The following is a 143,776-nucleotide window of genomic DNA, read 5'->3' as shown; positions in this document are numbered from 1 at the left end:
GTGAGTGCGTCCTCCTGCCGTTGGCATAGAAACTAATCCACGTTCACATTTAGCACCTGACTCGTTTTTTCTGTGGTTGTTTTCCCCACCTCTCTCTCTCTCTCTCACACTGTGGTGTGGTGCAGTAGGAGTTGGGGGAGGAGAGGGTATCTGTGCGCTTTCTCCCTCTCATAATGAGACCCGTAGGAAGGAGGGAAGGGAGGGCGACAGGGGAGAAGAGTTGAAGAGGGAGCCGAACAGCCTGGAAGGTTGTTCGGCTGGCTGACACACTTGGCCTAAAGTATCCAGCTGTGTCTCTGTAGGACACAAATGTATTCACACATGCCTAGATCCTCACTTCTGCTGCTGATCTTCATTACACACCTGGACGACGGTAGAGAGTATCAGGGAGGGTATTGACTGACCGGGCAAACCAGCTGCTGGGAGTCTTGTAGTGACTCTTTTTAGAGAACCGGCTCTTTCGGCTTGGCTCTGAACTGGCTCTTCAGGTTTTTTTGTTGCTTTAATTAATTTATTATTAACAATAATATAAAATTATGCACAAAAGGAATTACTAATGTAAAAAAAAGTGGTTTTATTTATATATGTTTATATATGAATATATGTGGTTGCCCCTAGAGACAAAGCACGTACAAACTCCAAAACACATTTCTAGCGTTAACTGAACTTCCAAAACAGAGCTACCTAGATCACTTAAATTACACAATTGAAAGCATATGTTTATTGCTTGTGTATTTATACACAAGCACTCATATATATTCAAATAATTAAAAGAAAAATGTTCATTTACCTGTTACTATCACACACCAAATCCGGTCGTTGGTACTTGCTGGCTTGTGTAGCCTCTAGGTAACAAAAGCTCAACACTGCACCTAGCATTCTGGAGCACTTCTGTTGTCTTTTGGACGTGTTTTGAAGTTTGTACGTGCTTTGTCTCTTGGGGCCACCGTAAATATACTTTTATTTATTCACTCCACATAAAATGTAATAAATAAATCATATAATACAAAAACCAACTAGTCACAGTTCAACTTTTAACTATTTAAATGTTCAGTTTTTTCCTTTTAAACAAATTTAAAATGAAACAACACAAAACACTGCAAACCACAACACAATTAAATATAAATTAAAATATGAAAACAAAAAGAAGATGCATATTCTCTGTCATATGGGCCTGCATGAATAAACTTTCTGAATCCTTTATCATCCGCAACTGAAAATAGTTGTGGATGATTACTATACCTTTCTAATGTGACGTTGTTGTCCCTGGCTCTCTCTCTCTCCCTCCCACTCTGTTCCTACGCTACTGCATGTGTAACTACCGCCCTCCTCCCTCTGCCCAGCGCAAAGCACAAGGCTCACATGGGGAGTGAAGCGGAAAAAAAGTGCGAGAGAGAGGGTGAGAGAAAGAAAAGAAAAAAAAACCCACGGCTCGCGATAAGGAGCCGGCTCGCGTCGTTCACGTCAAAGATCCGGCTCTAAGAGCCGCTTCGTTTGCAACACATCACTAGAGTCTTGAATGTGTTTGGACGGGTGTTTAAATGTCTCCCATTTTTTTATTACAGCGCACAGTGGGTGTTGTTGTCTAGCAGTCCACACATTACACTCAAGTTAACTTTTCCACTACTGTAAAGAAATAAACAGTTTGTTTTGTTGTGGTCCTCAGAGGGCTTCAGATGGAATTTTTTTTAGTAGCCTAAGTTCATGTGATTTGTTTAGAACCTTAAAAATGTGCAACATGTTGTCATCTCATATCATCAGATACTACTGTCAGGAATACACTTTGTGGAGAAATATCTACAAGGTATGTTTTGAAATGGTGTTTTGAGATGCAGTACAGGGAGCCGAAAAGGTAAATCTGTTCTTTTAATCAACTCTGTATTAGATGTCAATAACACAGAACTATAGAACCAGCAGCAATCCCCAGGCCACCTCGACTAGCTAAAGAAATTTTGTATTCCTTGACTGATTGGCGAGCGGTTGTCCCAAAGAGGGTGCTAAACCAAAAACCTCCTTGATATTGCTTTGGTTGTTGACTTCTCTGGAAGCACTTGCTACCTAACTGAGTGGTATTTTATAAATGCTTAGCGAGCAGTTAGCGAGTTAGCAACAATCTGCTAGCAGCCAAAGCAATAGCAAAGAGGTTTTGAGTGCAACAATGTATCCCTCTTTGCAATCACTTAACAACAGCAAGCAACACATGCTGAAGGTGAGACAGGAAATGTGTTAACTTTCCAATAAGTTCCAAGAAGGGTTAAGCATTTTTGCATAAAATTTGATGCAAATTACAGGAGAAAGTGACATAAAAGGAAATACAATTATAAAGTTCAATGCCTCAAGCCATAAAAAAAAAACACCAAAAAAAACCCCAACAACCTGGTTTTAATTTTAATCCGATAATTTGCTAGTAACCTTGGGCTTGGGGGCGGAGGGGTGTTGCTAACTGGTCTCTAGGCTTGCGTGACTGGGGCTTAGCAATCAATTTCACAGCAAATGACAGAAACCACTTCCAACTAGGGATGGGAATTTATCAGAATTTAGCGATAGGCTGGGGTCGGCATTTGCTCAACTTTAACATAATTTAGGGTTTTTGCCTAGTTTAGGTTAGCATGCTGCCTGTGCAGCTGCTTGCAAAGAGCTAGAGTTGTGTTAGCATTATAATGCAGTTGTTTCTCTCCTGGATGCAGTTTGCACTTTACCATCCCACTCTGGTCCTTTTGTGCAATAAAAAAAAAAGTGATGTCGATATTCATGCTGCAGACTGCCATTATTTTGCTCATCTGGTACATGAACCGAAGTCACCTGATTGTAGTCCAAGTGCAAGTGCAATAGACAAGCGGGACTGGCAGGAAAGGAGACTAAGATGTTAAAACAGCAGTATTTAGCAGAGTCAGAATGAGTACAGGTTAAGATGTTTGGAGGAACACCTAGAAACTACAAAGGGAATTGAGGTGAACGTTTTGTGTTAATGAAACTAAAAGCTAATGACACTCATCTTTTCAAATTCAACACACTGCATTTTGCTCAGTTCATTTTTTGGCACAGGCAAAGTTCTAGAAACCAGCAGAAACAGAGACATCTTCTCTTTTAGTTATCTTGCTTTTATTCTTATTCAGCTCAACAGTGTGAGGGGATGATATGGTTGCATTGTAGAAGCTGTGGCTTATGCCTCTTCCATCAACTACAGACATGGAACAACCAATGTCTTTTTTTAACTGCACAGCAAGATTTTCTTTTCAAATGCATTGTGTTCTGCTACAATCAAAGCCAGCTCATGTGACACCACTTAAGGTAGCTTGTCAGATTTTGTAAAGCTCTGGAATAGAGATTTAACAAAGTCAGTGCCCATTTTATGCCACTTATCAGGGCCTGGGTCACTGTGGCAGCAGTCTGAGCCGAGATGGCCCAAATAGCCGCTCCCCAGCTTCCTACTTGAAGCACTTTGAGGTACTCCCCAAGTCAAGAGACATAATTTCTCCAGTGTGTTGAGGGGCTTCCCTGCAGTCCCCTCCCTGATGGACATACTCCAGACACGTCTGCATCTCAACAGCATCTCTGTTGGCTCAGTTGGTTGTGAAGGTTTAGCGGCTCAACTCCGATCCACTTTTGAATAACTTCCATTTCATTAAGGAATAGCCCAGACACCCAACAGAGGAAGATTATTTCTGTCATTTGTATCTGGATCTCATTATTTCTACAGTCTGTACTAATGAAGGACAACAACATAGAAGGATGGGTAAATCAACAGCCTTACTTTGACGCTCAGCTTTCCCTGAGCACACCCTCTGCACCAATCCATCCATCAGTCTCCCGCTCCTTTCTTCTCTCAGTTGTGAACAAGAGCCTGAGACACTTGGACTCCTAGACTTGGGCCAGCAGCTCACTCCCAGAACTCCAGGCTAGATGGTCTCATTGTCATGCAGGGTTTTGACACAGGATGGGAGCACAGTATCTCTATTTTCGGTAAGAGTACTTGGTTTTTAGATTTTACCTTTAAAAGGCTCATCTGAATCGCAATTAGCCTGACCCTCACCCAGAACCAGTTGGGAGCCTTGGGAGTTCCTACAAGAGCTAGCTACCCTGGGCAGTATAGTACCAGGGCTCACTGGAAGAAAACTGCTTGACCAAGATAATGTGGCGGGAACTCCTTCAAAGGTAAATATAATCTCAGCGGATTATGGTTTCAAGATGTTTCTACACATAATCTTCAGACTGGCCTGGATAATCAGCTCTTAGTGTGAAGTTGGCCTCTCTGCCATGTCAGATGATTTCAGGGAATTTTTCTGAGGTCAGCAAATCTGTTTGAGTTAGACAAATTTAACAAATGGGAATGTAGTCTGTATTTACTGGAGGATGCTAAAGACATGTTAACTTTTCTACATTAGCAGGCTGACAAGTTCAGACCCTGTGAGGGTGATGACACTAGAAAACATTTTGCTTACACTTTGTGTATGCCACTAGAGGTTGCTAAACTTTAAAATACCAGCATGTTGTTACTTGGAGAGGACAGTACAGATATCACATGGGTGAGTTAGCGGGGCGAGGTCCCTCTAATATTTGATTGAAAGTATTTAGGCATTTTGTAAATACAGCTCAAATCAGTAAAGTCGAACATCTAGAGCTGCGTAAATTCATAAAGTGGCGAGTGTTACGCTAAGCGTTACTTAATATTAAAGTTACGCTTTCTAATTCCTATTTTTCTTTCTCTTTGACTAAAAGCACGTTCCTCAGCCTGAGAGATTTTTTAAAAACAGCTTCAGAACCAAGGACATAAAAGGACACTCTACCAGTAGACTTAAGACAATCTTTTATTACCAGGCTTTACCTCAAGTTGTTTATTGTAAATGCAAATATAATCAAATACACAGCTGAGCTCCTTTAACACAAAAAAAAGAAGAGTTTATCACATCTGATATCAATGTGATTTTTTTCATGCTACACTTTTAAGCAATAAAAATGCAGGAATGTAACACAAACACGAACACAAATTAAAACGTATATATGCAAACTGACATTTAACTTTCTTTAAATTTGTCAGGTTTGATAAAGGTGCAGCCCATGCAGAGCAGACAGGTCTCAGGGCAAGAAAAGGACACATGACATGGTTGACTCATTCAACAGACAGTTACCTGCTTTGTTCTCACCTGAACCCAAATGGAAATGACTCAGACTTTGCACTAGAGAGGGGCAGGGTAAAATCAGTTCAAATGCTGATTTACCTCAGTTGAATATTTCCATTCTTACAAACAGGTCTTTCTGAGCAATGTCTAGAAAAGTTTAGGGTTGCAGTGCAGGTACATCAACGCTGTGTTTTCAACTGTTCTACTCTGATTTTCAGGTGTAAATCACACCTGCTGCAGAAGTAGGATTTATATGCTGCTGACATTAAGTAATACACCAAACCCCAATCACCAGTTTAATATTTCTGAGTAAAATATTCTCTGAAAATGTCTGGTAGAATTGAAAAGAATCGAAATGAGCCTTTCTAAATCAATTAATGTAACAGAACTAGTACGTAACTGTCATTCAGCACTCTCTTAATGATTTTTTGATGGTCCATCATGAAGACGTACTAAGACGTTGCTAAGCTGAAATATGGTGCAAAGACACCCACTAGTCAACAAAATGCTCACATGAAAACATTTATTTCATGTTGCACGTGCTGCAAAACCTACACAAACAATCCACACCGCCACAGTCTGACGCTTCTTAGTAAGATGTTTATTTTCTTTCTTTTTTCTTTTTTTTTTCAGCTCTAACGTCATTCTCCCGTTCCCCACCCCACCCCCAACCACAAATGATGCACTCCCCCGTCTCTCACTCTCTTATTGTGACATCAGTCAATGAGCTGGAAGAAGGAAGCGATGCAAAGAGGCTGCTGGAGCGCCATCTCGCTTCCATCCCCTACTCTACCTCTCTTTCATTTGTATCTGTGTGTGTGTGTGTGTGTGTGTGTGTGTGTGTGTGTGTGTGTGTGTGTGTGTGTGTGTGTGTGTCTGCTTGTTCACGCGTGTGCGTGCACTCTTGTACACTCGCACAATAGTCTCTTAAGGCTTTTGGAGGATGCTGTATGAGAGCGTGAGGTGCTTTCCCGTGGCTGTCCTTCAATTCCCCACTTACCTCTCAGAAGAGCTCTCTGCTTCTGCACTGCCCATGTCACAGCCATTGTCCCTAATTAGGGATTCAGGACCCAAGCCCATTCAATTAATGTGCAGCAAAGCGCCACAGACTCACCCCACTCTTCACCCTTTCACCCCCTCCCCGTAGCCCTGAAAAGCCCTTTCTAACCTCGTCTGCAGTAGCGCCATTAGATGGACTGAGGTAAGAGGAATTAGTTAGGAAAGGAATTAGTGTTGAGAGCAAGGGAATTATTTTTAGTAAATTATAGTTATCAATCTGGAGCTAATTTGGCAAAAAGACCTTAGTTGCAAGATGCTGAAAATAAACAGCCCGACACACGTGTATTTAAACCTGAAGAGAACACTGAAGTCAATACTGCGACTTCATAATGCAGCCAGTTCTGAGTGAGACAACCCAAAGCAACCATGTTAAAAATGCTTAAAGACAAATGGTCTCAGGCTCATTCAGTTCAAGTGCATGGACTGATAGTGAAAATGCGGACAGGGTGATGAAAATGACAAACTATCTGCAACTACAGTTTCATCATCATTCACCTTCCAGCAAAGTACTTAACCCCCATCTGCTTTGACGGAGCAGCTCATTGACAGACTGTCGTCCTGTTTACGGGGCCGTCGCACTGTGGCTAGCTTTAAAATTACGAGGACAACTAAACCGACAAAGGAGCACAAGAAAAGTTTTCCTGGAGCCTATTTAGGAAAGTATTATTGTTATATTGTTACTAGTGTTTGTAGCAGCAAGAGGTCCAAAAATGTAGTAAACTATTAATTTAACATTATCCCGCCCATCTTAGTGAAATAAGTCCATGTATCAGGTGAGTTTTTACCAAATCACTGTTTTTTTACACTCTAATAATCTTTCTATGGCTGAATACTAGCACTAGCTATTCTAGTGCCTCTGTGGGGCTGTACTTTGGCACAATGGTACTAAACATCAACTTTTATAATTAGCTCAAAGATTGATGAAAATGTTATTGGTTTTGCAAACATCTGCTCACAAAAAAGATTTGTGATTAAAACCCAACACACGTAATTAAAAATGTACAGACAGCCTGCCCAGTGTGTGTATGTACATTGTGTTACTGCTGGACTCTGGATGTTTGTTGTGGTTGGTCAGCTATGCCCTCACTTGCGCATCTTCACTGTTGTGCGTGTTTCCAAACTGAAAACACACAAAAAAAAAGACTGTTGTCATTTTTCCCTGGTACAGTGAATAAAAAGGCCACATACAGTAAGAAACAAGGCAGCTTATGAAACTACTTGCTGTCGCTTTGAAAGAAAAACACTGTCCCGTTGTTTTTTGATGTATGATTTTAGCAGCAAATATGACATTACAAATTGTCATATTTTCCAATTTGTAATGCCCCAATTGGGTTTTGGACCACAGACAGGACTTAACAGTAGCTGGGCTCTTTGACTAGAGAGCAGTGTTGTTGTAATACATGCTGAATGTGCAATTTACCCCTACCATGGCTTTTGAACCATATGCTAACCAAACCAACCTTCATCCCTTTGTGGTGATGCATTGCCCACATTTATATTTGTGCAGGCTATGTCGACGGGACATGTAGTTACATTCTTAGAGAGGTGCATGTCGGGTTACAGCGTAGACTACAGTGTAGGATTTCAGATGTGTTTTCAGTTAAAATGTGCCTACAGGGTAGATGTAGCACAGCTCTAAATCCCCAGTGTGCCAGAGGACAAAGTATCCATGATTTCCCAAAAAACTTTGTCTCATCAGTTCACAGGAGCTGTCCAAACCTTTATCCCATGTTTGTTTTTGTAACGTATGGATGCATTGACAAATTGCATTAACAGACAGGGGTTCTGTTCCTGAGTCTTTGCAGGAATTTTCATTATTAGTGAAAGTGGTTTAAGAGGATGAAGTTCTTTCTTCTGGGAGGAGTTGCTGGTTTTTTATTGTTTGTTTGTTTTTATGCTACACTACACATAGAAAAAAGGCTAAAGGGGTATTGAGTGCATTAAAATGTGTTGCCAATGAGTTCTTACCAACCTTCAGTATGCAACTAATGGGGAGTGCAAGTGTGTTGTCTTTGGACAATTTTGCACCAAATCTTATGGTCATCCATCCATCAGTTTCTTCTAAACATAAAATTGTTAAGCACTTGATCGTATGAGAGGAAAAGCTGGGGCGATTACCATATTTATTAAACTCTCGCAATTCATCCAAGAGTACTCAGCGATCTCCCAAAAAGAAAGGAAATCCCCCACCAGGATAAAAAAGATGTAACGGGTATAACAGTACATGTAGTAAACCAAGGCCCTAAAAACTCTATGCTTGATCTAACCAAACATGTATACATCTGTGGCCACAGTGTCCCTGAGTCTGTGTGGACACCTCCAGCAGTGTGATACTGATCTTTCTTCTGTGTGAAATGATTCAATTACTTACACTCACCCAGACAGGAAATTAGGGATTTTATGTATGAAGTGTTTTGCAGGGGTAGAGGTGTGAAAAGGCTTCTTAATGAAGCGGATTTGCCTGGGTTCATAAAGAAGATATCTAAGGAATGGGAGAAATACTGCTTCCTGAACCATAGACCCTCAGGCAACATGTAAAAACACATACAAATAATTGCACCGAAAACAGGCAGACGAATATCTCAGGCATATAAACACGAATGCATTATGCTCTGGTTTGCAGTGGAGCTGAGCAGAAACCTAGAGAATGGCTTTGTGTTTGACACCATTTTTTCCAGGGTTTGCCAGATATTGGAAGTGTGTGGAGAGCAAGACGGAGGAACACTGGAAATCTGATTGTTAACACATACATCATCATCTGCACTCTGGGCCAACCCATTCTCATCCAAGCACATTAAACGCTGCCTTTATGTCAGCTGCAAATGGCATCGCAGCTCATCGTGCCCTTCTGGAGTCTCAAGTCTGCAGCCTATGTTTTTAGGTGCTATTGTGACCAAACGGTGGAGAAACAGGCAAGCTGGGATAAACAATGGTTAACCTCAGAGTTAGCCTTATGATCTATGGGTCACCTGATCTACCCAGCAAGCTAAACCAGCAGCCACTATGATGTAAATTTAAGAAAGAACCATAGGTATTCAGGCTGAACTTTGATGGGAAAAATGTATAATATTCCTTTGTTTGACAATTTTATCTCTCATGAAAAAAAATGTGAAAATTCCCAGCATTTTTAGATGACACAAATTTTAAATCGCTCCAGCTAAGCCACTGGGAGGGGTTTGTATGTAACAGCAGTAACGCTGAAAGAAAATAAAGAATATAAAGATCCATTAAAGTCAGAACGGCTGCTTCAAGGCTTTTCTGTAAGTTTCAACATCACATATGTATCTAAAACCTATTTTGCCTGATCCACACCTAAGACGCACATCTTTTGACAGAGTTTTGTTAGCTTCTAAGCAACTCATTTTGAAACGAAATAATAATTCAAACCTTCGTTGTTAGGTTATTTTTAGTTCCACTGGCACAAACAACAATGTCTGTCCTCCTCTGGTGTAGATCTTCATCGACTATTCAGCAACAGATTGCAAAACGTAGCTATTCTTTAAGGGCTAATAAGTGCTTTTCAGATTTCTCGTCCATAACATTTGAACAGTTCCAGCAGAAAATGAAATTATTTTATACTGTATGTCTGTAGTGGGGACAAAAATGGTGTACATAAAGATTTTGCAGTCATAAACTAGGGGATTGACTCAAACATAAAAATCACAGAGGAAAGTTCAAAATCAATATATTTACAGTGCTGCGAAAAACTATTTCTTGCGTTTTTTCACATTTGTCACACCTACACGTTTCATGGCTTCTGGGCGTGAACCACAACCATGTTTGATTTTATTCTAAATGCAACCGGATTTAAGCCTTTGAAATCTTACGTTTTTGTCTTCTTAATCTACAGAATATCTTCCCAAAAGTCATCAGTGTTTTGTGGGGAATGTGAGACGAGCTTTTGTTCTTTTTGGTCAGCAGTGGTTTTCTCCTTGAACTCTCCCATGGATGCCTTTTTGCTAGGTCTCTTTCTTTGTGTTGAATCATGAACTGTAAACTTAAATGAGATAAGTGACACATGCAGTTCTTTAGATGTTTTTCTGGGGTCTTTTGTGACCTCCTGGATGAGTGATTGAGTAATTCTAGTACGTCGGCCAGTCCTGGGAAGGTTCCCCACTGCTCCAAGTTTTCTCCATTTGTGGATAATGACCCTTACTGTGGTTCATTGAAGTCTCAGAGCCTTAGAAGTGGTTTTGTAACCTTTTACAGACAGATAGATGTCATTGACTTTGTTTCTCAGCTGTTTCTTCGAATTGCAGCCTGATATATTGCTTTTGAGATATTTTAGTCTGCTTCTCTTTGTCAAACAGCTTCTATTTAAGTGATTTCTTGAATCAACAGGTCTGGCAGTAATCAGACCTGGGCGGGGTTAGTGAAAATGGTAAATCACAGTTAATTCATGATTTAACAAGGGGGAGCAGTTACTTTTTCACACCGGATATGGTCGATTAGGATAATGTTTTCCCTAAACAATTGAAATAATTTAAAAACTACATGTTATATTTACTCGGGTTACCATCTTTTAATAATTTGTTTGATGATCTGAAATATGTAAGTGACAAATATGGAAAAAACTAAGAAATCAGGAAGGGCGCAAATATTTTTTCACGGCACTGTACCTGCACGTGATAACTAATTTACAACATCGGGCTTGTGGGTGTAACTCACATTCATGCTTTGGAGGCACACTTCATGCATGAGATGTCGGTTAGTGCACTAAACACTGCAGGCCAGGAGCATTAAATACTTACTGACGAGTATTTAATATTTAAAGGCAAACAGAAACACAAAAGTTATGTAAAAAAAAAAAAAAGCTGAAAAATAATGTTAGATGCTTAGATTTGATACTAGGTTCAAATTGTCAAAAAAATGTTTACTTTGAATACCAGATCTGAAATGTCCATTGGTGTACTGCAAGGTATAAAATATGAGAAAAACAGCCTTTAACAAAAAGCGGTCTGCCTAATTTTGACAGTGAAATGCTGCAAATGAAACATGGCTGAACAATCACTGCAGCTGCTCAGCTTTTTTTTTTTGTATTTCCACCACAACTAGTGGAGGGTAATAGCTCTCGTCTAAGTGGAATATATTTATCCTTCACAAATGTCAAACCGTTGTTGCCACAGCATCGTTGCTACAACAGCAACGGCGTGTGGCAAGCGATTGCCACATGGGCATATCACACAAACACACAGCTGCACAGGCACACACACATACGCACACACGCACACGTATAACACACCTGTAAACATATACCGTGTGCTGGTATGTCAGCAACTGTCTCCTCCTCTCATCACATCCATAATACACATTTTCCTTCTGCTCCCTCCTCTTCCACACCCCACCCTCCCATCCATCCACACAGCCTCCCCTGATGTTGTGGCCTGCCCGTGACAGTAATTGAGGGAAGCTGGCTGGAACAGAGTGGGGAGGGTGGGGGGCGAAAGGGGAAGGATGGGAGGAGAGAGAGATGAAAAGAGGAAGGGAGGGGGAAACCATTCATCTGAGACCCATGGATGTGGAATGGCATATTACCGGTCTAATGTGTAATTAGATAGATAGGGAATAAGGTCAGTGTGCTCTGAGAGGGGGTAATAGTCGTTGGCACAGTGCCATCTAGTGGTGCAATAATAAATGGGAAGCCTAATCCTCAGGTGGACAGTTGTGGAATAAATAGGGATCAAATTAGAAGTAAACGATGATTTATGGGATATTCTTCACCGCCTGCGAGTGGAATTTCTCATGTGATTGTTTGCCATTGGCACTTCCTGCGGTATAGCTGTCACATTTACCGCCAGACAATCGGGCATTTGTTCATTGTCATCGCGTGGTTTCTGAGCTGATATGGCCACCTGATTTTAATGATTTTCCTGCTGACTGCTTATAATTTACAACATTTCAATTAGGAAATTAGATACTTCCGTTTACCACAGACGGCAGGAGACACAGATAGATGCCACACACACATACATAGTGTCTCTTAAAGCTCGTTTTCACGTGTTTGCTGTATTGTGATCGTACCTCCTGAACAGAGATACCGGCCTTCACTCTTTGCATCCATATGACAGGTGGTTTGTCCAGACCTCTTGGAGCCAGGCAGATCACATGACAGGAAGCTGTTAAAGCTGTTGGGCCTGTGATAAACAGAATTACTCCCACCCTGCGGGCAGGCAAATAATCTCTCAGGGCATTTACTGTAAATCTACAGGTATGTGTTAATGTATAAACAAAGCTTGTGTTTTGCTAACGTCATGGTGTGTACCCATGGAAATTATTTATTGGTGCATATGAAGGAAGTACACGTTAGTGTGGACAGTGTTTGTTCACATTTCATCAGACACCACAGCTAAATAAAAAACATATTTTACATTTAATTGTCACAGACTGGCAACTTATCCAAGTCATCCAGTGACAGATGGAATAAGCTCAACAAGTGGTTAAGAAACTGGATGGATGACTATGAGCACATATTACAAATTTCAATCAATAGTCCATAAAGGCCCTAATTCTATTAAGCTATAATTCTGCAAAGCCTGTCTGACAGACTTTGTTCTGTGCACATTTGCACTTTCCAAATCCAGCTCTAGCACGCATAAAGCCTGCCTAACTTGCACAAAAACGGCTTTTATCATTACTTTTAATGAGTTTAAGCAAGCTCCTGTACTGTGGGGCCTGCTTCATACAAGTGAGAGAGAGAATAGAGACATTGTCATTTCTCATTAAATGGTTTAGCTTCTCTTGTGATACACATTTTCAGCAGGGATAATGTGTAATGCGTGTGTGCATTGTTAGACTATTGATGGGCATTTTTCACTGTGTTTTCGACCTTTTCATAGAATATATGTACAACTGGAAAGAATAACAATATCTGAATAGAAAAAAAAACAATTATTAGCCTCTCCCCAATCCACCACCCCTGAGTGTCTGCAGTTCTTTGTTCTTACCAACACTAAAAGAAGGAAAACAAGAGGTACCAAAACTGGACTGCTGGTTAGCCTGCTGTCTAAACACAACCAAATCAAAATGCTCAGGATATTCACTATAACATACAAAAGTGTGAGTGTGTGTGTGTGTGTGTGTGTGTGTGTGTGTGTGTGTGTGTGTGTGTGTGTGTGTGTGTGTGTGTGTGTCCACACCCTCCTCTATCGTTCTATTACATGGGCCAGTGACTGCGGCATCTCTCCAGTTTCACCCCTCTGCTCTCCCAGACGTCTCATATTGCCCGGAGGGATGGTGATGATGTGGGAGGCGGGGGAGGGAGAAAGGGTGGGTGACTACACACATTATCTGTCTGAGAAGAGCTCAAACCGCACTGCCGTAGCCTCTATCTCCTCTCTGCTGACTTCAACATCTAACATTTGGGCCCAGTAATCTCGCGTTGCTTTTGTTCACGCCGCAGCGTGAATTGTTCGTTTTGGTGGCCGATAAATCGATTATTCGCCGAGACAAGATGAGTGAGGAGGCACCTCTGAGCAACATGACAGATTTAGAAAATAGGCTTTCATAGCCACATGAGACTGGTTTCATTAGTACATTTTACTTTTCCTAGACACCACTTGCCATTTTATTAGGTACACACGTTTGATTCATTTTTATATACGTAGCGCCAAATCACCACAGCAGCAGTCTCATCAACACAATTATCTAAGCAGCCAATCATACTGAAGCAACTCGTTGCATTTAGACATGCAGACACGGTCAAGGCAACTTGATGAAGAACTTGGAAAGAAAAGCGATTTAAGTGACTCTCAATGTGATGTGGTTGTTGGTGCTAGACATGCCAGAAAACAGCACAATCATCTCTAGAGTTTACAGCAAATGGTCTGAAAACTGAAAAAAATCTCCAGCGAGCAGCAGTTTTCTTGTTGATGCCGGAGGTTAGAGGAGAATGGCCAGACTGCTTCAACCTGATAAGAGGCCAACAACTTCTCTCAGTACTTGGTACAACCGAGGTATGCAGAAGAGCATCTCTGAATGCAGATGAGCAGCAAAGAACCACACTGGCTTCCACTCCAAACTTCACTTCCTTGCATTATTGACTGAGGATGTGGTGGTGCAATGGTGTGCAGGACATTTTCTTGGCAGACTTCGGGTGCCATATAATCGCATGTGCATTGCTTAAACACCCAAGTATTGTTGCTGACCATATCCATCCAAGGGCGCCCATCTTCTGATGCCTGCTTCCAGCATGACAAAACACCACATCACAAAGTTCAAATTATCTCAAACTGGTTTTCCGAACACGGCACTGAGTTGACTGTACTCAGAGACAATAGTGAAATGATTTATCTTCCAGAAAGATCAATTAGATAATCAGCAGCCTAGAAGCATGGCTGGTCCTCGAGGCAGACTGTGCACAGCAAAAACCAGTGCACTTTTCACCATCCAATGACCTTTTCAGAGCTCAACTGAGCACCTTCACTGTAAATGAGTGTCACTATTCTGCCCCCTAGTGACAAAATGTTTTAAAAAATCCTCAGTCAACTATAATAGTGAAAGGGTAATCTAAGGTTGGCTGATTGTAAAATAATGACCATAAAAGATAATTGGCATTTAAAATGCAATAACTGTTACTAAGGACACTACATACTCATCTAAATAGTTATCTCTTATCGTAAAGCAAAGGTCATGAAAAGTACAAGTGATTGCACCTTTGAATCCTAGGACTGGTTTATCATGTGACGCTACTTTTTTTAGAGCGATAGGTTTCTCTTTCGGTTCATCTTACAAGTCACCCTTGCACAAAAAAGCAGGAGACTATTTTTTTTTAACTGTGTGTTTATTGAGTTTTAAACTTTACACTGACACCAAAATTAAACAAACAAACAAATAACCAAAACAACAACAGTGGATTGCATTCAGTTTCAGTGGTGAAGATCTTATCCAGTTCACACTTTATGAGGAACCAGAATTGTTGTATTTTGCGGCAGGACCATAGACAGTGCGTGAGGTTGCCCACCTCTATTTTACATTTAGGGCACAGCAGAGAAAGGTCTGAATTGTATTTATGGCGTTGAGAAGGTGATATGTGAGCTCTGTGTAGGATTTTAATTTGGATTGCCTTAACTTTATTACAGACGCTCAGAGATTTAGCATTCTCCCAAACTTTGTCCCATACCTCGTCACTGATCTCTATATTTAATTCCTTTTCCCAAGTCCTCTTCAAATTGGTTGTGTCAGTGACCCCAAATTCTGTTAACAGGCCATAACAAATTTTTATAGAAGTTGAAATATCTGCTTTTCACATTTAGAGACAGTTTGATTAGTGAGTATTGTTGTGAGTGGTCCCTCACTTGTAAATATCTAAAGAAGTCATGCCTATGAATGTTGTATTTATAGATTAGCTAAGCAGGAGACTATTAATACTCCCCACCATCACTGCTCATTTATTCAGCTGTTTAATTATGAGGTAAATCAATACCTACACTATTCATGTCTGGCATATTTATCTTAAATCGTGTTTATTCATGGTGTCTGTAAACCGAATATATTCACTTCCTCCGTGTCTGATATCATTTTTAGGTAATGGTTCAGCCTTAATCAAACCACGCTCTATCTCCACTGACTAAACGCCTCCGCAAACACACAGGAAGTGAGCACAGGGAACTAGATTTCTTGGAGAAAGCGTGGACAAAAATCTGAGACAGAGATATGTTTACTTCACACTCATTGCTTATGGACGAATGAAGAGTACAGTAGAAATCCTGATGGAGGGTTAAACACTGGGTGGAGACAGCTGCCTAACACACCCTTGCCACAGAGCAAACACCTTTACTGGACCCCACCTTTTAACAAAGCTATTATCTCATTACGCTTTAATCTGGGAATGCAGAAATAAGCAAGGGTGTTCCTAGAGGGAGTTTGGGAAGTGCAAATAATAATTACCTGAAAACCACATAATTTCCACATAATTATTGTCACATATTTTCCTCCCCCAAACTTCCCTCTTCATAAAATTTCTCGCAGCTTTCCCTGAATCTTCGTGGATCTCCATTTTATATAAATATGACACATTTCCATAAAGCTGCCTCTGAGCCAAACATGCAGTCACTCAGGCCACCCACACAACTCTGAGAGCGGACATGACTATCTTTGGCAGGAACTCATTGAGGGGAAGGGTTGATGTAACGGTATACAAAAAACCTCAAGATGCTTTTACTTCTGTGGGACTGTGGTAGAAAATCCAAATTCTGAGTTTGGAAAAACCTCTGACAAAAATTAGGAAAACCTTTTTTTGTCTTTTTCTTCTTTTTTTAATTTTTACCATGTTGTATACTAGTTATAAGACTAACAAAACTTGCTGGGAACATTTAAGTAGATTTTTTTAAAAGGTCACATCAAGCCTGTATCCTTTTCTGTTTACATAATTACATTGCGCAGGAGTGTGTCCTAAAATTAACTTTAGAAAAGCCTGCAAAGATGCCACAACTAAGTGTGTGGCATTTTTCGGCATTATTGAAAAAAAACACACACAAAAAAAATTAAAGAGCTACAACCTTAGCCTCACAAAAACAACACTTTTATTATTATTATATTGATGAAACATTAGAAAGAGCTCGTCGACGTGCTTCCACCAGGTTATAAAGAGTTCATAAAGCCATTGGTTTCGTTTGTGTAAGCATATCTTCAGGTGCTGCCAGTAATCACTGTCATAATAAGGGGGAATGATGTCACCTTTCTTGTTAATCACTAACCAACAATGGAAGCAATGCTGCCTTTATTACTCCCTCAAGTCCAAATCTGGAGAAACACCCATCTATGAGCAGACTATGCAGAACATTTCAATATCTCCAGTATCAGTGCACAATTGACTCCTTGTTAGAGTAGTCGACTGTTTAAACATTGTAAAAGAACCACATGTTAGCCTTCTGACAGTCAATATGGCTTCTCACACTTACCATGTCTCTATCTATTTCAGCATTATTATTAGGGTGGCTCAGCGGCTCGGTGCAGTCGTACATATGTGGGCGGGTGGCTGCTCAGTATGTGTGTGACTGGCACAATGAGAAAATGTCAGTGGAAGGAAATCCTTCCCTCTCTTCACGCTCTACTCTCAATCTGGAGTCCCTGAAAACTGGCGACCTTACATGCCTCTAACAAACAGTCTGATACCGTATGTGTGTGTGTGTGTGTGTGTGTGTGTGCGGTGTGTGTGTGTGTGTGTGTGTGTGTGTGTGTGTGTGTGTGTGTGTGTGTGTGTGTGTGTGTGTGTGTGACGAAATAAGATCAAGGGTGGAGTGCTCTACCCACACTATTTGTTAAAACCATGAATTAATACCCACGTAAAACTTCAGGAGAATTTTGGATTAAAAAGATGCATTTAGAAGATTTTTAAACAAATTAACATCGGGAATAAATATATTGTGACACAGAAATGTAAGGCAACCAAGTCACTACGAGTGTATTATCTAGTATTTAAAGAGAAGACGGATAACCTTTTCTTTGTGCTTGACATTTGGAGCCTAACAATACTCATCTTGAGTAGTATAGAGAGCATCTCAATAAACTCCTATAAGCAAGAATGTCTGCAACTGTGTAGCGAACATAAACTCCCCTTTAAACAGCAAGAAACCTCCAGCAGATCCAGGCTCAGGCAGGGTGCAGCTATGTGCTGGGACCGGTCTCAGAGGGGAAAGACAAAAGAGCTACGAAGGACACAAACAACATGAAGGTAATGGCGTGCAATAGTAGCATATAAGCTCATTAAAGAGTGAAAGAGTGGGTAGCATTAGCCCTTAGCAGCATAACTAAGGGATGGTTTAGGGTCACATGATCCACTTTTAACTATAAGCTTTATTAAAAGGGAAACTTTTGAGGGGACTAGCTCAGGAGGGTGAGATACCAAACTCCAAGTTGTGTGCGAATGTTGGATAGAAAGCACTTATAGGTGCTTTCTATATAAGAGTTTATGTGATTGGGTGAATGAGGCATGTCATATAAAGTGCTTTTACTGCTCATGCAGAATAGAAAAGTGCTATATAAGAACAAGCCCATTTTCAGTCTAATCTGAAAAATAAAGAGGGCGTCAGTCCCTTCAGCCTGAACCGAGAGCTGCTTCCATTGGCTCTGCCTCCAGTTCTCGTTTCGAAAACTATGGGAAGCATTTCTGGATTTTACTGGGAGTCAATCGGTGTAAGCTAGAACAACAAACACTGTATTATTTATTGTCCACAGTAGATGGTGAGTGTATCAGTGTCATTTTTAACCAACATAAACTAACTTTTCAAGCTGATTTACAAAAAGCTATTAAAGCATCACTCTAAACTGCCAAGTGTCCAACAATATATAGTAGAGGATAATTGTGTTATTTAGACCTGAACAGTTCACACTATGTATCAGAAATACAAAATAGTACTCCACAGGCAGATAACCGTGAGTATTTTCCACTCTTTATATATTAATCCATAAAATATATACTGGAGGCCTTTAAGTTTAGTAAGCATTAATATAATTAACTGTGCTCAACTAAATATATATCTAAATATATAAATGTACTGTATAATACAATATATGTATGAATTAAAACAAATCCTTGCAGATACAGCCGACTGAAAAAAAAGATCTAAAAGGAGTTTAATGTCTAGAATAGTGTTATTAGCTCACTGATGATGAATGAAGATGGTGATTAGTCAGCAAAAAAGAATGAAAGACTAACCAAATACGTATCTAATGAATGGATGACTTATAGAGTTGTTAAAAAAGTAACCTAAATACACAACAAAGCCTCCCTCTGTCTGGTTATTACTCCTCAGCTCGTGCACAGACTTCAAAGCAAAAACACAGACATAACAAGGACTTTATCAGCAATACAGTTTACTGAATTATGTGTGCTTAACCTTAGTCTCGGTTTTTGATGTGTCTTTGATGTCATGTGCGGTCTGCAAATATTGGGAGAAAGGCTGGATCAGCCGGTATGTCCTCTCTAGGTACACAAGTCACCGAGAAGTCACCGATCCAATGAAAGCCTGACAACAGTTTACATAAGAAATTAATTTTCAGGGACGTGCGAGAAAGAATTAAGTTACCAGTAACATCGAGATGATGCAATAAAGGGTAATAATTAGAAAGCCTGGTGGGTGGGCAGGGCAGGGATTCATCACAGCATGGCGAAATACCACAGATTGTGCAGAACTGCTTAGCAGCTATCAATAGAAGTGTGGTTTTAGGAAGAAAACACAGCTCCACGGTGTGCTGATGCCACTGGGTGGAGGCAAAATGAAGGTGGAATATAACTTTGTAAACATGCCTATGTGTGTTTGAAGAGGTTGACATAAAAGCATACTTTTTAAGTTGAACTGCTGAACTTGCTTTTTTTGCTTTGAGGAAGAATATAAACAGACCTAGATAAACAAGACAGGCCTGCCTCTGCAAACTAACGACGAGCAGCATCAGAATATTTATATTAAATTAATTAGCAGGCAGCCGAGACTCAGGTCAAAACAGACAATAGAAAAAAAAGGGGGATTTCAAACGAAGAGTCAGCAGGAGGTGATTTCATTCGCCGGGAATCAGAGCGAAGGTATTCCCCTTCTCGAGGACTGTGGTTAGGACGGCGGCAGGCACAGAGCAAAGTGCGAATGGTGAGAGATAAAAAACAAAAACTGAAGATCCGAATCGTTAAAAGGTTTTGTTCACATTCAGAAGCCATCGAGAGCAAACATCAAACGGAGCACAAAATTCCTAAACCGAGGAATATAACTTGGAAGAGGCTCTGTGGGAAACACCATATAGTTCTATGTATAATTAGCAGATTACAATGATGCCCACATCACTATTGACTGGTTTTCCCCCAAACTAAGTTGCTAAATTTACCTCTGAAAAGGAGGCCTTTCTTCTCAGAGCATTTTTCTGACCAGAAGGACATTCCAACTGCAGTGATGTCACAAAGTTAATCCCTACAAAGAAAAACCGCTGAACAAGACGTGTTTTGATGAATCGGTTTGTTATTATTATAAAGCTAACTTTAAATGCCCTTTTTCTTCCTTTTTTTTAAATAGTGACCTGTTTATTTTTTCATACTTTAAACTGGTGCATAAGCTGTTCAGTCACTGTGCCCTTTTCTTAAACCAAACACAGACACATATACACGAGTGCGTGCATACAGGGGACTTCCAGGCCAACACACCTACACCCACACTCAACGGTATTTAAACTAAGCAGTGACACACTGCATCCGTATGTCCTTGCTTTTACACTACATTATGTGCACCATAATTATTACTGTTTTTTAAAAAGAGAGAAGAAAATGCCCTACATACCAAACAGCTGCACAGTCATCCTCGGCAAACTACTACTTTTGAAAAGGAGAAAAAAAACCTGCAGCCAAAAATTAAAAAAGAAGCTTTTATTCAAGTGTTTATGCAAGTTTTTTGTTTTTACTATTTAAACTAACATGGTAACTGCTAACATGTGCAAAGGTTACAGCTTGGAAAATCCTTGCACATTATTGGAACCTAAGTTAACTCCTTACGCCACTATTGACCTTTCAGGTCTTGTGCAACAGGTCAGCCGGACGTGGTCAGTCGGTTACACTTCACAGGTTACTGTAATGTGTAAAGTACAGTTAAGAAAGATTTGCTGTCATTGGTTGGCTGTATTGCACTAACTAAAAATAATTTAAGTCCAATGTGAAGTCAGGCAGACTCAAAAAATGTCAAAACACCCCCAAATTAAAGTTTATGACTTCAGGGCTATCATAACGGAATGGTCAATAGTAACCACGACCATAAAAAAACATGAAACAATTGATTTGACTTTGTCCTTGAGCACAGTTTGGGTAAAGACCCATCAGTTGACTGCGTGTTTGTGTGAGCTTGATTGAATTCCGTCCAATCCTGAAGCGGAAGCCATTGTTGTAAAACGTGGAGGCACGTACAAAGGATGACCTCAGTTCAGCTGACTGAGCTAAAAATTGTCTTTAGGAATTTTTTCATCTATTAGCAGTCTAGTGTTGCCAAAGAATTCCATGTATCTTCAGCTTGAAATTCCCCATCATCCAAAAGGTCATTAAGAAATAGCCGTGAGGAGAAACTGTTGAAGTCATGACTGCATGCATTAAATATTTAAAGAACGGTTCCTTTTTAGTGTATATCTGGTGCACAGGGTCTACCTACTTTACTCAATGTCACCTCAATTCAAATATCAACCAAATATAGAATTTTCACAGAGAAGGCAAAATTGTGCTTGCAAAGTGTATGAGCCTGTTATAAAAATGAGAACTTTATTTCCTGTAAACTACCCAGCATACAGTGCACAAACATATAGGCAAAACACAACAGCCATGATATCAACAAATATAATAATACTAAAAAGAGGCCAGTGTACTACATAATGAAATCACTTCAATAACTTAATGTAAAAAAAAAGATTTAAAACAGACTCTTGTGGTCAAAAGGTAGGATACTTTCTTCTCCTGGTCTTGAGAGTGATCCCAGTCTTAGCTGAGAAATTCAAAATTTGGTATTCAATTTACATGCATTTTATTGCCCTGAGCTCTGCTTTGAAAGGCGTCTGGTTTCCTACATGACCACTTCAACTTTCTGTCTTAATTTGAGTGTGATAAATCAGCCTGAATGAAGCATTGCTCAACACACTTCATTCAAAGATTGAAACCAGGATTGAGCTGAAACAACTGTGACACACAATTTGGCAATTCAGTTGTTCTGCACACGACAAAGACGCCCACACCTCTTCTGAGCTCTGTTTTCAGGCAAAAGAAAAAATATAAACCCGGAAGGGAGACTCTTCAGTTGCGATTATGTGAGTATAAAGTGTACACAGCGACAAGGAAGTAAGACACTGGAGCTTAATGGGTTAAGCAGAGGTTTTTCACTGGAAAAGCGAAGTTTAAAACCCAAAGAAAGCTAAAATACTTTTCTTTACAGATGCCTGAATACTTACACACGTTAAATAAAGTGCCTTAAAGTAAGTCTGTCTTGTTGTTTTATTTCAATCTGAATGCAGCATCGCTCAAAACGATTCATCCAAAGAATGAAATCAGGAACTGCTTACTGCCCACATGTATGCTGACTAGCCATCATCCTAAAACTATTACTAATCATATTACTAACCATACGTCAAATCACAAGACTTGCTATGCGTGGCATGCTGCGAAAGCCAGTTTCAAAACTTTTTATTCCTAAGAAACTCAAAATAAGATGGTGAATGGCGTGACAACAGGCAGCAACACAGACCACACCTTCCCAGTTCAGGCTTCAAAAATCCTGGACATATGCTGTAGGTGTAGAAACTATATTTCAAGTCTAAACCCAGAATTATTTCAGCAAATAATGTGGTGTATTTTTTTTTTTTTTTTTTTTTACAGAGAGGTGACGCTAACAATTAACATCATTTACAGAGGTTGTTTGTTTGTTTGTCTGTGTTTGCGTCTCCTCCATTATGGCCGTTCATATGCTGATCACAAGGTCAAGATTAAAAGTAAACCTGACCTTGAGGAGCATTGTCGTCTAAGGAAACAACTGCACATTGAGGTTCTCCCCTTTTAAGGAGAAATTTAAGATTATGCAGGTGAGGTGTGTGACACAGTACCCAGATCTGATTAGAGCAGGGGTGTCGAACTCCAGGCCTCGAGGGCCGGTGTCCTGCAGGTTTTAGATCTCACCCTGAACTGAATCAAATGATTCGTTTATTACCAAGCCTCTGGAGAACTTCAAGACATGTTGAGGAGGCAATTTAGCCATTTAAATCAGCTGTGTTGGATCAAGGACACATCTAAAACCTGCAGGACACCGGCCCTCGAGGCCTGGAGTTCGACACCTGTGGATTAGAGGTTATAAAAACATGGTTAGGTACAACGGACAGTGGCCAGGGGAAGATGGTGGCTGAGGAATGCATAATAAAGGATTATAGATTTTGTATTTCTAAAGGGTTAGAGGTTAGACGCCAGAAGGAAGTGGGGAGCAGTGAACAGCAGAGCAGCTTGGTTGAGTGAATGAACATGACGGGAAAGAGGTTATGAAAAAGATTTTGTCATCTGACAGGTAGAACAAGCCCAGATGTGGTAAAACTGGTTTAAAAATGAAGAAACACAGCATTGCAGTTTCACTATGACACCAGTTACCATTATGAAAAAAGCAAAGTTTAAACAATTACTTTTATCTATTTTGGCTTAGATAATCAAATATATCAGACATAAGGAAACCATTAATTATACAGTTACTGCTGCTAGTCAATTACCATCGAGCTGTGGAACCTCAAGTCTCCTTTTCTCGGAGTATTGTCATCTATTTAATGTTATCTGAACACAGATTTCTACCCTAATGAAGATAATGTGATACTGAAAACTCTGGCACAGTGATAATATATAGATGGGTGAGACTGCTTAGTCATATTCTGTTTTTAATGCTCAAATGTGAACTGCACAAAGTAAGTCACAATATTGATTGGATATATTCACAGCCAGCTAGATTGATTTGCTTCTTAACATTACCATATTATAAATGGTCACCCTGAAAAAGCAGTAATTATGCAAAATGTCATTACTGCTTTATGTTGTAACTTTACATATAACTAGCAGCATAGTAGCAGTAATAAATTAACCTGCCCACTTTGTCACTAAATAGAAAATAGAAGTTTAAAAACTGCACTGGAGTAAAAACAGTAAAAAGTACAATATTTTTACACTGAAATGCTGTGAAAATATAAAGCAGCAGAACACTTACATTTAGCTAACTCGTAGACAAAATTATAAATAGGCCTTCCTCAAAGAGGATTCTACAGCACTACTTGATAAAAATGCAGCCTACCTAGTTACTTTAATCCGCTGCGTTTTTTAATTAAATCACGAAAAACTCCCAAACAATTCTGTTTAGTCGAGGTTTGTCACATTTGTCCGTAAAAGCTCATTTCCAGCATCCCCTCACAGTAAAAACCCGGTTAAGCACCGGGAGCAGGACGTGTTCTTTCAAACGAATTTTCTGAGGCGCATGCGCACAGTCGCACCACTGCAACGGCTCTGCAGTCACAGCTAGACGGTGACGTCACTCAATTCAAGCGATAGGCAAGCCCGGACACACACCGGTAGGCGATGAGCGGCGTTGCTGATTCGACCCAGGCAACCGGGGGATCCAAAAAAACTGTTGAGCCGGGGACGGTTGAAGACCACACCGTAGACCACACCAGCGAGGAGCCGGGACTATTCGACGGGTACCGTGTTGCGTTTAAGTGCCGTTTTTTGTTCCTCGTATAAGCATCACCGGGCTACCTGTCAGAGCAGCCTGACACGGAGCTTATCGCAGCAGGTTTTTATGGACGTGACAATGACTCTCCAGGATGAACTGACCACAGCCGCGGCGAAGGGAAACACGGCAGCGGTGGAGGCTCTTCTGGAGAGAGGGGCTCAAGTTAACGGGACGAACAGTTTTGGACGAACAGCTCTGCAGGTCAGTGCCGTCAGTAACAGCCCACTTTCTCCCACTTACACGGGTCTCATCAGGCGGGGTAACTCAAAGTTTCCAAATGGCAAACGCAGGCATAAATCCTTATTATTTCTATTATTTTTTACAACTATTAGCTATTAGAGATTTATACATGTCAGTAATAATAATAATAATCATTAAGAAAGAAAGAAACGACGGGTCTGAAAGTGACGCGCTTTGTTGTGTTTATGGAAGTCGCGTATTTTTATTGAGGAAAAGCAACAATCCCGGATCCCTTTGGTTTATTGTAAAAGCTGTAACGGCATCAATAGTGAAATGAAACTATAATATTGTTTCTTGCCTTTGGATTGGCCTAAAAAACTAGGCTGCATTGCAATATATGTGGCACAAAAATACTTTAACAATATAAAGCATCATAATATATTTTTACGCATTCTTTATATATATATACACACACACACACACATATATATTTGAATTCATGGCCCACATGTTGCGCTGATCGGTAGTGAAATGCCTCTTCAGTTGTTGCACTACAACAACTACAATAATCCATCTTATCTACATTCTTTGGAGCTTTTTAAAAAACCTGTCGCGTCAGTCACAGCAGGCCTGTTTTGGTTGGGTGTAGAAGACTCGGGTTCAAGTAAAATGAAAGTCAACACTAAAGTCAGCCGCATGATAATAAATACATGAATAAATAAACGCACAGGGTTAAGTGTCTGTGCAAATAGTGCAAAAATAATTAACTGGCGCTGTACTTGTGCTTAATGTGCGCCTATATTAGTGAGTGACGGTGGGCTTACATGAAATAGTTTTTGTGCTTCAGAGTAAAATAATCGGATTCAGTTAAATCGGTTAATATGATTCCCGGTCATGTTTTTTTGTGTGTGTGTAGGTAATGATGATGGGGAGCACGTCGGTGGCTCAGCTGTTACTCGAGCATGGAGCGAATTCCAACGTGGGGGACTCAAGCACCGGGGCAAGCCCGCTGCACGACGCTGCTCGGGCGGGCTTTCTGGACACTGTGCACCTTTTAGTGCAGCACCACGCAGACCCACAGGCCAGGGACAAGTTAAACCGTCTGCCTGTCGATTTAGCCAGACAGCACGGCCATAGAGATGTTGTTGATTTCCTGGAGAGTCTGCAAAATCCCTAACGCTGTGATGTCTTATTTTTATTTTTTTAACTCCTTGCAGCCGGTTCTGAAGGTGGACTTTGCAGAGCAGGGGCCTAAAAAGGCCTTCAGCCGAAATTACACACTTGAAGTTTTGCTGTAAAATGCAGTATTGCTCTTTATTTATTCACTTTCGGTGTGTATCATTATTTTATTTCTAACGAAATCAGGGTTGTCGATGGGTCTGTGTAAAAATGTAGGCCACATTTTCACACAACAACATCGCAACTTTTGTTAATTTAAGAATACGTTTTATGTTTTGTTTTATTTTTTGGGGGGGGTTTTCCAAGTGTTTATTTTCACTTTTTAAACATTTTTCCTTGTAAATATAATGTACAGTTTTACCCAATTATATTGTTTGCATATCAGATATTTAACTAAATAATACAAGAGATATTTTAGAAAGAAATTGGAAAGTTTGCGAAGTTTGTGAACTTTTTTTTTTTTTTTTTTTTTTTTAAATCCAGGATGCACACTACTGAGGTCTAATCTCATTATTACCTAATACTGATATTCTGCACCTTGATGTAAACTGTAACACTGGTTTGAGGGCTGGACTGCTGTAGGATGCGTACTGGAGAATTAAAAACAAATGGAAAATACATGAAATACGTAACTCTGAACTCAGTAGTTTAATTATCCCAAAGGAGCTTTTGAATAAATTAAACTTTTCTTAAATTGGGGTAGGATTACCGTAGACAAGTTTGTAACTGCTCCGTCCCGCTTCCTTTTCCAGCGTGTAAATTGACGGGTACGGAGTTGGAGGCAACCCGCTGCGCCTGTTCTTTGTTCACCTGCTTTACTTGTGTTGCTTATTTTAATTGCTCTATTTCAAACATGAAAATAAAAATACAACCAAGCGGTTTTGAGCCGATACAGACTGCATACAGCGCATGGTAAGGATTATTATCATGCCAGTATTTGTGCAAATGTTTATTTATTCAGTGAAGAACTGACGTTTACTGAGCTCGCCTAACGGTGCTTTAGTAGCGTTTTGGGTCAGAATTACTTTTATAGTGGTACATTACTGACTCATTAAAAAATAAAAATCTGAAAAGATATTAAAGAAAATAATAAATTGTATAAAGCTATGTTAAACATGAGGATGGCTTAAGTTCACCAATAACCAAAGGTGTATTCTACAACATACAGAAATCCACTCCATAGTTCTAGTGTTTGCTGCTTTTAAATTGTCATAAACTGTAACAATAGTAAACCCTTTCAAATAAGATTTAATTCATCCTGTCGGACAAAAGTATCTTTAAGATTAAATCAGTGATTTCCAGCACACTCCTGTTTCAAGAGCAGCAAAAAAAACAAAAACAACAAAAAAAACAAAAAAAAACACAACCCTAAATTGTTCCCCTTAGGATATGAACACATGCCGCAAACCAACTGAGAAAATATTCACTGCAAGTCCAAGTAACTCAATTAACCACAAACTCAACTTGGATTAGTCAAAGTCTAACTTTTATTGAGACAAATTATTCATACTACAGAAAAACAGGCTGCTGAAGAAGAGGCTACTAAATATGCTGTGCAATGTACAGAGTAAGTTCAAGTTAAGAAAATCTAAACAAGAAAAATCTCAAATGACTACAATATGATGCAACATGACGAAATTCCCATTTCAATCCATGCTTTGGGGGGAGAAAAAAAAAAACAAAAAAAAAAAATAACTGTCAGTATAGCAAATAATTTGGGTGTTTCCCCGCCACTACCACTGTTGGTACAGGTTTACTGCCGATTTGACAGCTTTTCACTGACTTGGTTACGGTATTTGCAGGTACAGAGCAGCATGCCATTCAAAATGAGATGTTTCTCTAGTCATTAAACAGTCAAATAAAATAAAAATGAAATGATTCCGTAAAGACCACAAGAGTGGCCAGATTGAAGTAACATGTAGACGTTCAGTCATTCTCATGCTGACAATAGATTCAAGCTCGAAGAGTAGAAGCTTAAATGCAACTAAGGCAGTAATATAGTCTTTGTGTGCTAAACTTGCAAAGCTTTAAAAATCATCTTCATATAACCAGAAACTAAGACACCAGTGGCTTACAACCAGCAAACACATACACAAATGTGTCCACAAAATACTGAATACTTAAAACCTTAGAATGTTTAGACCCAAATGTGGTAACTGTAACAAACATCCATTTCCTCAACTACAGCTAGAGTGGAAGGGCCCTCCCACCTAACACTGTGTGAGAGGAAAACATGCTCCAGACATAAATGAGTGATCTCTGAATCAGAGTCAAGAGTAAACACAAAACACTGAACATCCAACTAAATAAAGACCCCCCCCCCCCCCCCCCCAAAAAAAAGTGGATTATTTAATGTGAGGCACTTTGTTGTGATTCACTGATGATGATTGGACGGGCAGGGTTGAGTTTGCAGTCGGTGTTTGACTCCGTGTGGGTGGTTGTCTGGTCTCTTTATCCTTTCTAGTAGTTTCCTCTGCGTTTAGTGCTTCGGTATCATTACTGAAGACTGAGCCATCGACTGGAAGAAAGAAAATATGTTATTACCAAAGTGTGTCACTGACACAGAGTGAAGGAGCCTTTTCTATATTTAGGAAAAGTCGTTGTCAACATTGTCTTTAAGAAAGTACTCATTTTTCATCAAACGTTAGCACTGTCATTAAAGAAAGTTTTGAAGAGAAAACTAAGGAAATTCAGGCAGTCTGTGCAAAAAACACTGGGATACAGAGTGTTTTTCAAAATTTTAATTAATACATGTTTATCATGGTGCAAGTACTGCAAGAGATCCAACATAGCACAATGTGTCCTATTGTCTGAGTGAGCCCCCCCTTTTAGAAAATCATCTTGTTAATAGGCTCCCCCCCCCCCAAAAAAAAAAAAAAAAAAAAAAAAAAAAAAGCCATGCACCATCAGGTTTTGTTATTCTTTAGAAATGCTGAGAGAAATAAGTGAGATCAAAGTTCACGATAACCAGATAGAAAGCAAACAGACCCTCTTTCACAACTTGCAGAATGGAAATGAATCATCATAAAGCTGACGGCTTACTTTCAATGTATTTATTGTCTGAGCCCAGTCCATCTGACTAATCTGGGGTATTGCTGTTAACAGGATACTGCTAGCTTTGTTTGCATTCTCCTTCATCGTCTTCAGTACATTGTCAACACAGACCTAGGACGAGAAGAAGAAAAGAGAAAAAAATGTATAGCAGCCATTTAAGAGGAATCACTTGCAATGGTGCAAATTTCACTTCCTTTAAAATGTCACAGCCACGCATTTCGAAAATAACCATCTTGGTGTGTATTTTTATTTTGTCTACTTTGAGTGAAGTAAACACTCCTCTGTGAACAATTCTTGAAAGCAGAGCATGATGTAAAGACAGGCACCATCTTGTAAAATCAGAGCTATTATGAATAGATTATGTATACACTTTAAAAGAACGACAGTGTGAACTCACAGTCGCTAAGATGTAACACACATAATGTGGCCTCCTCTTTACTCAAGTCACAATTGCACAAAAACGCCAATAACCAGTTCAACATAATGGTGAATAAAATCCACTCAGCTGAAAAATGACACCACCCACTCCTCCCGTAAAAGGCCAGTGCGGTTAATGTAGATGTCCGCTTTCTCAAGAAAGATACACTTTCATATTCTACATGCAACAACACATAATTTCTTTTGCAGCTATGCATTACAGGTGTAATTTTTACCAATTTGAAAACAAAAACCGATGATCTTTAGTGTGAAAATACTTTCTGCATTACTATGGTGGTGTGTGGCTATAATTTACAAGATTATTGTGAACAGTACTCAGTCCCCCAATGTGGAACCAGTTTAGTGCATTTCCACAAATGACTGGAAGTGATGCTAAAAAGCCGGCATCAGTAGGGCAACACAAAATTGCTGAGCTAAGAACCACCAAAACCAGAGTCGTGTGTGTGAGAAATTCACAAATGTCTGGCAAATGGAGCACATGCTTGTCTTCCCTGTAATGTTATCCTTTAAAAATAAATTGATAAAACCTTCAATCTGGCACCAAGGCACAACTGACTGCACCTTCACTGTGCTGGTGGAAAAAAGGTATGTGAATATGATCTTAATAGCACTGGTTTAGTAAAACCATATTTAAAAAAAAAAAAAAAAGAATTAAAACATTCATGTACGAGTGCAGCAGAAACAAAGCTACTGGACAACACGGAGAGCAGTTGATTGTGAAAGTACCGGCTTAACCAAATCAGTCACGTCAGGACCTGTGAGTGAGTCACAGCAGTAGGTGGAAAAACAATATTTTGCTCTTTGCACCTGTACTGGGATTGCTGCGTACATTTTACAACCATCACCTGTGCTCTGAAATTTAGTGACTCATTACATGGTTCAGTTTCGAGCCTACTGAACCATGTATACGACACTAGCAATCACTTTACTCACGTGGCTAATGCAATACAATGGAGGAACTAAAAATCAAAACTGTGAAATAAGCAGTTATACCGCACAAACGTGGAGTTCTCATTCCCATATTCTTGTATAAATGCAGTGAAGTATTAGTTCATAATCCATTCTGAAATTCATTCAGCCACAACTACAGTGTACATTACAGTAAGTTGCACAACATTACTTCCATCCTGTGTACCTCCTGTAACCTTCATTAACCCTTCCCTTGAGTGCTTGTTTTTATGTCACACTCAATGATTAGGTTCATGTTTTTGTGGTATTTGTCAGGATGAAGACAGTGTAGCTGATGACTCAGTGTGACTCAACCTCCTCTGGCAGGGCTTCCACCGGAGACTGGCAAACAAGCCGACTGGTTGGAGAGGGACAAGGAGGGGGGGGGGGGGGGGGGGAGGCCAGGAGGTAGTATCAAGCTGCGAGGGAGTGAGGGGGGGGGGGGGGGGGGCGGGCGGAAGGATGTGGCGAGCATTCTCTAACAGGAGGGGGAAGAGGTCAGCTGCAGGAACTCGGAAGTGGAGTTGTGAGTTGGGCTGGATCAGTTCTACATAAGCCGGCGCTCGCCCACACGCAGTAGATCAACTGCATAATCCAGAGCGCCTGACAGAGGCCAGGTCACTCGGAAGCCATAAGAAGCCACAGATACTTTTATCTACTTATGGAGCACAGATGTTAAAAACCTCTAACCCATCATTTATTAGATTTCAGTGTGGGGGAAAAAAAAAAAATAATACTGGACATCTATACTGATACGGACTGGGTAGTGTGTGAGGAATGAAAGGATGCCACATAATTTGGAAATGATCAATTTGAAAAGTATCAACCTACAGAGAGCTGAATTCAAAGGCATCCTGAAGATCAAAAGCAGCGGACTAGTCCATTTTGCTGACATTTCATTACTGTAATTCACACTGGTACTCAGTTTGGCCCCCACATGCTTGCCCAGCGATGTTGGACCATGCTCCTAATGGGACAATGGATGGTGTCTTGGGGGATCTCCCAGATCACTTGGCTCATGAACAGCCTGAAATGAAACACAACTGATGCCTAATGACAGCTAGGGTGACGCTCTCTAGCTAATCAGAGGCATTCACACCAGTATCCTGCTGGAGGTCACTTTGGAGCTCTGGCCGTTCTTGTCCTGTTCTTCCCTGCACAAATGAGCAGATACTGGTCCTTCTGATGGATTTGACTTTCTACAGCCCTGTTCAGCTCTCCTTGAGCAAACCTTCTGGCAATAGCACGCATCAATGTGCCATCCTGGAGTTGGCCCACCTGTGCAACCTCTTTAGGATCCAGATATCCAGGCCTCATGCTAGCCAAATGCAAAACTAGTGCAAAAACAATCAGAAAAGATGAGGTTAAAAAAAATAATAAAATCAAAAAAATCGGTGGCCTTCACCTGTAAAACCATTCCCCTTTTAAGAGTTGTCTCACTGTTGTCCCTCTAGTGCACCTGTTAATTTCATTAATGCCAAAGCAGCTGAGACTGATAAACAGTGCCCTCTGCTACTTAACTGGCCATATCATTTTTTTTTTTTTTTTTACTTTAATTGAATCGAATGACTAAAATTAAATGGCTTAAAACTAACCCATTAACTCTAATTACAAAAAGGCAAGACTAATTTTGTTCCCAGAGCTGAACACTGCAGACGTGACAACATGTTTCTGTACGAAACGAGTGTTTATTGCTTTGGCATCATAAACATATCAGACTTTGTTATCTCAGAGGTAATCTGGGAGGACTGGATATAATTGCACTGAAATTATTTTAGTGCGCTATTTGACGCAAGAAGTGGACGTGCGTTTAAATTGTGTTGCACAAAAGCAACTGAGGGAACTCGTGACCTGGCCAAGGCTGACCTCGCACAGCTTGCCAAGATGGCCTTTGAATGAGCTTCTGAAGAGCACCATGGAGTTAAAAGGTTGTCATTGATTCTACCTGGTCGGCCAGCCAGCAGGAAAGTTCCCAGAGCTGATGTTGTGGTATAAGGCAGTTTTCTATTTGTTGGTAAATTTTGTTTTCCATTGTAAAGAAACAAAACCATGTCTGCAATGCGTAAAAAGATGTTATGATAAGCAATACTTAGCTTGCTAGTGTCGTCTTTGTTTTGTTTTTTAAATGTATCAACACAAGTCATCAGGGCATGTGCTGGATCAGGCTGAACAGGGTGACTGTCGTTTAGGAGGGTTTGAAAGGTAAACTCCAAAACAGTCTGCTGCGCTTGTTGACATTTAGTCACAGTATTATGAATCTACATACTTTGAGGTGCGATTTGTGTCTTTAAGCTTTGGCATAGGAGAATGATATGCATATTCCTTAATCTCCCAAAAATAAGTGTATTGTTAAGAAATTAATGTTAAAAAGTGATTTATTTTTTCAAAGCCAAAAAACAGAGAACTTCACCTGCAAACTCTGCTGATCACAGCTTAGCAAAGATAAAGTAAGGGAGCCAGTTTGAGGATTGCAGAACAAACATGATGATTAGGCTGCAAATAAATGATATAAATGCAACCTAATGCCATTAGCTTTATGCTACCCTTTTCTTAAAGTTGTGCAATTATCTTCAGGCCTAATATCAAAAAGCTTACTTAAAATCAGTCATATTCATTCAGCTCTTAAATAATGCTCTTTAATTTCGTCGTGTAAAATTAAAATGTTTAGGTTGGCGTTTGTTGTGCAGTGGGCCAGGGAAGAGGCACGATGCACCGTTAACTGACCCACTTTAACAGGGCATCATCCACTGCCACTGACTCACAAGACAAATAAAAGCTTGAAACATCAAAGTAATAAAAACGACAGTTAGGACCTCTGGCCCGCCACTCACTGCTTCCTCGTGCTCCTTCCAACAGTCATAGTCTGTTGCCATGGCAATGCTGGCATAGCACAAGCCAGCCTCCTTGGCGAGGACCGCCTCTGGCACGGTGGTCATATTGATGACGTCAGCACCCCACTGGCGGAACATCAGGCTCTCTGCCCGCGAAGAAAACCGAGGCCCCTCGATAGTCAGCATGGTCCCTCGCACATGACATTTGACCCCCAGACTCCGCGCCACCTCCACCAAAACCTGCAGGGAATATCACCGTCATTCTGGAATAAATCACTAACCCCCAAGGTGGGGTGGCAACTGCTTATCTGTATGCCGTTTCAGTCTACTGCAGATAAGCAGACATTCATTCTAAACACAGACGCTACCCCCATGAAAACACTGTCTCTGAAGGTCCATTATTTTTCTTGACCAGGAGAAGTTTTTCATGTCAATATTGGAAACTTAAAGACAATTATGGTTTTATTCAACCTGGTGCATTCTGTGGCCCCGAAAACAAAACAACAAACAGTAGGTAACCAGCAATCAGACAGTAAAGCCTTTCCATCAGCACACAGCAGCAGATATCCCACGTTAGTCGAGGTTCCCATTTCTGGAAATGATGCGGGGTTAATATTTGTTAGAATGGTACGTTGGTTCAGTCGAGGGTGCTGCCACAGCAGAGCCCGCAGAGGACAGGACACACAACTCACCACCAAATTACCTGTATTACTTTCCCATCCAACAGGACATCGCTTAGACTTGGTGCTAGAGAGCTGGCAGGTTAAAGACCATTTAATGTCCAGTTTGACTGCATCGGATATTTGTGCTCTCATATGCACCTCAGTCATGTAACGTCTAGAAAAGCATCACAAAAAACCTCCTTTACGTTGTCAGACAAAAAGACCCACAGTGATGTGCACTTTATGCTATCAATACTTACACTGAATAAAAATAATCACTTTAGGAGAATTTAGTATACAGTGGTCCCTCGTTTATCGCGAGAGTTGCGTTCTAAAAATAACCTGCGATAGGTGAAATCCGCAAAGTAGTCAACTTTATTTTTTTTACAATTATTATAGATTTTAAGGCTGTAAAACCCCTCACTACACACTTTATACACTTTTCTCAGACAGGCATGAAGACTCACATTTTCTCTTGTTTAAACACTCAAAGTTCAAACCTTCGTAGAAAAATAAGTCCAGCATTATAGAATGAAACCAAAGATCAGACCCTATTCTCAGGTCCAGAACATGGGAATAGAGCAGCCGCCAGAGAATTCAACATTAATGAATCAATGGTACGGAAGTAGAGGAAGCAATAACAATGAGATGAGTAAAGTTTGACTTATCTGACTGTTTTGTTTCGCTTAATGCGCCCTATAGTCCGGTGTACCTTATGGTCTGGAAAATATGGTAACTTCTACCTTCCTTTAGCATGTCCAGAAGTCCAACTTTTTGTGCGATGATTAGCATCTTCCTCTGCCTTTTGGGTGTTATCACGGGTGCTTTTGATGGTGCAAAACGTTTTGTCGACATTGTTGTGTTTGTTGGGGAGAAAACACACAGTGCAGCACTTCAGTCACACACTGCTACCGATCGAAGATTTATGTAAATTTGACAAGCTGAACGCATTCTGTACTGTACAGGAGACACGGCATGAAGGAGATTGACTGACAATGGTCTACAGCTGATCAGGACTCAGAACACAATGCACTATTTTAAAAAGAAAAAAAAAAAAAAATCTGCGAAACAGCGAGGCTCTCAAAAGGTGAACCGTGTTATAGCAAGGGACCACTGTACTGAGCAAAATTACATGTCAGTTACAAAATAACAAGTTTGACGTAGGACGTGTTTAGATTTATAGACTTACCTCTCTAGTTTTGTTGCAGAAAGGCTCAGCCATGGGGATATGACAGACACCTGGGGGACTGGTGGGCTGACCATCGTAGAGTGTTTGAGACCTCTTGGTTGTCCTACCAAACAAACAAAACAGGAAAAAAAAAAAAAAAAAAAAAAAAAAAAAAAAGCAGATTTGTTTCAATGACAAAAATATAAAAACACTTAAAGATGTAAGATTAATAACTTTGTTTCTTTTTAATGAGTTTATCTGACCTAAAGTTGAGAAAAAGTGTGAAAAGATATGAGGAATAACTGCAGAAATACTGGGAATGGCCATCAAAATCATTCTAGACAACATGTCGACATGAATGAGGTACAGAAATCATTCATTTCATAATCAGGACTATTTGGCTCAGAAATATGCAAATTTTTGTGGCATGACCAGTTTCACAGCAGTCAGGACTATAAACATCAACAGAATGGAAGAAGGTCTCAAGCTTCGCTATAACAACCGACCTAAAGTTTTCCCTTCTGCCGAGTCAGTGCTGTTGCAAGAGGCAAAGTGAAAGCCTGTGTCCCCATGGTTCTTCATGGCAATAGGTCAGGATTGCACAAAAGGCTGATTCACTTATCCAAGTGACCTGAAAACATCAGGATTTCTGTGCTCCATGTAGCCTCTTAGCTTCTTTTGTATAAAGGGAATTCTGTGTGGATGCAGTTTGGACAAAGCCATGTTCTTCAATGTAGAAGAAATTTACTTCATATTACTGATTTACCAAAGTAGCCACTGTTTGCCTTCATGGCCACTTTGCACTTGTCTTGTACAGCTTGCCAGAAGTGACTTTGTGCACATTCACATGATTTCCTTTTTAACTGTATTCAAAAGCATTAGCTGCATCATGCTGAGGTTCTGCTGGTATATACCAAACAGACCCATCTGACTACTTTAGTAATCCAAAAGGTGAAAGATTACGTAAGTGAAAGAATTGTGATGATACATTGATGGTGGCTTCAAGCAGTGGTCCTGCATTATACAGCAATACACTTGCAATGAAAGATACTGACCAAATAACCAATCAAAAAGGTATGCAGCATGAAATGACGCGCTCGTCAATGGGACACCAGCACTTGTTTTTAAAATAAAGAGGGGAATTCCAGCCATGCATCAAATCTGATGATTCACGTATCAGCACACACTCCACATTGCTTTGCCTCAGTGTGCTTTGCACCTTAAGAGAAATCTCATACTTGGAAAAAAAAAAACAAATCATGAAATGGAAGACAGAGTTGCCTCGGCTGCAGATCATTGGTTTTGTTTTCAACATGCATGACTAGAGCTAATGTCAGTGCTTCCCAAGATTTAAGTAGACGCATCAATTGTTCAGAGAAGGCTGTGTGACTGTTTTAACTGTTACACGGAATAATAAGGAAAGACATGTTTGGGACAAGGAACACAATGAATAGTGGCGACCTGTATGTTGGTCAAATAAGCCATAATGTTGTTTCTAACAAAATGCAGTTAAAGGTGAAATGTTGACATCTGCAAGAGTAGTTTTAGTTGAAGTGGGTGTGATTGTTCTTTGGGCCGTGCTGGTGACATTGCTGGCAATTCATTTCAGATCTCAACACTTCAATGAACAAGTGAATGAACACTTCCATCTCGTTACTACTTCAGCAGGACATTAGCATAAAACACACCTACAGCCTGTGTAAGAACTAAAGGAGGAGAATTAGAGTGCTACACCTGACGGATCCCAATAAAGGAGTGCTTAATAGGGATCCTGAGACTTGAGCCTAATTGGACCACAGAATAAATAAAAAGCAAGAAAAAATGCTGAGCATGAAAAGTCTCTTAAATGCTCCAGGTGATGGCCTTATGAAGCCGTTTGAGAGAAGAGTGTGTGCAGAGCTTTTATGATAGCAAAAATCTGACTTTCAAGCTATGCCAAAAACTCGTCCAGCCAAAGGTTCTGATACCCCAGCACAAACAAAGAAATATATGGTGTATACACAGAGGATTGCTGTGAGTTCTACATTGCAGAAACCAAAACACCATCAGCTTTGAAGAATGAGAGGAGAAGAGGGGAAGAAAAAAAAAAAAAAAAAAAAACCCACCCACCTTTACGCCTTCTAATACTCATTTTTTACTCTGTGCATAAATCCAGATGTGGCATTTAATAGTTGTAATGTCTTTTTATATACAGCTGACTCATGGCACAGCTTATTTGTTCCTTCCCCCCCCCCTTGGGGATTACCAAATCCTAAAATAATTATCTTAGAGATCCAAAATATGAATGCTACTGTCAGAAATCTTTTAAGCTGATGCCCAACCCCATCTCTTACTCATAACCCTGGCAGTGGAAGAATAAAAATCAGTGTTTGAAAAGAGCTCCAGAAATCTGTGTCTCAGTTTAAAACCATTAAACAATGATGTGCTGGATAAACAAGGAGATTAGTACAATGCACAAGGCTACAAAAAAAAATCTAGTTATTATGGTCTGGTGTTTCATTACCATTTTTCACTTCACAATTGCCGTTGTAGAAAATGGCACACACACCCTGTAATTATCAAACAGTATAATTACTTCAAAACTATACAAAGAATGTTGTTTGATCCCTTTTCTGGGTTCATCCTCAGGTTCAAACCAAAGTCCCTACTTGAGTCAGTTTGAACAGTGATAACAATCAGGTTCCAAAGCAATTTAACCAGTTACCCTGCACCTGAATATTTCCTGTACAAACATATCTGAAGTATAAGAATGGATGAAGGGTGTAGGGGCTCTCAAACAGGGTGAGGAGCTCAGTCCTTTGGGATAGTTCTCAGTAATGGGCTCCGAACCAATGTTCCCTCTAAGCTGCGCATGTGCGCAATTGCGCACTGCTGGCACGGTCTCTGCGCACAGAAAATGTGCGTTGCGCACAAAAAAAAAAAAAAAAAAAAAAAAAAAAAAAAAAACAATCTCTAACCCGAATTGAAATTAAAATTAATACTTTAACAATTCTGTTTTGCAGTGTTAGTCAGTGAGTGACTGTCTGCGCCCGTATGGGATTGGAACGATGCTACCTTATCCCATAGTCCAGCCAATAATGCGATTTACATTCGTATATACGCAGCTAATCAACGTCGTTGACAGGCTATGACAGCGTCCTTATGTGCCGACACCGGTGTTTTAGCTAACAAAGCGGCGTGGCTGATGTGGAGTGAAGCCACGTTAATGACAACGTGGACAACCATTGTAGATGTGAGCAGGACAGACAGAACTACTGACAGAAAAAGTGGAGGTTTTTTTTTTTTAATAAATCGTGTTGATGGGCCACGTAAAACCAGAGTTATGATAAAAAAAAAAATATCTGCAATGTTTGGTTTCCTTGCTGAATACTATCGTTGTTTATATTTACTGCGGGAAGAAACTGTAAAAACGGCGTTTTATGAGAAAAATGCTTGAAAGCGCTCTCCGCCTGTGAGCAAAAACAAACTCCACCCCTCTCTCCCTTTCCTATTCGTCCAAAAAAGTACCATGTCGACCAATCAAAAAACTGATATGGCAACGTGACATCTAGTTGTTAAGAAACGGGGGGAAGTTTTAGGAGTGACGGCGGTGCTTTGAGATGTGAGACGTTTAGCGCAAATCTTATGTAGTTAGTGTGTAGTGTAGTTTTGTTGTGTGTGTCAGAACAATGAGGCGACTGCTGAATGTTACACGTGTTACAGCAGTGATACATCTTCTGTTGTCAGGCCTGCAGGTACCAGGCTGTTGTTCTCCTTTATCTCATAGTGGACAGAAATTATTTTTTGAAGTGGCACAAATAATTTGTGTGGCATCAGATTTGATGCAGAACAGCTGATTGTTCTGTAAATAGTTTGAAATGTTTATTTAAAACTGCCTTGGCTGCATTAAACCCCCCCCCCCCCAAAAAAAAAAAACAAAACAAAAAAAACATAGCTGCAAAAATCTTTGTTTGCCAAACTGAGTAACCTTTTTGAAGTAGTAACTATATAATTAATTGCCCAGTATTGGTCATTATTAGGGATGGGTATTGATAAGATTTTCACGATTCCGATTCCATTTTCGATTCTGTTTAACGATTCAATTCTTTATCGAGTCTCTTATCGATTCTTATTTTTGAAAAAGGAGAACACTAAGGTCGATTAGCTTAGAACTTTGTTTTATATCTTCTCTTTGAACAAGATAGAAATTTAGGAGTAACATGGCGATCGTGGCTCAAGAGTTGGGAGTTCGCCTTGTAATCGGAAGGTTGGCAGCCTCGCCTCTGTCAGTGCGCCCCAGGGCAGCTGTGGCTACAATGTAGCTTGCCATCACTAGTGTGTGAATGTGTGTGTGGATGACTGGATATGTAAAGCGCTTTGGGGTCCTTAGGGACTAGTAAAGCGCTATATAACTACAGTCCATTTACAAACCCAGCAGTGAGACCTTAAGAGATCCAGCCTACGGCTCTTCAATGGGGTGTCACAGGGTCCCCAGGAAAAAACATTGTAAATGTAAAATAAAATAAATATTCTTCTGTAGCAATAAAAAGTATAACATAAATTATTCTGTAGCAATTACACAAGAATATCCAGTAATGTCCCTGCCTACAATTAAACACATTCACTTACTGAAAATCGGGGGCATCTGCTGCGGCAGCCTTTTACCACAAACTTAGTCACTGCTCGGTGACATTCGTCTATCCTGGCCTGAAAGGAGACTGCAGCGAGAACTGCCAGCATCTGAGCCAGACTCTGTCTCTCTCATCATGGTCACCTAAATGCACAGTAATGGCAGGTTTTGTAATAAGGCAGATCGCGTTAACATAATATGCACTGTTAGTTGATTATTTACCTGCCGCATTAACGGGAGAGGACGTGCAAACGTTACCGCTGCTGCTGGGTTGAGATTCACGAGTCCGGAGCGGAATTAAAAATACGACATTCATTTAAGGTTATCGCGTGTTTTGTGAGCAAATGCTTTTGCATATTCGTAGTGTTTCCTCCCTTAAATGAAATATCTACTTTGCAAGTTGCCCTCAACTGGAATCGATAAGGGAATCGTTTGCAAAAATGGCAAACAATTCCAAGGAATTGAAACAGTGGGAACCGGGTTTCGATACCCATCCCTAGTCATTATATACTATATTTTGCAGACAGAGTTACAGGACTGTCTCCCAGACCACAGACTCATAATACAAGTCAGAGCTTTATAATATAAATTAAAAAAAAAAAAATTAAGTTGTGTTTTCGAAATTGGATTAGTTATTTGTACTTCCAATAGTGTTAACATACTGCACAGGTGAATGACTAGAATTTTTTACATTTTCATTGTAAGGGGGCTAAAGCAGTTAATTAAAAGAAGTCTAACATAAATGTAAATGCTGCAATTTGATTATTTTAATAAACCATGTAACTTGGATGGATTAGATGCCGGCGCGACCACAGTGCACACGTCTGATGTCGTTCAGAGTGGTCCAAGGGACCGCGCTCAGGGAGTTTGTGTGTTCGCTCAGACACGTGAAAAATTAGAGGGAACATTGCTCCGAACCCATCAAGAGGAACCAGTTGAGATGGTTCAGGAATCTGACTAGGATGTTGCCTGGACGCCTCCTAGATGAGGCATTTAAGGCATTTCCAACTGGAAGGAGGTTCCAGGGTACAGCCAGGAACAACTGAAGAGATTCCATCTGTTTATTAGCTCAGAAATGTCCGATGGATAGAGATGGATGAGGTGGCCAGACAGAGACAGGTCTGGACATTATTGCTTAGACTGACCCTGCAACCCAAACTCATAAGTGGCCAAAGAAGAACAAAAAATAAATAAAGCAGTAAAGAGTAATTTTAATTTCTTCAGTCATGGCACCGATCTTGTGGCCCATTATTAGGTAATGGTGCCAATGTCGGCCATAATGCAACGGAATTGTTCATGTGGCTGGGAAAACCTGCAGTTAGTTGAAACAAAAACAAAAAAAAGTTGTTTGGATCAGTGATGAAACACTTATTGTGCTGAAAACACTGAATCTACATGAACTACATAAACTTTTTTCCTGGATTATTGAGCGCGCATAAAGCAATATAAGACGAGCTGCATCCAAAAGCAAAAGCATTTGTTGTAAAGGCTAAACTTAGAACCTGACAGTCCGTAGATGCATTTTAAAAGTACAATTTAGCACAGTGTTAGCCATGATTAGAATCTGACAAAGTAAGCTCTTATAGTGACCATGTGGTTTGCACACAACAAATAAGCAGAGGTGATGGCATGAAGTAAAGCCTTCAGCAGCACAGCATGCTGTCACATGCTGTGGGACAAGTCTGTGCATGTCCCAACAAGCAACTTCCTCATTTCCGATAAACAGATCTTGTTTGTTCTTGATACTAGTAGTTTATCGACTTCAACAAAACAGGCAAACCCACATGCAAACTCACTCATGTTGAAATTCATAATAGAACACACTGACATAAATTAGGGAAGGCAGACTACAACTTACCTCAATTCAGCTAGATGCATGCCAACTCATGAGTCATAAGGAATCCTTTTTACACCTCTCAATGCACATATTGTGCCATTTAATAAAATCTCTGCTGTCAGCTAACTGAGAGAACAACACTCCCACAAGGTCGTGCTCTTGGTACGCTACAGCAGAAGTATGTGTGTATGCCTTGAGGTCAGAAACAGCTGACAAGCTATTTTTTCCCCCCTCCATGAAACAGAAAGAAATTATCAAGGTTTACCAGCAAGTGTGTTTAAGCAAGAACTCAGTCGCGTGCTACAGTTTTAACCACAGCCATACAATACCAGCGATCACTTGCAAGCCATAACCCTTTTATCTACGTCCCCCCGGTTTGTTTTGTCATATATCATCGTATCTCAATGCTTGTTCTCCCTCTGCTCTTTCCCTTCACCTGAAAAATAAATAAAATACTGTAGAACATGGCTGCCCCTTCCTCCCCACCGTCACCAAGTGCTTCCTAACCAGAGGCTGTTTTCTCTCTCAAGTAGGATTTTTTCCATACAATACAAAATAATGAGCATTAAAGATGAAGCTGCAAATTCTTGTGGATTTTGAGGGATAAAACAATACTAGACTCAGTTTTTTTTTTTTTTGTTTTAGAAAGTGGTTTGACACTAAATATCAAAGTGCATATATGAGTGTATTTATTTGCATGTTTACATCTATAAAATCCTCAATACTGGATCTTTATTAGTTTATTACTTGGAGATGATTTCTTTTAGTCAAGTATTTTCAGTGCACGGACAGAGACACTTAAAAAGAGTCATCCTTATGTCAACAAGGTTACTCTGAGTCACACTTTGACTCTGTTGACAAGAAGGAAACTGACAGGTTATAAACCAATTCAACCTGTTCCCATGAATATTTACTGCACATACCAGTCTGTCTTTAAAAAGCCAACGATCAGTGTTCAGTCACTTGTCCTGTTACTACCGGTAATTGTTGCACGGATACTAAACGTTCCTTTCAGTCTGTCTATAGATAGAGAGATCTCTCTATGATATATGATTCCATCTAAATTCTAGTGCCATCATCACATCAATTATTTCATACCTGTAGCTCCACCAGATGAAAATGGAGACTGCTTTTTATTTGCTCACTGCCAATTTTATGAATCATGCAACTAGAGCACAATGCGGTTCTCTTCCTCCACCTCCCACACGCTTTGTTAACTAAGGATGAATTAACTGAAGAACTATCACAAAAACCCATTTATATATTCTCCATCTCATTGACAAAGTTGGAAGCAGATGGAAATCAGCTTATTTTATCGTCTCTGTCAGTGCGCCCCAGGGTGGCTGTGGTTACAATGTAGCTTGCCATCACCAGTGTGCGAATGTGTGTGTGAATGGGTGGATGACTGGATATGTAAAGCGCTTTGGGGTCCTTAGGGACTAGTAAAGCGCTATATAAATACAGGCCATTTACCATTTTTGTTCTAAACTTGAGTTACAGTTAACATTGAGTCTATGGGGGACTGACTCACTTTTGGAGTCAAGGCCCATTCACACAGCAGGATCCGGCATTTGCTGTGCTAACCGCTAGCTGGAGCAAATTGCCCAAAATTTGTGTTGTACTTGCTGTTGCACTCCGCCAATTTTTTTGCACCCACTCCACATGTACTAGATGCGCTTCCCGGTCATTTTAAACCCTGCATCTCTCATTTATGAAGAAGAAAGCTTTGGCACTATCCCTACCGAGTCACTCTACAACACTGCTTTCCTCCTGAGCCACACACACACACACACACACACACACACACACACACACACACACACACACACACACACACACACACACACACACACACACACACACACACACACACACACACACACACACACACACACACACACACACACACACACACACACACACACACACACACACACACACACACACACACACACACACACACACACACACACACACACACACCATAAAGTTTGTATCTCTGATATGCACAGAATGTTTTCGTTCATTGTGGGTCTGAACTTAGAGCAGGTGTGGGCTTAATGCCTAATCACCTAATCCAGCCCTAACTATATTCTTTATCAAAAAGAAAAAAAAGAAGAAGAAAAAAAACACAAAGGTTTTAGGGCTAATCTTAAAAGGTAGAGAGGAAGTTTATGTCCTGAATCCAAACTAGGAGCTGGTTCCCCAGAAGAGAGGCCAGAAGGAGGATAAGACAGAAGTTGTAGTGTTTGATAGTCACACCCTGCTGGAACAACTAACTGATGCGTTAGGTCCCCTTGGTAGCCATCTCTCGCCCACTGTTAGAAACCTTTGTGTTTTCCTGGACAGCTCTTTCAAACCCGAGAAACAGATCTCCTCTGTCGTTGGGAAAAAATAAATTAAAAAAAAAAAAAAAAAAAAAAAAACAACCCTGTTTCTACCAGCTGCGTCAGATATTTAAGACAAAGCCATACCTCCCTTCGTAGGAAAAAAGTTTATTCACGCTCTTATCACTTTCAAGTTAGACTACTGTAATTCCCTCTACTCGGGCCTCCCATCTTCCTCTATTCACCGGCTCCAGTTTAAAACGCAGCTGCACCTCTCCTAACTGGTACTAGAAATTATGCCCACATCACACCAGTTTTAGCCAACATACATTGGCTCCCTGTAGAATATTGTATAAATTTCAAAATTCTCTTGCTTACCTTTAAAATTTTAAACAATTTGGCTTCCAGTTATCTATGCGAATGCCTCCATTTGTATATCCCTAATAAGGCACTTGGATCTTCCAATTAAATGCTCCTGACGCAACTGAGGTCTTTGCTGTCGTAGCTCCCAGACTCTGGAATAACCTCCCTCCTTATATTCGTTCCTCTGAGTCCATCCAGTCTTTTAGATTGCGTCTTAAAACTTATTTTAGCCTGGCTTTTGATTCAAACTAGTATGTTATTTCGTGGCTAGTTATGTTTTTGGTTTTTTTTTTTTTTAATCCGTGTCGTTTCCTGCCCTCCTTTTAACTGTTTCTTTTTATTCTGTCTTATGCTATTGCTCTGACCGACTGTGAAGCACTTTGGTCAACTTTGTTGTATTATTATGTGCTATAGAAATAAATTTTGATTTGGTTTTGATTTTAAGCTCTGCCTCCCATTCTACTTTTAGAAACTCTTGGAACCACAAGTAAACCTGCAGTCTGAGAGCAAAGCGCTCTGCTGGGGTAAAACAGTACTACCTGATTATTCAAGAGCTTGTTTGTTTGGAATAGGACTTCAAATGTGTTTGTTTATTTTGTTATTTAAAAAGGGACAGTGCAGTTTAACATACATCAGTTTTGTACTTGAACTAACGCCCATAGGTTTATAGCTATTGCTAATTTTCAACAATTGTCCCTTGTTGGGCTTACAATCAAAATAGGTACATTTAGCAATAAAACATACATTTTTATAAAACCAAATTACATCATAAATACAATTACAATTAATAGACAATAATTTAAAATAAAATTAAAATCATTAGTTAAAATGACTACATCTCTGATTTCCCTTTAACCAAACTTTAACCTTCAATGTAAAGGATCTGATGTCTGTAATCAATTTGATTTCGGTTGGAAGTGTGTTCCACAGATGGCAAGCCTTTATGGAAAAAGCTGACTGACCGAATGTCGATCTGCAATATAATATCTTGCAGTTGCCGTTCACCTTGCTCCTAGTAATACAATTACCATCTTGTCTCTGGATGCATCTATTGAGACACTCTGGGGCCATCGTATTTATACATTTAAAAACTAATTTAAGAAAACAAATGATTAAAACTCTTAAAACTAAGTAGATTATATTTCTTTAAAATGTGACAGTGATGCCACCGAACAGATTTTTTTATCCATTATTTTTAAAGACTGGTTATATAAGGATACCACAGACTGAATTGTAGATGGTGCTGCTTGGGTCCAAACTGTCATACAATATGACAAATGAGAGAATGTCATGGAATGCATAAATAACTGAGCTGCTGAAGTGGGTATAGTGCCGAATTAACTTAAAACAATTCAGATTAGCCTTGACCGTCTTAGAAATCTTCTTTACATGTCAAATTTAAGATGTGAATCTAAAATTATTCCTAAAAACTTAAAATCTTTGACTTCCTTTATTTCTTCGTTCCCTAACTTGATTTTAAAATCATTAGATGAACTTCGTTTCCTAATAGAACAAACAGTTTTTTGTTTTTAATTCAATACAAGATGATTTTGTTCCAGCCATTTTTGGACATCATTTAGATGTACCATTAAGGTGTCTGCTGCCTCGCCAGGTGACTTAGCTGGTACGTGTATAACTGCATCAAGTTGGCAGTTAGCTTTTGGACAACTGGCAGGCAAATCATTTATAAACAAACTAAATAGCAATGGGCCAAGAACACATCCTTGGGGAATACCCAGTCTGTTTTCCAACATGAACGACTTATCTTTATCAACCCTCACACACTGCTCTCTTTTGTGAAGATAGGACTCAAACCAATCAACTGCTTGCTTTGAAAAGTCAAATTTTATCAACTTGGAAAGAAGTATGTCATGGCTGACAGTGTCAAAAGCCTTTTTTAGGTCAAGGAACACTGCACCCACAACATTACCATTATCCTACTATTATTTGATTCTGGATTTAACAGGATGCCAATAAAGAAAAGCAATATGGGAGAAATGCGGTCTCCCTTTCTAGTCCCTGTCAATACTTATTCTGTGGCATTCTTGATCAACTGAAGGCTTTACAGAGAGTTTTTAGGACAACATGATAATCCTGAGTAATAATAGTAACAGGGCCGAGTACAATTACCTGAGTTTTACCTGGATTTAGATTTAGGAAATTAGAGGTCATCCAGGGCTTCACATCTCTTTAAATGGTGGGTGTCACCTGGCTTCATGAACAGATAAAGCTGGGTTGTCATATGCATAAATGAGACTGGTGCCTGAAATATCTGATACTATAAGAATGCACATTTGTGCTTATCATGAACGCCAGTGAACTCAAACAGGAAATTTCTTTAATGACAGTTATTAGTTTTGTTTAGGCAGTGATGGGGACAGTCAAACAGTCCATTTGAGAGGCTCCCCAGGTGCTTGTCACTGTGGTCTGCAGCACTACGAGGACAGCTTCCTGTGGTAGACTTTAATGCTTTCTATTGGAAAATTGGAACATTGTGCCGTAGGTGGCCACAGCTTAGTGTGGAGACTACAGACCAAGCCAAAACAGCAAACTTCATTAATATGTCGTTAGTCATGGTTAAACAAATATGAACTCTTTATTTATTTTAATGTAATCAACTGTCTATAGGTCAGAAGTTTTAAAATTTTGTCAAAAATCACTCTTTTGATAGTAAAACAACCCTCAGCATGGATCTGCAAAACATGTGTACCTTAGAAGCCTGTATACTCATAAGTATAGGTTATTAATAAATAATTAAAATCTTTCCAACATGCTTGCTGTAGTTGCATTTTCATTACAGTGATCCAATGTTTTTGTAGCATCAATGTAATTACAGAACTATTTTTTCTTAGTTTTTATAAATTATAAAACAGTGTTGTGAGGCAGAAGAAAAATATTTTTAGGGTTAGGCCAATTACCACCATGATGCCTATTTATGTGTGCAAATAAATCAAATTTGAAATAGTCTACTTTAATAAAAAAAAAAAAAAAAAAAAAAAAAAACAAACAAAGTGGTCCAATTGCTTTTAAAAAAAAAAGTGTAAATAAATACATAAGATTTTGAAAAAGACCAGTTTTAAAAGGCATCAGCACGAGCACTTGTAAATTCATTAGTTTCCTCAGTGACCTATTTTTGAATTTGGAAGCCATAGCAAGCATGAGTCAATTACAGCAGTGATACATAGAAATAAAAATATTTAAATGTAACAATTGTTCATTTCCATCTCCATCAAGTTTTTGCCAAAGCAACAGGCAAAAACCTCAATAGTTGCTACAGAGCCACAGGCTTGAGAACCCTGAATGGGATACTGTGGATGTGGTTGAAATATAGCATGTTATGCACTTAATTTTGTTTTAAAAAAATAAAAAAAAATTTAAAAAAATTAAAAATTAAAAAAAAAACCCACTTATCTCTCCCTCTCCCTCCTAACTGCAAGCTCTAAATTGAAGAAAAACAAATTCAAACACCACTCTCACCATGCTCTAATGCATTGGTGTCAAACTCTGGCCCGCAGGCCAAATTTGGCCCGCAGCCTCATTACATTTGGCCCACGAAGCCATACCAAATTACTATTAGAGCTGGCCTACTGGTATTATACAGCTAATATATATATTGTTTAGTATTAAGCTTTGCTGTTCCATATTCAGTTTTTCAGCTAAACTTGTTTGAGTCTATAAGAAAAGATTCATTCTTATATCTGGAGGAAGATTTTTTTTTTTTCAATAAATATTAACGTTAGCCCGCGACCTTGTTCCATTTTGAATTTTGGCCCACTGTGTATTTGAGTTTGACACCCCTGCTCTAATGTGAACGTTATAATGAAGACGATTGTAAGACTTGTGGCAGACTAGACTAACATTTAACTAGGCTTATCCAGTAACCTGGCCAATGTGTTAATGTGAATACAATGTAAACATGGTATTCCGCAACAGAATTCTGCAAGCATGAAGTTAATTTCATAATTAGAAAACCCAATCACAGGGATTACCAGTAGCAGTAATCCCTGCGATATGTGGGAGGATGCACAACAGACTCACAGGATAACCACTAATAATGACTTCTGACAGAGTCAGTCTAGATATAGGAACAAAAATAAACATTTAGCAAAAACTGGTCTGTCTATATACTCAAAAGACAAATCTGTTCTGCTAGTTTAGTTCAATCAGTACACAGAAACTATGAATGCGCTGTCACACCATATTAATCTTTTAGACTTCCTTGAGTTATTGCATTCACAAGATTTTCAGAAACTTCACATCTGACCTGGAGCTTGAGGTCACGAGGATTCAAACTCATCTGAGAGTTTTAGTAGATACACCTAGCCATGCAAGAATGAAAGTGTTGGGCTAAGAGTTTAATCTACATGTTTGATTGAAAGTCCTGAGTGTGGTGCAGAGCTCCTTTTTCATATTTGAATAGTAGAGGTCTTTGTTTATCTAAGAAAATAAAAAAATATCAAAACAATTTTCCCTATTCTTTTTTTGCCATCCCTGTACTGAACTGTTGATCAGCTCCACACTCTATACAGGAAGTGTTCATAGGAATTATCACCAGGTTTTTACTCCACCTACAAAAACGGGACACCGCCTACACTTAATGCTCTACTTTTCCTGAAAGAACCTAGTTTCATGATGTGTCAGAAAACGTATGTCTGAATCTTAACCTACTAATGGACTCGCAGAACTAACCTGTCAATGAACTGATCTATGATGACAATATCTCCTGGCTGGATCTCCTCCCGGAGGGAGCCACAGGCAGTGGTAACCAGCAGATGTGTACAGCCTTCTTCTCTCAGGGCCCAAATGTTGGCTCGATAGTTGACATTGGATGGCATTATGGTGTGTTGTCTCCCGTGCCTATGAATAGCACAATTCAACATTTAATACGTGTAATTTAAAAAAAAAAAAAAATCTATCCACACACACATGAAATAACTAGTATGTGCAAATAATACAGTTGTCCACTAGATGGAGAAAAAGGAGAGGAAATTTTCACAATGGGGAAAAAAAAAAAAAAAAAAAAAAAGAACACATTACCTTGCTAGGAGGACACAGTCCACATTTTTTATTTTCCCCAATATCAGGGCATCTGATGGCTGTTTAAAGGAGGACCAGGATAATTTATATATACACACACAAACTTCATTGTCAAGGCAGTACAATATTTCACAAGTAAGACAGGGCATAACCCAAATAGAGTCTAATATTTATACTACTTCACCTGGAGCACGACTTCAAAAGATACAACTAACCTTCCCATATGGTGTTTCAACATAGCGCTCAGTTCTTCCCTCCAAGATATCTGGATCATCAAGACCTGAACCCCCGATTATTCCAATCTGAAAGATATGAGAACAGTTCATAACTTCAGTCTATAGAATGAATCTCTTGAAACACGTTTCTTAAAAGACGTTTCAAAATAAAAAAACAAAACAAAACCTCAAAGCAGCTAATTACATATTTACTATCATACATGTGAAGAATGGAAGTACAGAAGATATATTGGACAAAGGATGTTGAAAGGAAGACCACAGAATTGATGCAGAGAAAAAAAAAAAAAAAAAAAAAGGAAAAAGAACAAAAAAACGAAAGAAAGGAGCCGCCAACAATAGTGCCAAATTTGCCATTTATTAAATGATTTAATTTATACTTAACCTTTCACTATATTTTAATAGGAGAAAAACTCCATCCAACAGCTTATTTTGTGGCTCATTTATAATTTTTGTCTAGAAAATGTTTAAATGTAAATAAGTGAAATATTTTAAGAATGTCACTAACTACTAGGGGTGCAACAATACTCGTATCGATATTGAACCGTTCGATACAGTGCTTTCGGTTCGATATGCATATGTATCGAACAATACAACATTTTTAATTTATTTTATCAACTTTCCTTCTGACGATGCTGTCTGTGTTGAGCGCTCAGTGGATCTGTGCTCGACAGTGCAGCCTAGGCGGAGTAGTCGAACGCAGATTCACCGAGCGCAGGGCAAGCGAGCAAGACAGAAGTTAAGCTCTTGTTGGAACATGGCAAGTTGAACCTCCCCCACCCTCATTCAGATCTGGCGTTTGGAACTATTTTGGTTTTCATGTGACGTATGACCCTGAAGGTAAGCGCGTCATGGACAAAAGTAAAACAGTATGTCGATGTGCCACGCAATGCTCAATTACATTGGTGGGAACTAGTGCGTTAGCGCAGTTTGCTCGTTAACGCGTTGACGTCGTCCAGCCTGACACACAGGGCGATCCGCGGTAGCTCGTTAACAGAGAACGAGCCGTGTTGTGGCGTTAACGTCATTTTGACGAGATTAACGCTGACAGCACTAGTGGGAACACAACGAATATGACTGCACATTTACTCCGACATCATCCTAGTGCAAAGACAAGTGGAAGCAGACAAAAACAACAAGCAGGCATGCTACAAACTTTACCTGAGTTATTTAGACAGCCGTTAGCACATGATTCTCCTTATGGGGACCTGATATGTTTAATATGCTGCTGAGAATATAGCCCAGAAGAAGCGTATAGTGTAGTGAACTGTACTTTTGAGTTAAAATATATATTTATAATTTTAATAAATGACAAATCAAAAAGGCATTAACCTTTTTGTATCGAAAAAAATATCGAACCGTGACACCAAAGTATTGAACCGAACCGTGTATCGTTGCACCCCTACTAACTACATAGTCCAAAACAATCATAGGGTTGACACAACATCCCTCTATCAGTTTCAACCAAGAACTGAATATACTTCACAACTGCTTAGCACACACCAGTACACTGTCATAGCTAGTGCAGCAACTCCTGCAGCATAAATACTATTGTTGCATATTTGGTGGCTGCTCTCTGGTCATAAAGGGATAGACATGGTCATTAACATTCCATAGTTTTAAGTCATTGTGGCAGTAAGGACAGACCTGACCACATATTCGCTCTTAAATACATGTTTATTCCGGTTGTCGTTTTCCTTAAAACACGCCCGCAGCTTTCCAGCTGCGTCCTACACACAACAACAACCAACTCTTCAGGTCCCGGTGCGTTTAATAGGGAGGCGTGATGAGCTGATTGAGCTCAGGTGTGTCTATCTGCCCCACAGCTGCGCCATGAACCAAGTATGTGACTCACTACCCTACAAGGCAAAACATACCTTGTCGTGACAACCAATAGCGGACAGTTAGATGTACCGCAAGACAAGGAGGGGGGAACACCTGTTTCTGCTTGGATCATCTATCCATGGATGAAAAACAAAGATATGAAGAGAAACTCCATATTGTGCCTCAGCAGCTCTAGTTAAATCGTTGAAAGTGGCAATGCCTCTCCCAAAGCTCTAGTTCAGTGACATCTACTTGCAACTTGTAGAGAATTGATCACCTTACACTGCTGCCAGGATCTGTGGTTTCAAAGTATGAACAGCTACAGGCATGTTGATGGGTGTGTCCCAGTACCTCCGATTTCACTTGAAAACTACGGATACTCATGTAGATTGTGGTGTTTAAACGATGCTCAGTTAAGTACTAAGCAGGCCAAAGTGTGCCAAGAAAATATCCATCACATTACACCACCAGCAGCACCTGAATCCATGCTTTTGTTGTTTACACCACATTCTATCCTATCATCTGAATGCTGGAGCAAAAATCAATACGCAGACCAGGCAACGGTTCTCCAGTTCTCTATGGTTCATTTTGGTGAGCTTGTTCCCATCACCTCGAAGTAGATTGGTCTTTTTCCTCTGACCTGTAGCATTAACAAGGCACCTTTTCCCAGAGAAATGCTGCTCACTGGATAATTTCTCTTTCTCAGACAACTCTCTGTAAACTGTGGAGGAAAATCCCAGTAGACCAGCCTGTGTGGCACTAACACAATGTCACGTTCAAAGTCACTGAAATCCCCCCAATCTTCCATATTCTGGTGCTCAGCAGGTCATCTTGAACATCCATCTACATGGACTTGCTTCCATTTGATTGCTAATTACACATTTGTGTTAATGAGCAGTTGAAAAGCTGCTTGCACAAACACAGCAATCAATTTCATTCCCCACTTCATCTTTCTGATAAGAAGTGTAGTTATGCAATGTTTTAACATGCTTCTTGTACTGAGCTTTTATGACCTGCACAGTTTTACACATTTTTTGATACCCTGCTGACAGCTGTAACAGTACAGCAGCCGCGTGCACTTACTCTGGCCACGTGCCATACCAGCTGTACCTGACATAATCACTCTTTAGCTTCTTTTAACAGTACGACACCTTAACAGAAATCAGTACGTTAGCACCTGAATTTTAGCTTGTATTATTAAGGCAGGGAGCGTACTTTACAGACTTGTAAAGCTTTGCTAACACGGTGCTAACGGTTAAGGGCTTCTCCTGGCATACCTAACGGCGCCCCAGCAGCCTTTAAGTTACATTTTTCATGGATGTTTCTCCTCTGTCAAAGACAAACACACAGCATTCAATCACTAAAACGATATTAAAGTAAATGTTAATACCTTAATAGGTACAGCGGATGCCATAACGACAGTTTTCTTGCTGTTAACAGTAGAGCTAGACAAATTCCGGCTTTTATACATCCGAAAGGAAGCGGGACATCAAATTCCTCTTCCTGTTTGTTTGTTTTTTTTTCCAAAATAAAAGCAAAGCAACGTTTGATTATTTTTATGTATAAAACATCCCTGTTATAGTAATGTTTGTTCTGGTCATGATGTTTATATATTTAAATGCACAATTAAAAAGAAAACAAGTAATGAAGTAATCGTATGATTGTATTCAGCAAAACAATTTACATCTATATATGACCACGTCAAACGTCCAGTGCAACATTAAAGAAAGAAAGTTGGTATGCAAGATTTTGTTCACTGAGTATACAACCATTTAGTAAAATATTATTTCCTCGCTTAACTTTCATTTTGGTTTCATATTTACATATCTTATGGTTTACCAACAGTTGCCGTCCTGTGAAAAACTAAGCACACCCTTACTGTTTCCATACGAATTAAGAGAGTAAGTAGCAGCCAGGTATTGCTAATCAAACGCAGTTGATTAACAAGTAGGCACTCGTCAGCAAATATGAGCGCCTCTGTTTTTGGTAGTTTGCTGGTCTGGACCATTCAGGCGTATGTTAAAAAAGTCCCAGTCTTCATAGGAGTGAACGTCAAAGGCTACACCCAAGCTCAGAACATGCAGTGCTCGGAGAGATTATTTTAACTTCCTAAGACCTTCCATGGCATGCATTTTTAATTTCTCTTTGATATTTGGGCATACTGAGACCTGGTGAATGTAAAAACAAAGAATTACCTGATTTTTTTTTCTAAGAAAAATGAGAGCCATATATGAGGATATTCGTTTAAATTTTCGATAGAACAGTAGCAGTATAATGTCCTTGTAAGTGAATATCAGGGCCTTGTAGAGCAAAATTGAGTATTTTGGTCTAAATAACCCAAAATGTGATGTCCACATATGTGGACGCCAGGTCCTATGAAGTTAAAAAATCATCTACTTTTCTACAGGGACTACACTACACACTTAACTGCCATGTTAAAAGTTAAAGTTCATCAAGAGTAAAATTGGAAAAGGGATGAACAAGTATGGTTTGTTTGGAAGGGTTACCAGGAAAAAGCTTATTCTCTCTAAACCAAACATTTTAGCATAGTTTAGGTTTGCAACTTTAAAAAACACAACTTCTGAAACAACGTTTTTTGGACAGATGAGACCAAAGGGGAGATGTCTGACCATAATAATGTACAGTGACCTGTGTCGTGAAATCAAACATGGCATATGAGCACAAACACCTCATACCAAGTGTCAGTGGGGTGATGTAGGGGGTAATGATTTGGGCTTGTTCTGCAGCCACAGGACCTGGGCGCCTTGTAGTCATTGAGTTGACCATGAACTCCTCTGTTTACCAAAGTATTCTCAAGTCAAATGTGACCCCATCTGTCCAACATTTAAAGCCTGGATGAAATTTTGTTGTGAAGCAAGCCAGTGAGAACAGCAGCAAATCTACAACAGAATGGCTGAAAAAGAAAAGAATCAAGGTGTGCAAATTCCAGACCTCAACCTGACTGAAACGCTGTGGCAAACCACTAAGACACCAGTGTATAAATGAATGCATGCAAACCTCAAGGAACAAAGTGTGGGCCAAAATGATGAAGTCACACAGAAATATTACTCATTAGGTATGCTTAATATTTCCCATGACGGGAGAGTCCTGTGAAATTTTCCTTTTCACACAACTAAAAATACAAATAAACATGAATAACAAGCACCTGACAGAAATGCATAAAATAGTGTCCTGGATAAACTGTGATTTTAGAATGGTATTTATCCAACATTAGACGGTATAGTCACTATGTAAAGTAAGCTTGACTGCATAAACTAAAGTGTCATCAACAAATATATTCAATATTAACTAAATGAGATGTTATCACAAAATCAAATGGTTTTATGAAGTGTTACAGTGTTACTACATATGGCAATATAGTGATGCCATAGCATCTGATAAAGAAACACAAGAAACTTCAGGGGAACAATGATGTACCTGTGTGCCAGCTCTCATTGTTGAACTCCTGATTGTGTGGGAGGAGTTTGCAGACAAACAGAGATCTCATCTATTACATAGTAGGACAATTCAGTTCACCAGAATATTGTAGTCCACTCCATTTGAAGCTTGAGATGTAATATGGGGATTTTGTGTTTGAATACTTTATTTCTGTTTTGCATTATTATTTTACAACCCTTTAAAATAACACATACCTTAAGTACCTTCATAAAGGTTTTAATTGTTATCATTTTCTGTGGTTTACTGCATGTTTTCAGATTCATTACAAACATTTCACCACCAATTTTTTTTTTCTATAAATTGAATGTACTTTTACGTACATTCTCCATTCACATCTTGGATCTGCCCTGTTTTATACTGTTTGCTTGAGTTTGAAGCTGTAACGTAATACAGTAAAAAAAGGGGGGAAATACTGTGACTGGTAATTATGCTCTTTTTCTCTGACACACAATGAATCTTTACAATTTATTTAGAAATAAAATTCAATACAAATGAAGTTATTTTGAAATCAAAACATTATATTCTTTTGTCTCCAGATTATAGCCAACTGATGGCAGCACAAATTGTAATCAGCATTAACCCTGAGAGACCCTCAGCACATAATACAGAGTAAGAACTGACTCTTAAAAAACAAAAAACCAACAACAACAACAAAAAGACGACACTTCCAATATTATTCCATTTGTCTTACACATAGTAGCACATAACAGATATAAAAGCATTGTTTTAAATCAGGCCATGGAGGTCTAAAAAGGTCATCTTTCTCATTGTGCATACATCATACCATCAGTTTGTCAGTGTCCAATGTAATATCACTATAGCAAACATGTGATATGTGCTTTCACCCTACTGAACACTTGTGATTTAAAAAAAAAATGGTGGCAGCAGCTGAGGGTAAAAATCTGATATAGGATTACAACAGTGTATCTGCAGGGGTAGTGTCTACTGTGTCATCTGTCCTATCGTCTGCGGGCTTATCATTATTAGCATTAGTGGCCTGAGTGATACTGTCATTAGCAAATGAATCGCTGTCACTATCAATGGTAATGATAGTGGGTGAACGCTTCTCTGTGCGTTCGCTGCTCTTGTGCCTTTTGCTTTTCTTCTTGTGTTTCTTCTTTTTCTTATGGTGACGCCTGCCCCGCTCATGTGCCTTTTCCTCATTGAGGAGCTCCACACTGAGACTCCTGCTGGTCTTTCTAGACTTCTCTTTGGATTTTTTACGGTGCTTCTCTTTGCTTTTTTTCTTGTGTTTTCTTAATGCAGAGGAGTCACCATCTGCATGGGAGTTAAACGCTGTGGTACTGGAGGGGTCCTCTAAATGTCTTTTTTTGTACTTCCTCTTCCCACCAGGCTTGTCATAATGAGATTTCCTTCTGGCAGAAGGGGAGCGGCTGCTGGAATAAGTCCTGGATCGAGAGCGCCTCCTGTACCGTCTCCGTAAATCCTTGTCGCGGCTACTGGAGCGAGAGCGGAAACCTGAGCATCTGCGGCTGCTGTAATAGTACGAGTGCCTTTGTGTGTAATGGAGCCCGCTATCGTTTCTCTCTTGGCTGTAATGGCTATATGACTGGTAGGTGTAATCACTGTCCCTTTTATATCTGTCACACCTGGAGTAGTCTCTGCCATTTGAATAAGAATAACTTTTTTCAGTGGAATAAGTGCTCACACTGCTGTGGGAGATCACCGGGCTTCTGCTAGAGTGCCTCCGCTCTTTACTTCTTGACCTCCTCCTCCTATAGTGTCTGTCCTTTGATTTGTGCCTCTCCTTAGATCTCTCTTTGCTGTCAAATCTTCTACCCTGACCTTTTCTGTCTGACTTCTTATACGTCTTGCTTGATCTTTCTTTTGAACTTGAGTGGTGACGATCATCTGTGTCTACATTTTCTGATAGTCCAGCCCCACTACGATCACTGCTATGTAGAGTTGCAGGACTGCTACTGGTGAATCGAATGTGTTGAGGCTGAAGAGGCACTTCTTGAGTATCGTCAGCAGACCACTCAGAGTCAGAGGAAAGCTGAACCACCCGAGGAGTCCGATCTGCTGTTGGTTTAACAAAACCCACAATGACACAGTCATCACTGTCAGAGGATACACAGTCTTCATTATTGCGTTTGCCCTGAGTCAGGTCTGTTTGGTTATGAGGACTCATTTGCTGTGGTGACGCAAACTCTTGCGTCTCTTCTTCCAAACTACTGTCAGAGTCTGAGTCCAAGACTGACAGATGCTCTGTCCTGCCCTGCTCTGCTGTCGTAGAATACGACGGCCCAGGTGTCTCATCATCCCACAACGAGAGGCTCAAAGCAGATGTGGAGTCATCTGGGTTGTTCAACCCTGTAGAGTTGTCTTCATCCTCTGAGATAGCGATTATTGATGAGTTGGAGCTGCTGTCTTCATTTGAGGAAGGCGCCGGACAGTCGTAGACAGCGTGCTGATCATATGCCTCCATGTTGAAGGGGGACTTTGCGAAGCTGATGAACTCGTGCATAAAATGCTCTGCGTGACTGTGGAGGTAGTGCCTGAGCTCTTCCTGAATAGCTCCGTCTTCCATGTTATATCGTGTAATGTGTGACATGATGATATGTTGAACCATGTTGCCCAAAGAGCCATGGGTTCCATATAGCACATTCAGCTCTCTTTTCAACCAGGGGATCAGTCTGTGAAGGCAGGCTGGATTTCTTCTGTAAAACTCCGCTGAGGTGTCTCGGGAGCGGCCACCATCCTGAACATTTCGAACCCTCACCCCCCGTCGGTACAGCTCCCGTCTAAAGTTGATAATTTCTTGCTCTCGGACACTGGCCACCGCCCTGCCTTCCCTTGCAGCTCTCCTCTGGGTTGCCAGCCTCATCATCATGCGCCGCATGTAACGGTCTGGCCGCTGTTGGGAAGAATTTGTTGGGCCTTCAGATATTATACCAATGTCAGGAGCCAGAGACATCCTTCCTCTCAACTGTCGATGGGCTGCGGTGAGAGTTGTGCGGTATCTAAACCGCACTCCCTGAAAATAACCAAAAGAGCCATTGTCCACTGGCTGCAGGTCATAAGTCTTGAAGTCTTGCTCTGATTTTATACTGTGATAAATTGAATTAAACTGCTGTTTACACAGCGGACACTCTGCTTTGTTCTTGGACCACTCGAGAATGCAGCGGAAGCAGAACCTGTGCAAGCAGCGGTCAAGGCGGGAAATGTTGCTGAATGTGTCCAAGCAGATGGGGCACTTGGAGTCGGGTGACACCTCTGCAGATTTTGTTTCGGAGGACCTTTTTCTGCCATTTTTTTGGCTCAGTTGCAGGGCGAGCTTGACTGCTGACATGATCTGACATGATAACAAAAACACGTTGAAAATGAAAAATAGTTAAATACATTTACCCAAAAAAGGCATTCATGGAGCTCTAAACTTTACTAGTTTGACTTTATAATAAACACTGTTAGAGGACAAGAATGTAACTTTTATGCACTTGATTACACTGTGACTTATACAGATGTTATTGAGTGGCTCACTTTACATTATACATTGATAACATTTTCTGACACTGTGCGACTTCACTTGGTTTCTGTCAGGTTCAACATTGAAAACATTAAAGTTACAAATATATCTTCACACATATTGTAAACACCTTTTTTCAGCAGCCACAGGTGTTAGCAATGCCACTAATGAAGCTTCTGTTCTAGTCAGGCCAAAGCCTTAATCGATGTGATCAGTAACATCTGTGTTTACCTGCGGTGTTGGGGTAAAAATGGCTGCACTGAAAAAAGTTTTTTCAACATACAATTGTTAGCCACTTACGATGTCCCTAATCTTCACTTTTTCACAATATTGTCATTCATTTACATGTTTTAGAGATACCGTATTTTCACGACCATAAGGCGCACTTAAAAGTCTTAGATTTTCTTCAAAAAGTGCGGCGCGCCCTATAGCGTTGTAAGGAGGACGTAGTAGAGAACACCATGAGAACGTTAAAGGGTGAAGTGTGGGCATTGATCGTATATACCGGGACAATCGCACATACCTGTATAAAAGAACAGGTATGTGCATTATGCAGGACATCGTTGTTTTAACAACCCTGAAAATGGCAAAGAGACACGCTTACGAAGCACAGTTTAAACTGAAGGCCATCAGCTACGCGGAGGAACATGGAAATCGAGCAGCGGCGAGAGAATTTAAGATTAACGAATCGATGGTTCGCAAATGGAGGAAGCTGGAAAACAAGCTCCGGCAGGTCAAGAAAACGCAGCTGAGTTTCCGCGGACATAAGGCGAGGTGGCCCGAGTTGGAGGAAAGACTCGAGCGGTGGATCATCGAGCAAAGAGCGAGCGGGAGAAGCGTTTCGACGGTCACCATTCGGCTAAAAGCAGTTTCACTAGCTGAAGAGATGAACATTGAACATTTCCAAGGAGGTCCGTCTTGGTGCTTTCGTTTTATGAAACGGTGCCATTTTTCCATCCGGACCAGGACTACGGTAGCGCAGCAACTTCCAGCGGATTACCGGTATAAGGAAAAGCTGGCCATCTTCCGCTCCTACTGCAGCAAACACATCGGCGACAAAAACATCCAGCCCAGCCACATCACAAACATGGACGAGGTCCCGCTCACTTTTGACATCCCGGTGAGTCACACTGTGGAGAAGAAGGGGACCAGCACGGTAGCGATACGCACAACGGGGTATGAAAAGTCTTCTTTTACTGTTGTGCTTGGCTGCCATGCTAATGGACAGAAACTGCCACCTATGGTGATTTTTAAGCGAAAGACTTTGCCTAAAGAGAAGTTTCCAGCAGAAATCATCATTAAGGCAAATGAAAAGGGCTGGATGGATGAGGAAATGATGAAAGAGTGGCTGAGGGAGGTGTATGTAAGGAGACCAGGTGGTTTTTTCCACGCATCACCATCGCTGTTGATCTGTGACTCTATGCGTGCCCATCTCACAGCCGATGTGAAAAAACTTGTGAAGCAAATGAACTGTGAGCTTGCTGTCATTCCGGGAGGCCTGACAAAGGAACTCCAACCGCTGGGCATCGGTGTGAACCGCCCGTTCAAAGTAAGGCTGCGAGCTTGTGTTGTTGATGATGACGATTATTGGTAATAAAAATGTGAGTACCAAACTCAGTTTTGCTCCTGCTTTATTTTTAAATACGCACACTTGTATGCTTGTGTGTTGTTGATGATGACGATTACCGGCAATAGAAATGTGAGTAAGGTACCGAATTCAGGTTTGCTCCCGCTTTATTTTTAAATACGCATACGGTACTTGTATGCGCCCTATGGTCCAGTGCGCCTTATGTGTGTGTTAAATACAGTAAGGGCACACATAACTGAGACTGCACCTTTTAGCACAGTGCGCCTTATGGTCGTGAAAATACGGTAAAAGAGGTGGGGTGTTGTACTGGTCAGCATTATTTGTTTTCTCCTGTTCTATACGGTGTGGGACGGAGAGATTTCGCAGGTCTTTCCTCCCCACTGCTGTCAGACTCCATAATAAAGACTTTAACTGATCAAGCACACACATCCATACATATGCAATAATACTAAGTGCAATAATCCTTTCTGTCATCGTTGTATTTTTACTCAGTTGTATATAGTATTTGTATTTGTATTCTATTTTTATCTTATTGTATATTTATTTTATTTTATTCTACTGTATATAGTATTTTATTTTATTCTATTCTGTACAGTTGTGTACTGTATTTATTCTTATTGTATTCTAATTTTTGCCTCATAACTTTTGCACTGTCCACTTCCTGCTGTGACAAAACAAATTTCCCACGTGTGGGACTAATAAAGGTTATCTTATCTTATCTTATCCTCACATTGGCTAAAACGAACATTACAAAACACCACATGCATGTCTTCATTAAATGTAGTACAGAAACACTTAACTGCGGCCTCAATAACAAACTAATTGTGTTTTACATCTGTAATTCAGCTGTAAGTCATCATAGACCAGAACCCCCTACAAAGCAGGTGCTGAAGATTATCCATGTAACTTCAGGGCTAAATCTGGGTTTTCTGTACTATGAAAGCAGTTCACTTCTTTACCAGGGGAACATTGCTATAGTAACTTATACTGCAGACCTAACCAGTTCCAGAGCAAGATCAGAGATCACCTCCTCCTGACCAATCAATTCTCCAGAAAATAGTGTCATTATTTCTGGAGGACTATTCCAATTCAAACTCTGGTGCATGAAAAGTGGTGGGTCTACAATGTTAAAAGCATGTAAAGCATTTGTCTTTCCCTGATGACCATCACTAATAAATAATATAAATATCTCGCTATGGCGAGATACTCCTGTGGGGTCGTGAGGGGAAGAGTACACGATAAGGTTACTGTTTGTCTATTAATGAATTTGACTTAAGATAAGAACACCACGCACACAACTTTTTCTGCTTTATGTTCTGTAATATTCATTTTGTTGCCTATCATACAACATATACACACATGACGATGGCACATCTGTGGCAGGCTCATGTCTGAGCACTGATATACTGGTAGGGCTACATGTTATTATATTATACTAAAACGTTGGTTAAAAAACACTACAAACAACAGGAATGGGTGCTTGCTTGAGGATAACATGGCGAGCGATATTGTTAACAGTAATATTATTACAATTAGCCATTCGGAACAACTATTTATGAGCTACATGAGCGATAAAATACATATTACACAGCCCCTAAATGTCTTTCTTGGCCATCGATAATCTCGACAGACATGTCACAGAATAAAATCTATACACCGGAATGCCCCCAATAACCGTTTTCCCACTTTGTTTCTGTTTATCATTTTGTTAGCATAGCAACTACAACACTTGTGTTTCCTTTTGGAGAAGTTGAATAATATCTAGACACTGTAACTTAAAAATCGTCTTTAAGAGCTGTTACATATATAGTAACAAGCCCCTGGGGTATATGAAATGTTACATAAACACCAACGTGACTTAGCAAAACAATAAACAGTAGTTTGAGCACACATTGACCAGGTTAGCTCAAGTTAGCAGGCTAGCTACGGACGTTACAAAGCTTGGAACTCCGTGGCTACTCGGGACGTTCGAGAAAAGTTAAGTAATAATTACCTCTGAATCCTTCAGACAGCCACGAATGCGGTGACACCTGATTACTTCTCCCCTTATTGTGGAAACACATTAATTTCTATATGGCCATCAGTCCTGAAGCGGCTGTTGACAGAACTATGAACCCCCTTTTCTTCCATAACAGACCGTAAATTCAATGAGGAACTTCCGCTAACTTCCTTCACAATAAAAGTTCAATTTTCAGGCTTCGGGGGGGATGGGGAAATTAGCGCCCTTCACAATAATATCAAGCGCTATCGTCATATTTACAATTATATTCTTAGTGCCCTTTGCCTGTCAGCAAACCTATGCAAAAACATTTCGGAGAAGGATGACTTTCTTTAAAACTCATGCCATAAGTGCAGTAGATACACTTATGGATTAGATGCACTTATGGCGTGAATTTAGAAATCCTAGGTATCTTATTCTTCTTGAGTTATTGCATTCACATGATTTTCAGAAAACTTCACATGTGATCTTTAAGTTGAGGTCGAGGTTTTAAGTAAATACGCTTTTGGTATAAATTTGAAAATCCCAGGTGACATCTTTGTCACATTATCATGGTCACAAGGTTTTTTTTTTAAAGGCATCTTTCAAGTGTTCATCTGCACATGGCCATGTTTGCAAAAATGAACTCTGATCGACTGACTGCACAATTTAAAAAAAAAAAAAAAATTCTACTAAAACCGTCCAAAGACATGCAACTTGTGGGAATAGGTTGATTGGATAATCCAAATTGCCACTAGGTGTGAATGTGCAAGTGAATATGAGTGCGAATGGTTGTCTGTCCCTGTGTGTTGACCCTGCAACAGACTGGCGTCCTTTCCAGGGTGTACCCCGCCTCTCGCCCTATGACAGCTGGGATAGGCTCCAGCGCCCCCCCCCCCCGCGACCCTGAAAAGGATAAGCGGAAGCCAATGGATGGATGGATGGAATTCTACTAAAACACTATCACTAATTTATTCTGTTAAGTCAAGCTCACACTCATAACTTTTGAGTATTTTAATCACATATACAGAATTTTTTACAAGAGAAACTCAAGGAAAAAGCTGAACTATTTCCTCTTCAATGATGGCCGTGGGTCTCTGGGAGATCTGGAACAACTTCACCCGTCTCCAGGATCGTGTCACCCTAAGCACAAAAAAAGTATTAGTTATGGTAAAAAAAGGTAACATTCAGTTACATTTATACAAATATATGAAGAATAAATGGGGTATTATGTGAGAAACAAAAAAAAGTTAACTGTTGGAAGTAATAAATAATAAATGGGTCACACTTACTGGGAACAGCTTGGGTTTCAACTCCACAATGCCATACGGCCTTTGCTGTAGGGAACAATGACACGGAATTTTAATATGCTACCCATTCTGATCGAATCAGTCACATGATCTCCATCTACAAACGAAATTCAAGGTGCAGGGTTCTCTAGTTTGGCCAAGAATAAGTTAATACTGCATGTCTGTAACTTAAAACTCTTTCTTTTAGTTGCCTTGTGAAGTTATTCTCTAAGCTAAGTTGTACACAAGTACAGGATGTCATTATAGAGTTGTTTTTTTTCGTGGGCGATCATGGCTCAAGAGTTGGGAGTTCGCCTTGTAATCGGAAGGTTGCCGGTTCAAGCCCCGGCTCCAACAGTCTCGGTCGTTGTGTCCTTGGGCAAGACACTTCACCCGCTGCCTACTGGTGGTGGTCAGAGGGCCCGGTGGCGCCAGTGTCTGGCAGCCTCGCCTCTGTCAGTGCGCCCCAGGGTGGCTGTGGCTACAATGTAGCTTGCCATCACCAGTGTGTGAATGTGTGTGTGAATGGGTGGATGACTGGATATGTAAAGTGCTTTGGGGTCCTTAGGGACTAGTAAAGCGCTATATAAATACAGGCCATTTACCATTTCTTCTTTCAAGTTACCTGGGTTGCATACTATCAAACAAATTAAATACAATTAAAAAAAAAAATAGCTATCTTCTTGAACTTCATATTATGGCTCTATCATCCATCTCCTGTATTTAAAGGCTTAGATATAAATAAAAATGATCAAATGTGGAAACTTACAGCAACATGGTATTTCACGTAGTAGTGAACAATCCAAGCGGGTATCAGCAGCCGTGTTAATGTGAAAACTCCACCTCTGTACGCTTTGTAGGTCTGCAAGGACAAACAAATATCAGTAAAGAGAAGAACATACAGAATCATAATGTTTACAGGGACTGAGTTTGTTCTTTTGCTAAAGACGTGGAATATGTGATATACGGTTTAGATAAAGGGCCTAAAGATTTTCAGTGTTCTACAGATTATGAAGACCGCAGCTCCACCCCCAACATCTTATCTCCAATATATCCACTAAGCCACACTCTGCACACGCCCAAACCATCTGAACCTCTCCAAACTGATTAACCTGAGTTGTTTCTATAATTTAATCTGATCTTATCTTGCCCATTCACCTTCACCATCTTTACTTCTAGCATCTTCACCATTACACCCGCTTTCCTCTCATTCACACACACATTTATTCTGTCTTGCTTGACTTTCTTTTCTTTTCTGTGTAAAGTTCTCTGCAGTGACTACCCTTGTATCAACATTTTCTAAAAGCTAGGGATGCACAGATTTGGATGGCCAGCTCTGTTCTAGGATGCCCTCTGGACCCAGTGGAGGTGGTGAGTGACAGGAGAACGGCGGCTAAGCTGTCATCCCTGTTGGACAACATCTCCCACCCCATGCAGCAGACTGTGACAGCACTGAGCAGCTCCTTCAGTGGGAGACTGCGGCACCCACGGTGTGGGACGGAGAGATTTCGCAGGTCTTTCCTCCCCACTGCTGTCAGACTCCATAATAAAGACTTTAACTGATCAAGCACACACATCCATACATATGCAATAATACTAAGTGCAATAATCCTTTCTGTCATCGTTGTATTTTTACTCAGTTGTATATAGTATTTGTATTTGTATTCTATTTTTATCTTATTGTATATTTATTTTATTTTATTCTACTGTATATAGTATTTTATTTTATTCTATTCTGTACAGTTGTGTACTGTATTTATTCTTATTGTATTCTAATTTTTGCTTCATAACTTTTGCACTGTCCACTTCCTGCTGTGACAAAACAAATTTCCCACGTGTGGGACTAATAAAGGTTATCTTATCTTATCTTATTTATTCTCCTTTATTCCGCTATGTCTTATGGCCTTCGTCAGGGTCATAACAATGCATAATACACAACATTTTTAATAGCATAGGTATGGATTAGTCACTTTTAAAATGTTGTCTGTAAACTTATTGGTGAGTCAATCAAACCATAATTTTTCTCCAGCATTAAACTATAGTGCATATTTTAAACTAAGTAGGTATTGTTGAAGCAACAGATTTTACTGACACCATGCTTAAAAATTACAATTTGAGCATTAATTTTTTATGTTTGTTTGTTTGTTGTTGCTATTCTGTGGCAAGGAAACAAAGAATCCATTACAAAAAATACATTTTAGAGTATTTTCTGCTTAGTTGAGGCAGTTTAGTTCTTGTATCTACTAAAGATAATCCAAGGAAAACCTTAGATTGTGTCACTGACATAGAACAACATCACAATATAAGCTGTAGTAGATGCGGTCTGTGTGTGTGTGGCATGAAGCCTGCAAAGTAAACGCGGCCAACCACGTTAGCAGTAAACAGCTACCCTGGCCCTTGTCCTTAATGAAACGCTACTAGTAGCAGATAAACCGCTCGGTTTGATTCCAGCTGTAAATGTCATTATTAGCGGTCGTCGGATCAGCTGTGTACGAGAACTCACGTAAACCCTCCACAGGCTCTTGGGCTCCAGAAAACCAGACCAGAACTTGGCGACAGGGCCAGGCGGTTTAGCTTGTACCACGGGTTCCCTCGGACTGAGCTCCTGGTCCTTCAGCCACTGCCTCCGGAGCTTCGTTATCTGCTCGAAACGGAGCTTTTGGTCTGGTGTGTACCCAGACATCTCTTATTTACTAATATTCAACCTCGAAAGATCTACAATGACACCATGGAGGACACTTCCCTCTGCAGGAAAGTGCACCGACGAAGAAGAAGAGTCGGAAATGGGACACATATCGTTCTGTGGTGTATTATAGCGCGCCACCTGCTGCATGAACTGGTTACTGGAGGACCAATGACAGTAGTGAAACAAAATGTTGCACTCAGCTCTAAGCGGAACAAAAGCGGGCTCACACAATAGCAATATATACCGAAATCAGGAATAGATGATAAATTCACAGTATAAATAAAAAACAAATTTTAAATGTGTGTGGTGGATACTACAAAGACACAGGTGTTTTCTCATGTTTGTTACCTTTGGGTTGGGCCAGCAGAGTCACAGTCTCCAGGAAGAAGTCCCTCAGTCTGGTGGTTCTGCTCTGCAGCCACTTTCCCAAAGGGAGGGAGACAAACGGTGTGTGTGCTGGGTGAGTAGTGTCTTTTAAGCTTCAGGAGGCTCTTTCCAGCATCTGCTTATGTACATGTCTGTAGTTGTTGGGAGGCTGCTGCCAGGAGCCCTTTGAGGATCGTTCTTATCTCCATGATCATCTCCTTTGTTTTCCTGACACTGATGCAGAGACTGTAATCCCTGCACCAGCTCTTCTGTCACATTACATCCTCCTTGCAAATATCTGTGAATAGTTTGATCCAGAAATTGGTTTTGTGGGTGACAAAAGCCTCAAAGTGACCAGAATAGAATGAAAACCTGAATTAATGAGATTTTCATCAATAATTTAAATGTCTGGTACTGTCATGTCTGTGGTTCATCCTGCCCACTAGATGGCAAAATAAAACACAAGACTGACGTGAAGCCTCAGCGGGCCTTTTAAAGGGACAGTGTCTTGATTAGGCTACTCCACAGTTCATGTGAGCATTAAAAAAACAATGATTTCTAAAAGTCTGGTTTGCAAATTGGGATGTGAGTTTGAGCAGAGAGAGCTCAACAACACCACAGCCACGTGAAAAAGAAAGTTATCACAGGACTCTCTGCAGCCCTGTAAATAAAAAACCCAAGTGCACTCTTACTGCTTCCATAGGAATTAAGAGAGTAAAGTAGCAGCCAGGTGCTCCTGATGCAATGCATTCACTGATCATCAGCAAGTGTAACATCTCCATGAAAGCAGAAGCTTTGGCAATTTGTTGGTCTGGGACAAATTCAAGGAGTGTGAAATGATATAATGGGCAACCATACATATCCTACTGCAGGGTGGTCTCATAGTGACGTTTAGTGAACAACTGTAAAAACTGTTCACTGGCTTCATCTTCTCACTGTTTTTCTAGAATTAAATAAGTGTCTTTACTACATTGTAACGGATGCAGCTAATGTTTATTTTAGCTGACTGTTTAAATTAGAACACCAGCAGGCAAGAATGGGCACGATGGGAATCTAAATACAAGTATTTCATGAGTACTTTTATGAAAACTGTAGGTTCCTCGTTAAATATATATATATATTTTAAAGGTTCAAAATTCGGGACTAGCCATCAGGTCTTTGTATCACACAGCAGTCTCCAATGCGTGAAAAGAGAAATGTTTGTGAGAGCTTTTACTTTAAAACGACAACCGGAAGTGGCTTTACAGTAAAACGGTCCGAGCTACGACTCGGAGCTGGCTGACCGGGTTCATATGACACTATGAATATAACTAGCTAACATCAGTTAGTTTGTTGGCTTTAGGCTCAACAAACAACTAATATTTATTAGCCTAGCATTAAAGTAGCAGCAACTACAGGTAAGCTTGCTTATACTATTTCCGGAATGTTTCACATTTCGGTTAGTGGCCATTTAACGGAACGGGAGGCTACCGAAACTTGAAGTGCGGTATTATTGCTGTAAACCTCCTGTCAAACTCTGAACTCAGTTAACATTAAGCTGTGAAATAACCGGTCTTTTACTTAAGCTCAGTATAACATTTAGAGGTAAATCACTTGAATTATGTGGTTAATTAAGTGGTTTCTGGAAGCTAACTTGATAGCTCTTAGCTGTCCAGCAAACCAACGGTAACGATAACCAGCCAACCATATGTCAAGGTGACGTGCGTATATTACGTAAGGACTTACGTCATGTTGAGCTATGAAAATGTGAAAAGTCAATAAAAGATAACAAATGGTGGTTTCAAAAATGTTTTATTGGTGCTGTAATTGGAAAAAAAATGGATATTTGGGGGACCCATTGAAGTCTATACAACAAAATCGAAAAACATAAAGTCACCGGCCACTTTATTAGATACACCTGTTCACATTGTTTTAGCTAATCGACTGATCACATCGCAGCAGCTCGGTGCATTTAGGCCGGCAGGTATGCTCCAGATGACCTGCTGGAGTTTAAGGTGATTTCAATGTGGCGTTGTTGTTGGTACCAGGCGGACTGCTCTAAGCATTCAGAAACTGCTGATCTACTGGGATTTTCCTGCACAGCCATCTCTAGGGTTTATAGAGAATAAGCCCAAAAAAAGAGAGAAAATATCCAGTGAGCTGGTTGCAGGTCTGAATGATTGTCAGAGAACATTCAACTGATGGGAAGGCAATAGCAGCTCAAATGAACACTGGTTACAATCATGATATGCGAAAGAGCCAACACTACATCAAGCTCTGAAGCAGCAGAACAAGCTGTTACTCCTATCACCTGAGAACAGGAAACTGAGGCCACAATTCACACATGCTTCCTGAAATTTGACAATAGAAGCTTGTAAAAATGCTGCCTGGTCTGATTAGTCTCTATTTCTGAGACATTAAGATGGTAGGATCAGAGGTTTTGTGTAAATGACATGAAAGCGTGGATCCATCCTGCTTTTTATTAATGGTGCAGACTGTTGAAGTTGTAATAGTGTTTGAGATACTTTCTTGGCACACTTTGGGCCCCTTATTACCAACTGACCATCGTTTACATGCCACAGCCTATCTGACTATTGGTGCTGACCATGTCCATCCCACCCAGCAGTAAAATACTCTTTATTCAGCATTTTTATCCGCGTAACCTTTTTACTCATTGTTCCCTTCACTTTTGCAGGATCACCACAGACTGTGGATGGAGTCAGCACCAAACTTTTCACTGATTTGTATAATCACAGCGAGGGACCTCAGGGTTTGGGATTCACACCGTCCTGCACACCATCAAAAAAAAAATGGTCAAGTATTTCTGTAGCAGCACCGACATCAGGAGTACATGGGACCATGTTGTCTCTGCTTTCTGGCAGAGGTACCCAAACCCATTCAGGTACTCCAGCATTCTCATAATCAGTATTTTATCAAAGGTGCTCATTAGAAAACACTAGCAGCATGCCTTCAGATGTCAGTCCTCCTTCAGCCGTCACATGGAGAGCCATAAAATTTGCTACTAAAAATTAAGGTGCCAAAAAAACGAGTCCTTTTTGACTTTGGGATTACCATTGCTGGCTTTTACTTTTAGTGAACATTTGAATGCTGTGTGATATCTTTTAAATGCTTTCTATTTCCCCTGATCTCCTCACTAGTTGGAAAGTAGGAATTACATTAACTTTGCTGAACTGTGGTTTAGAAAATGTAAATAATTATGTAGTGCAATGTTTTAGTGTATTGTTTAATCATTCTTCAAAACTAGGCAGTCGTGCAGGTGATGCCTGTATATTGTTTCAATTTTGGAGGCTCGCAAGCAAAAATACGCTTGTCAGTCTTGAGTGAGATTGAGAACTGAGACAGTGTATCAGAGAAGCAAAACTAAGTTTGGCTGATCGAGGTGGGCAGGTGGTTTATGTGCTTCTTGTTTTTTTTATGCCTGACTTAGACGACATCAGAATATTTTACTTGCATATATTTTTCTTCTTTCTTTTGGTGTATATTATGATGGTGCACTCTTTGAACGTACACTAGAAACAGATGAGAAGCCTCACAGTAACCCTGTAGGTGATGTGGCTGTGTGTTTTTGTGTCACCCAGCACCCATGTTCTCACGGAGGACGTCGTGTACCGGGAGGTAACAGCAGACCACCGGCTCCTCTCCAGACGGCTTCTAATGAAGACCAATCGATTGCCTCGCTGGGCGGAGCGGCTCTTCCCCGCCGGCATGTCTCGCTCTGTGTACATCATCGAGGACTCCATCGTGGACCCAGTGAACAAGAGCCTGACCACCTACACCTGGAACCTCAACCACACAACTCTCATGGTGAGGCTTTGTGTTGTTGTTGTTTTTTTCCTGCCGTCTACTTGTTGAGCTGTTTCAGAGAGATTCTAATCAACACGCAGCCAGTTTCCTGTGTTATGCCTTTTTCCTGATGGGTTTTAATCATCATTGCCTTTGTGATCTTGTGTGGTGGAGAGAAATTAAAATTTTCACTTGACTCTGCTTGTTTTTCTGCTGAAGTTGCTGTGAAAGTAGGTATGTGTTGTTTGTGTTTTGTTTTTTTACATGTGAAACTGTGTAGGACTTCTGTCAAAGCTGTCATCTTGCTGCCATGATATAAGGAAAGTAATGTGGTCTGACATCACATCACTGTTGTGGTTACAGGTGTTGTAGAGTACTGTGGGTTGCCAGAGTCTGGCACAGACAATAACAGGAATAAAGAAATCAGTTCACACAAGGACAGAGGTCCTTATTTCGCACACGCATTTATACACACAACTAAATGTTATATTTTTATGATCTTTTCTTAAAACTTTAATGAAAACTGCACTACGTTACAACATACTTGATGATGCTTGTGTTTTTAATTTGCTGCAGTCTGAAACATGATGGCTTCATGGGAAAATATGGAAAACATTTTGAGACATGGTAGTTCTGTGCAGTTGTTGAGACAAAAACAGTTCTTCAAATCCTTCAAAGGCTTTTGCAGAAAGAAAGATCGTTTTTAGTGAAGTTACGTCTCCAGAAATCTTGTTGCCAAGACCACGAGTTACTTAAAATCCTGAAATGATGACTTCCATAGTAAATCTGTTGAGTTGCATCTTAGTTTATTATAACCTGCTGTCACTTTTCTTTCCCAATCAAGTCTGTTGAGGAGCGTTGTGTTTTCCAAGGCTCAGTGGAGCATCCAGCGACCACACAGCTGAAACGTGAGGCGTGGATATCCTCGAGCATTTATGGCTTCTCCAAACCCATTCAGGTACAGACAGACCCCAGCCAAAACCACTGTATATAAATGTGCCTGAGACCTGCATTCACTCTCATTGCCAGCAGAGGGCAACTCATGTAGCTGCAAGCAGACCTCTGTGAGGAAACAATCAGACTTCTTATTTGATTTAGGAGCTCAAAGTAAGCACTATCCTCCTACATTTTTGGACTTGGTTGCTAAATTCAAATCATGATGTTCCTTTTTAAAAGAAGTTATGATCCCGTGTTTAGTAAACTAAACAGAATAAAGATTTATTGTGCCGTTTTCTTAGTTTCTTAGTAAGATCAACTGTTTGCGCTAACCATCTATAAATGTCTAACGTGCTAAATCTGCAAATTCAAAAAAAATAATCCACAAACCACACAGCGATGTCATGGTTGCTTCTCCCAACTTTTATATACAGTCTGTACTCTGGCTTTCCTTTGTGTGATAGACACAAGACGGTAAATGAATTCTTTTCTTTCAGTAAGAGCCCATCTGCCCTTTAGGTAAGTTAGATGTCAGTCAGCACAGGAATGATATGAGTACTCTTAGAAGCATTTATTCGTCTGCTTTCATCTACTCTACGGCAGTTCAGATAGAATAGATGCAATTCTTTTCATTCTAGAGGCCGATGTCCTGAATTTTCAGATCTTTACTTTAGCGCTCATGCTAAAATAAAGTAGTGGGAGAAGTGAAATTACAGCAAAAAAACAAAACAAAAAATAAGTCTACTAAATTGGAATCATTAAATATGGAAGATGCCAGGCTTGTTTGGATATCCCCAGAGACTTGCAGTGACAAGACGGTGTTGTTTCCCAGACAATCTCCCCTGTGTAAAGCCATTTCCTGTTCTGTCTTCTCACAGGAGTTTGGTTTGGCTCGCTTCAAGAGCAACCAGGTGAAGGCCATGAAGGGGCTGGAATACGCGCTGTCCAACCTGCAGGGTATGTACACTTCATGTGTGTTCCAGCTGAAACAGGGCAGAGAGCAGGAGGAAAAGCAGAGGAAAACAAAACAGCTTATTTTTAACTGTTGCCATTTCTGGAAGGGGGGAAACTTAAACAGGAAATGGAGCTTTCTTTTCGCCCCAGAAACACAGGACTGCTGTCATAACAACCTGAAGGGGCTCACCCCTGCCACTCTGGACTCAACACTAAACTTCCCAGCATCCTGAAAATACATAATTGACAAATAGCCTGAAGAAATCTTACTCCTCCACGTGCCATGTGATAAAAGGCGGGGGGATGTGAAACCATGACAGCTACAGTCACAAATGGCACAATTTCCTAATTTAGGTTTGGACAGAAATAATTTAGGTAGTCAGTGTTGCATAAAGAGAGTTTAACAGAGTAAATCATAATGAGGGATGTATGAAGAGATGTATTAAAGAAACAACAACACTTAGAGATGAACCATCTGCAGATGAGTCACTTTTTCTAGTATTGATTTATCAGTTTCTCATATTGGGTAGGGTTTAGTTTAAAATAATAGGACACCAGCTAAACCTGAAAATGTTCACATTTGAGGGATTTTTTTTAAAAGTACTGTAAGTCTGCGCACTACGAATAACCTCAAATAATTTGTACATTAAGTGTGGAAAGTCAAATTTAACCCCAAAGAATAAGATAATATTTACATTGTTCCAAACTGTGTGTTGTGCTGATGCAGCGTACGTGTGTCTTGATTGTGTGATTCCGTCCTGTTGCCACTTTTGTTGATGCCACTACAGGAATCGGCATCAGGCTGAGCGTCATGGTAAGTGTGCTAGGACTGAGGCATCCATCTGCCATCCCAGGCGTTGCCCGGGGGTTGTCACATGTTGCTGCACAGAGTAGACAGCGTAGCTGAGGCAGTAACTTTTTACCCTGTCTGAGCAACAGTGATCTAAATAGTAGTTTAGAGTATAGAAGTAGATGTGTTGTTTAGTTGATTCTGATGTGATTCTTATTTTAAAACGAATTAAATACGGTTGTGATGTTTTGAGTCATCATCAACCACTGAAGGAATTTCATCAAATTTGGCACAAACCTTCATGTAGAGAAGATCACACTCACTGGACTCTTTGTTAGGCAGGCCTGTTCAGATGCTTGTTAATGCAAATATCTAATCAGCCAATCACGTGGAAGCAGCTGGGTGCCATTTAGGTATTTAGACCCAGTCAAGATAACCTGCTTAAATTCAAGCTGTGCATCATTATGAGGAGGAATTTAAGTGACTTTACATGTGCCGTGGTTGAGGGTGCCAGATGGGCCGGTCTGGGTATTTCAGTAACTGCTGATCTGCTGAGATTTTCGCAACCATTTCTACGTTTACAGAGAATGAAAAGGAGAAAATGTCCAGTGAGCTGCAGTTTTGCCTTGTTGGAGCCATAGGATCTGATAGGAAGGCGACAGTAACTCAAATTGTCACTCATTAGAATAGAATAGAATAGAATAGCCTTTATTGTCATTGTACAGGGTTAGGGGTTATGTACAACGAAATTGGAGTGCCACTCCCTTGGTGCAAGTTTCAATAATAAATATAAATGTAAAATATAAAAAGTACAAAAAAACAATCGTAAGTACTCAAACAATAGTATGTACAATATATACAGCATAGCAGCATTAATATAATGACAGTATGAATAGCAGCATAATATAATGACAGTGACGGTATGGAATAGGTTCAATTGTTTTTGTGCTTATTTACTACGGTGGTAGCTCTGGGAAAGAAGCTATCCCTGAATCTGTTTGTCCTGGTTTTATGTGACCTGTACCGTCGGCCTGACGGTAATAGTTCAAACAGTTGGTTGCTGGGGTGAGAGTGGTCCTTGATGATATTGCCAGCTCTGCTGAGGTACCGAGAGTTTGCAGTGACCTCCAGGCTGGGCAGAGAGCAGCCAGTGATCTTCTGGGCTGTGTTGATGACCCTCTGCAGTACTTTCCTGTTCGCAGCTGAGCACCCTGCATACCATGTTGTTATGCCATTACAACCAGAGAAGGCACAAGACCATCTTTGAATGTACAACCTTGAAGCAGATAGATTACAGCAGCAGAAGACCACAGCAGGTGCAATCTGTCAGCTAAGAACAGGAAACTCAGGCTACAATTTACACAAGCTCACCAAAATTGGACAATAGAATTTGATGTAAACAACACAATGTATCCTTTGGGTCACTTCATACCAACTGTATAAGCTTACACTTCTTCTACATGTTTGGAAGAGAAGTGTAAGCTTGGGGCAGAGGGAAGGTTTTTCAGCCTTATCTTCCCATATGGAAAAGAAATAGTAAAAACTTATATGATTTACTCATGAAAGTGGCCACTTTCTCATTACTTTCATATTTTTTTTTAGTAAGTATCCAAAACATACAAGTTTCATACAAGACAGATACAAACTTTATAAGATTTATATATATCTTTTCCATATGGGTTAAGCAAGAATCAATGTGAGCAGAGCGTTTATGAGAGCATTTTTAAGCACTGTTGCTCAGTCTTTGTTTGTACACGCACACCTTCAAAATAACAGCCCAGAGGCATTACCGAAATGGCTACAGAGTGGCAAAACTCACTTTTAGAAGGATTTCAGCATATGTTGTATTCTGGTGGTAAACACAATGATGAATTCGATTTTCTTAGTCAAAAAGGTTTGTCCTTACCTCGTTCATTTGTTAGGGAAATTGTCAGTGTAAAGGAGAAATCTATGGTTATGTGTTAGTTTGCTATTTAAGAGCACATACAGAGAGATGGACTGATGAGGGTGTGTTCAGAGGTCGTCAGGTCCTGAGATGTCTAAATGTAAACAGCCGTATTTGTTTCATAACATAATGAATGAAAATCACCTGAAATGCCACAGCACAGAAACAGACCGGAAGGTTATTTCCCACCCGTGTTTGTAGTCTGCAAGGACTCTTTAACGTTCAGGCAGTGTGGGTAAACCCAGACGACGGGAATGCTGAAATATTTCTGACATTTTGATCGCACACAGGGGTGGATTTTTTTTTTATTAACATGGTTTCAGCAATGCTGGCAGCTAGATAAATAAGTTAAAAATTTATTAATTAATTTTAAAAAAATGAACTAATGAAATGAAAATAAATAACTTTAAAAAATACAAAATAGTCAAAGGCGCTTGCAAAGAAAAGCGTCTAGACTTCTTTAAGTTGCTTGAAGACGTTTCACCTCTCATCCGAGAAGCTTCTTCAGTTCTAAGGTCAAATGGTGGAGAGTCCCAGAAATAAACCTAGTGGGAGTGACCCCCCACAGAGGGACAAAAGGACCCCCTGATGATCCTCTAATCGCCTGAGCCAAGGTGGGAAACTGGGCGTGGGTCCCAATCAGCCAGAGTTTCGGGTGTGTTCATTGTGAAACCTGGCCCCACCTTATCATGCGAATTCCTGAGGTCAGATGGCCCAGGATGTGAGTGGGCGTTAAGGCGTCTAGGAAGGGATCTCAAAACTGGATTATAGATGGCAGAGAGTTGGTGTCGTAAACCCCCGCCTCTGTTCAAAGATGGTCGCTCACAGTGGACATAGATGGCTTCTTTCACTCCTCTTTCAAACCATCTGTCCTCTCTGTCCAAAATGTGAACATTGGCATCCTCGAAAGTGTGTCCTTTATCCTTAAGATGCAGATGGACTGCTGAGTCTTGTCCTGTGGAGGTGGCTCCTCTGTGTTGTGCCATGCGCTTGTGAAGTGGCTGTTTGATCTCTCCAATGTAGAGGTCTGAGCATTCCTCGCTGCACTGTACAGCATACACCACATTGTTAAGTTTGTGTTTTGGCGTTTTGTCTTTCGGGTGAACCAGTTTCTGTCTGAGCGTGTTGCTGGGTCTGAAATACACTGGGATGTCATGCTTGGAGAAAACTCTCCTGAGTTTCTCTGATACACCGGCTACATAGGGGATGACAATGTTGTTGCGTCTGTCCTTCTTATCCTCCCTCGCTGGTGTCTGGTCTTCTTTTCTGTGCCTCTTTGCTGACTTTAAGAACGCCCATTTAGGATAGCCGCACGTTTTGAGTGCTTCCTTTACATGTGTGTGTTCCTTCTTTTTCCCTTCAGGCTTAGAGGGAATATGTTCTGCCCGGTGGTGTAGGGTCCTAATTACTCCAAGTTTGTGTTCCAAAGGGTGATGGGAGTCAAAGTTCATCCTGAACCTACACAACCCAGAGAAGAAAACACACCTGATGCCAGTCAGGAGAAATGGGTTAAGAACTTTTCAGACAGGATTCTCACTGAACCTGAAAAGAAAGTATTAGCCAAAGGACTCAATTTTGCCATTTCTCCACAACAGTTGCCCATAGTGGACCTCATCACAGCCACAGAATCTGCCATACGGATTAATAAATTATCACAGACAGAAGCAGAGCAAATCAGGATGAAAGTCTCAGCCACGCTCTCCAGTGCCAAAGTCCCTCCATCCAACCTCACAATACAGGAAAAGAAGGCCGTCGCTTCCCTGAGCAAAGACCACAACATCACTGTTTTACCAGCTGATAAGGGAAGATGCACCGTGGTCCTAAACACTACAGATTACCATACAAAGATCACTACTCTCCTCAGTGACAACAATACCTACGAAGCCCTAAAGCGAGACCCCACAAGCAGCTACAAAAAGAAAGTTATAGCTTGCCTTCAAGACTTTGAAAAGGACAAAATTATTGACCGCCTTACATATCACCGCCTTTACCCAGGGGATGCCATACCCTGCATCTATGGACTTCCTAAGATCCACAAGGAAGCTGTCCCACTCAGACCCATAGTCAGTAGCATAAACTCAGCCACTTATAACATTGCAAAACACCTTGCTACCATCCTTGCTCCTCTCGTGGGGAACACCCCACACCACATCAAGAACTCCACCGACTTCACCGACAAGGTCCAGAAACTTACCCTGGATCCAGATGAAACCATGGTGTCCTTTGATGTAGTCTCTCTCTTCACTTGCATACCCACCACGGAGGCCGTGGAGACTGTCAGAAAACGACTACAAGAAGACAGCTCCTTGGAGGACAGGACCAACTTCACACCCGATCAGATCTGCACACTGTTAGACCTCTGCCTCACCACTACATATTTCAAGTACAACGAAGGCTTTTACAGACAAAAACATGGCTGTGCCATGGGCTCCCCCGTGTCACCTATTGTAGCCAACCTTTACATGGAGGAAGTGGAAAGGAAGGCTCTTGGCTCTTTCAAAGGAAGAGTACCCAGCCACTGGTACAGATATGTGGACGACACCTGGGTCAAAATCAAGACACAAGAAGTGGAATCCTTCACTGCGCACATTAACGCTGTGGATAAAAACATCAAGTTCACCAGGGAAGACACAAAAGACAACTGTCTGCCTTTCCTGGACTGCGCTGTGCACATTGAAGAGAACGGCAAACTCAACATCGAAGTTTACCGGAAGCCCACACACACGGACCAGTACCTCCTCTTTGACTCCCATCACCCTTTGGAACACAAACTTGGAGTAATTAGGACCCTACACCACCGGGCACAACATGTTCCCTCTAAGCCTGAAGGGAAAAAGAAGGAACACACACATGTAAAGGAAGCACTCAAAACGTGCGGCTATCCTAAATGGGCGTTCTTAAAGTCAGCAAAGAGGCACAGAAAAGAAGATCAGACACCAGCGAAGGAGGATAAGAAGGACAGACGCAACAACATTGTCATCCCCTATGTAGCCGGTGTATCAGAGAAACTCAGGAGAGTTTTCTCCAAGCATGACATCCCAGTGTATTTCAGACCCAGCAACACGCTCAGACAGAAACTGGTTCACCCGAAAGACAAAACGCCAAAACACAAACTTAACATTGTGGTGTATGCTGTACAGTGCAGCGAGGAATGCCCAGACCTCTACATTGGAGAGACCAAACAGCCACTTCACAAGCGCATGGCACAACACAGAGGAGCCACCTCCACAGGACAAGACTCAGCAGTCCATCTGCATCTTAAGGATAAAGGACACTCTTTCGAGGATGCCAATGTTCACATTTTGGACAGAGAGGACAGATGGTTTGAAAGAGGAGTGAAAGAAGCCATCTATGTCCACTGTGAGCGACCATCTTTGAACAGAGGCGGGGGTTTACGACACCAACTCTCTGCCATCTATAATCCAGTTTTGAGATCCCTTCCCAGACGCCTTAACGCCCACTCACATCCTGGGCCATCTGACCTCAGGAATTCGCATGATAAGGTGGGGCCAGGTTTCACAATGAACACACCCGAAACTCTGGCTGATTGGGACCCACGCCCAGTTTCCCACCTTGGCTCAGGCGATTAGAGGATCATCAGGGGGTCCTTTTGTCCCTCTGTGGGGGGTCACTCCCACTAGGTTTATTTCTGGGACTCTCCACCATTTGACCTTAGAACTGAAGAAGCTTCTCGGATGAGAGGTGAAATGTCTTCAAGCAACTTAAAGAAGTCCAGACGCTTTTCTTTGCAAGCGCCTTTGACTACGATGACCTGGATGACTGAGAACCTTCACAGACAAAATACAAAATAATACTTTTTTTTTTTTTTTTTTTTTCGCCTGTCCCATTTGGCTCTTTAGCCATCAGAATTGTTGTCTGAAGGATTTACTTTACCTATTGGATCATCATGGCCTTGCCATATTGGTCCATTTGATTGACCTTTATTATAATTATGCATTTATTTGATTTGATCCAAGATACAATCTTGGGATACAAAACATGTTTTCTTAGACAGTTGGCATGCGAGTATCTGAAAGTACCACACGTCTCCAGAAGTTCATATCTTTGCTGATATGAATTTCACTATAGTTTGCTGATTGGATTTTTTTTCTTTTTAATATTGCTTACTACATTTAAATCCAATAAGCAATTTTTGCTTTGTTTAAAAAATGCTGCCTTGAAAAAACGTGAGAGACTTTTGTTTTTGACCGTAAGGAGTCCCTCCCCGCTGTTATTGTCAGCGTTCAGACACACAAAGAGCCCTTTCCCTTTGACAGCGCTAACGCACACTCGCACTTCATATCTACGTCTCGGTTTAAAAAAATAAAAGTGCAGAATTGAAGGAAATGTATCTCCTTATCATCTCGTGTTTGAGTGGGGGGGGGATCACTGTGTCTTTTTGTGACTCAGGTTGTTGTTCTCACACGAGGTTGTGGGGTTCATAGTCAGGGCAGACACAAATAGACTGTGCAGCCCCTGGCGCTAAATCCAGTATGAGGCTGTTCCTGACAGCATACAGATGAGGAGAGTGCAGACTTATTCAGTGAAGCCTTTTTAGAAAGGTCCTTGTTGATATGTATTTATTTTTTGTATGTGTCACCTTACCTTTCCTTACCTTTAATGACTGTTAGAGGAAAGTCACAATTGTGATCATTAGGTCTGACTTAGTAACAGCGCTGAACTGAGTGAGCACTGTCTGGTAAAAGTTAACAAGTGCACGGAGAGGAGCTCACTTTATCTTCACTGCAGAGGTGTGGACTCGAGTCACATGACTTGGACTCGAGTCAGACTCGAGTCATTAATTTTATGACTTTAGACTTGACTTGAAAAAATGTTCTAAGACTTGTGACTTGACTTGGACTTTTACACTATTAACTTGGGACTTGAATTGGACTTGAACCGATTTACTTGAAAAGACTTGATATTTTACCCCAAATATAAAATTTAACATGCATATTATCAGTGTTGGGGAGTAACGGAATACATGTACCGCCGTTACGTATTTAGAATACAAAATATGAGTAACTGTATTCCGTTACAGTTACCGTTTAAAAAGGTGGTATTCAGAATACAGTTACTTTGTTGAAATAAATGGAATACACTGGGGTACTTTCCTGTTTCATTTTGTCGCGGGTCAGGACTGTTTGGGTTTTGTTTGACAGCTACGTTCTTTTGTTCCAGGCGGCAGCGTTACGGTTGCCATGGTTACAGGGCGACGCTCTCTCTCTCTGCGACTGTGTGTTTCCTGGGTGAGAGAGCGCCTTTTCGTTGTTGTTGTTGTTGTTGTGCTAAGCTAACAGGCAGAATGCTACAAGCATAGCTCTAAAGAATGTAGCATCATGTTCAGTGTAGTCCGTGCTGCTGGGAGAATGGACTGCCATACACGTTATGTGTCTGTGAGCGCTAGGAGGGAGAAAAAGGGGAGTGGAAAGGTACGAGCAGTCATCGAGCAAAAACGGGAGCTGGAAGCATGTAAATATAATAATAACCACTGCAGCCAAGAAGAGTGCCTGACGAGCCCAGTTGTAAGTAAGCTATTAAGACTCGACTGTACACTGTGTTCGTGTTTTCCTCCGAAAACAACAAGTTCCGTTGGAGCAGCCTTTCAACGCCTCTCTCTCTGTCTGTCGCAAGAAAAGTTGACCCACACAACAAAGTAGAGCTATTTTTCGGCTACCAGCCGACAGGGACCCCGCCGTATTATGCTGGGCTTACACTGTGCGATTTTTTCAGTCGCGCGATTCAGCTCCTGCTCAAACTGTACGATTGACTCGCAGGGGTTAGAAGTTCATAGGTCACGATGCAGGGTCTCACACTATACGGCCCGATGCTCTGATGCGACCTGAGTGCTCACACTGTGCGTCCATAAAAATGAAGGTTATAACAGAAATTCTGTCGCTCGCTCTCCCTCTCCGTCTTTCACTCACACAGACACACCACCACCATCAACTTTGCTAAATTGCTAATGAAAAACATTGGTCAGGCAGCTGTGATTGAGCAGCAGTGTCGATCCAACTATTTTCACGGTTGTTGTGGTCGTGATAATTTTGTGAGGCCACGTCGAAAGGGCTCGGATGGTTCTACAGGTTGTGCCTCCCTCGCTTGTGTCCAGATCACACCTGCACTGCCGTGCTACGCCGTCTTTTTCGCTGACATTTGTGTTTGCGCGTGCGCAGTGTGGCAAACTGCGGTGACACCCTCACGACCAAGCGATTGATGATCGGGAGCTGGTCGTGAGGTGTCAATCGCTTCTCGTTACCCCACGTATACTACACGATGCACGACGCACGATGAAGGCCAAAATCGGGCCGATCGCCAAAACGATCGCACGACTCAAAAATCGGCTCAAAATGGGCCAAAAATCGCACAGTGTGAGCCCAGCATTAGTCAGAGGTCCCTTTACTACAGTTCGGAGTCGCGGACCTTCAGTAATAGTAATAAATCACACAGCAATAGTACATTCACGTTGTTGTAAAAAGCATGATAATATTGTAGCGGGTCAGGGCTGTTCGGGGTTCTGCTTGTACAGTTATGTTTTGTGTATGTTGCCATGGTGACGGGTGACGCCCTCTCGCTGCGACGGTGTGTCCTTCCGGGGTCAGAGGGCGCCCTATGTGTGTTGTGGTTGCCACGCTGAGCAGTTAGCTAGTGGCAGTGTGTTCTTCTGCAAATGTTATAAACGGCTGTGCTCCCTGGCTAGCTCACGGGAAGCAAGACCAAACGATACCTCCGTCTCCTCCTTGTCTGAACTCGCCACAATATATTAAGTAATCCAAAGTATTCAGAATACGTTACTGTCATTGAGTAACGTAACGGAATAGGTTACAGAATACATTTTGGGGCATGTATTCTGTATTCTGTAATGGAATACATTTTAAAAGTAACCTTCCCAACACTGCATATTATATAGAGATTGAAAATGTGACGTCATTCACGGGTAGAACCGCAAAGGATTCTGGGAACTCGTGGCAAGCGGTACTAGCGCACGCAGGCTTTCAATTAAAATCAGTTATACAGCGATAAAAAGAAACACAAAAATGTCAAGAAGCCGTTGTATTATTAACTACAATAGCCGGTCGCATGACAGCCACGGGAAGCCGACGGGTAAAGAGATCGGTTGTTATCGGATTATGTCCTTGAAGAGAAATTGTTCAGCCATGTTTCCGAAGTAACAGACGCGACGGATGGCCTGGATTGCAGCCATTCAAAGATCAAATATAACGTCCCAGAACCCTCCAGCTCACATGTTAGTCTGCTCCAAGCATTTACACGAAGGTCAGTGTTTTTTAGTAGTTAATGCGTCATTTTCATAACATAATTGGTGATATAGGTTACAAGCAAGTCTGGCGCTGAACAGAAATTGTCGCGCTATGCTCCTTTATTTATTGTGCATAAATAGTGAATTGTCCTGACACAATATTGCGTTTCGCTTCTGTTATTATGGTACATTGACAAAAACATATACTTTTATTCACAGGATAAAACAGGTTTTTTGTATCACTAATTGCCCAGTACGATTACAGCATACAATATTATTGTCACTGCTACATTTCTGTGATGGGTACCAGAAATTATTTCCACTACTAATTAATTACCGTTGAGCTCAAAGGTCCTATTAATAAACGGTTAAGGAATGTGTATTTATGACGACAATTTGTGAGACTGGTAAACTTATGATATGTACGATGGTCTTTCGTTCTACACGGTGCATTTCAAGGTCCTGTACCCATCCGTCGGTAAACTGTACCTGGGCTTGTTGCAGTGACCTGAAGTTACTAAACTTCATGAGTGTATGCACTCACTCCAAGAACCGTATGATTATAAATATGCATATAAATATGCTAAGATGAGATAGCTGACTTCATCTAACTAGCAAATGTTGTCCAGGCTACGTTGGTGATACAGTTTTCTTTAATGTGTATGATATTTTTGTCATGCGATTTTAAAGCCGGTCCTACAACCGCATCCAAGAATAACATGCAGCTTATCTCAGAACTGTCGGTGAAAATTATTATTGGAGCTAGGTTTAATTGAGCTGCATTTTAAAGAGGTGCAATTTCACAATTTGTGTATATTTTCTAAGTTCACTATTTTGTCATGTGTTGAGAAAAACACAGATTTTAAAATTACATGGTCTAATATTTACATTTAGCATAACTGCAACATTATTTTTTCGTTTTTTTTTTTTTAAAGACTCGAAAGGACTTGAAATTCAAAATTTCAGACTTGTGACTTGACTCGGACTTTTACACCAGTGACTTGAGACTCGACTCTGACTTGCCTGACATTACTTGAGACTTGACTTGAGACTTGAGGATAAAGACTTGAGACTTACTTGAGACTTGCAAAACAATGACTTGGTCCCACCTCTGCTTCACTGTAGTAAAAGTATTCTCTTTGATTTTTGAAGGCGTGTGTTTCTGTGTGCTTGTTTCCTGTGGGTGGCTCCGAAAACAACAACAAGAACAAAAAAAGGCAGCACACTTCTCAAGCTACTAAATCATGAAAGTCACGAGAAAATCGGCCACAGAAGTGTCAGTGAGCATCCTGATCTCAGCAAGGATCTCGCAGTGTTGCTGATGCCTGTCGTCCTCGTTCTCTCCCGCCTCACCCTCGCTCTCTTCCCACAGGAGAGGCGCCCCAGCGGCTGCTCAGGGACACAGTGAAGGACGCGTCAGAAAAGGCCAAAGAAGCAGCCAAGACGCTGGCTTCAGCTGCTGCCGTCCCACAGAAACCCCGGCAGTTTATCTGAAAGCACTGTGTGTTTGTGTGTCTGTGTGTGTGTGTGTGTGTGTGTGTGTGTGGACTCGGCATGATTGCCTTTGATCATCTCGATCATCTTGAAGTTTTGCTGTATGCTCGCTGTTTACGATTTCTCTTAATAAGAAACAGTCTGACTCCTCTGTCGGGTTACCTCTGCTGACAAATCTGCTGTCAAAGACGATTATAAACATCGTTATTATCAGCACATATGCTTTCTTCTCATTGGCTCTTTCAAGTTTATTATATTTATTAACATATCATTTATTATTGAGCTCCAGCTAAAAGCTCAAATTAGACCAAATCACGATCACGTGACTTTGTAATTTTAATTTAACTTCATCGGTTAGTTATCAGAGCTGTAGTTGAATGCTTAACTGTACTTAAATGCTTTACGGTTCATTTTTTCAGGTTTGACACTGCAATAAACTGCAGAGAATATCTGTTACAGGTGTCAGCACACAGCGTCTGCTGTAATATCGTTCTTATGTTTGGAAAGCATATATGTTTCTGCCAGCAGGTCTGTACTGATGCATGGATAATCACAAGAAAAAAATTAAGCTAATTTAAAGCTTTAGTAAAATCTTCTTTACTGTTGAAGTTTATTTTATTGTAAACCAGGGGTGTCAAACTCTGTGTTGTGGCAGCATAGAGAGTAATTTTATCTTAAGTTGGTCGGACCAGTGAAACTACAGTACTGCCTAATAAAGTCTTAAAAACACACTGCCAATTGTTTGCCCTTTAGATTCAGCGTAAAGAAGTTTAACTACGCGCTTAAACGATGATGTGTTATGAACATGAAGTGCAATTTTAAATATATCTGTTGTTCTGCATTATGAAAAACAAGGACGGCTGTTTGGCTTTCACGTTAAGGAATAATAGCATAAATTAACAGAAAAAGGGTCTTTTTGTTCTGTAATATAACAGAATTTTTTTTTCTGGATGAAATGAAATGAATAAATAAGAGATCTTTACTGTTAATTTTATAGAATAATTTTATTATTTTTGTTTAGGTGTATTATGCTATGCTGTGCGTGATGTTTTTGTCAGTAATAATAAAATAATAAAACTGACAAATGCAGTGAAATGTCAAACATGTAAGTTTTTCTTCTTTGCAATATTCTAAACCCATCTGCTGGGCCGGATTGGACACTTTTGGTGGGCCGGTTCTGGCCCTCGGGCTGTATGTTTGACACCCCTGTTGTAAACTGTTTTCAACAACTGCATTCCCTTCAGGATGGAATCGACTGGATTTGTTTTTTCGCTCCAACATTTTATTTATCATTAAAAATTATTCATGTGATGTATTTTTAAGAAGTCTTTAGGGTTTTGTGCTGTAAGATGTCCATAAATCTCTCTGGACTTTCAGTTTAATAGCTAGACATGTTTTGAAGCTCGTCAGTGTTAAGCTGAGATTTAATAAAAGTTTGACGAGTTATTTGTCGAATTAATTGCGCCTGTTTGTTGACGCCGTCACCCAATGTCTCTTCGCTGTCACGCTGACAAAAGATGAACTCTGAACTTTAAACATCCCCCCCAATATTCCAGTTTCACAGCTGCGTAAACCAAACAGGAAACCCCGAAACTTTTCAACGTCTTTACCTACATTTTCTTTCAGCTTTGTTCAGCTGTAGGTCGTCAGTTTTTAATCTGCTACCTTCCCCCGAAAAGCACTGATGACACCAGCACACACGGCTTTCTGTATAAAACATTTTAATTATATTACAATGAGAGAATACACAATACCTTAAAGTGTTTGCTAAAGCATAGCCAGCACCAGGTACTCGTGTACGCACGCTCACACGCACAAAAAAAAAATGGAACTTATACATCTTCTGAATTACACATCTGCTTAAAAGCAACATATTCACAGGTCTCTGGCACAGAACTCCCCCCTCAGCCCAAACAAACCCCCTCATCATCTCCCCCTCAACTAAATCCAAGCCAGTTCAGCCTCTAGCTTCTATGTGGGTACAAAGAAAAAAAGGAACCATAACGTTGTAGGACAAAACAATTAAGGAGAAAATACAAAATAAAAGGCTGAAGTGCAGAAAGCAGGAAGCTGACCTAAAGCCTACAGGTAGTTAAAGCTATCGTATTAATCATTAAAAAGATTCAAAAGTGACTCTTTATTTGGCAGGAATAAGATTTCATGGAAGTCATTCTGAGGGTTTGTAGAAGCACCTTTAAAGCAGCAGCAGGCTAAGGGACAGAAAGACGTGTTTCTCACTTCATCTGTGTGCACGTGAGCTGCAGACGCCCCCCATACTCCGTCATGCCCACCACCCTCTTTCTTCTCCGCCTGCTGACACCCACCCAAAAAACAAACTTTTGTGCTCTTAGAAATCTCTGTGCAACAGCAGCATGAAAGCAATAACATCAAATCTTTTCTTGTGTACTTGTTATGACTTTGTTTTGTTTTTTAAAATAAAATCCCACTTTGATGTTGATGAACATTCCCACCCCAGCACAACCCCACTCTCCTCTGTGTCTTGCCGTTAACCGTTTGCTTCTTCTGTCACGAGAAGGGAAGTGGAACAAGATGGGGAACTTCGTTGTTTTTTTTTTTAAAGTTAGGGCAACTGATTCAACAGTGTTCATTAAGTGGTACAATCTCTTTAAAGAACCCTCCCACCCCCCAAGGCACATCATTAAAAGATTTTCCCATAAACACGATCCATCCAACATTCAAGCAAAATGTCTGCATGTCCAATCAGCTGCTCATACACTACACTGAGTGAAAATATATGTATGTGTTTTTAAAATCTCTAATCTCATATCTATCCCCCCCCCCCCCCCCCACCCCCACCCCCACCGCCTCATCGTCCCGCTCCCTCCCTCTTTTTGTCTTCTGCTTCTTTTTATGTCAATTATCGCTGTGGGAGGTTCTGTGCGAGAGAATATGCCATTTAGTAATGGTTTACTCAGTTGTTCATTTGACTGACAAACTGAAAAAAGGACATTTTTTGCTACAAACAGTCATGTACAAAGTCTTTGACATGAATGTAAACTCGATGATTAAAAAAAACCCCAAAACAAACAGCTGTTTTTTCCTCATCTCTTTTCCCCTCCTGCAGAATATGGAGAGAGTGCAGATAGGAGGTAAAAATTAAAAAATATATATAAGAGTTGGTCACCAAAAAAAACCAAAAAACAATGCACCACAGAGTCAAGAGCAAAAACCACCTGCTTGTCTTTAAAAACCCTGCGCCCCGCCCGCCCCACCCTCCCTCAGAAAGCACAAGATGGTAATATTGCTGTGTCTCAAGAGGTCCCCTGATCGATGGGTAACACTTTGTTTGGGACGCACCACCGGGAGCTCGGAGGATAACACCGTTAAGCTGCCATTGATTGGATTATTCTGTTTTTTTATCGCTCCTCTCCCAGTGGCTCCCACCGAACAAACAAGTCAACATACAACAATAATAAAATAACAAAAAAATCAAAATAAAGATAAACACGCTTCAAGCCCAGAAGTTTTTAACCCCTTCGGTGACCATTTGGGGCGACTGGAAGCTGCCATGGGAGTTCACCAGTGTGTGTGTGTGTGTGTGTGTTTGTTTTTTATCTCCATGACAGAGGCGGCGCTGGCAGACGGGCGGGCAGCGAGAGGGCAGAGGAGTGCCTGGACAGGGTGTAGTACAACAGCGGCTTCAGTAGGAACTGAGATAAAGGGGGAGGTGGGGGGGATAATTTTTACTCATTTATGAGGTCTTCTCTCTTCACGCGGCCCTCACGCATGGAAGTGTCTCACGTTGAAATTAAAAAAAGGCCCCGCCAGAGGAGGAGGAGGGAGGGATGCAAGCGAGAGGGGGAGAGGACAGGGGGGAGCGTGACCTGAGTAAGGGCCAAAGAGGAGGAGGAGGAGGGAGGTCGAAGGCTCACCAAGGCACAGAATGACAGCAGGAGAGTCACCCAAAGGGAGAGGGGCCAGTCTATCAGCTCCCCTGCTCCCACTCTCCCTTCATCAAGCCTGGCCTCCTGTCTGTCTGGCTGTCACTCATATTTTTATATATATTTATATATATATATTTTTTTATATATAGATAAGATAGATATACTCACTCTTTTTTGTCTTTTCATTACAAGAGAACATTTAGGAAAATATAATACAAAATTTAATACAAGAAATATAGACTACACTGGCTAAACTCACTTTCAGTGACGAGTAGATTCTGTATGCAAGTATTTTTCTTTTTCATTCGAGTCTTTTGTAGTTCTTTTCTTTTTTTTTTTGGGTGGGGTCAGATCCGTCTCAATGGCCTGCCCCTTTTTGTGTCTGTGTGTTTTTTTTTCTTTTTCTTTTTAAAGTGCCAAGCTCTAAAGGACTGCCAGAGACCGGGGCTAAGGATTATTAAACGGTCAGAGAGCGACAGAGGCGCCTCGTTCGTCAACAGTGACTAATGTGCATAAGTTACAGACGGGTTAGAGAACAAGGTTCACCTACATCGGTGTTCAGCCGTGCCCAAAGCTTCGCAAATAAGCCACAGATCAGCCGAGGGGATAAGGAAAGTGATTAGTTTGCTAGGTTAGATAAAAACGAGTGCCTCTAAAATGAACAAATCACTACAAGCTTGCCCTCCCTCCCCTCCCGGGTGTTTACAGCTTTGACTTGTTAATCGATTTAAACAAATATTTAAAATACCACCGACTTCTGACCGAGAAGGCGACAAGAGCTGCAGAGAAATGCGAGATCTGGGTAGATGGTGACGCGCTCACAGAGAAGCATCCGTTAGTGAAGGAGATGCAGGTCTGTTAATGGTGAGCAACAAATCCCCATCTAGAAATAAAAAAAGAAAAATAGAAAAAAAAAAGTCTCCCATAGAACCTCATGGTCTGCCAGAATCGATTAAACACTCAGAGGAAGCACCTGCCTCATGTATTTATTGCTACATCAATTAGCTACTGAGAAGGAAACAAGATTTGAGTCAAATGTAAGGAGTAGAGTTTTAGTTTTGAGGAAACTCCTTTTTTTTTCTCATTGTTTGACATAGTAGTCCATCCACACCATAGGGTGGTATAGTGTAGTGGTCAGTAGTGTGGAGTAGTGGTTAGGCAACCCAACCAGAGGGGAGACACGAGGGTTTCTACAGTATCTGTACATCTATTTACATTCTTCCTGCTCTGCTGCAGCTCTCGAACCTTCTCAGGTGGTCTGTGGACACATTTTCAGCATGTGTGCAAAGTTGAGTCAGTAAGAAGTTTGGACATTTAAGGGCAAGCTTAATTCACCGTTTTGTGGAGAGTTCGATGTGGTGGATAAACTTCTCGCAAGTGCACAGTGACTGTGAAGGTATCAGAGTCGTGCTTTGTTTGTTCGATGCGCACGAAAAGTGAAGCAAAATGCTTCCCATACTGGGTACGCTCGGGCGGTGGCAGCGGTTTGAGAACATCCTGCCACCGCCTCCAAATGAGAAACTCTAAAGGTTTCGTCATTTTTCACCAATCAGATGTTTCAAGGAAAGGACAGGACACCTCCTGCACAATCCTGTTGTGTAAAAGGGAAGAATCTGTATGATGAAAATGACTACCGAGGTTCCCAATGTTGCATATACTGCAGAACAAACCAAACTGCTTCATCTGTTATATCACAAACTGTGTGTGGTATTACTGCCACCTGATAATAACTCTCTCCTTTTACTTTTCTCGAACCAATTAACAGGTCAAAGCTGCGCACCTGACCACAGAACCCAGATTAAAAACTACAAGCTCTGCTCTGCGCTGTTTGGGTGGTAAAAAGGGCAGGTGTGTAAGGAGGGGGCGGGGTCAGGCAGGATACAGTATGGTGAGGTAGGATCAGTGGTCAGAGAAGGGAGGAAAAGTCAGCAAGTCTTAAGTGTGGACAGAATAGGCTCGGGGGTACTGCCATCGTGGTCTTGTGTAGGTGGTGTAGGTAGTGGGCGGCGTAGGTGAACACAAAAGGGGGAGAGTGGGAGGGAGGGGGATGAGGTGAGGGAAGCGTGGATGGGTGAGGAAGCTGGTCGACAGATGGATGTCCGCCATGGGTCTAACAGTGGTGTGGCTGCAGTCTGTGGGAATGTGTGCCCGTGTAGCTGTTGTCACTGGAGCTGCTCTGGAGGCTGTACTGGTCCTCCTCCTCGCCGTCGCTGATGCTGTCCACGCTGTCTGCCTCAACAGGCGTGAACTCCATGCCCTCGATGTCCACCTCTGTACACAAGAAGGAAAAAAATACACAATGTTTTGGGGGGTTTTAGTGTTGCTAGAAACTGATCAAGAGAGAAGAAACTGTTTATTTCCACACAACCAGTACGTGGGCATATTTATTAGGAAGCCTGCTGTGCCTGGAGATTAAACCCAGATTTAGGCAGCCATTACCTCCGCACAAACAGCCAGATCTTTGTGCCCCAGCAGATAATCCCTTACAATGACAAACAACTGCATGTGTGTTACCTCGTTCAGGAATATCAAACATACCTCAACAGTTCAAACTAAGCACTACAGAGACATCTGAGGCACAAAGAACCGGCTCATGGAGAGCGTTTACAGTGTACTCTAATAATACGGCGCGCAATCCATGTCTAAGTGCAATCCAGAAAGGTGTGATTGGCTCTTTAAGGACAGCCTACCTTGCTCTGAGTCGGTGGAGATGGTGGAGCCCATGCTATCGGTGCGAATGCGCTCCACAGATCCGGACACGGAGAGCTGCTCCAGGCGGCGTTTGAGGTAGCGGTGCTCTCTCTGAAGCTGCTCCTTCACATTTAAAGCCTTCCTGTCCTGCTCTTCCAGCTTCTGCACACAAAGCACACACAAAAATGCCGAAAAATTAACGACCATGCTCACCGGATTGGACCACCTCCCCGTTTTTGCTCTGCCTTTAAAGTATGCAACTGAAGTGAAGACCTCTAGTATACATATTTTCTTCCTTAGCATACTTAAGACTGGTTTAAAGGTGTCTGTTCTGCAGACATGGATTTTTTTCATCTGCAACCTCAGTCCATGCCTGTGCAGGGTTCTAGTAATTGCCTTCTCTTTACTGCACACCACATAATACACATGGTTAAACCCACAATCCAGACCAAAAAAGCTTCCTCTGCAGTAAAAGACAACACTTCTTCCTAGTGTGACGACCACAGTATTTTCCTATTGTATCACTGCTGCAGGGTGAAGTATTACTTTAGCTGAAACATGAATATTAGTTCTTGTTTTTGATCTCATCAAGTTAACAAAAAAAATGAAACCAGATTTATCTTCTATCTGCTTTAAATCAGATCTCTGTCAAAGTTACAACACGACCTTGAATTTCAACATTTTATTGGGGAAGTAGCCAAATGACTGTGTGAGGTTCACGGGTTTGAAACTAAAAATAAACTTGAACTCAAAGTCAAATTTTGACTCAGAGTGGGGTTCGATTTTTTTTTTTGTGCCCTTATTTGTATATGAAGGTTTTCAGTGGTGAATCAAAGCGAACTCGCGTAAGAAGAAACGGTCGCAATGCCGAGAATTAGCGCAGGTCGTCTGAGCAGAGAGGACATGCTTAGTAAACAGGAAATGAAGGGTTAAAACTCGCTACGTCTGGATTTTCCACCAACCACACTGTTGCTGCTTGTAAACAGCAAGATCAGTGCGGCGTGTCCTAAAGTCTACTTATGGTTGGTCTTCTACAGCACGGGTAGAAGCACTGCTGCTACTTTTTTTAAGCTCCGCTCACTAGTTGCTGCTGCAGAGCATTTTTTAGCACGTCACTTGGTGTCTGTGAAGTGAAACAGTTTAATGAACCATGGAGGAAAAGTTGGCAAAGCCAAATATTAAATACACAATCTAAACATCAGCCACAAAGTCTCCCACATATTTTACTTTGAAGGCTCTGTGTTAAGATTTTTTTTTTCTTCTTCTTTTTTGTTTGATTTTTATTTTCATTGAGCACCGATCCATCCTGATTGAACAATTAGAAAACAACGACACACTTAAAGTGCAGAAAAAAATTTCTTAGAGGAAACAGGAGAAGTAGAGCATGAAGCTGGTACAGAGAAGATTTTTAGATTACTCTGTTTGCTTAGTCTAGAGGTTCTCATGCTTCTTCTGGTATGACCCCATTTCCAAAAGCAAAAAAAAAAAAAGAAAAAGTTAAGTCCTCTCACTTGGATCTAATTTTTAATTTAATTTTTCTTCTCTTGGGTGTTCACACCCATGCACAGTGGCTCGGTGCCCCTCCAGGGGGGTCCTCCCCACAGAGGAGCGTCAATAGTTTATTCAGAAAATAAAATATAAGGAAAAAATTCACTCATCATACTGCGAAAGAGTATTAGGGCCGCATTGTGTTATTTTAAGAGTACCCTCTACAAAATGCCTTGTGAGTTAATGAAATTACACTCGAATCAGTTTTAGTAACAAGGAAATGATTTCTCTTTTGGCACTTAAACACAGTGTGGTGACAAATATAAGAATGTTGAACAGATGGTGCAGAAAGCTGCTTCTGGTCAGAAAGAAAAAGCCTCAAAAAATTTCAAAGAGCTGGTCGGATTCATGCAAAATGAAATAGCTGACAATGGACAGATGAGAGGATGCCGATGGTTACACCCTCGTGCGGTACGGAGGGGATGGATATGCTGTGTCACAACACACAATAAGACAGCTGATGTTTGATGTTGTTTCACTAACTCATGTACACAAGGCGTTTTACAGAGCAGCCCTGGCAGTTTGTTTGACTTGAAACGACAACTTCAATCTCCACTTTTTGACAATAATCTTAAAAAGAACAACATATTTTTCTTAAAGTGGCCCTAACACTCCATCAGATAAATGCTTGGTGAAAACATTAAAATGTATGCGTCGCTTAAATCCAGCATGCGATGTGCCACGTGAACACTTGAATGATTCATAAGGTTTGTGCATTTTAGTACCTTGATGTGCATCTTGGCCCTTTTTAGCAAGCTCAGAGTGGTGTGTCTCGTGCTGTCTGGACCCAAAGGCACCAGCTTCTTCAACTGCTCCAAGTAGAGCCGTAGTTTGGCACGTCTGCAAGCACACAAGCAAACACAGAAGTGAGTCAGCACACATCCACCGGCAGAAAGTGAGAAAGAACCTCCACAAAACCTCATGCACACACAAAAATCGGTGTGTGCATGAGAAGCACACACCGATTTTTCTTTTTTCCTTTTTACATGTCCTGCTCTCGCGAGCGAATGTTGCGCGATCGTGGCCTGACGCTCTTTTGCACGCTTGGTTTCACTTTGACTCTGGGCTTGACCGTGAGACATTTTCAAAGGGTTGAGGGGTTCAGAGGATCTGTGGTTAGTCATGTTCAAAGCTCCTCATCCACAACAAAGCGCAGGCTGTGCTGTACTTGTGCAAAATTGACACAGATAGTCTTACATTTACTGTCACTGCTGTGCGTAATGATCTGAGACGAGCTACGTCAAACAGTGATTAGTGAACTAATCAAGAGTTCACGAGCAACTGCAAATATTATAATAAAAATAGTGAGATATACTGTGTTAATGATTAGATTGTTAGAAATCCAGCCACGGTTTATCCATCTTCTTCTTGTAAGCTAACATGTGACACACACACACACACTTTTGGGATTTTCATGTATGCACTTTTCATTTATGAGGTGATTATTCATTCCCCAAACCTGCTCACAATTTTCTGAACACATGTGCACACACTCACTAGCGTATGGGCAGAGTGCCAGTGTGCTACACGCTGACCTAAATATCACTGTGCATAGTATAGTAGTCCCCATACTTTCCAGCACAGCTGTCTGACCGACATTTTCCAAACCTCGTGTGCGCAAAATGGCAAACCCACCGTACGCTAAAACCGAGAAAACGTGCAAAAGAAGAGAAAAAAATTAGTCACCAATCAAAATGGCAGCTGTGATAAGGTCGCAGAGCGAAACTGTGAACCCTGCATCCCTGCCAAAGCCCTGCAGGCCAACAACCCTGCCCTGGATCCTCGAGTAAACAGCGTCATTTGGATGTTTATATGAGAGACAGTGAAGACAGAGTTACATTTTTTATGGATACTGTATGTTATTTAAGAGAAGATCCTATCAGCAAGATCCCCTCTCTGACTTTGCTCCATTCAGACTTGTTCAAAAAGGCCTTTGAATCCTCCATTAGTCAAGCTAGTCCATGAACTGTTTCATTCTTCTGAGCTAGCCTTCCCTCCACCACCACCACTACTGCCTTTCTCCTGTTCCTTTGAGGAACTCTGACTATATGGTAAACAAACTCCAACAACACAAGGTCTCCACCAGCCATTGCCGCAGCTTAGATAAACCTAATCAGAGAAATGAGGCTCTCTTTGAGTCCACGGTTAGTGTGCAATCATACACAATCTTTACACACTCTGTGTTTTTTTTCTCCCCAGCTCTTTTTCAGGAAGGGCGTCACCTTCATTTTTATGCAAAATGAGACCATCTCAGTAGCCACGTCTGTTTCACTTAGACCTCGACCAGAGACATCTTGTGGGAAATAAATCTGACCAGTCTCACTTCATGCACAGTATCGATTTTGATGGATTTGATTGCACAATTATTAAGAAAATAATCTTAAAAACAGAAAGATATGGCTTTAATAAACAACGTGTCATCTCTCTACAGGTGCACGTAGGTGTGTGAAAGGGTCATGTGAAAGTGCTCTCAGTCTTTTATTACCTCCTCTCCCAGGAGGCAAGTCCGCCTAACCCCCCATCCGCTGAACCCCTTCAACTCTCTGCTCCACCCTGCCAACACTAACACACCCTCATCCCACTGGAAAACAAGTGTCTTCTGAGGACAGGGGTGGGGGCCACCTCCAGCTTACCCCATTCGAGCCACATGAAGCGCTTGGTCTGCAGCCAGGGGAAGCAGGCAGGGAGGAGCAGGAGTTCTGCAGCGGGGTCCGAGTATGTGGATGACTTTCTCTCTGGTTTGAAAAAAGGACCCTTTCAGTGCAGTGTGCTCAGCTGCACTAGGCAGCGCTCCATACGCATCATCCAAAGGGTAACTTGAGCCAATGGGCAACCATCTTGCACTTCACCCTGCCCCCACTGCTCTCTCATAGCGAAAAACAAAAAACAAAAACAAGGCGTTTCCCTGAATACTCTGCCCAACTACCCACCTCAAGAAAACTCTTTTTCCGTGTTTTTTCACCAGTGTTATTCACCTTAGGCCCTTCATGTATCCTGGCCTCATATTTTACCTGCCACGCAGAAGAGAGAAGTGTGCCCTGGTGCCCTTTGACCACATAAGAAACAAATGAGCAAAGAGTTAAACGCACAAACTCGCCACCAAAGGGAGAAGACCACACCCATGTTTTCTGCAGCTGCAAAAAAGATAAAAAAATAAAGTGAAATGCTGCCGGGACCAAAATGAAAATATTATTTTGCTAGGGTTGGCTGATTCGCCAAATATGTGGGCTAACAGCTTCTTGGAAAGGGTCTTACATGTAACATTTTTTCGCTTTGTTATGCCGGATTAGTTGCCTTCCCCCAGGATGGGGGACAGAATCGGCTCGGGAAAGACTCAAATATAGCCCACTGGACAGGTTTAGAAAACCTCAAGGAGGCCCCTCCCCTTTTGCCATCCAAGTGTCAGAACACTTTTAATATATACCCAACTTTAATAGCTAAAAATGAGTAAGAAGAATTTGCAGGCCAGAGACAAAATATTTGTTTCCAGAAGCTCTCTGGCTTACAAAGGTTGTGCTTTCAAAATTTGAGTCGATCTTGGTTCAGTCCACACCTGCTATCAAGCAATAATGGGTCAGTCTTTAAGAAGCTTTGGTTTTTATTTTTTCTGCATTCATATGCAATGACTGGTGGAGACCGGTGTCTGTCGGCTGCACCTAAAAAGTTCGTCGTTGCCCCCCTGTGAAGAATTCTTCTCAAATGTGATCTCTGCGGTTAAAGAAAAAAACGTATCTTAGCAGATCTTCAGTTCATGAAACTGGTGAACAAAAACCCACTTGTTCACTATTTCAGATGAGAAGATTGATACTGCTCTGATATCTGAATACTAACTATGAAGGTGAAACCAGCATATGGTTAGCCTAGCATTACACAAAGGTTAAAATGAGGGGAAACACCTAGCTTTTCCCACACCATCCCCACTAGTTAACCTTACAGTAACAAAAGTGTGCACTCTGCCCCGGCCGAGAAGAATCAGGCGCTTAGCTGCATATAATTAAGAGAATTAAACCTGGCACGTGTGTCCCTGAAAGCTCCCTCGCATTAGCAGCAGCAGCAGGGGTTCTCCCGCCACGAGAAATTTTTCTTCAGGAGCACACAGCTGATTCGGAGCGGGGTTTAGGACCCCCTCTCACACAGGTTTGTTATTACTTAAAAAAGCCCCGGTCACGCAGTGTTTATCAGATTGCCTAAAACCGCTGTGCAAAGCATTGCACGAGGTGAACGCATATGCTATGTTAATGATGGGAAGCAGACTGCCCCCATCACCGGGCCACATGGTTGTGAATCACTGCAAATTTTCCAATTTGTCTGGTATGAAAATAGGATAGCCTTTGATTTGGGGTTGAGGCAGATTTTGTTTGAAAGGATTGGAGCTTCGTTATACAACAATATCAATATTTGCAAGAGGTCTCCTTTTGTTTGTTTGTTTATAAAAGTTTGCAAATAAAAACTGCTAAAAATGCTAAATCAGACTGCCCCATACTCCTGCCTGCAGTTGAGGATTTAATAGTGAATCTGGTTGATCAACTTGTTTTCTGCCCAGAAATCACCACCTGACTGTTCTCATGTGCTGCCACCACGGGATGATTGTGTCTGATCTCTGGCCTTCCCTCCCCCTCCATCTTTTTTCTCCATCAGCAGCTCAGAGCCAAAACAAAGCACAGACTACGCCGGGGAGGTGAAAAAAAAAAAAGGAACTTTTGCTCAGAAAGCTGCACACTGCTGAAACTGGAACAAGCCAAACCGCTGACTTGCGCTCCAAGGTTGTCGGGTACAGATCAGGCCATTCTCACAGACCTCCTCACACTCTGGGCCTTGGAAGGAAAACAATATATCTTGTTTTCCAGCTCAAGTGCATCTGTGGCAGGCTGGGTGTGCACGTTAGGGGTATTGATGTATTGTGCACCAGAGGAAAAAGGTTGCAGTGACCATTTGTGCAGTGTTTTCGCACACACACACTTTCCTGGTGGACACAGTGTCCCTCAGGAGGCTCCATCGGCACACAAAGGGCCTGAGAAGGCGAGCTAGTGCAAACAACAGACCTTCACCCCTCGCTCACTGTACTGTTTAATGAGCTCACTGCAGCCCAGCACATTCCTCCACCCATATGCACAGGGCTGAGTGGATTGTCTGGCACAGGGCCAGGCCTACTAAACAGAGGTCAAAGGTCATCAGAAGCCATGATACAATGCTAGCTCTCAGTGCTAGAGCTGCCCCAGTACCCAGAAGCAGAAAATGCAACAACTATGCCTGTTTGTTTATTTTCCTTTTGAGCTGAGCCCACAAGACATCAAGATGAAGAAGAGTTTCTGATCAGCTCAGCTTTAAGCAGGCACAGAACTGCAGTCATTCAATCTCAAGACGCATATGAGAGGATACAAAAACTGTGTTCTTGAGGAATTGTTATTCTTATAGTTTTATTCGTTATTCTTACAGCAAAGCTTAAAAAACAAGGCTAAGACCATTTATTTTACCATAGCTGTACATGCACATGCTTGTGGACTTCCTACTGATATTTTGTACTTGTCCACTTCAGGTTTTACCTCCAAATAACCTGCAGTAGTTAGTTTGGGTTATCGTGTGATTACATTTGTTTTTAAATAAGTTTCTTTAACCTGAAGGTTTGCTTTAAACCCATGTGACTCTCTGACTGCTTGTTTGATTATATGACATAACCGCAGACTGCATATAAAAGATGGACACAGGCACCGTGATGTCATACATTCAAGTCACATTTTAAAGCCACTTTTAACCTTTTGGTTGTTTGTGTTTTTTCCCCCAGATCCAGAAGTGCTAAGTATCACACAGACTCTGAAACCCGGTAGTAAGTACAATTAACCACAGCAGAGCTTGTTATTAGTCAGAAAACAGCACCATAAACACGGTCGAGAGCGAATTTGCAGCCAAGCATGAACAGCCTAGTCACCATAAACTTGACATTGAAAACGACCACGCCCCTTTTTATTGCATAAAAAATGTACTACCTGTACAGTTACCATCCATGCAGCCATAGAAACCAAAACTATTTTTTGTTGTTAGCTATAAACATGGCAATTTCTGCTACAGGTTTATATCAGGCTGAATATATCTTCAGGAGTGAGAGAGCAGGGAAGTTGAGACCCTGCCCAGTGGCCTGCCGACAGAAACACAAGACACACCCAGCCTTTATTAGTCTCACTGTCACCCTGCAGGTCAGCCCCGTAAGCGTTCCCATTTAACAGCGATCTCACGGAAAACAAGACGGCAGAAAAATAAGACACGCTCATGTGAAACTGACAGAGTGGTTCACCACGCTGCCCACGCCAGTGAGAAGAAAGGCACGCACCGAGGCGCAGGGAGACACAAGAAGTCTTTATCTCGCTCATATGAAATGTCAGTCGTCTGGGACGAGTTATGTTTGTTTTCTCGGGGACGCCACACCCACACGCCCACTGTGTGCAGTGACAACTCTGTAAGGTGAGACAGACGGATACAAGTCCCCCATAAACACATTCTCCTGACGGCAGGAACATGGAGCTCGCTCTCACATGACTCTGCTCTCACACGCGAGGAGCAAACAGAAACCTGAAAACACACACACGATTGCAGCAAAGCAGGCAGAGGGAGGTTACTTCACTTATCGGTGAATTACTCTAAAGGAAAAGCTCAGCATGCTTTTCTGGTGATTAAACAACAGGAAAGAGTAGAAGCAGTGTGTTGCTCACTCACTGTAGTACAATTTCCACAAAACAAACTGGAATTTCCACGGGGCATGCTTGGGAATGCCAAGTAATTAGATTCATTTGATTGTTTTCGTGTACTCAAACAATCCCCCCTGTGCGAGCGAGGATCATTACAAAATCCCTTTCTCAGCACAGCCAGCTTACTGCGGTGTTAACAGAGAAACAGATGTCAAACAGATTTTAAAGGGGAGAGCGTGCGAGCGAAACAGAGATGGCGGAGGCTTAAAAATAGAGGAAGGTTTTTTCTCTGCACATCCCATTTCAATGCCAACGTCAGATGACAGACCTGGACATTAATTGCCTTTCCCTGCGTGCCATGAAAAGTACATCTCGCAAATCTTGGGACAGACTAGCAGAGACAAGTTCAGCAAGCACCATAAACACGTTCCCCTGACATGGTGCGCTCTGGTTTTATAATGGTCCTTGTCAATGATTAACATGCAGGAATCTAGTGGCATGAGAGAGGATTCCTGGCTCCATGTTGACTGTAAAAGTTGGAGTTGTTTACATCTGAAGGAGGGTTTTAGAGCAGTGGGGTGGGGTCCTGCATGAAGGTCTGGGCCTGCCTACGAAAAAATCCAGAGGGGTCAGGAAAAGAGGAAAGAAGAGATTTCCACTACCTTCCACTTTTACGTTGTTTCTCCAAGTAGCTGATTTAGAGCTCGCTTACCAAAAGGTTTAAAACTACTGCTGGACAAAAGTGCAAAACCAGAATGCCTGCAGCTGTAATCTTGCCTATCAGTGCATAATCATACAAACATTCACTTGGGGCTCACTTGTGCCAAAAAAGCAGACAGCGCTGAATGCGAAGCATTCTAGTAATACTCGGCCTGCTAGTTCTGTGACCCCACCTGCCATCCATCTTCAAACTTTCCCCATAAGCCGCTTCTCTTATTTAACTCTGCATTCCAGTGTATGTGTGTATGCTCCGCTGACCTGAATTTCAGGGTGCCTGGCTGACACACATAACAGCCACGTCCTACACTGCCTCAAGTTCCTCCCTTCAGCAACACTCAAGAATGTCTTTGTCTCCTCCTTCTCCACCTCCTCCTCAGCCATGGCCGAACCATGAATGGTTCAGTCATCGCACTTCTGTGTCTAGTTGCGTCTTTCTTTAATTGCTCTCTTTTTCCTATCCTGGAAACCCCAAAGCTATTCACACACCTTGTTAAAGTGCATCCTACACTGCTGTTTTTTTATGAGCACCGACTGTTTTGTGCCAACGAGCCGAGTTTACTGCGGAGAACACAGTAACACCTGAGCTGGAACGAGAACATTCTTTTGTAAATGTAGGTCTGCGGTGGCCTGAAATATTTGCATTACGTGTAAAGATACCCCCCGCGCCTCACCCACCCGCCAGAGCAGATCGTCCACGGGCTTTACAAAAAAACGGGTTTGATGAACTTCTTAAAGCTGGGTGACCTCAGGGTGGAGAAAATTCCACATGGGAGCACTGCTGCTGACGTCCAGCTGTGGCCTGTTTGTTACCCTTTAGTCACACACAGCTCAGCTACAAACCCAGACTGTCCCATGCCTGGATAAGTAAACACACACACACACGTTTGGACAAACCTTTTCTTTTACACGCCAACATGGCCACATGTATTAGGACAAAGCATCAGCTAACCCAAACTTTACTCTCTTTACCTATGTTCTTCCAGGTAACGACGCAAACTAATAAGGACTACGTTTGTTACATTTTGATTGTAAGTTGACAGATATATAAGATTTTTTTTAAGTTGAGTCATCCAACAGGATTTAGTGCCATAAGACAAAAATCCACTATGGAATTTTTAATCCAAGACAGAACTAGACCTCCTACGCCTTGTTTAGGCTCTAAAAAGTCAAATGTTGCCACTGGCTTATTTTTAGCGTACACACATACGTCTGAGGAGTAGTCCCCAGCAGTTGTGTATTCCTTTACCTCTAAGCTGACTGTTGAAGCTGGGAGTGGCGTAACTCCCAAGTTGATTGCGTTTCAGCATTCGTAGTAGCGGTCGGAAAAGCGAGGAAAAACTGGATTTGTTTTTGCTCATACATAAAGTAGAGCCATTCATGCATCTCAAGCGACATAATGCAATCCCTGTTTTTTTAAAAACACTGCTGTAGCACGTTGGTGGACAGAGCCCCGTCACTGCTCAGTGCATGCTTTTTTGAGCGTGTCGCAAACACTTAACAGTGCGTTTGTGACACTTGCAGACAGTTTACATTTTTACTACTGTTTACATGCTCTGTCGACATCTTGGATTGTGATGTCATTGGTGGGGCTTTTCTGACTTTCCCAGTTGACAATTCCAACTTGGAAGTCGTGATTTCTGATTTCCCACTTCAAATGGAGCGCACCATTAGATCAGAGAGAGAACTGCAGGATGAGGCCTGTCAAAGTTCAAACTAAGCCTCTTCTCCCCCTCCAGTCTTTGCTTGTCTAGATTTTATTTTTATTCCCACTGCATCTTTAACTCAACCCAGATTGTTCTGTTTCGTCTGCAGACAGTTTTTTTGTGTGTGTGTTTTTTTACACTTTTCAGTTTTATGTCACTTTAAAAATGTCACCTTGAATTTTTTACACAATTTTAAAATCAAAACCATCAACTACAATAATGGAAAAATAATTTCCGGCCTTTAAACTATTCCAGATAATAAAAGAAAAACTTAGTTATCCATATAGTCGACTATATGTAGTTGACTCTTTCAGCACTGGCTGATTCAATCTCATGACAAATAACAACATCCTTGCTCTACAGGTTCTGTAATTAGACATCATTAACTACAATGATTCCTCCATGATGCCAACAAAAAGGGGAATTTAACTGGCATTGTGACAGCAGGGAACTAAAGTGCACATGCAGTCACATGTGAGGACGTCACACCAAAACCAAAACTGGAAGGAAAAAATGAAAACTTTCCAAACTTTAATTACGTAGCAGCCCCTGAGAGGCAAACATGACATTTAACTTCAAAATAAAAAATAAGCAAAACAAGCAGGATATACAGCAGCCCTTAAAAGCAGCGTTGCACATTTACAGGATAAACATAGGTATAAAATCGAAGACACGACAAGGATTTATACCTCAAAACAGGAGAAATGGGAACAGATGAGTTTTGTCACTAAGAAAAAAAGAGTGAGAAGGAAGAGAGCCCTGCCCCTCCTTCTCTTCCTCGCTGCCTCAAGTTTCTGCTGACTCAGGGGCTTTTAGTAGGGCCGAAAAGGAGAGCGAGAATAAGGAGAAGGAAGAGGGAAAAAAAGACAGATAACAGAAAAGACAGATGTGGACTCTGGAAAGTGGGGGTGGGGCAAAGAAAAGATGTCAAGGAGGTGAAGTAACAGGGCCGTGGATGGGCATCCCTCCCACCAGCACGCTGCCGTAACTCAAAGAGGTGCTGCCCGGCCGGCATAGACACACATAAGTGTGCTTCACTCGAGGTAAAAAGGACCTGCTCACTGCCAAAAAAAAGTGATTCATTCACAGCTGGGAGTAGAAGAAACATGGAGAGTAAATTTAATTAGAGAGAAGACTAGACCATGACAAATGGAGGGCTTGCTCCCGTGTCCATGAAGTGCATGTAAATTTAAAGCCGAGTTCAATGGGTGCTCCACAGTTGCTGCACATTGTCTGCAGTGTGATACAGAGCGTAGTGTAAGAGGATACTGTTTGTCGAAATCAGCCTGCAAACTCGTGAGCTTCGCTACGATCTCGAAAAACTGAAACCAAGAGCACCTGAGAGCCAAAATGGGTGGGGATAAAAATAGAACTCTAAATATTTCTCTTTTCTTTTTCGATCGAGGCAGGCATGGCAAACATACCAGACAGCTTAGATTATGCAGACTGGACTTGGGCTTCCTGTAAACAGGTGATATGTGGGAAAGTAAAACATCTAGTTTCGTAATTTCTTGGCGTTGCTTGAAAAGGAAACTTGAGCTGTCATAAGCGTGATCAAAAGCGGTTAAAGTCAGAAATGGGAAGGAAGCAATGCTCGTGGAGAACAAACACACTGCACTTAAGTTTCACATAGACTCTGAGCTGATGCTCTGCAGGTCTGACGAGGGAAGGAAAAAAAAAACAAAAAGCAGCACAGTCATTCAAGAGATGGTCTATAGAGAGCTGTCACAGCTAAAAATCAGGCTGCAGCAGATAAGTGTCAGGACAGCCGACTCTGTGGGACTCCACATCCACGAAGCAGCTGACTGACTCTGATAATGGGACACAAATATATGCAGGGTGTCTCCGGAGCAGCTGCCAGAGACACCTAGCATGCACGAGGTCAGCGAACGGTACCCAGAGAGCCAAAAAGTTCCAACTTAATCAGCTTCATATAACAGCAGCAATGAATAGTTGATTAATCATTTAGCTGATTATTCAGCAAATGTACCGATTAGCCACACCGTTTCAGTCTTGGCTGCATGTGGAAAGTTTGGTATCTTTGTTGACAAACAGTTCTAAAAAATAATTTTAAAGTAATCAATAAATAAATAAAAAACAATAAAAAAGTAATAACCAAACAAAAAAAATCTTAAAAGATGAAAACCACCTTCCAAACTTGTTTGACATCAGGTCTTTCCCAATTTCAATCAACATTTTCCAGTTTTATCTCCTTTATTTTAACATCTGTTGTTAATGAAACAAAATAATTTCATATTTTTTTGTCAACTGCTCAAAGTTAAAAACTGCATACTAAAGTGTTCCCTTATTTAATAAAATCTGGTTAGAGGACATTCTCATGCAAGAAAACGTGATTTTGGTACTATTACATGCGATGCCTTTCGGCCTCTAAGGAGACGTTCATCCGCCACCTTATCTACCTCGTGAATGTATAGTACAAGGATTGCTCTGTGCAGCAGCGGGGGAAACAAAAACAACACACGAAGAAACAAAGACAGTGAGTCAGGGCTCAAACAGCAGCCACCTCCCTGGAGTCGCGTCCAAGGGCGTGTGGGAGGTACAGATTTCTGAGGCGATACTGCAGATCAAACAGGGCTGATGCTTTAAGCAGATACCCCTGAACTGGTCATACATTCATTAAACTGGTTGAACAGGACACCTAAAGACTTTTGGTTTTCTTATGAATCAGAAGTTAAAAATTCTTTTGTTGAGCATGTCTGTTAAAGCTCTTCTCTTTATATCTTTAAGCTACAAATCAAATGTGAGAAGCTCGTCAGAAAGGTTCATTGCAAGTTTCATATACTAGGTAATCTGACTCTGAGGCCAGCAGCTGAATATTCAAGGCTTCATATATCTAGGATAAGGCGTCTTAGTCCATCTGTCGGTGTGGAAGAGGAAGTCTTAAAAATTCAAAAATAAATTTGCGCATGAACAATGTAAAATGCTAAATCTTCATTGGATGATAGCTACTGGTTATCAGATATAGACTTTCCGTGTGACTGCAACAAAAGCCTGATCACGATTGATAACATGGTCAAGTGGCATGCCAGATTCTTGATAGTCATACGCAAATGTCCGTTTACAAGTTTGAGGAAAACATTCTTCAAGTTGCTCATTTTGTGCCGCCATTAGCTTTAAAAAGAAAATCAAAAGGTACTTGAGCAAAAATTGCCTCATTTTAGAAGCTCAGAAGTCTCTTTTTTTGTCAGTTATAAAAAACTATTAGTAGTTTCAATGTTGCGTATTAGTCACACGACGGTCGCTAGTACAACAGACATGGCTGTGCCAAAAGGCAGAGTCTGAGCCTTGTTAACACCTGTATAGTGGCTGACCATGTAATTTGTGGCCACGCTTTCAGACGGGGGTTTGACTCAGGGTGGACCACGTGGCAAAACCTTGTGACCATGCAGCCCTGTCATTTCAAATAAGAGGGTGGAGATGTTTCCACACAAACGGGCATGGTGAATGCAAAAACAGGAAAAAACACAAGGCATGAAATTATACAGAATAACTCCTCGCTTGTCACAGGTGATGATGCAATGTGACGGCGTGTTTGAACGCAACTTTATTCTTCAAAGGGCTTCTTCTTCTTTTCCTTCCATCATGGAATCAGTGACATGTCTGTCATGAAAACTCCGCTTTTTCAGAAACTCGTGGCTGCGGTGATGACAAAGGAAGTGAGTAAACCCTTTACTGGCACCCACTTTTGTCAGTTTGACTGGACGTCACAGGCGCTTGGTAACCAGCCACACCCATCGTCGGACATGAGGTAACTCCTGTGTCTCAACACCTGCAGTGTAATCAGCCGGGGCCTTCCTGTGCCTCGCAGGTCAGGGAGGAATATGTCCGGGCTTGTTTTTCCCTCTGCCACGCACATCCATTACTCACTCCCGGCCATGTGACTGGCCTTCATCGTGGGTGACAGCATGTGTCATGCTCGCTCACACACGCAAACACTCACACACCCTTTTCAGCCACTGCTCACATGCTGATAGTCACATCAGCTGTTTTCTTATTCCTGTCTGCAAGGCAATTTTTAAAGAATCTACTCTGAAGCAGCAAGGCCTTTTTGATATCAAAGAGACGTTTGCTTCCTGACAAGAAACTCTAAAGCTGTGAAGTAAAAAAACACAAACCCCACACACACAAGCAAACCATGAGCTGCGATTCTGTGCCTCCAGGAAGGAGAAAAAGCCCAATTTCAGTGCTGAATGATAGGTGAAGTCCAGATTTACTGCTTTTCTTTTCAAAGTGTCAGTCTGGGCAGGATTATAACCCAAGATTCTTCCTTACAAGGACACGAGTTTCATCCGTGAAACGGAGACAGCGTGAAGGTGCTCTTTGAAATCAGGTTATTATCTGTTTTTCAGGCACAAGAATTAACAGATTAAATCTTTGGCTCTTTGAAGACGACCTCTGATCTGATCTGTCGTACTAGTGTTTCTGATTTGGAGAAAATACCTGAAAGCCCCCATGAAGCTCTTCAATTACTACCTATGTCAGGAACTAAAAGACACACGCACTCAACACACAATCAAACACGGGCAAGGTCGAGGGGGGTCAGATGTCATCTTACCTGTGTTTCTCCAGCTCATTGTGCGATGATCTGAAATGACAAAGATGACTGTCAGGGCAGGAATACTACACTACTACTACTAAAATACTACAAAAAAATCATCTGACATGACATCAGATTCTGTATAATAGTGAGAGGCTTAGTTAGTACACGTTTTGATCAGAGAGCAAGGCAGATGAAAGCAATTTGGGCAAATATGTTAAGTAACAGATCTGAGAAACAATCAGAAAAATGTGTGTCAAGAGATCAAAGAGAAGCCTAGATTCATCTCTATGTTCTTGCTCTTCTGCCTTCCAGTGGCTGTAGGCCTTAAGCATTTGAATGCTGCTGTACTATAAGAAATAAATGCAGTATTTTAATGCTTAAAACAGGACAAATTTGTTGTCTATGGATACCAGTCAGGTGGATCAAGGGCACAGACATGCAAAGACTGGGAAATGTATGATAAACGACTTCTAAAATCTTTTCCCATTTCTGTGGGACATCTGTCAGAGAGCACGCACACGAGGGCAAAAATGGCCCTGAGAGAGAGAGCTGTATCTGTGACACAGCCTGCCTGCCCCCCTCTACACATATACAAACAGCATCCACGCACCACTGCCCCCGCCGCGGCTGCTCAGCGTGGACACGGGATGAAAACACTCTCAGACGTCTGGAGGCCCGGACGCCACAGAATTCATCAGTGTGTGGGCTATTCCGAGGAGAACCCCTATTATGACACGCAGCCAGAAGCGGCGAGGGCACTGCGGTCCATCTGAAACAGGCCCTCTGTTCATGAGACCGTCATGGATACCACGGCAATAAAAACAAAAACAGCAACAACAAAAGGGACAGACTGACAACAAGCCTTTTCACATTTTCCACTGTTTGAGGCGCCCTTGTGCTCGCGAAGCACTGGTTCCCACAGCTGTGTGCCACAACGCCGTCCTGCGCACCAAAACGGGTTACGGCTGACCGTGCGACTGCTATAATGTGGCGTCTGCACAAAATCATCCCGAAAGACAACACAGGATGTTGGGCGGCTGATCTTAGAAGCCGACAAAGAGCCATCGTGGAGGAAGTTGTGCTATTCAAACCTGCACAAATCAGGGAAATGTCCCAGTCAAAGCACAGGGCACGACCAGGAAATCATTCCGAGGAAGAGAATGTTCACAGACCTGTAACTACAGCAGGTTAGCCCACACCTTTACATGTTATGTAAAACCACAGGATGGCATGAGGAGGACTTTTACATGTCATAAAATCATCCTCTAACAATCAGAGGCATTTAAAATAAGCCTTTTATCACTTTTTTATGAGCTACAAATGGCCAAAAGGCAAGCTGGGAGGACTCAAAAAGTTTTCCTACATTCAAATCAAGGAATTAGAGGAGGAAAACGAAGTCAGCTGACCTAAATTTTCACATATGGTGTGACAGAGCGATGAAGCAGGGTAATATGGGGCGATCGTGGCTCAAGAGTTGGGAGTTCGCCTTGTAATCGGAAGGTTGCCGGTTCGAGCCCCGGCTTGGACAGTCTCAGTCGTTGTGTCCTTGGGCAAGACACTTCACCCGTTGCCTACTGGTGGTGGTCAGAGGGCCCGGTGGCGCCAGTGTCCGGCAGCCTCGCCTCTGTCAGTGCGCCCCAGGGTGGCTGTGGCTACATTGTAGCTTGCCATCACCAGTGTGTGTGTGAATGGGTGGATGACAGGTTGTGTAAAGCGCTTTGGGGTCCTTAGGGACTAGAAAAGCGCTATACAAATACAGGCCATTTACAGGCCATAACAGCCTTTAAGTAAACGCTTTAACACACATTATCCGTGTTAGGTTGCAGATGTAACATTAAACATTACTGCTTTGTTCTGATTTTATAACTAGGAGCCTGCATCAGCTCCTGTCTACACTTAAAGAAAAAAAAAAGAAGCTGAGGGCGAGTGTAAAAAGGGAAACGGCGTAACGGGGGTGGGGGATGTGCCCCAAGCTCTGTATGGAAACGCAGGCCTGGCTGCATGAAGCCCAGCGAGTGGTCTGGTGTTTGTCATATATGCTTGCGTAGATGCCCGCCTTATTCAGGCGCCGCACCCACCTGCCACATCCACACCACACCCCTTCACTCGATCACACGGGTGTACACAAAATATAATGCACGTTAACTTGTGGATTAGAGGAATGTGGAAGGTGCTGCTTTCACATTTCTGCCAAACGAGTGCAAGTATCACTTTCATATCAGAACACCCACACGTTGTAAACAGGAGTGGAAGTTAACAGAGACAATGGGAATGGAGCCACACTAAAAGTCTGATACCCATGTCAGAAATGCGTGCAAAAACACTTTTGTTATTTTGTTTATTTAATGCTGTTTTATTCATTTCTGTGCCAGTTAAATCAAGTATCATCTGCAATTATTTGAAGCCTTTTCGCTCTTCATCTTAAGGGGTTTATCTACAGAGCTATCTTTTCAGCAGTCACCTGACACAAAACTGGCGTGACACGGAGGACAAAAAACAGCAACTGGCGTCAGCAATCGCCACCTTATTTGCTGATTCCGATGCTCTGTGTCACCCTTCGTAATGACACTACTTTCTAGCGTACATCTACGTGTACTGTCGTAACCATCAGACTCACTGCCGAGCCATTTCCACACTTTGCTTCCCTAAACTATTATTAGCCAATGCTTTTTTCCCTTCTTTTTTTATCTTTCACTTTATTAAATCAGATCGTAATGTGTTAATCTTCTAAGGAACGGAACTAGATTGACACAATCATTTCAACAATAGCCTGTTTACTGTAAATGAGACCGAAGGGCAACCAAATTTGCATGTAGCCTAGAAAGCAAGTTTCTCCATGCCTGGTGGGGATGGGGAAAAAAAGCTGAACACTAAATGGATCCAGCCTCTGAAATGTGAGGATTTCCTGCTTTTCTTTGTCACATGGCCTACTTTTAGTTGAAAGTTTGGATGGTTTTATTTTTGCTTTTAGAAAGCAAACATAAGCCTGCACGGGTGTTTTAACTTCATAGGTCACACATTACACAGCCACACATTAATTGCCATGATTGTTTTTAAATGACCTTTAATCTGCCAATGGCACTGGTCTGAGAAGAAGAAGCAGACAAACCGAAACTGAAAGCTATGCCCTGCACTTATGTAATATATTTCGCTTTAACTTCTTACACAGCTGCACAATAAAGGGGTTAAACTCGGTGGGAGCAACTCAATCCTCCAGACAACACGAGTAATGAACTCTGGGTGTGCTGGGCTGAGGTTCCCTTTCCTTTCCAAATATCAATTTACTTCCATCAGAAGCACGAAAGCTTAAACGCAACAACCACATAAAAAAAAGACAAACACATACACACATTTGTTTAAAAGCTTCACACAGTTCCAGAGGTTGGATGCAACTGTGTGAGACAAGGTGCAGAAACGAAAGGTTACGGGCGTATGCGGTGTTTTCTCTCCTCTCAGAGATAGGTGTGAGTGAAACAGAACAGTGAGAGCAGCAGGCTTGACAGTGTACGCGTGGCACTGTTTACTGGAGAGCCCAAAACAGAGAGCCCAGCCCAGGCAGCAGACAGGAGAGTGAGACAGCGTGTGTGTGTGAGAGAGAGAGAGTGAGTGTGTGTTTTTATAAGCTGGCATGAAGTCAGAAATAAAGCTGGGGGGAAGGGAGAAAGGATTATATTTACCTATTATTCTGAGTTTTTTTGGAAATTGGCGAGGCTTTCGTTTTCTTTCGGGAAAACTCGGCGCTGTACGGTAAAACCGAGGCATACCCGTGCTCTGCTTCTGTAAACACAGAAAGCAAAATGAGTGTTACATTTAAGCTTGGTCTGCAAGGACGGCAAAGCAAATAAACAAAAACAATTACAATCATCCTAATAATAATAGATGACAGTGAGTCATTTTGGAGAAATAGTTGAGACGTGAAATATCAACCGGGGACTCAATTAAAGAGGAACAACACGTAATAAATCATTAATAAGATCGATTAAAGTGCAGTCTTTTTTCTTTCTTTTTTAGCACCGAGGTCTATATTATGATATAGCCACCGCTGCATAACGATTTCTGTCCTATATTTTCAATGTCAGGCTTGTTTACTCATTTTCTTACATCCAAATCCAAAGGAAAAACACTCGATTGCAACAACACACATTCGGAAATGATACTAACATATTTTATAAAAAATGACACACTATAAATTAAACATTTACACCTATCACTGTCTAGCATACAGACTCCCAGAGTGCAGCTTGCACCCATCGCCTGGTCTATGTCCCATTGTCTGTAAAGTGACATCATACCTGCACTATGGCAGTGCACGTCAAAACGTAACAAATTATTTAAAAAAAATGAAGTTAGTTGCCGTCCCAATCCCCATTTACGACATAATTACTGGCTTAGAAATGCTGACAACTTGTCTGTTTAGCTTGAAATACCTCTGTCTCTTCTTTCCAAGTACTCTGCAGCTTCCAGCAGAATTAACAAGGAATTAAGCTCCATCTTGTTGTTGTCTCGTTATTTAAAAAAATAGAAATTACTTAGTCATAAAGTCATAAAATGAATGGAATGAAAACGTTAAAAAATGTTTCAGAGCGGTATGTATGCGCGGCTACGTTCACTTCTGAGTCTTTGGTGACTCCAAACTACATATCAACAGCAGCTAACTAAAACTCACTGAAATGACTGATGGAAGCGCTGGCCAATAGGAAAACCGTATAGGCAAACGTTTGGCATTCGTCTCAACCAATAATTCGGCGGAAACTATAAGATCCGACTCTATTGGCTGAGCGCAGTTAAAGCGAGCAGGGACATGCCCTAGCAACAAGCCTGAGCTGTCCGCCTTCTCAGTACATGATAGGGTTGAGGCGGGAAAATAGCCCTCTGATTGGCTGGAAGGAAGTCTTGGGCGTGTGCTACGGTTGAACTTGGGATGTTGTTTTGGTTGCCAAATTTAATGACTTCTCAAAAAGTATGCTTTTGGTCTTGGACTTTAGCGTAAACTGCCCCCTCCGGCCTGTTAGTCAACAAGGTCTATTTTTTTGTCTTCCGTTAAATATACGTCAGCAATTTCACGTATGCGTGTGTGACATGAGAAAATTTTTCAGTATTCGTGTTCATTTCCTGCCCAAGTCATTGTGAAAGTCTTTTATGAGTCTGCAGAAAGTATGCAGGCTTTACTGGTGCAAAAGATATGAGATGAACTACTTTTCTTGTCTGGTATTTTGAGGAAAATAAAGATAGTTCCTTTGAAATTCTCTCAACTCGTTTTTACAAAGCAGTTTTAAAAAAGCAAAGCATCCACCTTGAGGTTTAAAAAAAGTCTCTGGTTTTGTCCAGTCCAAGTCCTAATAAACCCAAGTCCTCAAAATAAAATAACATAAAATAAAACTCACCTAATTTAGTGCCGTTAAAATACCCCCCCCCCCCCCCTTTTTTTTTTTTTCTAAAACTTTAAGGTCATGATTCATCACTCAGCATATTTCAAATCGTGTGACTCCAATTTTTCTAGTTTTATCTCTGATAGCAGCTTTTTCTGTCTGCAACACCTTTAATTTCATCTGCAAAAGTGCATCAGAAGCGAAGCCCAATGTTTATTAATTTTCAGCTGTGTAGGCTTGCAGCTGAACTTTGGGTGTTGCAATTGCTGGAGCAATAAGGGGGATGCCTGCAGATGCTTCGCATGGCTGGCAGTTTATGTTTCTAGCAGTCAGATATTAGATTGTTGGGAGTGCTTTCTGAAGAAATACCATTGAGGGGGAAGTGACTTTCAGTGTGGATGATGAGGAAAAGGTACTTGTTGTACTTTATTGATACTATGTGTTTCACAGGGTCTTTGTGGTGCTTAAACTGCAGGCAGTATATCATGAATTGCAAGATTTAATACAATACACATTAAGTCTGTGACAGTCAGCAAGTTTACAAGTGCGATGTGCAAAGAAAAAAAAAAAGACTACAGCTAAAATGTGTGAAGCTGTGTACGGGTGCCACAAGCAGCCAAACCAACTCAAATTGAAATATATGTAATATCTACCATCTTTATAAAAACACACAGAAAACAGGCTAAATCTTGAATATCATCTTTATAAGCATTATATTAACCGTACTGTCACTGCTATCAGCTGGAGAATTTTCAGTCCACTTAAAACTGTGCACGTTGTTCAGGATGCGGGTGATTTTAGATCGTTTGACATTTTGAAAAAAAAAATTGGTTTCAGAATTTGGCTCAGTCATCTCAAGCCATGCAGAAACCACAGTCAGGTGCGAATCAAGTTGTATATGAATTGATGGACATCCAAAGCTTTTATTTCCTGTGTTTTGCATGACTTAATATTGAGTGTCAGCTTGAACTCTTGTTTTCGCTTAATAATGCTCCAAAATAAACAAATGCATTGAGAAATGTAATAGACAGGATTGCACGAATGCTTTCCATGCTTTGTTTTTCCTTTTAATACACATTTATGAGGCATGCCTACTTGTCAGTAAACAGATTTCTCCTCCCATGCACACAGATCAGAAAAAAGGAATTATTTGCTTTTTTTTTTATCTGCGTTTCCTTTGAATTTAGACAATACCAAGGAGGACTGAGAATATGTGTGCTCGAAGAGCACAGTAAACAGAGACGAAATTAGCCTTGCGGCATTTGGGTACAGTCATAGTGAGAATATAACCCATCACACATAGAATGCAAGTGTTTCACATCTGCTCAGTTGCTGCATTTTCTCCGGCCAGGCCTGATGCTGCGTTTGGACTACATCTCATGACTATTCCTTGGGTAATTACAGAGACGTTAGGCAACTTGAACGCTTCTTATCATGGGCCCACATGTACATTTGATGCACTGTGCCACTGAAACCTGCATAATCTTGTAGCTGGTTTCTGATCGCAGAAGGCCACAGGCTTATGGAGACACAGTGGGTGTGTTTGCCTCCTCTGGGTTTTGTTGTATGAGCATTTGTTTGACCTCAGAGGGAGGTCAGCACTATAAAACAAATGCCTACAAGTAAACTGACCTTGATCCTGCAAAGATCCTTTATGCAAGCATGCATTCATCATCTTGTGCATGTTATCACTTCTGTTTCCTCTCTTAGTCGAGTGCTCTTAAGTAGAAAGATGTGGCTTTTGGGCTGCTGTAATTATTCAGTGGCATAGTTTGACAACCCATTCGGTTCCAGTGGAAAATTCAGCCAAAACATGTTTCACAAAGAAGTTAGCATGGTTGGCAGAATATAAAATGTGTGCTTAGAATTTTAAATTATTTTAGTTTAAAAATAATACCGGAAACACTTGTCATGTAGACATCTGCAGAGTATTTTTACAGACATAAACTAGACATTAAAAAGAAATGCAGCGTGGCCAAATCAGACACCAGGCTCACACATTTTATACACCTGAACCTAAATTTCAAAAGTGGTGACTGGTCAACCTCTCAAGCGTTCATTACAGTGCAGAAGTCCAACAATCCCTTTGCATCATATGAGAGGAAATAGCCTTTGTCCCTCCTGCTGCATACGCCTATTTATAGACTTATCATCTGCATGCTCTATGATCACAGCGGCCCAGGCCTTGCATTGCTCATTGCTTCAGGCCTGTCATACAAATGACAATTCTCTCCACTTGCTCTTTCTTTCCAACCCCCTCATCCATCATTCCATCATAGTCAAATGCCTCAACGCTATAGCCCCATCTGGCCTCAGACCAATGGCATTTGTGCTGCAAATTAATAGCACTGAACTGTGAATAAGAGCATTATGACTATTTGTGAAATTTAGGTCATAAAGTCAACTGAGGAAGAGACTTTATTTTTGGCCTTTTTAATAGTGGTTGCTTTAAACTAATGTTGGGGGGGGGGGTTAATTACTGAATGTTGTTAATGTAAGAATATGATCAGAAACTGTATATGCCAGTATTTTGTTTTGTTTTTTTAATCAAACTATGAGCTTCTTCATTTTGGGCTTTGAAGTTGTTTCTCTTCTCCTTGTTTGCTGGAGTATTATTTTTACTAGTACAGAACTGATTGGCTTGGTTGTGCTGTTATGAAACTGATATACTTAATTTTCTCAGCGTGAATAAGATGAACAAATAAACATATGAAAACTGGGGAAAATAGGGGTGCTAAAAATTGCCCATTTTAGCCTGTTGCTAGGCCTGCACAATTAAACTTTAGTGGATATAAATGAGATGCTACTCTCATGAACTGAAAACTGACATAATGCTTTTATAAGGTGTCACAGGTGCATAAATGCTAAAAACAGGTATTTGCAAGTCGCTAAGTTTTTTCTAGGTTACATTGTCACAACATAATGTCTGATATAGATAAGAACCCTCAGAAGCCTGAGGATATATCTGTGTGCCTAGTTTGGTAGCTCAGCTCACAATCATCTAGGAGGAGTTCATGGGCAAAGAAACAAACACAGGCATTTTGTGTACTATAGTAAGATAATTATGCGACACCAAGACCCAAATCTGCAGAAACCTTCCACATACAGTTATCAAAAACCAAAAGCGAAGGCTTAACTGTGATGACAAGAAATCAAAGAAGGTGAAGATTCAGTGAAATGAAAATGCAAGGTTTCATTTTTAATCAACATTTTCCATTTTTAGTCACCAGTGACAAACAAAATATCGAAAACACTTTTTTTAAGCAACCAGCATCAAAGTGATAATCCCCTAATCACAGCGATGTTCACAGGAAACAGCCTAAAACGCCTCCATTAAGTGACTGAATTTGGGGTTACTGCTTTTTTTTTCTTTTACATGACACTTCTAAGCTAGTCTCACAACACTTACAGTTGTGCCCATGAGTCATAAAGATGTTTTCAATAATTAATAATCTGAAGCAGCGGAGGCAGCAAACAGCAAAGACGTGGCAAGAAATGACAAGACATGTCAATTTTATTTACTTGGTTATCATTTGATCTTTAATTATAAATATGTTCCAGGACGGTGTTATTTCAGTAAATACATATATGTCTAATTTAATGCCCAAAAAGTTTTAGCTCAAATGAGGTGGGGGGTTGGTAATAAAACACCTCTATCTTAGCTTTACCAGCCCTGCAGCCAGGCTGCAGTGTACTCATGGGGCTTCAGTGCGATTGTAAATCAGGAACGCTAATGAGCGACAAGGGGAGAGGGATTTGCAGACTTAGGGAGTTGTTTATCTTGTTGACACTGATTGTTTACGGGCTACCTTCCTTCCGTCTCATCCCTCCACCCATCTTCCCCAACATCCTCTGGGCCAACGTTCCTCAGTGTGGTCTGCGTTCTGCCATTTTTGCACCACGAAGTAAAACTCAAGCCGTAAAGACGATTTCAAGAGTGCACAGAGTTAAAGCTGATATCTAAAAATTCAGTGTTCGTGCTCATGCATGTAGGTGATTTCTTTTTTCACTATGAGCAAGCTCTGATTGGTCTCGAGCAACACCTCATATTCACATGACTGAAAAAGTACTAACGCCTCATGTGACTTCACACTTGCTATTGAAAATTAACCACTCGGTATTAGCGTGATGCAGCGCACCACAGGTTTTGTGTAGTAGACGCTGACACAAACAGTCTTAGTCATTGAAATTACATGTTCCTTCGTCTATCCCGATGCATTTTCCTGTGTGTCATAGGTGTTGATGCAGTAAAGAAATACCAATGAATTAACTGTCTGGAAATGTTCCTGAGGGCGAGGTGGGGTGTGTCCACAACAGGCAATAAGTCTGTCCAACTACTGTACTGCAAGCCACACATCAGATTGCATCATGTAATATTATTTACTTATTTATTGTAAATGGCCTGTATTTGTATAGCGCTTCACTAGTCCCTAAGGACCCCAAAGCAGTTTACACATCCAGTCATCCACACACACGTGATGGCAAGCTACATTGTAGCCACAGCCACCCTGGGGTGCACTGACAGAGGCGAGGCTGCTGGACACTGGCGCCACCGGGCCCTCTGACCACCACCAGTAGGCAAAGGGTGAAGTGTCTTGCCCAAGGACACAACGACCAAGACTGTCCAAACCAGGGCTCGAACCGGCAACCTTCCGATTACAAGGCGAACTCCCAACTCTTGAGCCACGATCGCCACCACAATATTGTATTTATCAGTGTTTAATTAGAACTGTTAAAAAGTGCTAAAAAAAAAAGGTGAAAATAAGTTTTCTATTTTAACATTTTACTGTAAAGGCAAACAAATGCTTATGAGAAGGTGCGCTGAGAAATGTTGCATCACATTGTTTTGCTTTTAAAAGGAAGGACGCTGTCATGGTGAAGCTTGCAGTTTGTCGCACAACAAAACCTCTGAGCTCGAGTCTCATCTCGGCCCCGACTAAAAGCCTTTGATGTTGGCAGGCTTCAAACCATCAGATGTCTTTCTTTCAGTCAGACTCTCTCAGATGTGTCGGGCAGTCCCAGACACAAAATGCCACTACTCGTCACTCCCTTTATTTCTGTTCAAAGTGGTGTGTTGGTTTTGCCTTTTGTCTCTCAGCCCTCTCTCCAGGTCGAGACAAGGTCACGTGACTCAGCTCCTATCACCGTGAAGTTGTTTGACGTCCTCCCAGGTCATATTCTGTGTGTGGGTGCAATCTACATGCTCTATACTATTAATCGGCCACACCGCTCTTCTGTAAATGGGATCTACTGTGTATCCATTCTTTTCGTTATCTAACTGAATTTCTTTAAGACATTTCCCTTCCACAATCATGCAACATTTGTGGTGAGTGATCTCTTCTTACCAAGCGTTTCTGATGACTTGAGAAGGTCATCATTTTTTTCTGTTTTGTAAGGTCAGTATTCGCTTTGGCAGCACTGCAGTCCGAGCGCACAGTGAATGTGCTAGGTGTCACGTCTCTTTGAACAACGTCTGTGCTAATCTCAGCATGAGACTGATATGATGTACACATGCTCACAGATTGGATACCTTCAGGGCCTATATGGCTTAAAAACATGTTCTTAACAGATGATGAAACAGCTTTGGAACTTCTGAAGTGATTTGTGCCTTGGTCCTTTAAAAAAAAAAAAGGGGGTGGATTTTATTATTTTGGAGGTGACTGCTCTTTAGGTCCTCTGTTAGTGATTTTGTTGAATGCACTGGGTTTATTTGTGCACACTGAGGCTACAAAAAATAATTTTTTTCCTCCCATGTCCCTTCATACAGCATGCCCAGCTTTCTCCATCTGTGCAGCTCCTCCCACAGAGCTGACGGCTGTCCACACAACGAGAGGCTGAAAGGTGACAAACTGTTCGGCTATCCTTTGCTGTTCCAAATCTTGTGGTCCAACCCCTTTTCTTGTGGAACTAGCGGTGGACTCTGGACAATATTCTGTGTCTGGCTCTTCTCATTTGGACTCCCTCCCAGTTCCTGGGTTCCTCTGCCTACCTTGCATGTGGTAGAGCGACTGTCACATCCTCCTTCCCCTCCTGGGCACTGTGCTGTCCTGACAGCACCATGTTGCTGTGGCATATGTCCTCCATGCGTCCTCCACGATCTCATGCAGTGTTAAAACCTGAGTGCGTGGCACTGCTGCATTCATAATATGCCATGCAGGATGTAAATCATTATAGATTTTCTGCTTGATTCACTTTTATTAAATATTTATGTTCATGCTGGAGTGGTTTAGTAGTGGGGGGGGGGGGGGGGGGGGGTGTCCCACCAGGCGGAAACACAGACAACAGCACGACCCATACAGCTACAGAAAGTCAAGGAAGCCTGGAGGGGGGCAGGCCTAAATAAAACAACCATATCGGTGACCATGGCAACTGGCGAACTTAAGCTAATTCATACACTCAAACAGCGGGCTCCAACAGCAAACATCCTCCCTATAAATATGCAAACCAGGCCGATCTTCTCCTGTGGGTGGGCAGCATAGACATATGGTGACAGACCACCCACCAGTGGATGTGATTTTCTCCTCATGATGGCTGAATATCAGCAAATGAAAGCACTCTGTTTCTGAAACAAAAAGAAAAACCGAGGCTCATGTCTCACAGTTCAGAAGCGAGTTTGACATTCTGCCGAGGTTCCCTGTCAGGATGTCTGGATTTGCAGATCCCTACTGTGCCATTGCGTCTAACCTCTGGACTTGTTGTGACTTGTGACTGTGCACTTCCGTGTATTCACTGGAAGTGAGACACCCAGCCCCTGTAGGCTTGAAAGGCTGCTTTGAAGTTTGTAGTTTTTGATTGTAGAAAACATCAACATCAATCAGCCTGAGAGTGAAATACTTGAGTACTTAGACCTTCTTAACTATTAAGGTTAGTTTTTTCCTGCATGTGTAGCAGCTAACCTATGAAAGCGTCACCATCAATCAGGAAAAGCTTGCTTTGTCAGAAATGTAAAAAAAAAAATGAATAAACCCACCAACAACTGTAACTGTAACTCTCAAATGGACAGTGCATCTCATTTATTTTAGCTGAACAGAGGCCAGAAGTAAATCCACACACGCATTTGTAGTTTAATGGGAAGCACCTATTTATGTTTTCAAATTTTATGCTAATTCCACATTCATGCAGAGCTGGAAAAGGTAAAAATAAATTTCCCAACTGGGAAAACACCCTTGCAAGTCAGGGCAACCATTCAGAAACTATGGAAATTTCAGACTTTTAGGCACCTGACTTGCAAAGTAATATTTTACTGGAAACACCTGCCGACGTGTTCTTTAAAAAGAGACTCGTATTCATGTTGTTTCCACAATCCAACTCAAGGTCAGATGAACACACAGTGGTCTACAGAACAATTTCCTAATGCGGAAATTAGGACCATCCCAGGAGCATGTGACAACAGCGTCGGGGCTCTACATCTCGCTCACTTGCACGAGAGTTTCCAAATAGTAAGCAGAAACATCTTTAACCACTTCTGCACTGTAATTTACTTTTTACTATTCCTGCTAAATGATGCCATGACCCAGAACAAATATCACATAGTGCACAAATGGGGGACACCATATATTTTGGTCGAAGGATCAGTTTCTCAGCTGGGCTCTGCCAATCTTTAAAAAATGCACACGTGCCGTGCGAGTAATGAGTTGTGTGTGTGTCAGTGTGCGTCCGTACTTTTGTTACTGACATGCCCTTCTTAAGCTTTTCATTAGCTAGCTCACAAGTGTTCAAAAGGGCGTGGCAGGGACAATTGTCAGAGACAGCACGCCGCTGTGATGACTATCACTCGAGGTCATACATACCGTACAACTTGAGCTTCTGTGACTGATTGCATCTGAGCCTTTGTATATGCTCTTTGTTTGCTTGCACGCACATTTGCTTTGTTGAGTTTGCTACATGTAAATGTATGTGTTTGGGTGTCTGCATGCATTTATTTTTTTCCCCATTTGACATGTTGGGCACGCAGCTGCAAGGTACAGGGTTTGGCTCATATCCGGTGCTCAGACAGCACTAGAAGGAGGGTTGTTTCATAGTTTGGATGTGCAAGGAGTGATGTCGTTTTTCCCTGCGCTCCTCCCACACTAGTGTATTTAGGGGTTTTAAACATGAATTTCTAACAGGCAAAAGGTAATTATTGTATATATAGACAGGCACTGGTAATAAGGGCTGTTCTGGTGGGGCATCCAGGGCTGATCAAGACATGCCAGTACTGGTGTCATTTACAGACACCCCCCCCACCCTCATTCCCAGTTATTTCATGCTACACATTAGTTACAGCATAAGGAGGGAAACACATTCTGCAGTTGAGCAATGGTTTCATTCAAACACAATAGACAGAACCACAGACATGCCAGACTATTTTAAGGGCTCAGAGGAAAGAGAAAAAAAAAGGGGGGGGGGGGGGGGATCAAGGAACTACCATTTATGAACAAAAGAGCGACAAATTAAACATGCTTATTGTTTCTGCATGCATATAGGACAGCACTACCTGACTAGATTTGTTTACATGTCATTGTAGATGAGCTGACCAAAGCCAAAGTGGCTGATTCATCCCCCCCCCCCCCCCCCCCCCCCCATCTCTAGGGGGGTGAAAGTAGAATGAAGTTTAGGAGTTTCAGAGCAGAGGGTGTTCAAAGACAGCAAAGCTTTTCTCTGCACCGTTTCTCTGCAATGGCCTCAGTGGAGAAAATGGCCCACAAACACACAGCTGTTTCTAATCGGTAACTCAGCACCGATGGCTGACCTACATTCTGGTGCTTGCACATCTTTGAACCCGTGGCCCTGCCAGACTCAGCCATGGGGGGAAGGTAGAGGGAGAAAAACAAGAGGGGGGAGACACTGGAGTTAAGAGGGGTAAAAGAAACAGGAGTGAGAGAGAGGCAGAATTCAGCTATAGGTTTAACAGGTTGCATGGCATGTCAGACACCAGACTTGTGTAAGCACTTTCAAATCTTTTCATTGCTGCTCCAAGTATATGTGCACATCTTTGGACACATGCTCATATATGCTCATAGAAACTGACGGAGTTTCTCTGAATCGCAGAAAAAGAGAGAGAGAGAGAGTCAGTGGAATTGGGTTTGTTGTATGGGAGAAAAAAAAGAGAGGAAAGAAGGGAAGGGGGGGGGGGGGCGTTGTGCAGCAAAAAGGCTGCAAAAACAAAAACCGTTAACTTTAACATTTACACACACTCTGCTTTGGAGAGAGGAAGGAACTGGAAGTGGGTCACTGTGTCTCAGGACTCCAGAAGAGAGGAAAAAAGAAAAATAGAGAGCAGGGGAGAAGAGAAAACTGAGAGACAGAGAGAGTCAGTGGAGGCCAGCTAAGAATCCAAAGGACTCAAATGTGCAGCAACAAATCCACACAAGGAGCAGAAAGAGGGCAAAACCAGATAAAACATGACTCAAGCAATGTGGTAAGAAAAAACAACACAAAAGCTAAAAATAAAAAGGTGTTTGCAAAAGTATTTCTCACAAGCATTTCTTTCACATTGTGGCACTCAAAGCAGGTGTGGCATAAAAAAAATGAGTGCAAGTGGAAAAGAGGCTTCATGTTACAGTATCACACAGTTCTTTTTTATGCATACCATATTGACAGTTTCTCACCAGAAAACAGTTTGTTCTTGTCCCCAGAAACTGCAGCGATGCAGGCTGCAGATGCTTGTGTGCTGCAGCAGCGTGGTGCCTATCAAAGTGTGGCTGCAGTAGTTGGACTGTAATTAGTCAGCCCTCCACTGTCAGCAAAAAAAAAAAAGAAGAAAAAAAAAAGCATTCACATGGGGAAAGCAGACACATTGCAGACATGCACTAGGAACTGGCTTTTCTACTTGTGTGAAGTTTCCTCTGCTAACTGGGTTACAGGAGTCAGTAGGGTGTCCGAGTTTGGTTCACTTGTTGTGCTCCTGTTATGCTCGTATGGTCCTCTGGGTTCCTCTTGTTTTGGAGCCAGGCTGAAACAAAAGCCTTGTGTCAGCAGCAGAAGCGGCACTAAACACTGAAAGTCACCACGGTCCTGCAGAGGGAGGGGTGGCGGAGGAACTGCATTAATATGGGGGAACCTTGTTTGTTGTTTATTCTTGTTTTTTTTTTAAAAACTCAACTATTTCATTTTGTGGTTTTCCCCCTTATTATCTGACCCCAATGTTTTACTTCCCCTCAAATCGGATTTTGCAGAATAATCTATATACATCTATTTCTAGTCCTGTCCCAGGCCAAAGATGACCTTTCTGTGAATGTGATCCTCGTTTCACTTTGATCTGTTTTTCTCTTGCTCGACTGAACAGACAAGTGTTCTTTACATCACCGATGTGCACACAATTACAAGTAAACTCAAATTTAAAACAAGTGTTAATGCCAAATGAAGTATAAACTGAAACCCATATTACTGCTCACACTGTACGTATGTACATTTGTTGCTGTCGTATTAACATGATCAAAACCTCCATGGCTGAGGTACAGAAGCAAAACGCCATGAGCTTATTTCATGATGTAGGTGGCTCAGTAGGTTATCTTTTTAAGCCTGCAGCAAACAAAACTAATTCAGTGGATTATGATACGCTGCTCTGCTATGCAGCTGCACACTTCAGACTGCAGAGGTAACCCGATCAAGTCTTCTCATATGATGTTTTGGTTGTCTCACTCAACACTACGACAATCATGTTTGATAGCATGCCCCTTGTATGTGTATGTGTCAAGGTGTCTACTACCCTCATTAAGTTAACTATGGTTGAATTACCAGGACTTGTCATGGAGCTCTGTCTGGCCTGTGGTTCCACTGTGTATGTGTGTGTGCATGCATGCATGTGTGTATGTGCATGCGCTCAAGGAGGTGTCTGTCAGTTCAATCTACTGTCAACGAGATGAACAGAGTACGAGTATGAGTGCTAAACAGCCTGTCAGTCACATGCCCCCCCCCCCCCCCCCCCCTGTGTTTGTTCCAGCATTAGAGAGAGATGAATCATGTTTTCCCTCAGACTGCCTACAATTAAACAATAATTTCATCAGAAAATACAAAGAAAGTGGCGTGGAGAAAAATCTAATGTTTCAGGGAAGCATTTGCCCCAAACAGCTCCTCAATTCACAGCACCAAGGTGTGGCCTTTTCAAGAAACAGTCATTTCAACTCTCAAATCTCAAAGAAATACAATACTGCAAACCGAATGTCAATGACAATGAGAGTGTAAAAGCCCTCAATCCCATTGTGTGTGTGCGTGTGTGAATATTGACCAGTATTGAGTTTTTGTATGTTGGTGAAGGGTTGTGCTGCTGCAGAACATAATGACAAATGTTTGCTCCCGGATTAGAGTTGTGATCCTTTACAAACATCAGAGGAACACTTTTCTGTGTGTGTCTCTGTGTAGTTGTTTGACAGCTGAAGTATATTAGCACAGGCACAGCTGATTTACAGTGGCTCTAATAACACACTGCCATCATACTTCAAACAAAGAGCCCAAAGACGCTGATCCAGTGACTCTTGTGTTTCTTAACCAGGGACAGCTGGAGGAGGATCTTTCAAAGGCCTCATGCTAAATGTCATGTATCACCACCAACCGACTGATGAGACAAGAAATTAGAAATTGCCCAAGGGCTGCTTGTAGAAACAGCAAATAAATTTTAAAGTGCCTTAATGTATTGAGTCTTGCAATTGATATAAAATGAATTAAGCATTGAGAAATTCTTCAATCTTAAAATCAGAGCAGGCAACAAAACAAAACTGTCAAATCTGGATACAGACCAAATCCATACAGAAACTACATCATTAAAACCACCTGCCTATTGTTGTCTTGGTCCTCCTCATGCTGCCATCCATGCAATGGTCTCTGGCACTATGACGTCAGCCTTCCATCTTTTGGGTGCTGTGGCTTTGTGTTACATGGACTTTAGTTCACTTACAAAAACCCTTACGATTTGTTCCAAAAGAGTGTTTTACATAAACAAATTCATTGATTAACATGTCTAGGAGGGCTTTGGGAATAGACAGCCATACACTATGATCACTATAATAAGAATATAGTTGAGTGTCCTACGTGCAGCTCAGTGTTTTGGTGATTAACAAGAAGGTCCTGGGGTGAATCCACTGGCCAGCTGAGGCCTTTCTGTGTGGAGTTTGCATGCTCACCTCATGTGTCTCTAAGTTCTCTCCTGGTACTCTGGCTTTCTCCCACAGTCCAAAGGAATGCATGTTTGGTTAATTTTGTTTTTCTAAATTGGCCGTGGGTGTAACTATGAGCATGTAGGTTCTTCTTAGACAAATTTTAAGGGGCATGAACACATAGCCATCGTTTGTGCACAGGACTGAGCTTCGACCTTTGCAAGTGACCTCTCCACCGAGCCGAATGAAGATTTAAATTGAGCGCAGTGGGTTGACAGTTCTGTCTGCTATCAGGCAAACACTGGATTAGTTATTTTCTCCAATATATTCACTTAAAAGTTTATTACATTTTTTAAACTCTGACTGGTCCTTTAAAATATACCATACCAGACAATAGATCAAATAAAAAATATCTCAAAGTCAATAAATCCCCTTCAGATCAGCTGATTTGAAATATATCAATCTAGGACTATGCCGCACAATATTCATGGCGCATTTAAAAATCACCAAAAAAAAAGAGGCTGCTGACTCAAACAGAGACAATCAATTTGATGTTACAGTGCTGAATTTTATCAGTGATTTTAATCTGCAGAGCTCTCATTAGACGTCTGAGTGAATTAAGAACCTGTGGTTTTTGCATGCTTTAAAATAGCAGGTCAAACTCAGGGAAACAACAGGGCCTTTAGAAACCAGTAAAGCATCGCAAGGACACCTGTGGGTTAGTAGCTTTCTCAAAAGTCAAGCATATGCATACGATTAAAGGAGATTGCATGAAGAAAAAAAGGCAAACAAAGTTAAAATTTGTCATGCAGTGCTCCTTCACTACTTGGAAATATGGCTGATACTAATGCTAAGCGTATGGAATTTCGCTCTCCCCTTCAGGGGCCCATCAGGGACCCACTGTGCACTGTGCTGTCATTTACAGTGGCATTTTTAAATGTCACATGACCACGAGACACAGGATGTGAATTGACAGTGTGGTGTGTGCAGACAGATGCATGCTGTTTTTGCAGTGCTAGACCACTTTGCATTTCCTGGCATTAGCAAATTATTAAGCTTTGGTGACGTCTTCCTTTGGGCTTTCTGTTGGAGATTTATAGAGAAAGGGGAAGTTACACCACTTGTGCCTTTTCCCGGTCTGTTGTCTGCCGTGACACCGGTGCTGAGCCCTACGAGCACCTAGCGTTTGATAGGTTTAAAAATGACAGCACGCATAGCTACAGGAAACGGTCTTCACAGTAATATAATCGTTTTATTGATAACTGTGTCAAAGTCTGCAATATGAACTCAAGTTTAGTCTCCATCTGCGCTTAATCACAGAGATAAGCTGTCCTTTTATTGTATTATTATCCTATTTGCTTTACACGTCTGTGGAACTACAATTGATTCAGATATAAGATGGGTGAAAATCTATATTTATTTTTTTATATTTCATATCTGAATCGTTTAAAAAGGAATGCTGCTTTCATAGAAATTAAGAGTCAAATGCACTTGATTAACTTACAATCAGCAAGTGTGACTACCTTTGTAATAGCAAAGGTTTTGACAGTCTGCTGGTCTGGACCATTCAGGTGCCAAAATATTCTCAGGAGTGGACGTCCAAGCAAAGGTTTGATCGTGCTATGCTCAGAGAAACTCCAGAAAACCCCCGATGTGATATCTCAGACTCTTAACATTTACCATGCTAGCTGAGGCCTGTAAAGTTCATGACAGCACAATTAGAAAAAGACTGAACAGTTTCTAGAAGAAAGCCATTTCTCTCTACAAAAGAACATGGCAGCATGTCTTAGGTTTGCAAAGTTGCATCTTCTAGAAATCTTGATCAGTGTCCTTTGGACATAATGCACAGCTCCATGTTTGGTGAAAAAGCAAACAAAGCATATGAGCACAAACATATCATGTCATCTATTAAGCATGGCGGTGGAAGGGTGATGATTTGGGCTTCCTGGAAAACAGAAAACAAGTAACTCTTAAATTATGCCTGTAGAAAAATGATTTCCTGGATCTGGATGCCAGCCTTATTCTGACATATATGCATGTATGTTGCTTTGTGCAGTACCTACTTCCCCTCTCAGAATTTAAAGAGAAAACACTCTGACGTGAGACTGCGAGGAAGAAGAGGAAGACATGTGCTGCATGGTCACGTCTCAGACAGTTAGCGTGAAATTTATGTAACCTGGAAATTTCATGAGCTACAGAGAAGTTACAAAGCAATTAGCCAGAGTAATTATTACATAGAACACCAACCTCACTGTGGAAATACACAAAATATGAAATTAGTTTCATTTTGAGTTTCCTCTAAATCATATTGCACAGTTTGACTCACAAATCAGTCGAGGGATGTAAAAGTTTACAATGAAGTGTGCGAATTCTAAACAGAAACTGGACCGTTTCTTGTATGCAAAAGCATATTGTTTTTTATGCGTGTGTGTATGTGTGCTTGTGGGCATTCATGTGCATAAAATGGAGTGGAGGAAGTGTATTTTTGTCACAAACAAGTTGACCAATCGTCTTCTCTTTAGTGCTCTGTAAATTACAGTAAACCTGGGTCCAGTGCCACAGTTGAGCTGGTATGAGGCGACAGTATAAAAAGAAGGAAGGAAAGAAATTATTTGTCTTGGCTCGTGTGTGCGGAGCTGCAAACATTTTCAAACTTTGCATACTCACCAAAACTGAGAAATGTTACAGTTCATTTGTGACACCATCTCAACACGTGTGCCTTTACAAATAAAGTAGATAACACACCCTTATAATGAGTGCAACCTATAATCCATGCTAATTAACTGGGTTTACCTTAGAAAGATGAATCAAAACCAGTGTGTAAGCTCTAAAATGTGCATTACACAGTGAGGGATTTCAACCACAGGTGTGAAACGTGGAGAAAACTATAGGTGTGGCAACAAAAGCAGCTTAGAGAGTCTTTTTTTAACCTTTTGTTTCAAGGGTTTTAAACACACCTACTGAAGAGAACATAAGGAGAGGCTGTGCGTCACAATGAATAAGAGACAAAAAAAGACTAAATGACTTCCTTAACTACAAATGTATACATCTGTAACTACCCTCGTTTTGCTCACTTTGAGCTTAAGTGTTGTTTTCCACAACAGGTCATTGAACCCTGAAGGGGGGAAAAAAAAGCCTCCAAAAGCAAAAGCATGTTGTCTGCTGCCCTCTTGTGGTGGACTGCTGGCTATGTTTCTACCCACGTTGGGTCTGGCAGCACAGTTGATGAAAGGATTTGGAATTTGGGTTTTAGGACAGAATACGCATTAAGTCATACAAACCAATAGAAAAACAAAACAAAAATGCTGACAAATGCGATAAAAAAAATTAGATGATTTCTATTTAACAATTTTGGTCACTTTTCCTCACAACCACTGACACCAAAAACGGGTGGATGCAACAACAAATTAATTGAAACACTGCCTAAGCAGTGAAAATAGTAACAACTTGGACAAAGTTACCATGTAACAAACCAAAGGCGTAACGTCTGACTGATGGAGGAGCCAAAGTGTAGTTAAGCTAACGTGAACACGCCTAATCCCCTGACCTCTGACTTTGGTTGTCAGTGAAGACATTACAATAACAAAAAGGCATAAATTCCATATCTGAAATTCATTTTCAAAAGACAGCATATAACAAATTCAGTATTGATCCTTTCAGCGCTTCAAAGAAAGTAAAGTTCAAAAATATTTGATTCAATTGTTGAACTTTACTGGAAAAATTGCAATTTTTTCCAATTGTTCTGGCCTTTTGTATTCAGCTAATTTCAAGCTTTCCATGTTCATTCTTCTTCTTCTTCTATCTATTGCTTGTACAGTTTCCATGCTGCTCCACTTCAAGGCTAAAGCTGTACACAGATATCTGCTTCGGGGCCTAGAACTGACTTGTTACGCCCCTGTAACAAACACAGCATAAACGAACAACAACATAAAGCACAACAATTTTTAAATTTACTTACTTTACGTGGTTGCCTGCGCGCGCGCATACCTGAAAAAACAACAACATTAAAATTAATAAATAAATCGATCTATCAATCAATGTCACTGTCCTTCAGCAGCGGTCGTTTCCGCTCGTGCTGCACGCCAGCAGCCTCCTCGTGGCAACAGGGGGCATTCTGATTGGCTGGGACTTAACAAGCAATTTAGCCTTAGGAGGCCGTCACAGCTTTTTGCGGCTAATAATTACAGTATCGAAGCAGTTCCGTTGTAAATAAACGTTCCGAAATGTTGCGATGCATGCAGTTTATTTGGAAGTTATATTATTAAATAATGTCAAATAGAACTGAAAACTTAACTCGCATCTGATACAGGTAGGTGTGCTGCAAAAGTTTTACAAAAGTTGAGCTCTTAAGAACATTATTTTCATAATTTCAATACTAATTTGTTAATATTTATATAAACTAAGTAGATTCAGACATTTATTTTGCGTCAGCAAAAAAACATACCCGGGCAAAGCTCTTATATTTTTGCCACTATTTATTTCGTTGTGGTTATATTTGTGTTTAATAGAGCAACACCGTGTGGACCGTGAAAGCAGCCTCTCTGAGGCTGTTGCTGGGAGCTCCGGCCAATCAAAGCATACAGCGCTCCCGTGTAAGTACTGTGGTGGCTGGGGGAAAAAAAGCATGACATCATGCTCGGCTCCGTCCGTCTCTACGAGTGAAACATCTTCCTTCTACTACAGCAAACAACAGGAGCCGACTGAGCCGTCTGTGTTGTGAATTTGCGCAGGTCCAGCCGTAAAATACACCGAGAGAGCGGCCCCAGTACACCGGAGCGTGCAGCGGAGGCGGGGAGGGGCATCAGCCCGTTTGGGGGGAATGGCGGATGGGGATGCTGTCTTGTCTGTGGAATGGGACAGTGGTGATGAGGGTTTAGCCATGGATCCAGAGAAAACGCTGACTTTCTGCCACGGGCTGCAGACTATGGAGGTAATGCACTGCACAGCTTTACATTTGATGCGCACGCAGCTGTCAGCAGCTGTTCTGCAGAGCAACATGCTTCCCTCGGCCTGTGGGGTTGTTGACAAACAGCAGTGACCTCGGCATATTATTATTATTTTTATTTCGTCACCTTTTGGTCATTACATCTGTGACATACACGAGACAGCACGTGTATTTGTGCACCACTGCAGTCAGTCAGCTTAGGTCTCTGTTTTATTTTATATTTAATTATTTTTAACATTGGGAAGGCTGTCTGTAAGTCTGTGGCCAATGCAAAATATCTGTAAGTTTGACTTGTAGACGTGGTCGTGTACAACGAATATCTTAGACATAACAGGATTGGTGTGCAAATCCTTTAAGAAAAAGCAAAGATTCTTGGTTTATATTAATTTAAACTTAGACACTAAATTAATGAATTTTTGGTTATGATTTGCCGTATTTCAGTTTTAGATTGTAGTTTTCAAGACTTGTGGACAAGTAAAAATTCCTTGTTTAGCAATGTGGCTTAAAAACCTGCAAATGGACAAACAAGAGCTTTTTAATGCAAGACACCTTGTGAATCTTGGCTGTTAAGAAGAAGAACATTATTCTACTGAACTGGGGAAGTGGTTTCTTCAATGACTGTGTTGTTCTCTGCTTTGAGTGTGTTGTCTGAAAGTATTCAGTGAATACAACTCCAGTTCTAAATGAATTGGGAGACTGTGTAAAATGCAGATCTTATAATCCTATATTTTATTTGCAGTCGAACATATAAAACACATCAGATGTTTAAACTGAGACATTTTACTTTATCATGAAAAAATTTAGCTGAATTGAATTTAAGAATTTAAGACAGCAGCACATTTCAAAGCGGAAATGTGGGTAGCAAAAAGCTGGAAAAGTATGTGGTGCTAAAAAAGAAAGCTGGAAGAAAATTTTCCAAATAATTTGGTTAAATGGAAACAGATCAGTAACATCATAGGGTATAAAAAGAGCATCTTAGGGAGGCAGGGAGAGGTTCACCAGTAATGCAGAAAGCTGTCTACAAGTTGCAGAACTATTTCAGAATAATGTTCTTCAATGTAAAATTGGAAAGACTTTGAATATCTCATCATATACAATCCATAATATCATCAAGACTGTGAAAATCTGGAGAAATCTCTGTGTGCATTGAACAAGGCCAAAAAGCTCACGATCTTCCAGCCCTCAAGTGGATCTGCATTTAAAAACAGGAATGATTCTGTCATGGAAATCACAGCAGGGGCTCATGAACACTTCCAGAAATCATGGTGAACACAATTCACCATGCCATGCACAAAGGCACGTTAAAACTCTATCAAGCAAAAACAAAGCCAGACGGGAACATTATCCAGAAAGTCCATCTTTCTCTGGACCAAAGCTCTTTGACTGTGGTGTATTTTAAAAAAAGCTTTTCTGTGGTCAGAGAAATTAACGTTTTAGACTTGTTTTTGGAAAACAAGGACACCACGTCTTCCGTACTAAAGATGAAAAGGAGCATCCAGCTTGTTATCAGTGCTCAGTTCAAAGGTCAGCATCGCTGATGGCATGCACCTGTCGACGTGGCAGTTTTCACATCTGGAAAGACTCGCTCAGTGCTGAAAGAGTTTAGCATTAATGGTGGAGCAACATGTGCTCCCATCCAGAAGATGCCTTTTTCAGAGAAGGCCTTCCATATTTCAACAAGACAACGCTAAACTGCATCTATGACATAGCATGGCTTCCAAATCAAAGAGTTCAGATGCTGAACTGGCCTGCCTGCAGTACAATTTTATGAGATTTGCAATCATTGATTCTATTTTTATTTAAGTTTTACTCAACATCCCAACTTTTTTTTTTTTTACAATTAAGCTTTTACATAGCTTGATCTTACTTTAATAAAAAGACTCACAAGAGCTGCTTTTATTTATTTATAGTCAATTACTCATCGTAATATGCAAACTGTTGATGTTGTTAAGATTTTAAAAATCCATCCGTTGCAGTGACCCTTAGGGAAACGAGGGAAAGTACCGTACCTGCTATGCCGTTGAGTGTGTGAGTGTCTTGAGTTGAGTGTCTTGCAACTCCATGGAAACATAAAAGTGTGTCTTTGACCTCTGGCTGGATATGATTTTAAATGTCATTGTTGCTTCTCCCACACATTGCGGTTCCATGATATGGATAAGTTTCCCCCTCTCTACCAGCCGCTGAGTTTCTCACAGGCAGGTCGTAACGTTGTTTTGTTTGCTAGTCTTCTGATTAATTGTTGATTGCTGTTGTTACTCTGTGTGGTTTATTTCACAGGCAGATTAATTGGGTGTCTCTGTTCGGTTGATAAATAGGGCTCCATTTAGGTTGTTTGTATTTGTGATGGTTGACATTGTGAGTAATTATTTACTGTAGCATTGCAGTGACTCTCAAACTGCTGAGGCATGGATAACTAAGGGAAATGAAAGTGAATGAATATGACTTTTTGAGGGTAAAATAAAGAAGCTTTGCTGATGCTGTTGCATTGACTTTTTAACTAAAATTCAGCTTGGTCATGAGAAAATATAAAGTGTGGAGCATTTTAAGGCTCTGAAGTGGAATGTGCTAGAGAAAGGTCTGAATACTAGAGTGTTTTACACAATGGTTATTTTGGGCTTCCAGTTGCTGATAATTATTTCCTTAGGCAGGGTCACAAGAGGTCAGTCTGAGGAGGGGTCTCTCAGAGGTCATTTACCAGAGACACTCAGTGGTGCCTACTGAGCATACATGCAGGAGTGTAGCGACTCAGCGTCTGTCTGCAGACAAATAATCGTTTTTCTGTATTTGTGAATAATAGGTCTCACTGTGACTCTGTGGACTCCAAAAGCTTTATAACTGGCTTTGTACCCTTTCCAGGCTCTGTTTAAGTGATTTCTTGATTCAACAGGTCCACCATTAATCAGGCCAGAGTGTGGCAAGTAAAACTGAACTCATATGGTCAATGTGGTTCATTCATGATTTAACAAGGGGGGCAATTACTTTTTCACATAGTGCCAGGTAGGTTTGGACAAATCATGATTTAAAAACATCTGAAACATGTAAGTGTAATAAATATGGAGGGAAAAAAGAAATCAGGAAAGGTGCAAATACTTTTCACAGCACTTTACCTGCACTATTTCAGAGAGGGAAAAACTGTGCAGTACACATGAATGAGTTGTGTTTGTATAAATGTGTCCTGTTGTCGTATTGGACGGTGGTTTCATATGTTGACCTGTTTTGTTGCACTCTGTCCTCCTTGGTTGGCCTTGTTGCAGTAAATATTTGTGTATAACACTTGAGCCTCCTCAGTGTTCTTCCTGCTCGAGGAACTTGGTCTGTTTACATTTTAAACATTGGGGAACTGGTTGACTTTGCTAAGAAAAGCTTTGAAAGTAAAATGATGCCATTTGCACATAATTTTTGTTTTTTGTTTTGTTTATTTGTTTGTTTTTTACTATTCTTTTGGGGGGTTTTGTAAGCAAAGTTATGGAGACTTGTCAGGACCCTTGGGTGGAAATCATTTGTGGTTAGTCTGCGGTATCTGAGGAAGCCTGAATGACTTCTCATCACACTTGTATGCATATCCTGTGCCGTGTGGTGGGCTTACCTCTCAGGAAGCACATAGGAACTCAACCTGATGGTATTTATGACAGAACATTTCCTGTCTTGACTCTTTATGTTTTCCATCAGTATAGGCCAAGTCCCCAGAGGTTGTTACATTTGACACTGGTATTTGCAACGGTAGGTAACATAACCCAATATTTATCAGTTTACAGAAGAATCTCTACTGTATTTGTCCAGAATTCATTTTAAAATCTTTCTTTTTAAAAAACAAAATCCTGTTAGGCCTTATTATATCTTTAAACGCCATAGTGTCATAATATCCTAAGAGAGTACTTTGTTCTCAAGCTGTAGGCTTACTTTTGATTCCTTGAGTTTCTAAAAGCAGAATGGGAGGCAGAGCCTTCAGCTCCCAGTTTGTTGAGGGTCATCTCATTACCACATCCAATCTTCTAGTTAACCTCCAAAGGCGTAAGCCTAAATTATAAAAGAGAGCTGAAAGAGAAGGGACAAACAACATATCCAACTACTGCATGTCAGAAACTATTATCTGCTGCCTCTTTGTTTATTGCCTTGTTTATCATTTGTGGTTCCCCTATACTTCCCTTCATTTTCCTTAGTACTTCCTCTTATATCCATGTGGTAGATGGCTGCCCCTCATTGAGGCTGCTTCTGCTGGAGATTTCATCCTGTTAAAACAGCAGTTCTTCTTTCCCACTGTCACCAAATGCTTGCTTACAATGGATTGTGTGAGGATTAGGGTTCTCTTACTAACAATATAGGGGCTTTAATTTATAATATACAGCACCCTGAGACAACTGTTACTGTAAACTGGTGCTGGATAGCTAAAACTGAAATCAAAAATGGAATTGATATTGATATTTGGAGGGAAAGATTTTGCCTGGTTGGTACATCAAGATTAGAATCCAGGAATTGTTTTTATGGAAATTTTAACATTTTGTATCTATCTAATAGACTTTGATTTGTTCATGGAAATGGGGAGTCATCTTCACACACTAAGGTTAATTATGGAGTTCCACTTGGTTCTGTGCAAGGTCCAATTCTGTTTACATTATGCATGCTTCCTTTAGGCAGTATCGTTCGAGGGCATAGCATATACTTTCACTGTTATGCAGATGACATCCAGCTTTATCTATCCATGAAGCTAGATGACAAATGCCAAATACTGTATCAAAGACAATGAGGCCCTAATTTCCTGCTTCTAAAGTCAGTCATTGTACTTGGTACTAGAAATCTTAGAAACATGGTGTCTAACCAGATGCTTACTCTGGATGGCCTCCAGGAACACTAAGGACTCTTGGGGTTTATTCATTTATTTTTTCACCAGGATATGCCTTTCAAAACGCATCTTAAACAAATATGTAGGACTGCTTTCTTGCATTTCCACAACATCTCTAAAATGAGAAACATCCTGTCTCAGAGTGACACTGAAACACTAGATTAGAGCTGGGCGATATAAGATTTTTTTTCATATCACGATATGTTTTTTTCATTTCAGGCGATAACGATATCTATCACGATATAAGCCAAATAACTATATTTGTAAGATTTAAATGTGACGTTGCTCACAAGTAAAATGTGAAATAATCAGCAGCTTGTTTTGATTTAAATATTTATTTCCCATAATAAGTTCAACAGGGTAGATGTACTTAAGGAACATGAGACTTTTTCAGATAAATAAAGGCAAATATTGCAAACTACACAAAAGGCAGCCACTAAAGCGTTTAAGTTTCAAAATAGAACAAACGAAACAGACTAAATTGTCAATTCCACTTAGAAACAAAATATTAATTCTAAAAATAAATCTTAGTTTGTTTTACAGAAGAACAGACAAAATTGACTAACTTTTGTCAATATCAAATAAACTGAGAACTAAAAGGAAATTCTCAATCTCTCCTTGTTGTATAGCTGAGCTTTTCAAACAGTTTTAACAGTTACTTTAGTCTGACAAAAGCCGAATGACGAATTAGCGCTTCCAGTCAGAGATTGAGCATGCACCGCTTTATTGTATTTCCAGACTTGCTTTCGGCACAATTTACAGTGCACGCTACTCTGTTTTTTGTCAGACTTGAAATAGTCGAAATACCTTCACACTACGGAACTTCTATGGCCCTTCTGTTCGACAATCTCTCCGGCATTGGAACCATCATCTGTTTTCTCTTCGGTAACCTTCGGTCACGCTCTCGGTTGATTTTTCTCTAGTCGGCACACTCATTTCCTCCATTACCCGGGCGGCACGGCGGCTGGCTGCTTCAAACAAATACACATGTGCGGCTTGGCACTTGTGCTGTACGTAACAAGTCACGTGACGTGACGCTGCGGCTGTGATTGGTTCGGCTCTGCGCTACTTAATTTGGATTGGCTGTTGTTCTTTTTTTTTCTTTTTTTTCTTTTTTTTTAAAGAGGACAAGAGAGACGAGGCCTGTCGCAATAGTTTAACTTTTCCTCGATAGAAAAGTTAATTTCGCAATACATATCGTTATCGTTCTATCGCCCAGCTCTACACTAGATCATGCATTTAATACTTCTAGGCTGGACTATTGTAATGCATTGTTATTATCAGGTTGCCCTTAACTCACTGAAAAGCCTTCATCCATCCATTCCCTTCCGCTTATCCTTTTCAGGGTCGCGGGAGCCTATCCCAGCTGTCATAGGGTGAGACGTGGGGTTCACCCTGGACAGGTTGCCAGTCTGTGGCAGGGCTAACACACAGAGACAGACAACCATTCACGCTGGGCAATTTGGATTAATCAATTAACCGATCCCCACAAACTGCATGTCTTTGGACTGTGGGAGGAAGCCAGAGAACCTGGAGGGAACCCACGCAAACATGGGGAGAGCATGCAAGCTCCACACAGAAAGACCCCGGCCTCATGGTGGAGTTGAACTCAGGACCTTCTTGCTGTGCTGCAACAGTGCTAACCACCGTGCCACCCTGAAAAGCCTTTGGTTTATCCAAAATACTACAGCAAATCTACTGACAGAGACTAGAAAAAGGAAGCATATTAGTTTCTCTTTAGTGGCTCCCTCTTGACTGCAGGCTTACTTGTAGTTCCTAGCATATTTAAAAGTATAATGGGAGGCAGAGCCTTCAGCCTTCAGGCTTCTCTTCTGTGGAACTAGCTCCCAGTTTGGATTCAGGAGACGGACACCCTCTTTAATTTTAAAATTAGGCTTAAAACTTCCCAGTTTGATAAAGTATATAGTTAGGGCTGGATCGGGTGACCCTGAATCCTCCTTTAGTTATGCTGCAATGAGCCAAGGCTGCTGGAGGGCTTCCCATAAGATTCCTATCTGAACTGTTTCTTTTCCACCTATCTTTTTTCACCTACTCACACTCACACTGTTTATACAGCACTCTACATTTACTTTGGATTAATCATTAGTTATTAATAATCTCTGGCTCTTTTCCACAGTGTGTCTTTTCTCCTGTATCCCTCCCGTCACCCCCAGGAAGAAACGTTGTTTCAGGTTTCTTCCTGAAACAACGTTTTTCCCGCTGTTGTGATTTGGTGTAATATAAATAAAATTGAATTGAAAAGCAGTTTTCTATAAAAGCATCTCAAGGAAAGCGGTTGTAATCATATACACATATTTCTATCTACAACCGCACCAGTTTCTGATGAGAAAAATGTGAGTTATGTATCCTTTCCTGTGTCTGCTATAATGCCAGGTACTTATTTGGAGCCTGTCTGCCCTTGTCAGGTTGATACTCTTCCACTAATGTCACATAATGTTTTGTGATGCAATGTTAATTGCCCTGTGGATGCATCAGGTGTTACAAGTGGATACTATACAGTACTGCAGAATTGTGTGCCACATATTATACTAAATAACAGTAAACACAAGTGTCTCTTGGCTAAATACGCTTCACTGTCAGAGAAGCATGTGGAGTTGGATTATTCATGAACGTTTAGGTCACTGACATGAATAGAGAGCAGAGGTGATTCTCTTACTCAGAATAGTTGCACAGATATGTGCGCATTGTACACACACAAAGTATGCAGACTGTGATCAGCACTGTTTCAATCAAAATATGAGTGAAGCTGAGCTTTGAGAATAGACGTGGGGTACTTTTCTGATGTTTTATGACTCTAACAGTTAACTAACAGATTAATGAGTAATGAAAATAATTGGTAGTTACAGGCATGTATTTGAAACGGGGAGCGCACAGGGAACGGTTGTATGAGCGACCTTCCCTTCTTTCTTCTTGAAAAGTCAGTAGTAGCCACCGGCTTAATACTGGAAAATGGGTCTTTAGTGGCCAACTTTATATGCTTGAATTACTGTAATAACAACACATCATATCTTTTGTTTTCCCTTTACTTTTTTTAAGCTCCATTTTAACTGTTTTCTCTCTCTGCCTTTTACTAGATGACTATGTCCCTGCAAGGGCTGGATGTAACCGAAGAAGCTACGGTAGGGAGTTCAACCTTTAACCACAACTAAATATTGTCCACACGGGTAAAAAGGCCTCAGAGCCTTTTCCTCAGTGGTTGCTATAGTAATGCATAATTATTTGTTAGCACTTGGGTCTTGTGTGGTAACTATGCACATGACAGATTTAGCAACCTCTCCTCAGTGCTTTATTAGTATGGTTTATGGCTTTGCTCAAGTGTCTGAGCTCATTGAGGTTGTTATAATGTAAAAGCTTTGAAATTTGCTGGCTTTTTATGATGTGCACATTTTTAATGTTTGGGTTTTCACTTGCTTTAGTTTCTTCCCTTTCTCACTATAGGTGCCTGTGAAACAGATCGAAATGAGCACAATCAATAAGGTGGGAGGCTTTTTAAAACATTTTTTAAAATACTTTTTTACCCGCAGCTGCCATTAAATATGCACTCATATAAAAAGTAAGATTACAGATGCAATAACTGTTTATTTCATTGTTAACAGAAAAGTATCAGAGATTTAATATGAAATATAAAATAATACTTTTCACCTGATGATGCTTTTGATAACTATTTTTTATTTCTAGGGTTTCAGGTACACATAAAAGTGTGTGTGTATCAGTAGTTTAAAGTTTGGTTAGACTTACTGTGTGCTTCATTAACAAACAACAGAAAGACACAACTAATAAATGGTTAACTTCATGATCCATCTGTGAACACCAAAACCAAAATAGACGTAAAAAGAGAGAAAGAGAGAGAGGGGACATCATCTACAAATTAAGCAAATGTTGCTTTGTAATTGGAGTGGGGGAAGAAATTGATAGAGCATAGGAATACCAGATGTGTTATCTATACAGGCAAGCTAAATAGATTTACTGTAATTTTACTATTTTGTCAGTGAGGCTGCTTTTTTTTTTTTTTTTTTTTTCTGATCAGAGTTTCCACAGTGGATTTTGGATTTTGGACATCTTGGCGGTGCAACGATTAGCACTGGGCTCCAGTTTAGACCTTCCTACAATATTTCCACTGTGGTTACATTGCGATGTGGTGTTTTATCTATTAGATGGCGAGGCATCCAAAGTACTGTCCTGGAGTGAACAACAGTCCAGGTTACCTGTGTGAAACGGGACATTGCTGCGGGGAGACGGGCTGCTGCACCTACTACTATGAACTCTGGTGTGAGTCAACTGACCGCTTCTTCTCTGCTGTGCTACTGAGGAAAGGGTTCTGATTTAATGGCTGTTTATCGTTCATTACTCAGACCTGCTGGGAAACATTCAAGGTGTCCTATTATGCTTACCTGCAGCTCTAAAGTCCTGGTCTCATAATCTACTAATGTTGTTGCCTCCGCCAAGGAGGTGATGTTTTTTATAGCCTTTGGTAGCTGTCATTCTTCCTGTCTGTAAACGTGGTACATTAAAAAGCTTCGAATGAATTCTGATAAAACATCGTAGGCATGTAGAGTGGGGTCATGTTAACAATCCATTAAAATTTGGCTTACATTCAATTCAGTTTTATTTATGTAACACCAAATCACAACAACATGACCCTATTATTATAATCATAATCATAATAATCATAATAATAATAATAATAATAATAATAATAATAATCATCATCATCATCATAATCATCATCATCATAATAAACACTCAGACAACCCCAGATGACCAAGCACTTGGTGACAGTTCAAAGGAAAAACTCCCTTTTAACAGGAAGAACCAGAAGAAATCTCTGGTTTCTTTTAATAGACCCATTAAAGCACTACTTTCGATGTCAACTTAATGATTTAATGGTCGAAAACTGACAAAAAACATTCTAACCTAGAAACTATGATGCTTACAAATTAGATGTGTACTGCAAAAACATAGGAAATACCACATTGTCACATTTGACCTCTACTTTAACCTCCTAGGACCTGGCGTCCACATATGTGGTCATCACATTTTGGGTTGTCTAGACCAAAATACAAAATTTTGCTCTACAAGGGCCTGATTTCCACTTACGAGGACATTATACTACCTCTGTTCTATCTAAATTTAAAGCAAATATCCTCATATGTGGATCTCATTTCTCTCAGAAACAAAAATCAGGTAAAAAAAAATAAATCTGGTAATTCTTTGTTTTTACATTAATCAGGTCCCAATCAGCCCAAATGGCAAAGAGAATTTAAAAATGCATGCCATGAAAGAGTTCGGGTCTTAGGAGGTTAAATTCAGTAGATTGATCTGAAGGCTAAAGTGTTTTTATTGACAGCATATGGACATATAGGGAACGATATATGGAGATTTTAAATATTATGTTACTTTGGACCGCTGACCTCTCCTTTAAATTCAAACAAAGGTCAAATTTCAAAAATTTAAATTTTGTTAATATTGGCAACCTGTAGGAGATGATACTGTTATGTTCGGATTCAAAATCTCACATTACAGTTTGCATCCAGATTTTATGTCATATTTGACCTCTGACCTCACTTTGATGTTACACATCTTCCTTTCTTGGTGGAGGTTTGCGCTCTTGGAGTGTTTCTAGTTCTTACATGGTTCAGTTTAAAATAATCCTTAATGTTTACGTTCAGTAAGGAAGATCTGTAATCTATCATCTGTCGTCTTGGGGGTTCGGCTGCTTTCTGGTCTTTACATTGCTACCACTTTCCCAACCCTCAGTCTTCATCTTCGCAACCACCCTGGGTGTTCCTGTCCTAAATCCTATCGCTGCTGGGATTCCCCGCTGCCGTGATAGGTCGTCAGAGTCTAGTCACATTCCTCCATAAATCGTGTTCAGTTCTTCCTTATCTCTCCTTATTGAAATGTGCCTTGGTGCGGTGCTTTTATGTGTCCTTCCCCCGTCTTTAAGACAGCTGTTTTAGGATTGGCTCGCTTGCACAAACAGAAAATTTGAATAGTGTGTGCGCTGGGCTGTTGGTTACCTGATGCGCCTGAAAGCTCAATGAGTCCTCAATGATAAAAAAGCAAAACTTGTGTGAAAGCCGAGTAAATCTGAGATGAAGTTCAGCTAACAGACCTGAAGGTTACGTTTCCTTTGTTTGTTTGTTTTCTTTATCTCGATGGCCACTCATTTCCTGTTTTCTACAGGGTTCTGGCTCTTGTGGACGGTGCTCATCCTCTTCAGCTGTTTCTGTGCTTACCGCCACCGCCGGGCCAAGCTGAGAATTCAACAGCAGCAGAGGCAAAGAGAAATCAATCTGATCGCTTACAACGGCGCTTGCAACTACCCTTCATCAATGCTGGACCTCAGTATGTTTGCTTCATTTTAAATCGCACATGCTGTAGCTTTTGAATACTAAATTAATCAGTTCCACAGACTTTGCATGCGTTATGATTTCCTTGCACCACTTTTTCTGAGGAAATAGAAATATGCCTACATTTAGATACTTCAAAATAAGTCTGTTAACAGGCATCATATGGAAGTAATAAAGCAGTAAATGTAAGCGTGTTTTGTTAAATGAACTGTTTTGTGGAGTTTTTAATTGAGGAAAGTGGCTCATGCTTGTAATGTAACAGCGAGTAAAAATCTTCATATAGAAGCTTTTGGTGTGCACATCAGTCTGTTTGCAACTCACCAGTGTGTGATGCAGCGCAAAAGCCAGCCAAAGGCACAGACAGAACTCAGAGCAAAGATGCATTTGAGGACATGTTTGTTATCTAAATTCTATTATCGGCAAACATCTCTCAAGTCTACCGCAGATTTACTCCATTAGTGATGCTTTCCGTCTTTTGCCTGTGGTGAAAAACTGTGTGGACTGTGATCGATTGACAGCTTCTTGTAAACCTAGTGAAACCTATTTGCATTGTTATTAAACCGTGATCACGCAAAGAATGGACACAGTTAAAAATTACGTTAATCTAGAAGTTTTGACATTTTAGGAAACAAAGTTAAAGGTTATCATTTTGGATGGTCTTTCACATGCTGCGTCATATACGTCCAACTATTCCAGAAGTGGTAAACAAACACCAGATGTAGCACAAGGTTTCATACTTAACTAAAATGTTTTTGCACAGCTAGTTTTAGTTAACTACAATAAAAATAAAAACTAGACTTTTGGAAGGAAAAGAATTAACCAATTTTGTGAACTAAAACAAAATAAAAATGGAGAGCAAACATCCTGAGTTTTAGTATCTGTTAAAAGATGTTATTGCAGCTTGCCTGAGGAGGCTTTGATGGACATGTATTAGAAAAGACAAAACTTTGATAACTGATGTAGCAACAGAAATGAAACACAGGAGCTAGAAAACTTTCAAGGGAAACATGAGGTACAGCAGACAATAAGGAAGACTGAACTATTTATAAACTGTGAGTTAATTAGGGAAGTGAAAGACGGCTGGAGAACAAGCACTGCTGAAAGTAATAGGAAAAAAGTTGTTTCTTGAGTCTTGATGTGACTAACTATGGAAGGAAAATAGAAATACAGTGGTGCTATAACACGGTTCACCTTTCGCGGCCTTGCTGTTTCACAGATTTTTTTGTGTGCAATTTTGCATGCTTTTTTTATTTTATTTACTTTTTTACAGTTTTCACAATAAAGCTCAAGATCCTGTTGAGACTTTTCAAAATAAACTGAATCACGTGAAAGAGCAGATTATTTACGGATGACAAGTAAAAAAGAGCCATCAGGTGCTAAAAAATAAACCTTAGACTCAAAAGTTAGAACAGGCTTTTCCCTGCAGCACGTCGTGTAATAAATACTCACAAAGAAAACAGCGGCCGTTACAACTTGCGTCTAAAAATGTATCGTTTCATGCATCGGTTAAAACACTCGACTCCAGCTACATGACGCGCAGCTGGAAACACTTCCGGCAAGTCGAGATTCACAGAATTTACAGAAAATGTTACATTTTTGTGATTTATATCGTTATCGGGACGATAAAATTCTTATATCGGGATATGAGATTTTGGTCATATCGCACAACCCTATAGTGAGGGGTTTTACAGCCTTAAAACATCTATAATGTAAAAAATAAAGTTAGCTACTTCGTGGATTTCACCTATCGTGGGTTATTTTTAGAACGTAACTCCCGCAATAAACGAGGGACCACTGTGACCCAAAGGAAAACGACTTACAACAGAGATAAGAACCTAAAACACAAAAACTAAAAGACTTCAGGAGAACAAGAATAAAGTAAAGCCAGAGATCACTCTATAGAATAGTAAAGAATTCAAACCCAAAACTTGAAAAATATAGACATCACATGCTAGAATAGCAGAAACACCTTCAGACAGAAATTGGGAAGGAAAAATTCACAGATTCTAAAAATAACACAAAACCAAAGGAGCGTGACGCCAGCAGGTTCACACTCATACCCATCTCACCGTGAAGCTCCCTCTCCGCCCTGGCATGTGGGAGGAGTAAGCTTTGACTACAAATGAGCTTGCCACACCACACCAATGAGGCATAACCCCATGAGAAAGCTAACTGACATGTAACACTAGTCTGCGTACCCGGAGCTGAAGCCTAAAAGTGTGTTTCTTTCGTCACAGGTTTTCTGGCTTCCTTCAAGTTGCCCTCTTACGAGGAGGTTGTTGCGCAGCCCAGCACCCCTCCCCCTCCTTACAGCTCCATCTTTGCACTGCAGGGAGGTGCCACAGTAGGTCCTAGCTCCTCTTACCCCCATCATCACCACCACCGTCACCCCTGCCCTCCCTACTTGGGCCCCGGCCCCAGCGGTCTGACCTCCTCACAGAGCTCTGATAACTACACCAGCTGCTCCTGTGAGTCTTGCTCCCTCACCTCCCCATCCAGCACCTCCTTCTCTGTCCAGGTGACGGATGAGACGTATGACAGCAGCCACATGTCCACGCCCAGTGAAGCAGGAGGAGATTTGGCCGTGGTGCCAAGGGTCGGGGTCCCCTTCACGTTGATGCCATCGCCACCCTCGCAGGTTCCACCTGATGTTATACCTGCGGTCACTCCAGATGTCATTCCGGTGCAGAGATGTTCCTCTAACGGTAGTGAAGGAGTCTCGCCTCCATCTCATCCACTTGCTCTCACTTTGCACTCCCGTCCTTCACACTCCTCTCGCCTTCCGCTCTCTCCCCTCTCGCTGCTATCTTCAATTCCCGCTGGTCAAGTCCACCCTCTCGTTCCATCGGACCCACTCGAAGCCATGGCTCTTCAGAGAGCGAAAGAAGAGACGTCACCTCATGATCCAAAAACCAGGCCCCTGCACTCAGCTCCTAAGCAGGCTCTCCTCTTATCAAACGTGGCTGTCTCTGTGCACTGCGGCGGCAAGGAGGAGCAAAAAAGGGAAAAAGAAGAAGAAGAGGAGGACGACGACGAAGACGAGGATGAGGAGGACCATTTCCGGCATCGACGGCTGACGGGTGACTCGGGTATTGAGGTGTGCCGCTGCCATGTGAAAAGAGGGCAACAAGAGGATGAGGAACCAAAGAAGGGGCGCTTCGATAAGGGAGGGAAAGATGTCGTGAAGGAAGGGGAGAAGGTGCTGCAGGACGGCGTGGACTGTTCCCAGCAAAAGAAGGTCGCCGCACAGTCGTCCAGCACGGACGACTGCGCGGAGCAGCGCGGCCATGTCTCTTCGCCTTCTAGCGTCATCATTAACAGAAACGAGGCTATCATCACTGTGGAGTCCCTGTAAGTAAACAGCCATGGAAGGAAGGAAACGTGGGATAGCATGTGTAACCGGATGAGTGACGAATTAAAGGAAAAAAAGAAAGCGATCGGTCTTAGGGAAGATTTGAGCTATCAGAACAGATTCACTGCATCTTAGTGTTGGTTCTACAAATCTCTGTAAATCTACTGAAGGGATGGCACACTATTTTTTTTGTCCTTTTTTCTTTAAAAAAAAGGGGCATTTGGATGATGGTTGTAGAAAGTCTCCAAAATCTTCCATTAGTGTATAACTGAGCTGAGATCAGGTGACTGCACAGGCATTAGCAAAATTATTGACATGATTTTCATACTCATCCAACCACCCAGTGACCTCTGATGGACCGCCCTGTGGACGGGGACAACCCTGGAAGACTACTACGTTAATAAGACGAGTGAACTATACCAACAGCTTCTGGGTTTTCCTTTAATTTGTCATCCGCCTGTCGATGAAGACTTAAGAAGTGAAAAATGTGATCACTGAAGAAAAGTCTTGGAGAGCTTACAGAAATGTCTGCAAGCCATCAGATCGGATGAGTAACATTTTTAGGAGGGGGTCTCTGTATTTTATTTTGGGATCCCCAGACCTCAAAGTTCTTGTGATTTATAAGAGATGATTTGGGTTTGTTGTGGAGTACGAGGTGTTCTTTTCTTAAAATGCAAATGGCTCAAAATCCTAAAAATAATTCCACTTTCTGCATCCTTTTCTTGCTAGAGCCACTATGATAAAATGTTTGTCAGTGTTTCTCTGTACGAAGCATCGAAGCAGCATTTTTAGCTCTGAAATGGAGCTCGTATCACCGGCTGCCAGCCTGTGGATATAAAATATTCTGACTTTTGTCAAATCCACACATTTTAACATAAAATATTGGTCATCTTTTTAGGCATTTAAACATTGAAAGACCTTTTCTTTTTTTTATTGGAGCCCACTTCCCTTATCATAGATAGATTGATTCAGTGGGTCAGTGTTTTATACCTTGTGTCTTATGTTGCCTCCTTCTTAAATATTTTTTTAAAAAGGGGGGCGGGTACAAACTTTAATTAAATGTGCAGGTGGCAAAGCTTTACTATGATATTGTAGTTATACATTATAGTTTCAGACTGTTACATCAGTATACTGTATACTTAGCCAGCTGTTTGTCTTTGGGTTCAGTGCAGTTTTAACGTGCTCCTGCCTTTTGCAAGGCAATATCACTCTGAATCCTCGTGTTGAGTTTTTTACTAGGCGCACACTTTAAGCCTAAACTGATAATGAATGTAAAAGGTTATGCATTGCAACAAAAAAACGCACTCAAAGCTGTTTTTTGAGGATTTTTTTATAGCATGATGCTCGACTGAAAGCTTTTTTTTGTTTGTTTGTTTGTTTGTTTTTAACAAAAAGAAAAAAAATAACAGAGTTATGCCAGCGTGGCAATCCAGTCTGTAGGCGTGTGCTTCGAGAAGTCACTTTGGAAAGACGTGCCCATCGTGATGACTGTTTGTGTCGAGTGATGCTTGTTAAATATCAAAGGTGTAAATGTACGATGGAAGCATCTGAAGTCACAGAACAGAATCTCCTTTATTTTAAATACTGCTGTGGCAAAACGGGATTTCGCAGAGTCAGACTGTTTTTCTCTAAATGCCTCCTGGTTGATGACTAGTTGACATCCAGAGCAAGGCCAAGGATTACATTAGCCTGCCATGCTCACCTGGCGAGGGATAGCACATACGTTCTCTCTCGTAGTTATCTGTCAGTACAACAATGTGCTCAAAAATAAACGGAGAGCGTCTCACAACACAATTTGTACATGTTTGTCTTGCCGTAGTTGTTATTATGAGACAAGGGTCTCAGTAGTTCGCTGACTGGAGGCCACTTTTTTCGTGTCCCTAGTTGTTTAATGCCTAAGGGCAAAGCTTTTAACTCTTAGTAGTGTGGAGA

The 143,776-nt window shown here is 41.1% G+C and overlaps 7 protein-coding genes across 12 annotated transcripts; 3 read left to right on the top strand and 4 right to left on the bottom strand.

Moving 5' to 3' along the window:
- Positions 1–24,457: 24,457 nt before the first annotated feature.
- cdkn2a/b (cyclin-dependent kinase inhibitor 2A/B (p15, inhibits CDK4)) lies at positions 24,458–25,736 on the top strand. The gene is made up of 2 exons (XM_026171202.2): positions 24,458–24,580; positions 25,476–25,736. The coding sequence occupies exons 1-2, from the start codon at positions 24,458–24,460 to the stop codon at positions 25,734–25,736; spliced, it is 384 nt and encodes a 127-aa protein (XP_026026987.2).
- A 1,466-nt stretch (positions 25,737–27,202) lies between these two features.
- On the bottom strand, positions 27,203–52,592 carry mtap (methylthioadenosine phosphorylase). The gene is made up of 8 exons (XM_026171200.2): positions 52,460–52,592; positions 49,228–49,314; positions 49,013–49,071; positions 48,665–48,832; positions 34,861–34,963; positions 33,010–33,249; positions 28,781–28,903; positions 27,203–28,256 (listed from the first exon to the last, which is right to left on the bottom strand). Exons 1-8 carry the CDS (start codon positions 52,538–52,540, stop codon positions 28,218–28,220), a joined length of 900 nt encoding a protein of 299 aa, XP_026026985.2. The 5' UTR covers positions 52,541–52,592; the 3' UTR covers positions 27,203–28,217.
- A 2,063-nt stretch (positions 52,593–54,655) lies between these two features.
- On the bottom strand, positions 54,656–61,752 carry toporsa (topoisomerase I binding, arginine/serine-rich a). Its single transcript, XM_026171199.2, has 2 exons — positions 61,597–61,752; positions 54,656–57,844 (listed from the first exon to the last, which is right to left on the bottom strand). Exon 2 carries the CDS (start codon positions 57,839–57,841, stop codon positions 55,442–55,444), a length of 2,400 nt encoding a protein of 799 aa, XP_026026984.1. The 5' UTR covers positions 57,842–57,844; positions 61,597–61,752; the 3' UTR covers positions 54,656–55,441.
- Positions 61,753–62,580: 828 nt separating this feature from the next.
- Positions 62,581–65,692, bottom strand: ndufb6 (NADH:ubiquinone oxidoreductase subunit B). The gene is made up of 4 exons (XM_026171198.2): positions 65,374–65,692; positions 63,640–63,732; positions 62,874–62,918; positions 62,581–62,724 (listed from the first exon to the last, which is right to left on the bottom strand). Exons 1-4 carry the CDS (start codon positions 65,551–65,553, stop codon positions 62,659–62,661), a joined length of 384 nt encoding a protein of 127 aa, XP_026026983.2. The 5' UTR covers positions 65,554–65,692; the 3' UTR covers positions 62,581–62,658.
- Positions 65,693–65,994: 302 nt separating this feature from the next.
- Positions 65,995–84,184, top strand: LOC113024276 (PRELI domain-containing protein 1, mitochondrial-like). 5 transcript variants are annotated; one of them, XM_080302964.1, is made up of 7 exons: positions 67,160–67,319; positions 68,597–68,803; positions 69,501–69,726; positions 70,550–70,663; positions 71,520–71,598; positions 72,384–72,409; positions 82,961–84,184. In XM_080302964.1, exons 2-7 carry the CDS (start codon positions 68,712–68,714, stop codon positions 82,994–82,996), a joined length of 573 nt encoding a protein of 190 aa, XP_080159090.1. In that variant the 5' UTR covers positions 67,160–67,319; positions 68,597–68,711; the 3' UTR covers positions 82,997–84,184. The 5 variants fall into 5 exon arrangements, with proteins under 5 accessions (XP_026026977.2, XP_080159090.1, XP_080159091.1 ...); XM_080302965.1 differs by having other exon boundaries at positions 72,323–72,409; positions 82,961–83,813; XM_026171192.2 differs by lacking the exons at positions 67,160–67,319; positions 72,384–72,409 and adding an exon at positions 65,995–66,016.
- A 4,756-nt stretch (positions 84,185–88,940) lies between these two features.
- mxd4 (MAX dimerization protein 4) lies at positions 88,941–109,557 on the bottom strand. Its single transcript, XM_026171190.2, has 6 exons — positions 109,318–109,557; positions 108,568–108,667; positions 104,906–104,935; positions 91,952–92,066; positions 89,678–89,840; positions 88,941–89,258 (listed from the first exon to the last, which is right to left on the bottom strand). The coding sequence occupies exons 1-6, from the start codon at positions 109,379–109,381 to the stop codon at positions 89,098–89,100; spliced, it is 633 nt and encodes a 210-aa protein (XP_026026975.1). The 5' UTR covers positions 109,382–109,557; the 3' UTR covers positions 88,941–89,097.
- A 16,920-nt stretch (positions 109,558–126,477) lies between these two features.
- On the top strand, positions 126,478–141,994 carry LOC113024274 (uncharacterized). 2 transcript variants are annotated; one of them, XM_026171189.2, is made up of 8 exons: positions 126,478–126,642; positions 126,842–126,925; positions 127,064–127,263; positions 135,214–135,258; positions 135,578–135,616; positions 136,294–136,408; positions 138,326–138,487; positions 140,730–141,994. In XM_026171189.2, exons 3-8 carry the CDS (start codon positions 127,153–127,155, stop codon positions 141,845–141,847), a joined length of 1,590 nt encoding a protein of 529 aa, XP_026026974.1. In that variant the 5' UTR covers positions 126,478–126,642; positions 126,842–126,925; positions 127,064–127,152; the 3' UTR covers positions 141,848–141,994. The 2 variants fall into 2 exon arrangements, with proteins under 2 accessions (XP_026026974.1, XP_026026973.1); XM_026171188.2 differs by lacking the exons at positions 126,478–126,642; positions 126,842–126,925 and having other exon boundaries at positions 127,027–127,263.
- Positions 141,995–143,776: the final 1,782 nt, after the last annotated feature.

The sequence above is a fragment of the Astatotilapia calliptera genome, chromosome 6 (assembly GCF_964374335.1).
Source record: "Astatotilapia calliptera chromosome 6, fAstCal68.1, whole genome shotgun sequence".
In the NCBI taxonomy this organism is placed as follows: domain Eukaryota; kingdom Metazoa; phylum Chordata; class Actinopteri; order Cichliformes; family Cichlidae; genus Astatotilapia; species Astatotilapia calliptera.
This window is presented reverse-complemented; position numbering and strand designations above follow the sequence as displayed.

What these genes read in the sequence shown, in the direction of transcription:
- mtap (XM_026171200.2), bottom strand. Translation starts at nt 52,540, where the DNA reads ATGTATAAAAGCCGGAATTTGTCTAGCTCTACTGTTAACAGCAAGAAA. An exon ending in TTGAAACACCATATGGGAAG is followed by an intron (nt 49,072 to 49,227) that starts GTTAGTTGTATC and finishes TCCTTTAAACAG; the next exon opens with CCATCAGATGCCCTGATATT. An exon ending in GGAAGGAGCACGAGGAAGCA is followed by an intron (nt 28,904 to 33,009) that starts GTGAGTGGCGGG and finishes TTCTCGTCCTAG; the next exon opens with GTCTGTGTTGACAATGTACT.
- mxd4 (XM_026171190.2), bottom strand. Translation starts at nt 109,381, where the DNA reads ATGGAGCTTAATTCCTTGTTAATTCTGCTGGAAGCTGCAGAGTACTTG. An exon ending in AATGAGCTGGAGAAACACAG is followed by an intron (nt 92,067 to 104,905) that starts GTAAGATGACAT and finishes GTGTGCTTGCAG; the next exon opens with ACGTGCCAAACTACGGCTCT. An exon ending in CTCCACCGACTCAGAGCAAG is followed by an intron (nt 89,259 to 89,677) that starts GTAGGCTGTCCT and finishes TCTTGTGTACAG; the next exon opens with AGGTGGACATCGAGGGCATG.
- LOC113024276 (XM_026171192.2), top strand. Translation starts at nt 68,712, where the DNA reads ATGGTCAAGTATTTCTGTAGCAGCACCGACATCAGGAGTACATGGGAC. An exon ending in AGGTACCCAAACCCATTCAG is followed by an intron (nt 68,804 to 69,500) that starts GTACTCCAGCAT and finishes TGTGTCACCCAG; the next exon opens with CACCCATGTTCTCACGGAGG. An exon ending in TCAACCACACAACTCTCATG is followed by an intron (nt 69,727 to 70,549) that starts GTGAGGCTTTGT and finishes TTCCCAATCAAG; the next exon opens with TCTGTTGAGGAGCGTTGTGT.
- LOC113024274 (XM_026171189.2), top strand. Translation starts at nt 127,153, where the DNA reads ATGGCGGATGGGGATGCTGTCTTGTCTGTGGAATGGGACAGTGGTGAT. An exon ending in AAATGAGCACAATCAATAAG is followed by an intron (nt 135,617 to 136,293) that starts GTGGGAGGCTTT and finishes TTTATCTATTAG; the next exon opens with ATGGCGAGGCATCCAAAGTA. An exon ending in TTCATCAATGCTGGACCTCA is followed by an intron (nt 138,488 to 140,729) that starts GTATGTTTGCTT and finishes CTTTCGTCACAG; the next exon opens with GTTTTCTGGCTTCCTTCAAG.
- cdkn2a/b (XM_026171202.2), top strand. Translation starts at nt 24,458, where the DNA reads ATGACTCTCCAGGATGAACTGACCACAGCCGCGGCGAAGGGAAACACG. An exon ending in TTGGACGAACAGCTCTGCAG is followed by an intron (nt 24,581 to 25,475) that starts GTCAGTGCCGTC and finishes GTGTGTGTGTAG; the next exon opens with GTAATGATGATGGGGAGCAC.
- ndufb6 (XM_026171198.2), bottom strand. Translation starts at nt 65,553, where the DNA reads ATGTCTGGGTACACACCAGACCAAAAGCTCCGTTTCGAGCAGATAACG. An exon ending in ACGTGAAATACCATGTTGCT is followed by an intron (nt 62,919 to 63,639) that starts GTAAGTTTCCAC and finishes TGTTCCCTACAG; the next exon opens with CAAAGGCCGTATGGCATTGT. An exon ending in TGAAACCCAAGCTGTTCCCA is followed by an intron (nt 62,725 to 62,873) that starts GTAAGTGTGACC and finishes TTTTGTGCTTAG; the next exon opens with GGTGACACGATCCTGGAGAC.
- toporsa (XM_026171199.2), bottom strand. Translation starts at nt 57,841, where the DNA reads ATGTCAGCAGTCAAGCTCGCCCTGCAACTGAGCCAAAAAAATGGCAGA.